The sequence below is a fragment of the Lygodium microphyllum genome, chromosome 28, assembly GCF_053477565.2.
Source record: "Lygodium microphyllum isolate KBCC chromosome 28, Lygodium_microphyllum_v1.1.10, whole genome shotgun sequence".
In the NCBI taxonomy this organism is placed as follows: domain Eukaryota; kingdom Viridiplantae; phylum Streptophyta; class Polypodiopsida; order Schizaeales; family Lygodiaceae; genus Lygodium; species Lygodium microphyllum.
The window spans coordinates 42133192-42277370 of NC_141162.1; the positions used below are offsets into that span (position 1 = coordinate 42133192).

At 41.9% G+C, this 144179-nt stretch overlaps 1 protein-coding gene across 4 annotated transcripts; it reads right to left on the reverse strand.

Annotated features, from left to right (window-relative positions):
• Positions 1-7783: 7783 nt before the first annotated feature.
• RBL (Transducin/WD40 repeat-like superfamily protein) lies at positions 7784-62082 on the reverse strand. Of its 4 annotated transcripts, none has more exons than XR_015689261.1 (6): positions 61735-62082; positions 60936-61034; positions 59114-60201; positions 58745-59024; positions 58330-58513; positions 8174-8311 (listed from the first exon to the last, which is right to left on the reverse strand). XR_015689261.1 is itself a non-coding variant. In XM_087669929.1 (5 exons), exons 1-5 carry the CDS (start codon positions 61751-61753, stop codon positions 8154-8156), a joined length of 1644 nt encoding a protein of 547 aa, XP_087526055.1. In that variant the 5' UTR covers positions 61754-62082; the 3' UTR covers positions 7784-8153. The 4 variants fall into 4 exon arrangements, 1 of the variants encoding a protein (XP_087526055.1); XR_015689263.1 differs by having other exon boundaries at positions 8178-8311; positions 58307-58508; XR_015689262.1 differs by having other exon boundaries at positions 8178-8311; positions 58307-58513.
• Between the last annotated feature and the right edge of the window lie 82097 nt (positions 62083-144179).

Consider the following 144179-nt stretch of genomic DNA (forward strand, 5'->3'; position numbering starts at 1 on the left):
TGAGAAGAATTATATGTCCTTTACTTTTCTATAAAAGGAGGGAGTGTAGCTAGAGTCCATGATCCATTCAAGAACTTGCAAATTCTTGGTTTGGAGAGAGGGAGCTTAGGAAGTGTGTGAGCTAGCACTCAACCATTGTACTCTTGTCATTGTGGATTCCTATTTCTCACTTATATCTTGCCCATTACCTCTTTCATCGACCTTATGTTCTTTCATTATTCCACTATGTGTTTTGCTCTTCTAGTAGTATCAAATTTCAAAACTTAGCAAACAAAGACATGGTGACAAAAATCTCCAAAGATAATGATAGGTATCGAAAATACCCTTTCAAAAGACAACACTCACAGTTTTCAATTTTCAATATACAATTACTAAATTTCAAGACTTGATATACAAATAACTAAACTTGGTACCAAAAGATCTGATAAGATATCTAAGAAATAATAGAGATACATAACAGTACTAAAAATATCTCTCAAGGATATACTTCTCTACCAAAATAACATTCCAAATCCTCAAGTACCAAATAGTACCAACAAGGTTTTTAGAATTATCTTAGATATAATAAAGAAACCAAAAAGTACCAAAATAATTTCTTTGGGATATCAATTCCCACAAATTTAGTGCCAAAAGGTACCCAATGTAATCTCTAAAGTACCAAAGATTATTAAACCTTTTAGCAAGTACCAAAGGAAAATACCAAGATCATAGCTTGATACACAATGCACACAAACATATGCATGATGTTCCTTTCAAAATATATCCCAAACACAAACATGCAGTAAGAATAAGGTACCAAAATGTACCACAACATACAATGTACCAAAATGCACTAAAATATTTGAAAATTTTGCCAAAATTGAGTGCTTCAGATAAAAAATACACTCCAGACATTTCAAAGGGATGAGATGTTCAATTGAATATTTTCCCTTTGTAAGGCATCTGGTAGTAAATAACCATTCAACTAGCATGGGAATATGTACATGTCACGTTATTTAACTATGTACCAAAAGAAAACAAGATGCTAGAAGGTACCAAAGGCAAAAGTACCTCTTGAGCTTCCACTTCTTAGGCAAGGATCTACATGTCCTTAGATATTCCAAGTTGACACAACATGCATTTCAACACATTTAATTAGCATTCGCTCCTTTTAGCTCTCTAGTATCACAAGGACCTTATTGACATAGTTCATGGAGATGTCGCTCAAACACAATAATGTCCTCCTTAATTTTGTTTGCAATAGTAGTTGAACCCTCGACCCTTAGTAAACTCTCTTTCTTTTGTTTGAGAGTTGCCCTCAACTCATGTAACTTGCTAAACTATTGCATACACTTTATTGGAACTTAGTAAGTAGTGGCCTCCAAAACATAAATGTTTTGTAGAAGTTCCAAACTTCAATACAGTGTCCTCTTCGATGCATGTGTTGTTGGCACCTTGTGTGCAATCTTTCTTCTTGTTGGATCCAGCAACCCATCCTAAATTGCATTGTTCGCCCTCCTCCAATTATCCAATTTCCTCTCCAATTCTTAAGGCTTACTTTTGCACAGGTTCAACACACTTTCCCCAAACTTTGCCCATGCAATTTTATGTCATGCTGAATCTTTCTTAGTAGCATTGCACCTCTCAAGAGTATAGCACCTAACAAACTTGATTGTGATTTTCCCACACTAAGGGGGACCCTAGTATACCTTATGGAAAAAAAGGAGTGTGCAATTCTCAAAAACAATAGGCTACAAATGGTTGAAATAGATCTTGGCATTCTTTTGATATAGTGATGATTTGTGAGCAACCTTCCTCTCTAATCTTAGGCCATGCTTCTCACGTAATTTTTCTACTATATAGTAGAATTTGGTAAGTACTAAGATACTCATCCATTCATTTTTCCTTGCAATACACAAATATTTACTACATAGCTCTAAGAATTCATCCTAAAACTACATTTGAGCATACAATTGATGATATAACTACTTACCACTTTTCTTCATTGATGATCTATTCTCCTACACAAACGACGTTTTTTCTATCATCTCAATAAAGAGATTCTGGCAATCAACTCATGTTGTGCTAGGGTGCTCCGGACCTTGTGCTACTCCATCGTTCATTCTTGGTGTTGTAGGGCTCTTTGTGGGTGGTTGTCAGTGGGGTGTTGGTCTATTTTTCTTTGACCATTTTTCTAGAGTAGCTTTGGGGGTCGCCCTAAGTGCACATTTGTGTGCTAGTGTCCTCATCTCAATTGCACTCAGAATAGTCTTGATGAGCAATTGGAGCTCGGGAAATGTGGAAGCTTCACAACTTAAGAAAGGCTACCACAAGAGTCCATCAAGAACAAGTAGAACCCTAGAAACCATAAGTAAGAAGAAGAGAGTATCAAGATGAACCAACATCAACAAAGAGCTCCCATGCAAGATGTCATATCACTTTTTTTAAAAATTAGAAAAAAACAAGAGAGTTCATATGCAACTAGCACTACACATTCTACTGTTGAATGCCCAAATCATAACAAGACTCCTTGTCCGATTTTTTGATTCTAACTTTCTTTTTCAAAAATTTTCAACATTTCTTCAAATGCATAAAAAGAAATTCTAAACTCCCTCCTCTTAAGTTTTCCAAAAAGGACTTAATGGACAATCTAAAAATGGGTACAATTTTTGTACCATCAAACCATTCCATCACCCATGTAATAATGTGAAAACAAGTATATGTACTTATTAATAACTTCTAATTGTATGTGCAAGTACTTACTTGACATTCATTGAGTGTATAAGTTGTAATGTTAACACTATTTACTCAATTTTGTTGCAAATGGTCTTGTCAACAATTAGATCTACTAAAAGAAAATGGAAAAACCTCATTCTATGAATTTGTAATGCACAAAACTACATGAGTGTCGTACAATATATATGGTGGAGCAATGACACATTGCTATCTTGTATTTACAAAGATGGGGGCCATCCGCTACTATTTGCTAGCGAGCACATTGTCCACACACACACACAAAACATATTATCTAAGTAATGGCTAGGAAAATCCTCATAGATCTCGTTTTTCTACTTGAAGGCTCCTAACCTTATGCCATGGGAAGATCTGTAGGTGTCCCAAAATTGCAAAGATAGTCATATGAGAGCAACTGGTAAATGTTTTTTTTTACATAATTAGCCCCTAAAACAAATTTTGCAAATGTTGGATATTGATTGTGTCACCTGGTAGTCCATTGTTAGTCTTAATGTAATTTTAAGCAAAACTTATACATCCAAGCCTATAAAGCCTTAACGTTTCTCTTTCTTTTAATGCTCTATCCCAAAATTAAGACCTCATTTGAAAAAAAGGATGAGAATCAATAACTTGTAGCCCCGTACTATGGTTCTTGTGATCATAGTTAGCATCTACAATCACAAGAAGGTTTAGGCGCAATCCCACTATAATCCTTATGTTGCGGATCACAACATCATGAGCTTTAATAAGGTTTAGACAATCCCACTATAATCCTTATGATGTGGATCACAATATCATGATCTTCTATAAGGTAGGGAATGCACACCTGCCTTGGTGGGGTTAGGGGTAGGAGGTTGTCAGCTCAAGTTGGTGATCAATCGCCCTTTGTCCCTAGGTGCATTTAGCTAAGTATGCAATGCCTCTTGGGAAAAAGCTCATGATTTGGAATAACATAGGAATAAACAAGGGGAAAAGGGGTGGGGGTGGCAACATATTTCCCTTAATTTCACTTAGCTAAATATGTGGTGCGTCTTGAGAAAAATCTCAAGATGTTGAAAACTCTAGGGGAAAACAAGGCAAAAGCTCTTGTTTTCTCACATAGAAAAATATCACAAACTTCTATGAGTTCTCCCCCATGGTGGTACTAGATGTCCCTTCCCTACAAAGATCCATAATTGACATCCTCAACTTCTTCTCCGAAAATTTGTAAAGAAATCTTGAAATCCATATTGAATGATGGTATGAAACCAAGTCCAATGTGCATATCGATGCATGTATTTAAAAGGTTATGACAATTTGGAGCTTAAACAATAGCTAAGGAATATTGAAATCTACAAATTAAGTTAAGCTTAATCATTTCATTCATTCCTCATAGTGCCAATTAAAAGGAATGGTGAAAGCAATCATGGTTGCATCAGGAAGGCTTTGAGCCTCAAATCTCTTTAATGTCTTTATATGAGAGAGAGAGAGAGAGAGAGAGAGAGAGAGAGAGAGAGAGAGTGTGTGTGTGTGTGTGTGTGTGTGTGTGTGTGTGTGTGTGTGTTGGAGGAGAGTAAGACAAGGAAAACAAACTATAATGTCTTCATTGCAAACACCAACACTATCATCAATAATATAAAGAAGAAAAGGAGGACTTTAAGAGAGGAGTGGAAGCATTGTGGGAGAGGTGGGTTACTACTTAGTCAAAGACGGTCTATAGAATCCTCACCTCTAGTAGCATGTTTTTTGGCCTAATCTAACTTTCTATTTAATCATGACATCCGATTGGGTGCTCTTAAACATAACATAGTATTCCAATACATAGTTTTGGTTCTAGTATTAGAAACTAGAACTCTAAGCATAATTAGAGTTCTAGCATTAGAAACTAGAACTCTAAGCATAGTTATATTATCAAAGTGCGTGTATAGGTGTTGTTTCTTTCTCAAGCTCAAAAATTACCATATCCTATAGTTTTGAAAAGATCCCAATTATTTTGAAGACAAGGTGTCATAGAATTCAACTATTTTTGTAAAAACAAAGGTTTCATTAACTATGAGACTTGAAATCCATGCCAAAAGCATGTGATAATAGTACCTAAATAGTAAGTATATTGATATATCACATTATTGGTCACCAAATTTGTTATATCAATATAAAAAATATAATAAGTAAAACTCAAAGACAAGCTATTTATGATAAAAAACTATTGGGATGATGATAAGAGTGATATTTGTGATAAATTAACGTGGCATGTATAAGTACTTTTGAGGCTTAATGATGAACATCATCATGTTTAAAATGCCATTTAATTTTGTGCATTGAAAATGTAAGAGTGATACTCATGATAAATTAAAACATTTGTAAACAGCTTTGACATTTAGTGATAAGCATCATCATGTTCATAACACCATTTAATCAAGTGCACTCAAAATGTCACAAATTGTAAGATAAATAATCATGATAAATTATTGTATTAGTGCAAACATTTGAGGTTCAATGGCATCATGTTTATAATGGGCCTTTAATTGACAAAACAGGATATTTATATGAGCATTTATTATTAAAAAATCATCAAGATGTTAGTGATGTATGGTGATCATTAATAATGGTATTTACATTAGGATCTAAGGCTAAAAATCATGTAGTTTGATGTGTACATACACCATTATTACATTCAACAATATCACATAGCCGTTAAGAGGGACATGATGACACTTCATATTTTATTTGGAGTTGACAAGTAGTACTTCATGGCAAACAATTACAACATTTAAGAATTAAACATTATGTTTTTAACACACCATACACGTGTATTAGATGCATTCTTCCTTCAATACATGTCCAAAGTTTTTAATCTTATCATTTTATAATGTTGAAGTATTTGTTTGTGACAACATTTGTTAGTGCTTGACTTGACCAAAATGGATAAACAATATTGTACGATCACCACTAGTGCTCCATTCCTAACATCTTCCACAAGTGAAGATGACTCTTTGGTTTCTCTCTACATGATCCACATTAGCCATCAAAGTTCTTGAATCCCCAAAGTCAATTAGATTCTTGAACAATGGTATTGTTTGTATCATTGATCAATATCATCGTTGGTAGAACGTCCTCAATATATCCTTCATAATGGTTGCCCAAAATTTCCAATACTCTATAACCAATGCAATCAACTTACAAGGCTCCACATTTGGACAATTGGAATGTGATCTTTGTTAACACTAATTCGAATACATTGTCATCTATATTATATCCTTGATGAATTCAAAAAATGAACTAATTAGGGTTCCTGGAAAGAAGTTAAGTTTGCCTTCATTATGTTCTCCATCTTATAGTACAATAGGATCATTCTCCATAAAAAATCTGGATTTCAGAGCTTTAAATATCCAATTAGGCCATTTGAGCATTCACACAAATAACCATCTATATATTGAGTTTGGCATTTGTCACAAGTGAGGGGGTTGATCCTACACTTTTGCATGTATGGAATCCATCAATTAGATGGTAATGTGAATATATGTAAATTTTGTAACTTTTTGGAAAGCTTTCTTAACTTTGCATTGATAGCTAGGAGAATGGGACCAACCATTAAGAACCCTAGCTTAATCTTTTTCAATCACCCATTGGCGAATAATGATGAGTAAGATGAATACAACAATTCTTGTTTCCTGACCCATAGTTATCAAGTTGATGTAACAAGTTCTTCGCAAGCCTCTTATAAAATGTTTCCATATATATGCAACATAAGAGTCATAAACAAGATCTCCAAATGAGTGACTATCCACTCTTTCTATTTAGTAAGCAATGAGATGATGAATCAATCGTAAATTTTGAATCCATAGGCCCAATCCCTATTATTAATTGTTCATACCCTACCTTGTACATGTTCATATGTTTTCATATTAGTGAAAGAAATAGATAATGATAAAGCCTACATAAGAGAAGTGAGCCTCTAGAGGAAAATAGTAATGCTTACCCATTGCTTGGAGAAGAGCGTCACCATGCCCCTTTTGACATCCTGTGGCAAAAACTCAATAGGCCCAAAATACAAGACTTCAGAAGAAAAAAGGGCCTACTTTCCAAAATGATAGTACAAGTCAACTATCGAGAAAGAGTTGTACCAATGCTCCTTTTGATATCCCATGGCAAAAACTCATGGCCGCAAAAGTAATTCACAAGATCAAGTCCCCAATTTGGTATCATCTATCAGTGTTCACAAAAACTTCGTACAAAAACCTTCAAATTAGAAATTTATATGTTCTTTCAAGCCCTGAATAACATTTCTGAAAACTATAACTCAAACAGGATTGAGATTAAGATTTAAAACCACCTTGAAAATAAGAGGCTTTTCTCCGTCGGTTTTTCATAGACGCAATCCCAATGAAAGGCCAAGAAATCTTTTGTAATGAAAGCCCTTCCAAGAGCCTTCATGGGATCAAACTCACTATCTGCTATTTTCCACACTGGAAGAGCAGACTTATATGACTAAGATGCCTTTCCGAACCTTGAAAAACAAAAGATTGATGTTAGAGATCTATTGTATTAATTGCCAAATTTGTTTTTCATGAACACTTAACTGTACGAAGGTGCAATCATTCTGTAACCATAACATTGAAGACTTCATACCCAAGATGTGAAAGTACTAGAGAAGAGAAATGGGCTTAGTATCAATGAACTTAAGTAACATCTCTAGCATTAGCTTGACCATAATAAAGCTACCATAACCATAGTCTGCAACACGAGACAACACACATCCCATACACACATTTCATCAATAGCATCTACTCTATTCCGATTTCGGAAACAAATCTGTAGGTGATAGCATGGTCTGCGCAAGTGTGCCTGCACCCTTGCGTCCCTCCCCACAAACACCATGGCATGGCACCCCCACCATGATGCAACACCTCACCATGATGCAATGCTCTCTTCACCACAATTGCCTTCACTTGCACAACCATATCCTGTGTGACAATTATGAAGCACTTTCCAAGTGTGGATGCAGGTACGCACGCGTCCATGCATGTGCACACGTGTGCGCGTGTGAGACCTAAATTGATCATTAATCAAAGATTAATAGATTAATACAACCCAACTTCACAAAAAAATACTTCTTGTGATCAAAAGCAGAGATCTCAACACAGATCATGACAGAATAACACTCCAAGGCAGAGGCTGCTTGGCTGAGCTCCTGGATGTGTGGGACAATTACAAAGCAACTTTCACTCTCAAATTGTTTGAGTTAGTTCAGTATTACAGGGTAATGGTTCCTATTTGGTGAAACAGATCTTGTGCTACTCATGCATTTGCTCCACAAAAATTGATCACTGAAACGTACTTCCATATCATAAAGCCAGTACAAAGTCAAGTTCAATTAGCAGTATACAAAAAGATCAAACCGATCCCTTCAAATACTGCCTGGTTTTCATTCCATCAGAAACAAACAGCCTTCATCAATCAATTCATCCGGTGGAAAAATCTTCACAGCTTGGAGATGATGCTGTACCCATCCTTGGCTCAGTCTTTTGTCTGCCCATTGAAATACTACTTTTTTGGCTGAGAGGTTCTTTCTCTGCCAATTCGGAAAGCTTACGCTTCCCCTTTGCCCGACTATCTTCCTCTGCAAAAAGGGAAACCAGTAACATGATATCAAATATGGTAACAATCTTGCATTAACATAGATTCTTTGGTCTCTCAATATTCATTTAATAAAGCTGGTCAGTTCAATGTTTGAAGAATATGAAACAAGAGATGTCCTGTAAAATTATCGAGTTGGGATGCAAAACAATATTGTCATATTGTCAAAATTCAATGCAAAACACAGCTTGCTAACACCAATTTACTGTAAGCCATATGGCCATGCTTTTCAATATGGTTCTGCTTGACTCTCCTGATGCTCAAAGCATCTCACTCAGCAGGTGGACAACTGCATTCAGCTGCCTGAAAGTGCGATCTAAGCATGCCCATATCAGTCGACAGACTTAGTACTTGCAGAGGAAGTGATTTGCCAGTCCCTGTGCTTGCCATTGTGTTTTGAGCTCTTCCACTCCCCGTCTATCTGCCCTTCCATTTCATGTGAGGTTCTTTATGGTGGCTGAAGGGTGGTTGAGGATAACCCCTGCTAGTTGCTGGCTATGTTTCAGCCCCTTTGAACCTATGTGACACCCCACATGATTTGTGTCATGTTGCATACATTGACCTCGAGGCTGGTCCTCCACATTCATGCACTAAACAATAGTGGTGTTCACAGAATATGTTGTTGACGTAGCCTATCTCTTGGCTGTTCACACTTAGCATTCTATGCAAATTTTGTTCATCTATTCTTTGCTCTACCCTCACTTATAATTAAGCCTTTGTTCACGTAGTTCCCTCCTCTCTGAATTTTTTTGTGCATATTCTGCATCAGGAGACCATCTTTGGATTCATATTTGGCCTTCAATTTCCACTTTTTTGGTGGCAACATGCATACTATTGCCAATGACAGCCGTCTAGATCAAGGTAACTACCTATATGCTTCACTCATTTTCATTATTATTTTCTTCATATTGTTGCATTATCATTGGATTCCTCATTTAGCAGCTGACATCTCTGATGGATATTTCATTGAGTTCCATGGTGCTTAACCCCTTAGTCTACAAGAGATTGTTTGGTTTGCTCTACCTTTTGAGGATGAAGCCTTTTGAGCACTATCCCAACCTCCCATTCTGGTTGCCTCATGGAGGATTTTATACCACATTGTAAGTCATCTCATGAGCTACGCATTGATGCCCTTTGATCCATGATCCGGGCTCCCTAGGCATTTAAATTGTCATTGAATGTAGTTTTTGCCCCTAATGTCCTAGATACTAAGTGACAATAGGGTTAGGATTTCAATTAGGATCTCCTATGACGGTTAAGCCATTTAGGGTTTCATCTTAATATAAAAACACCCTTCATGCATCATTAGCACATAAATGTGGCATTTTCATTGTGATTGCCTTGAGCATTTTAGTCTCTCTCATTCATTAATACGCCGCTTCTCTTTTGTGATTGAGAATCATTGTGCATTGATTAACTAATTCATTCTCTTCAATTAATTGTGCAATCATTCACCCCTAGGCCAACAATGGTATTTGAGCCACTTACCTCCATCACCATCGCTCGCGACCATCTTCAACACAACCATTGCCATTGAGTGCCACACCTTGGTTGACCGCCACTCCAAGCCATTACCATTGTGTTTGTTTCTATCAACTTCGACGAGTGGTGATGCACAATCGAACATTACTGTTTCAGCCATAGTCACCACCACTTGGTCTCTTCATCTCACCACTTGTGATGCACTTGTTGAAGCTACCACAATAGTTTGAAGCTGTTGTTTCTAATCACAACCCTCCACCAACTGACCTGCCAGCAGCCCTCTATCAACTCACCTCCACAGCAGTCTAGGCTGGTTAACTTTTGCCGCAGCCTTGAGCCCTGTTTGATGTGTGTGTTTCTTCCAACAGTTGGTCTGATACTATTGGCGGTGCATTGCCAAGCTTGCTCCAAAATGGATCACCATCTCTTCTACCACCCATGCAAAGCAACACGGAGGATCAAGTTTGCCACCTCTTGATCGTAAACCTACCGCCTGAATCGTTGCCCAATTTGCCAACTAGTCTGACCAATCGCCATAGCTGCCAAGAGCCATCTTGCCATGCCACACTATTCCAAACCACTATAGTCCCTTGTTGCATTACCTCACGACCGACAAGCTTGTTGCTGCCTTTTGAGCACACATGCCACATCAACCTTCAATTCTACCCACAGCTTTTCTACTACATGTCTCTTTTTAGCAGACAAACAGCCTTGACACATCAAAATCATTTATTCTTTTAATTCTCTTATTCCAAAAGGTCATGTTTTCACGTCCTGCCCTTCTGAAGCACAAACTCGGGAGTTTTCTCAAATTTCACTCAATTTGCACCCAACCTTTAAAAAAATTTGGTGCTTTCATCACAATCACATACTTCATCATCAGATTGAAGGAAGTAGATGCTTAGTCTTCAACAAATTTGGGGTTTTTCACCAACTTGGGCAAATTTTATCAAAAATTTTGGGGATTTTCTAACATTTTGATTTTTTTTTTTCAAAATTGAGGTCCAATTCATCCTCAACCACAACATTCAACATCATCTAAGTAAAACTTTCACAAAAAAAAAAAATCAAATTTTCACAAATATTTGGGGCTTTTCACCATTCGAACTCAATTTCACCCAAATTTCTTCGAAAATTTTCATCAAACTCAAGGCTTGATTCAGCTTGAGGCATGGCATTTGGGATCCATTGGGTAACTACTTTTATTCAATTTGTTCAAATTCTCTTTAAATTTTCAGGTAAAATTTGGGGGTTTTGCCTCAAATCACTTTCTTCAGCCTATACATGCACAAAAATCAAATTATTTGGCTACTGCCCCTATTCTTCTCCCGATATTAAAGCATATATATTGGGCAAATCCTCTCAAATTCTGCTGCCATTCACATTATCGGAGCATTTCAGCCATTAATCTCTGATTTCAGCATATTGCTGATTGCCCCCTTGTTCGGGTAATATTTTATTTTAGAGAATTATCATATTCAACAAATTTTTCTCCCTCCTAAATAGGAAAACAAGAGAAAATTATTGTTTTTCATATTATTGGTCTCCATTGTAGCCACCAAGATCTCTTCTATCAATCATCACTATTTGGCCATTTATTTTTCTAATTTAGAAATTACTATTTTATTGCTAATTTTCACTCGTGGCTAACAATAATAATGATTTGTTGGGCATGCTTTGGTGCTGACGACAAGCTTGATAACACCAATTACCCGATGTGGATTAATGTTACGAGGACATGAAATTTTATTGCTTTGCTTAGCATTTGATTAAAAGTTAATCAAATGTGCTAATGTGACTTGCACATGTGAGATGCAAGTCAATTATTTCACAATGTGAGACCTAGGATCCGAGATATCAGTTGGTGCCAAGGGCAAAAGTTATAGTTATGTCTGACAGCTACTAGGTGGTACGCATTGTCAAATTTTGGCCTAGACCAATTTATTGGCCACTAATGTCAATGGTGACATTAAACTAATTTTTACAATTAGTATTAGTGCATTCGACCAATTAAAAATTGACTAACCAGCCCCAAATGATGCAAAAAATATTGCCACCCTCTGGAAAATAAGCTGCCCTAGACAGATCGAATGATTGGCTCCTTCTGATTCCTAGAAACTATGGCATGCTTGAGGTGAACACTCTTGAAACTCGCTGAAAAAGAAATGAAATCAATTCAGTGCACTTGAACAATTAGAGTGTCACCACGTGGTGATATTTTTTGCACTTGCTTTCCTTATTTACTTATATAAATATTTTCAGTGGAAAAAGATGCCATACTGCAGTCCAAAACGATGCAGACAGTTCAAAACTGCTTGTTGTTTTCTGTTGTAAACAGCCAAAATACCACCAAAACCAAGGCAAAATGACCATGAACTAATAGCTAATGATGTTGCCCACCAAGTACCATCAAAAATACATAAAATCAGGATGATTTAGCATGAAAATTCCACATCAATCCATGCATAACTGCTTGCTGTAATAAATTACAGTCAAGTACAATGAGAGCAAATTGTAGGCAAAATGAATGCACCAAGTCAACCAGTAACTATCAAAGCAACTAGCATCAAGCGGACATAAATCAGCATGTGACAGTCATACAAACATCGAGCAAACACCCAAGCATGTCAAATGAATCCGTCAGTAAGCTCGCACACCCCCTGTGTAATAGGGTAAAGTGTACATAACACTGGCAAGACTTGACATAAAGAAGTATATGCTCAGGGAGTGCAAAGCCCAAATCAGCCCAAGTACATCTGTGAGGACCACCGCACATCAACCATACAACATCCAAGTGAAGATCCCAGTTTCAAGTATCCGAATGCTCAAGTAGCATGAACCGCCTGCTCAATGTGTGTCAAGCATATCAAGACGCTTCCACTGGTACAAAAGCCGTAAATATCAAGCAAAGAAGCTCAACAAGGGCATATGATAGCACCAGAGATCGAAGATCCAAGATCAAGCATCAATAAGACCTCATGAGCATATAGGTCGTGTAGCATCCATAGACATCAAGTACAATCAAACTATAACTTTGGCAAGCGGAGAAATAGCCAAAATAAGCTCCAAGCAATCAAATGTCAAGCCAAAGCAAGGCTCAGTAGCATCCAACTCCAAACAATGTAAGTGGCATGTAGTAGTAGCATAGGCCAAGCATGTCAAGACCGGTCAAACATAAGCAAAGTACATGCCATAAGTACATCAGAGATGAAGATCCAAATGCTATGCGAAGCGAGCTCAAGCTCAACTAATGATTCGAGAGCAAATCCAAGCTCTATGTCGATCCTCGAGAGTCACTACATCAATGTATACATCCAAGACATAGCCCGAATCCAACAAGCATATCCAAACATAAGCAAATAAGCTTCAGCCCTAAATATTCCAGTAGCAAATAAATGTCCAAAACTGAGCAAACAGTGGCTTAATCCAAGCTCAAAACCATAAACAAACCATAGGCATACTTTCCCATATGTATAAGCACCAACCGGGCATAATCGGGCATCAAATGACTATGTAACATGAGTATAAAGTGTAATGACAGAGGGCTGCCCTGTTTTGGGCTTCTTGTGGACTATGTAAAACAGTCAATGACTGAGTCAATTCAGCCCCAAAAGCATCTCACATCATAGGTATACATTCCCCTAGCATTCAGGGCATATTCGAGACCAACCAAGCAACCAATGTCGATGCCAACTAAGAATAAACATAAAAGTGCTGATATAACACTGTTTGTGGCTGCATGTGGATTGTGGAAAACAGTCCTGGACCGAGGTAAATCAGTCCACAAATCAATGCCAATGATAACCACAAATGTGGTGCATCAAGGGGGTGTTCCCAAATGCCAAATGAAGTGTTTCAAGCTGCCAATGAGTACCAAGGGAGAGCTGGAGTAAAAAACGAATTTTTTTGCAGGTCTTTAAGCTAGCCCAAACTGATCTGGGGCCTGTGGAAGGGCTGGGCAAGATCAAGGCAAGGTTGGGGGAGTAGTCGAGGACCCCCAGGAGCTCCCTCTTGAAGGGCAATGTCACTTGTAGAGCGTAGGCATCACAAAAAGTAAGAGGACATGGTTTCCCTGCTTCACAAAACCTATGGACTAAAGTAAAATAACAAAAGAGAGCTCCAATACCTCTGAAGGAATACCCTAAGGGTGCCCAATAGATGCTAGGGAAGCCGAGGAGTGACGGGAGCTCGAGAGAGTCGGCTATGGCTGCTGGGAAGGAGATCCAATGAGTGTAGGTAATCAATAGGAAGCTGAAGGAGTCACGAACCAAGTCGGAATGCTCAAGCAACCATGCTTTGATACCAGTTGAAAGATAAGAAGGATCGAAGCTTGCTTGGAAGAGCTATGACGGAAGAGCAAGAGCAAGAAAAAGAGAGAGACCAAATGGAAACTCCAACAATCACAATGTGTGACTGGGCCTTCCTTTATTCAAACTGTCACTAAAAGAATAAAGAATAAAGTGATGGTGACGGCCGTCCGCCACCTACAGTGTGTAGTGGTGGATACTGTCAGTGTAGTAATACACAGGCGGCTAGACAAAGGCGCCTTTACCCCCAATAACTAAGAGTAGGTGAAGTTTCTTCTCCAAGGTGATACGGTGGACAAATTGTGAAGAAATGCTCTAAATGAAAAAAGCATAAGCTATATGATCCATTAATGAGCCAATAGCAAAATCCTCCATGAGCTGAAAAATAGGGTAGTGACAAAGCCCAAAGATCAAAGGTATGATGAATACACTCCACTTTGCAAGACCAATGAGAGTAATTTGATCCCCCCACATGGTCTTCTTTGAGCAAAGAAGGAAGAATGAGCATCTATACAGAAGGTGCCATCATAGGTGTTCTAAGGCCAAAAGGACAAGCCCTATGGGAGACATGAAGAGAGGGAGGATAAGATGGCTACTCCGATCTATGTGATTGGTCAAGAGAGAGTTCGTTTAGAACGGAGCTCCGGCCTTGTTACAATGTCACAAGACATGTCACGGACAAGGATCACGTAGCCAAAAGGAAGCAAGAAAAGACCAAGGAAGCCCAAGTCAAAAAGTGAATGAAGAAGCTCATTCTGCCTAAGTAGGAAAAGGGGAGAGGGCAAGTTCAAAAAGAATGTGGAAGAGCACTCAATATTCCAACAAGGCTCTCTCAAGGATGGGGGAGAAACTCCAAGGACTCTCGCAAGGAAAGTGCAGGGCACAATGTAATTCATTTTATAAGAGTACCAAGCTCCCTCCTGTGCAAGTTGTAAGGTCTAAACAGACATGGGTGAAGGGATAACGCAACTATAAGGGAATGGAGAAAAATGACCTTGGCAAGATGCCCGGTCATGTAAAAAGGGGGATGGGTGCCGAATGGATTTAGGTTTTTGTATATAAACTCAAAAAGTGAATGAAACGCTCATTCTTTGGTGTGTAGCAAAAGTGGTCTCTTCTTCTTCTCCTCCTCTCCTTCTTGCTTGCTTGTATGTGCTTGAGAGAGGGAGTGTGAGGGAGTGAGAGAGTAAGGGATGAGTGTGTGGGATCTTGGAGAAGAAGCTCTCCATCATCTCCTCTCTGGAGGAGGCTTGAGGTTGCTTGAGCTTGCATCTCAAATTGTGGAGCTACCTGTTGAGCTAAAATATGCATTACTTGCTGATTAGCCTCTTAAACAGCCCCAAAACACACTAAAAATTCTCTTTTAGAGTAAAACCCTAAAAAGGGGAGCGGTTCGAGAAAGTCTAGTGGAAACCCTAATTTTTGGGGAGCCCTTCCACATCTATAAATAGACAAGCTGCCCCCATTCAGCAATCATCCTTGTTTTGCACGTTACACCAGCCCACACACCCTCTGCTGCTGTTGGCGCCCAGTTTCCAGCCTGCAGCCCGCCTCCATTTGCTGTCCCGCCATCATCGACTGCAACCTCATCATCTTCAGCCTGTCCATTGTTGTAGGCGACAGCTCTCAGCTGCTGGCAACTGCTCCAAACTGTCCCAGACTGTTGTTCAGCCTGCTGTCCATCATCTCCAAGGTCAGCCAGCCTGCGTTTTCAGCATTGCAGGCCTTGACACTATCAGACACTATTTCAGCCTGCTGTTTACAGCAAACTATGCACAGTTTCCAGCCCCCAATCGGTGGTACACTGCTGCGTTTACCAGTTTCCAACCTCCAGACTGCTGCGTTTTGGTGACCAGCCTGCTGCCATTCACTATTCAGCACTCCTACACTCCGACTGGTGGTCACAGACTTGGGATCCGTCTTCGGTGGACGTCGCACTCCAACATTGCTCTCTCTGCCCTTGAGCACACTGTACACTCTTACATTCATTTACAGCATTCATTCACTTCAGAGTTGTGTTCTCTCTCTCCCTCCTTCTGTTTATGTCTGAGTTTTGAGTTTTGTGTTTAGGGTTTGAGTTTTGCCCTCTGTGTCTGTGTCTTTGTGTTTCTGTCGTGGTCGTACACTCTGTGTGTCCTCAGTGCAAACCCTAGCAATCTTCTTAACATGGTATCAGAGTCCGTGCTCTTGTAAAGAGTATCCTGCGGATATTGTGGAGAGCTAGTCTTTGTGCGAGGCACACAATACAACTCGTAACCAAATCACAATGTCCCAGACACCTTCTTCTCCAGTTCCTATGATGTCTTATCAGGCTTCTCCATCATTGGAGGCCTTGAGACGGCATTATGGACTTGGTGAGGAGGACGACACTCCATCTTCACCAGATTTTACTAACATGACAGAGGAGGACTTTGAGAAGTACTATCGCAACAAGTACGGTGATGTTTACACCCCTCCTACCAATTTTTCTACCACATTCGGACCGGTTGGTGAGGCTGGCCACCTCTCCGATCATGGAGGACATACAGCATTCAAAACGTCTAGCGATCCATCTTCATCATCTCCGCCACGTCCAATGTCAAGTTCGTACAATTCTTTTGTGTTGCATGAATCAAAACCCTTGCCTGTTTCTTCTTTTGAGGTACAGGATCCGAATGGCTTTGCATATGTGAACTTCAATAGAGGGGGCTCACGAAGCAGACAAAATTCAAGTACATCTACAGTTTCTGTTTCATTTGAGCATATCACACACACTTCTCATTTCCCTCCCATCCCACCCTCTTCTATATCACACCTTGATCATCTCTCATGATCTTTCCAAAATCTTGGATTACACTCCACATCTGCTTCACACACCCTAGGGGTTGGATCTTCCATCTTCTTTTGTGTTGCATGAATCAAAACCCTCGCCTGTTTCTTCTTTTGAGGTACAGGACTACCCACGTGCCTGGTGGGCACTCTAAGGCCCATTCCCAAGTGTACACTCCCCCATCCTGCCCCCACTACACATTTTCACACGATCCAACTCCGACCGCTACCACTCCTGTTGCAATGGCCAAGAATGCCTTCACAGATAAGACACGTTTTAACGGGTCAAATTTGACCACTTGGTCGAATTTCATACAACAAGTGCTTGAGCCTCAAGATCTTTGGAACCTCGTCATTGGTCTAGAGCCTATGCCGAACCCTCGACTAGCTCACCCTGACTACATCCGTCAATGGAGAGTCCGCAATGCTACAGCCAATACTGAGCTGATACAGGGATTGCTTCCTGAGTTTCACTCTCAGTTGCAACACTTCCCGCTTGCGTCAGAGCATTGGAGTCACCTTCTCAACCGCTACGTGGCTCATGATCGTACTCGGCGCATCAATCTCGACTTTGAGCTCTAAGAGTTCTCTCTTAAGGAAGGGGATGATCTAAAAGTCAAGCTGGCTGACTATAGGCGGTTACTTGCCGAGTTCGCCACTATTGGCTCTCCAAAGTTAGATGACGATCAAGTTACATTCTTCTTGAATAAGTTGCCCGCAAAATACTTCAATTTCATTCAACACATCATCTCCCAACCTTGATTGCCAACCTTCTATGAGTTTGAGTGCTAGTTATTGCGTTACGTAAGGCTGCATGATCAAGTCCACAAGAAATCCTCATCACAGCCTTATTCAAAGCAGAGGGGGTTGGTTGCTTCTTCTTCGGGAGGGAACACCACTAGTGGCAAGAACTCGCTAGATGCGAAGGCAAGCTAATCAAAGGGTGACTCCCCTTCCTCCAATGGAACCAAAGAATCAAGACCTATGTGGCAGCAACTCCCTAAGAAAAACCAGTTTGCACACACTGCCAAAGAGCAGGCCATGTGGACGAGGAGTGTCGCTCCAAGGCCCAAGGTCTTCCACCTAAAAAGCCTCAGCAGACCGCTGCGACTTCACAATCCAGTGGGGCTACGCCTTCCGCTGCTGCCCCATCTGCTCCTCCAGCCCCCACAGTGACTACTGGACATGTGGCACCCGGACAACCTCAACGGCCATCCTTCTCTACTCCTGAAGGATTGGTTGATTGGTCTACAGGTTCCGATCCCGTTGCACTTCATGCATCTATCTCACCTTCCTCCCCACCTCGTGAGGCATTCCCTTGGCAGAGCCCTGCTATTGGACGTACACGATAGTGGCCACCTTCGTAGACTAGCATGTCTCTAGGTCCTTTCGGATACCCTAGGTCAGTCTAGCATTCATTTTTCGCACTCTTAGAGTCGGGCCCATAGGATTTTTGTCTCTACATTTTAAGTCTTCCGCTGCATTTACTCATACACATACACATTTGCATCTTTGCACTTGTTCCTTCAGTAAGCTTTTCATTTTTGTTTTGTTTTGTTTTTGCAGCATCTCACTATTCACCTCTGTGATTGCAGACTTTGATCTCTTTTGTAAGTTTTGTTTTCAGTGTAGGACTAACATGCAGGTTTGCCCAGACCTACCTGGGCTGGAGACTTGAGATGTGTGTCGTTCCTTCATGGTTTCATCATCCTTGGAGTTTTACTCTTCTACCAGCATGGAGGCTTCCCCTCCCGAGACGGATCGTACAACATCTCTCTTGATGCTATCATGATGGTGACTTCTACCTAGCTCTTCCAGTTGGGATGCTTCTGCCTCCTCTTTATTCCTTATGGTTCTCGGCACCACACGAAGACCGACATCAATCTCCTTTTCCTTCTTTGGCATCTACATCCAGGTTGAGAGGGGGTTCCTACCCTTCTTGGTATTCTACAGGCTTCAGCACTTTGTCTTCGACATCGGCTTCTCCCCCCTGTTGTACCTTACCCTTTGCATTGCATGATTTCATCATCTTTTTACTAGGGCGCTTGGGCAAGTGAACAATTTTCCCATGAGGGACACTGTCCAATGGGCACCTGCTGCATGAGCATTCTTAAGCATGTAGCATAATTTGCATCTCATTGTACAGAGCACCACTTGAGCGGATCCTAAGCTGTTTCCACCGGTGGTGGTTGTTACCACACCACCATCCTTCTTCATCACATGGATACCTCATCACCTGCTTTTCCTCATCATCAACACCTTGAGTCGATGGGTTAGCTTGTATTGTTTTGTGATGTGTTGGATGTACCCTCCCTACTCCCGTCTTCTGGGTCACTATTCCTCAATCGGCCGCATCCCATAAAATTTACCACACTTATTCAGAAAAAAAAAAACAAAAAAACAACACACAAAAGTTCCATGTAGTTCCATCCGTCTTTGTAGGGCTTGGTAGGCCACTGGGCAGCCGACGTGCACCCTTTGTCCGATGCCCTGTCCTCTCTGGGGTGACTACTTGGATTCCCTTGGTAAAATAACCATCGCCTCTATAGTCTTGGTAGGCCACTGGGCAGTAGACGTGCACCCTTTGTCCGATGCCTTGGCTGCTTTAGGATGGGACACCTTGGGGTACATCAACCTCACAATGGCTGGCCTAACCTTTCGCCTCAATTTTGGGCCTAAGAGGGGGTGTTAAGCTAAAATATGCATTGCTTACTGATTAGCCTCTTAAACAGTCCCAAAACACACTAAAAATGCTCTTTTAGAGTAAAACCCTAAAACGGAAAGCGGTTCGAGAGAGTTCGATGGAAACCCTAAAATTTGGGCGCCCTTCCACATCTATAAATAGACAGGCTAACCCCATTCAGCCATCATCCTTATTTTGCAGGTTACACCAGCCCACACACCCTCTGCTGCTGTTGGCGTCCAATTTCCAGCCTGCAGCCCGCCTCCATCTGCTGTCCCGCCATCATCGACTGCAACCTCATCATCTTCAGCCTGTCCATTGCTGTAGGCGACAGCTCTCAGCTGCTGGCAACTGCTCCAAACTGTCCCAGACTGTTGTTCAGCCTACTATCCATCATCTCCAAGGTCAGCCAGCCTGCGTTTTCAGCATTGCAGGCCTTGACACTATCAGACACTGTTTCAGCCTGCTGTTTACAGCAAACTATGCACAGTTTCCAGCCCCCAATCGGTGGTACACTGCTGCGTTTACTAGTTTTCAACCTCCAGACTGCTGCGTTTTGGTGACCAACCTGCTGCCATTCACCATTCAGCACTCCTACACTCCGACTGGTGGTCACAGACTTGGGATCCGTCTTCGGTAGACATCGCACTCCAACATTGGTCTCTCTGCCCTTGAGCACACTGTACACTCTTACATTCATTTACAGCATTCATTCACTTCAGAGTTGTGTTCTCTCTCTCCCTTCTTCTGTTTGTGTTTGAGTTTTGAGTTTTGCGCTTAGGGTTTGAGTTTTGAGTTTTGCCTTCAAGATTTGAGTTTTGCCCTCTATGCCTGTGTCTGTGTCTTTGTGTTTTTGTCGTGGTCGTACACTCTGTGTGTCCTCAATGCAAACCCTAGCAGTCTTCTTAACACTACTGGTGTGCTTGAGAGAAAAGGCTACACATTCGGGCATCGAGGTAAGCTCACTACACCCCGTAGAATCGAAAAGGCTACACATTCGGGCATCAAGGTAAACTCACTACACCCCGTAGAATCGAAGGTGCGTCGGCTAGGTGACAGATAGCCATTTGTGCTTGCTTCAAACGCTTGAAGCAATAAGCAATCCGTGGGTCTTGGAAGTTTAGCGTAAGCTCCCACTACATTTTGGTTCCGTTGCCACTAACGGATTCAAGCTTGAGCACTTGCGCACCATCAAGGTAAACTCACTACATCCCGTAGAATCGAAGGTGCGTCGGCTAGGTGACAAATAGCCATTTGTGCTTGCTTCAAACGCTTGAAGCAATAAGCAATCCGTGGGTCTTGGCAGTTGAGCGTAAGCTCCCACTACATTTTGGTTCCGTTGCCACTAACGGATTCAAGCTTGAGCACTTGCGCACCTCAAATCGAGGATCGAAGTAGGGTTGCATCCCCAAACCAGTGCTTGAGATAGGTAGGAGTTTTGAGCTTTTAATCTTAGAAAACAAGTAAGAATTTTGAGTTTTTGATGAATAGACAAGTAGGAGGATTCATTTCACTATTTGTGTTTTGATTCTTGTTGCATTTAGAGTAGGATAGGAGCAAGAAATCGAGGCAAAAATTTTTAGGGTTTCTGCTGTAAAACAAGCCAAAACAGGGCAAAATCAAGGGAAAAATGGGCTTGCACTCCATTGACAAGGCCTGGGTACTACCGAGACCACTTGGATATTAGGACAAGGGCTTAAGACCCAAGGAAGGGAGATGGAAAGCTCATTTTCAGTTTCTGCAGCAGAGAGAGAGAGAGAGGGAGAGAGAGAGAGAGAGAGAGAGCTTGAGAGCTTGAGAGAGACTTGGAACTTGGGGCAAATCGATTGGCTACCTCAAGAGCTTTCCGTGCATATTAAGTATATAGAACCCTCCATGTGTATGCATCCTTGCATTCTGGAGCTCCTTGCTTGTGGGCATGGCCAAAATCGTGGCCACCATTTGAATTTTTGTTGTCGTTGTTTACGTGCTGGCAAAATCAAACATAGTCCACAGAGGTCTGATTCCCAGAATCAGGCACTCAAACGTTCGATTCCTGGGATTCTGACATTCGGACTAACTTGACTTGTCCGATCGAATATTGTTCGTCTGATCCTGAAAATCGGATTATCCATCGCCTGTCCAATCAGACATTCACCCCGTCCGGTTGGGACGATCGGACTCATTAGAAGCGGACTCGGACCCTCGGCCATCAGCCACTCGGACAAATGAAAATCGGACCTTGTCAAAATTGGACGCTTGGCATTCAAACACGCCAAAATCGGATACTCCAAAATCAAATAGCTAAAATTAGACGTCCGACTCTAAGAATCGAATACTGTCAAATCGGACCAGAATTCTGACAAATCTAGTGTATCTCGAGCGAGATAGAACACCTCCCACCACCGAGGAAGACTCCAAAAGCCTTACAGACAAAATTGGCCCTAGCAATCGCAGCCGAACAACTAGACACGACCGCTAACAGTCACGTCAGCATTTAGTTCCTATTAGAGCCATGAGACACACCCCAAAACCCTATTTGACCGTGATCAAGCCGAACAACGTAGCATAGACCCTAGAGACCAGAGAGAGCAGCCAATGACTGGGCATAAAGCCCTATTCAGCCGAGAACTTAGACCGGAGTACGGAAGCTGCACTTATTATCCTGTATTCGCACCCACATTGTTTTCAACTCTTGAAATGCACTTGGAAAAGCTGAAAATTTGATTGCACACAGTGCATGAAAAAGAGCAACATGCACGCACCGAGTAAACTAAAATTGAGGGTTGGCAATCAATAAAAAGGAATACACTCAGAATTAATTAACAGAACGAACCCACCAATAAGACGCGACATTCACACCTAAACAAGGGATCAAGCAACCCCGATCGGTAGAGCCAAGTGACAGACACAACACGAAAGGCCAGACGCATCAAAGGAGCAACACCATTGGGAGTGCATCGCTGCATCGCTGCTCATCAACAACTTGGTGGAGCAGGAAACCACAGACATGGCAAAACTAATGTAAGCCGCGAAAACGAGGAGCTCGACCTAGGAGATTTCCCGGTCGAAATCCAATGGATGGTGAATGCATACAATGCACAAACCAAGGTAGACCACCATGGCATACCATTAGAAGACAACATAGCGGACCTTAAAGAGGAACGAAAGTTGGCACAGAAAGTCCTGCAAGGCATAGCAAAATACCACCTGCAACAGCAGGCTTGAAGATTACGACAGGACATAGAAATGAGAAAAGTGTAGTGCGTACTAGCCCTAGCAAATAGAAACCGAACAGGACCAAATGCAAAAAGGGAGAGAGTGCTAGAGGCAGACATAAAGCTGAGTGAGCTTCTCACGAAGCGACTAATAGACAACACGTCGGCGAAGAAAAGCACTGCAACACTAGCAACATTGTTGCTGCCAAGGTTAGGAGTTACCCAAGGCTCCAAGAACCAGAAGAGGATCCCTATGGTTGGGAAATAACTAGACAAGTATCAATCGAGCAACGACCCGTATAGTTTGTACAGCAGTTCAAGCAAGTCTGCGAGGCTAACGGCCTCACGGATCTTGCCCAAGGCTCGCAAGCTTTCGATCTATGCTTAGGCGACAAAGGACGGATATGGTACACTAGTTTGGACAATGCTGAACGCAATGACTTCAACACCCTCAAGAGTCTCATCATCAAGAGGTTCTCTGAGGCAGAATACTCTGACAACCTCATAGTTAGATTGATGAATGTCAAGTAGAAGGACAAGGATGATATCCAAGACTACGTCACCCACGTGTGGAGACTTTTCAAGAGAATCCTAGCCGTAGAGAGACCTAGCAAACAAGCAATCTCGCTGTGTTCATAAGCAAAATTTGAAGTAAAAAGCTTTACAAGGCCTTGGTGAGCAACTCAACCCTGCTAAGGGACGTGCTAGCTAGGGTCTTCGAAGAAGCCATACGAGTGGATAATTTGCTCAAAGAGAGGAGCTCAAGATCCACAACCCAAGACATCACTGCTCCTAGAACCTCGGGAAGAACTCCAATCGTTAGTGACAGATCTAGTGGAGGCACCCAAGATAAAGAAAAGAATGTCTATCAAAGCCAAGAGTCGGCAAACGTGAAGCTAGAGTTGCCAAGTTGTAGGAGATGATGAGAAGGCCTACGCAGTCACATGTCCAATGTGTGTACTGCAATGGAAACCACCTCCCAACTAAGTGTCAAGACCCAAGATCCCAACCTTGCACCAACTACAGTAGATTCCGCCACGATGCCATGCATAGCCAAGACTCCCATATTCGCAGCCTTACAACCAGCCTTACCTAGCAAATAGACCTCCGAACTTCTTCGAGACAAGAGCCCCATTGGTTGTCCCAACACCTAACGATACAAAGCCAGTCATCCCTAGAATAGAGAGCAATCCCACAGGCATACCTAGGCCGCCTGGACTCTACATAATCCATCCACCAAGCGACGCTCCAATCCACTGTGGAGGAGCCTAACAATGAGGAGCCATATGTGAACCCTTACATCTCATACGACAAAGAGGGCAATCCAGTCCTCATGGACTATCAACCAGTGCCGGTGATAGCATTAGGAAGGGAAAAAGGTGTTGAGCTAAAATATGCATTACTTGTTGATTAGCCTCTTAAACAGTCCCAAAACACACTAAAAATGCTCTTTTAGAGTAAAACCCTAAAATGAAGAGCGATTCGAGAGAGTTCAATGGAAACCCTAAAATAGGGAGCGGTTCGAGAGAGTTTAGTGGAAACCCTAATTTTTGGGGCGCCCTTCCACATCTATAAATAGACAGGCTGCCCCCGTTCAGAGATCATCCTTGTTTGCAGGTTACACCAACCGACACACCCTCTGCTGCTGTTGGCGCCCAATTTCCAGCCTGCAGCCCACCTCCATCTACTGTCCAGCCATCATCGGCTGCAGCCACATTATCTTCATCCTGTCCATTGCTGTAGGCAACAACTCTCAGCTGCTGGCGACTGCTCCAGACTATCCCAGACTATTGTTCAGGCTGCTGTTCATCATCTCTAGGGTCAGACAGCCTGCATTTTCAACATTGCAGGCCCTAACACTATCACACATTGTTTCAGACTGCTGTTTACAGCACACTATGCACAGTTTCCAGCCTCCGATTGGTGGTACACTGCTGCGTTTACCAGTTTCCAGCCTTTAGACTGCTGCGTTTTGGTGTCCAGTCTGCTGCCATTCACTATTCAGCACTCTGACTGGTAGTCACACACTTGGGATCCGTCTTCGAGGGACATCACACTCCGACATTGCTCTGCCCTTGAGCACACTGTACACTCTTACATTCATTTACAGCATTCATTCACTTCAGAGTTGTGTTCTCTCTCTCCCTTCTTCTGTTTGTGTTTGAGTTTCTGTGTTTGAGTTTTGAGTTTTGCGTTTAGGGTTTGAGTTTTGCCATCTGTGTCTGTGTCTGTCTCTTTGTGTTTTTGTCGTGGTCGTACACTCTGTGTCCTCAGTGCAAACCCTAGCAGTTTCCTTCACATGGTATCAGAGCCAATGCTCTTGTAAAGAGTATCCTGCGGATATTGTGGAGAACTAGTCTTTGTGCGAGGCACACAATACGACTCGTAACCGAATCACAATGTCCCAAACACCTTCCTCTCCAGTTCCTATGATGTCTTATCAGGCTTCTCCATCATTGGAGGCCCTGAGACGGCATTATGGACTCGGTGAGGAGGATGACACTCCACCTTCACCAAATTTCACTAACTTTGTAAACGCCCCGCACAACGTAGTATGCTTAACAATTATGATTTTCGCTTGTTTTCGAGATTTAATATAAAAGAGAATGAACACTTAAAGCTGAAAATGAAAATTACTCACAAAATTACAGCCATGAAAATGTAAGAGTAATAGAGACAAGATTGAGGGTTGAAGATGGGCAAAACCCCCCCCCAGAAGGAATGTATTTCTGCTCAACCCAAGTCCCTTAGGGAAGAGCTCAGTTACAATTAACCTGAGAGTGAGAAGAAGTAATTCTCACTCTCACAAGATAATGCAAAGATGTACAAACACATGCATTATCTATTATGCAATGATCCCCTTGAGATGCACATTGTAGTTTGTGCTTCACACTGCCCTCACACCTCTTGAGATAGACGTTGCGGTTCGTGATTCATGGTGGCTGACCTCTTCCTTCTTCAACAAGGCACACTGGTATCCATGGCTTCTTTACCAATAGATGACCAGACTATTAGGTGCTCCTACTGTGGCATCACTGGACACACCACCAATGCTTGCCGACTTCGACCCTTGCTCCCCACCCCCCCGGAGTATATGCAACTTCCACCAAGCACTCCTTGTGCCACCTCTCCTTTCTGGGCCACAAAGATTATTCTGCATCAGCTATCAGAGTACTATAAGGCAATAAGACGCATCTGCTGCGCACTAAGTCCTTTCGAGCACATGGAGGATCAATTGGTACTACGACCTTCTGGAGATCGTCGCAATGCCAGCGGCAATCTTCTCCCACTTATTTTCAAGTACAGTGGCTTCCATGACCTATGGATCTGCAATCCACTCCATCGAGAGACAGTGATTGTTTGATATCGTCTCCTCGTCAGTCTACTCCTTCGAGAAACAATGGCTGCTCGACTCCTTCCTCTTCTTCGGCAACCCAGTCCACTCCACTGAGAGACAGCAATTGTTACCCACCTCTTGCTCATTCTGAGCTCCACCCTTCCCCACCCTCGACTACTCAGGTTCAAGAGGCTACCTCTGAAGCTCTTCGGCACCCCAAATACCTTCTTCGACACGACCGGCGGCACTTCCTTCGTCATCAAACATTTCGGAGTCCGTTATCCATGAGTTTTTGGATTCCCTATCTACTTCAGAGGGGGATTCTGAGGGAAATGTTATTTCTTTGCCCTCAGAGGGGGCATCTACTTCTTCGACTTCAGCGGGGGCCCCTCCACCTTCCATCTCAGAGGGGAAACCTACTCCACATGAAGTTCTTCACCCATCCTCTACTTTCTTAGGGTGGCTGTCTTCGACCAATCATCTCTTCTACTGATACCCAAGATCTTTAGGTACCACCTAGATCGGGACCTCGGAGGTTCAGCCACAACTTGGTGGTGAGGCCTTCATATTCCTTCCAGCATAGATGCACTGAGCTAGTGGCTTCTCTCCCGAGGTTGTGTTTCGGGTTCTCTAGCTCACTCTGTCAACTGTTCTTTACTGCAGGTTCCCTTTCCGATGGAAATCTTGGATCTTAGAGATCCTCTACATCTTCTTTCTCCTCTTCTCTTCTTGCCTTGGTCACTTAGTTGGCATGGAGCCACCTCCCGAGATCGAGTACGGGCATATCCTTATGGTTCTCGGCACCACATAAAGTCTGACATTCCTCCTATGCATTGCATGTTTTCATCATCTTTGTACTAGGGCGCCTGGGCAAGTGAACAATTTCCCCACGAGGGACACTGTCCAAGTGACACCTGCTGTATGAGCATTCTTCAGCATGTAGCATTGCATCTCCACCTCACTCTTCTCTTGTTCCCCTTTTTTGGGCCTAAGAGGGGGGTGTTGAGAAACCCTTCACCCACTATTTGCGTTTTTGCATTTCTGTGTTTTGCGTTTAGGGTTTGCAGCCCCAAAAAGGGGCGCCATCCTAGACTAACTGTGCCTATTTAAAGGCCACTCTCTCATTCATTTCTTACGGCCAATTCATTCAGTCCGTCACCTCATCTCTCCAGCCTCTCCACTACCCTCACACCCCTTCAGGAGGACATTGCAGTTCGTGGTTCATGGCTATCATCATCATCTTCCTTATGCTACGGCACCCTTGTTCCCTTGTATCACATTCACTCCATGATTCGGAACTTCTCATTCCATTCATCAGAGTTTCTTCTCTATCTCCTCTCTTCTCCATGTTTGTCGAGTTCACTTCGTCTTCCTCCCCGCCAACCCTATTGTCTCGCTAGTACGTCATCTTTTGACACAGACTCGTTCTACTCTTCTGTGCTGCAACAATGCGAGTTGCATTGCCTTGGTACACAATCCTGTATTCCATGCCCGGACAAAGCACATTGAGATCCAGTATCACTTCATTCGAGAGAAGCTTCTGGATGGAACCATTGATGTGGAGTACTGCAAGCAAAGGATAATCTTGCAGATTTGTTTACGAAGGCGCTTCCCCAAGCTCTTCTTCGGCAGCATTCCAAATCCCTTAGTCTCATGCCTTGTCCAGGATCTCAGATGGGGTGTTAGAGGTAGAGTCATCCCTTCGACAAGCAGTCGGACACGTCAGCAGCGTACGGCAAAGTGCCACGTTAGCAATACGGACATCAGCAGCCATGTCAGCAATCTACCCAAGTGCCACGTGGCAGCTTGCAGTCGGACAGTGCAAGCTGTAGTCGGATAGTTTTTTTAATCATTTTTCTACAGTCGGCTGCGCCGACCTACTGCTGGGCATTCTTTATTTCCTGGATATTTATAGTCAAGTCGTGGCACACTCTCCTATCCATTCATTATTCAGATTCTAATCTTGAGATCTGTTGGCTGAGATAGACTGTGCTCGGACTGACGGAGATCGAGGTCATCAAGTCAGAGACATACGCAGATATTTCCTATGTCCCTGTGTATATTTCTACACTCTTATACAGTATACTACACTACAGATTTTCTACATTTACACAGTCTCCTTTTCTCTCTCTCCTCTCTGAGTTCACTCTCTCTCAGTCTATGTCTTACGCTTTCGCATCGCTGCACTCTGACAATGACATGTACACATAATTATAAATTGATCTATTAATATCATTTTTCAATATCAACCATAATTTGTGAGATTAGAGACATAATAATCAAGTTTCAACAATAATAAAGATTCAAAACATTGTAATCAGCAATGGCTTGTCACATTGTAATCAACAATGTTACATAAGTCCGACAAGTGTGCATTGCAAAGACTCAAAATAAGCACTAAACTTTAATGTCTAAAGATCCAAGTTACAAAAGCTCCAAGTTCCAAGTCAATACTCTAAAGTTCCAAGAGGCTAGCCATTAAGTGCTCTCATTCATGGAAGATGGCTCCACTGTGCTTGAATGCTCATCCTAGTTAACAATATCCTGGCCATCACCATCACCATTATCATCGTCATCATCTTTTTCCCAACGTATAAAAGAATCAGCCTTTGCAACTAGTGTACGAGCTAGCAAGCGAAGATTGGAGCTCACATAAACTAGGTCATTTGTCTTCATTGTACTAAGATGGTTTCTCTTCTTTGAGTGAATATGATTAAATGAGCTCCATAGTTGCTCTAAACAAGAAGAGCTAATTGTTTGGCTAAGAATACGAATAGTCAAACTCTGCAACTCTGGAGCTTCTGCCCTATGGTCCTCCCACCATAAAGCAGCCCCAATATTTGTCTTGTCCTCTAGCGCATCCTCTGTACCAAACATCCCTAATGTTTGCCAATAAACAGAGAGCTGATTTTTAATTTTATGGTACATTTCATGGCTAGGATAAAGCCTTGCAAGCAAAGTGTTCCAAGCCTTGACCATCTCAAGGTCTCTTTCTTGCATCTTCTCTTAAAACTCAAGATCAAGCACATATGCTGTAGCATGCATAGGAGAGTCATACTCATTCCATCTACTCATGCATAACTCCTTGATCGGCTCATACATGTCTGCATTTGGTTCCAAATTCACCAATTTCTCAATCATGCGATCCATACCTTTATAGATCTTCCCAATGCATGGATCCATGCCATCTGCAAGTCTCAACATGTGCATGATAGGATCAACCATTTGGTTGGTGCGATTCACCTCATCCCAAAAATCTCTATTAGAGACATATGCATTACATAACACAGTAATAGCAGTGGCAGCCCCAGTCCAATTTTCATACTCATCACTAGCAAATAGCTCCCTAATTGCACCTTTGCAATAGTGCAATTAACCAAGCATAAGAAAGTTATATGCAAATCGTATTTCCGAGTATTTGAGAAGTTCTTTGTCACTTCTCTTACGAAACTCAACATGCAAGTACTGATGATTATATATAAATGTAACAATCTTGTTGTCTTTTGCAACAAGAGATGCAATCCATAGCAAGTCCCCAATATCCTTCAACAAGTTATTCAAGCAATGAGCCATACATGGACTAAAGGTGATATGTGGATACATTGCCATTAAAATGTTTCTACTACCCTGTTTATAGGTTCACCATCTGCCACAAACTACATTACATTTTTCGCCCCAACAGCCTCCACTACCTTGCACCACTCGGATGCCAATACATCTGCACTCTTTCTTGTCTCTCAAGCATCATAACTACCAATGAGGTATACATCCCCACGAGAATATGCGACAACACCATGTATGGACCTATGGCGTGTGTCACTCCATCCATCTACTATCAATGTCACTCCGTTTCTTGCCCATTGATTGTGAATATTTGCTATTGCAATCTCTATGGTTGCTTTCTCCTTTTGAAGCAATGTAGTCCTCATAGTTTCTAATGAAGGGGGCTTATATGTGGGTTCATACTCTGCAATATTTGTTACCATATTTAAAAAATAAGGTGACCTGGCTGATTTGAATACAATATGGTCATGGTACAAAAAGCGTGACATTGTTGCATATGTTTCCTCTTTTTTCTTTGGTTCCCATTAAGTGTGCAATGAACTTTGTCTCATACCATGACCTATTGCCACTAATGGCCCACGAGAAGGCTGTATAGCCACTAATCAAGATGGTCTTCTCTGCATGAAGTACCATGCCCTACTAGCCTTGGAGTCCATGTTGTTGGATCCACTACTATGTTTGGCATCCTCTTGGCATGTGAATTCCCCATAGGAGTGGCTATGCAGTCAAGTAACTCCTGCCTTTTCTCAATTGATACATTGGTGCAAAAACACCCCTCTTTTCCCTCCTCATGTAGAAGATGGGCTCTTACTTTATCAGCCCCACTAGTGCGAGAATAAGAGCAAAGTTTGCATTTCCAAGGGCGAGCCCCTCCACCTCTCAATGGCACCCCTACATCTACCTCATTCCACCATGACCAAGTAGTGCTTCGACTTTGTCCAGTTGTTGACAAAGTACCTACTGAGGATGATGAAGATCCCATAGATGTCAATGCTGCCATCTATATACAAGTGACAAATAATTAGTAAAGTTCGATGAAATTGCAGAAATTTGCGGCCAAAATTTCAACATGCATGTGTTTGCTAAAAATGCTCAAACTTTGGTGCTACTTTAGCCTGCATTCCTTTTACTAAAACTGCCCCAAATTTGGGGCCTTCTAGCTTGCATTCCCTTGCTGAAAATGTCCCAAATTTTGGTGCATTTTCAACTCCCAAATCTGGGGCAATGACTCATTCAAAATGCCCCAAACTTGGGAGCTCTTTCAGATCTTGGGATACCAATGCCCCAAATTTGGAGACATTGCAGCCAAATTTGGGCCCCAATCCTTGTTGAGAAAGCCCCAAATTTTGGGGCAACAACTGATCCAAAATGCCCCAAATTTGGGGGAGATTGCAGCCTGAATCATAGATGCTTTAAATTGGGGCAAATTCCTATTGAATCCCCGCTAAATTTGGGGCAAAGACTGATCTGAAATGCCCCAAATTTGAGGGCAATTTCAGATCCCAAATGACCCAGATTTGGGGGCAATTTAGGCCTCAATTGTAAACTCTTTAAATTTGGGACAATAGAGAAATTTGGGATAATTGGGGCGACTTGGGGGAATCATCCAATTTGTGACATTGGGAGCCATTTGGGACAATCAATAAGGGGAATTATTGCTCTATATGTGCAAAATTTGTCCATAATGCCCCAACATTGATACAATTTACACAAATTTCTTAACATTTAAATAAAATTGAAAGCGGTGTGCATGGTTAGCAGATACCTTGGAATTTAGAAAAGCTGAAATTGATTGTTGATGATGTGCCAAGTCATGTGTGAACCTCCCACTCTGCACCAACTCGTGGCAGACCACAGGGCTTGGCAATGAGATGAGAGAAAGGCTGAAGCGAGTGCGCACGAGAGAGAGAGAGAGAGAGAGAGGTAGGCAGCCTGCACGCAATGGTCAACCTGCAGCACATTGGCAGCAGTGTCGACAATGGAGTTGTGCGTGGACAAGGAGATCGCGAGCGACCCGCCGGGCCGGGGGGGGCAGGGGGGCGGGGGGGGGGGGGGGGGGGGGAGATTTTGATATGCAACAAATCACATGCGAGAGAGGACACGGTGTGTTAAGCTAAAATATGCATTACTTGCTGATTAGCCTCTTAAACAGCCCCAAAACACACTAAAAATGCTCTTTTAGAGTAAAGCCCAAAAATTAGGGTTTTCACTAAACTCTCTTGAACCACTCCCCGTTTCAGGGTTTTACTCTAAAAGAGCATTTTTAGTGTGTTTTGGGGCTGTTTAAGAGGCTAATCAGCAAGTAATGCATATTTTAGCTCAGCACCCCGACAATGAATCCTATGGGCCCGACTCTAAGAGTGCGAAAAATAAATACTAGACTGACCTAGGGTATCCAAAAGGACCTAGAGACATGCTAGTCTAAGAAGGTGGCCACCATCGCGTACGTCCAGTAGTAGGGCTCTGCCAAGGGAACACCTGATGAGGTGGAGAGGAAGATGAGATGGATGCATGAAGTGCAACGAGATCGGAACCAGCAGACCAATCAGCCAATCCCTCAGGGGTAGTGAAATAGATGGGCCGATGAGGCTATACTCGAGCCACATGTCCAACAACAACAACGGGTGCTGAAGGAGCAGATGAAGCAGGAGCAGAGAACGTAGCTCCACTAGACTGTACAATCACAACAGTCTGTTGAGGCTTTTTAGATGGAAGTACTTAGGCCTTGGAGCAACACTCCTTGTCCACATGGCCTGCTCTCTGGCAATGTGTGCAAAATTAATTTTTCTTAAGAAGTTACTGCCAGATAGGTCTAGATTCTTTGGTTCCATCTGAGGAAGAGGAGTCAACCTAGATTGCAAACCTTCTACGAGCATCATCCTTGTACTAGGGCGCTTGGGCAAGTGAACAATTTCCCCACAAGGGACACTGTCCAAGTGGCACCTGTTGCATGAGCATTCTTCAGCATGTAGCATACTTTGCATCTCATTGTGCAAAGCACCACTTGCACGGATCCTAAGTTGTTTCCACCGGCGGCTGTTGTTACCACACCACCATCTTCTTCATCACATGGATACCTCATCACCTATTTTTCCTCATCATTGACACCCTGAGTGGATGGGTTAGCTTGTATTGTTTTGTGAAGTGTTGGGTGTACCCTCCCTACTCCAATCTTCTAGGTCACTTTTACTCAATCGGCCACATCCCATCAAATTTACTTCACTTATTCAAAAAAAAATAAAAAATAAAATCCATATAGTTCCATCCGCCCTTGTAGGGCTTGGTAGGCCACTGAGCACCTGACGTGCACCCTTTGTCCGATACCCTATTCTCTCTTGGGTGACTACTTGGATTCCCTTGGTAAGATAACCATCGCCTCTATAGTCTTGGTAGGCCACTGGGCAGCCGACGTGCATCCTTTATCCGATGCCTTGGTTGCTTTGGGGTGGGACGCCTTGGGATACATAAACATCACAATGGTTGGCCTAACCTTTCCACTCAGTTTTGGACCTGAGAGGGGGTGTCGAGCTAAAATATGCATTACTTGCTGATTAGCCTCTTAAACAGCCCCAAAACAAACAAAAAATGCTCCTTTAGAGTAAAACCCTAAAACAGAGCGCAGTTCGAGAGAGTTTACTGGAAACCCTAATTTTGGTGTGCCCTTCCACATCTATAAATAGACAGGCTGCCCCCATTCAACGATCATCCTTGTTTGCAGGTTACACCAGCCCACGCACCCTCTGCTGCTGTTGGCACCAAGTTTCCAGCCTGCAGCCCACCTCCATCTGCTGTCCAGCCATCATCGACTACAGCCACATTATCTTCAGCCTATCCATTGCTGTAGGCAACAGCTCTCAGCTGTTGGCAACTGCCCCAGACTGTCCCAGACTGCTGTCCATCATCTCGAGGGTCAACCAACTTGCGTTTTCAGCATTGCAGGCCCTGACACTCTCAGACACTGTTTTAGCTTGCTGTTTGCAGCAGACTGTGCACAGTTTCCAGCCTCCAATTGGTGGTACACTGCTGCGTTTACCAATTTCCAGCCTCCAAACTGCTGCATTTTGGTGATCAGCCTGCTGCCATTCACTATTCAACACTCCTACGCTCCGATTGGTGGTCACAGACTTGGGATCCGTCTTCGGTGGACGTCAAACTCTGACATTGCTCTGCCCTTGAGCACACTGGTGACTGTACACTCTTACATTCATTTACAGCATTCATTCACTTCAGAGTTGTATTCTCTCTGTTCCTTCTTTTGTTTGTGTTTGAGTTTTGAATTTTGCATTTAGGGTTTGAGTTTTGCCCTCTGTGTCTGTGTCTGTCTCTTTGTGTTTCTATCATGGTCGTACACTTTGTGTGTCCTCAGTGCAAACCCTAGTAGTTTCCTTCACACGGTGCACGTGGACGACAGGTAAGAGACACGCAACGGCAGGAAACGGGGCATTTTTACCCTCTCTTTTTTTTAATTGCCCCACTGAAACGGCCATTCCAAACATGGAACGACCGAGGAACAAGACAAAACGGGTGGAAATGGAGCAAGGAACAAGCTGGAACGTTCCGCCAGTGTTTCGTGGGTTTAGACCTCCGAAAACACGTTAATCCGTTCCTAAGTGCCAAAACAGGCATTCCCTGTCTCTATGAATGCAGCAGTGGGAGACCTAGCCCTATTGGACTAGCCAGCCGGAATGGAGACATTCGCAACAGTCCAGTGGTTTTCTAGAAGCAAGACCCTAGGCCTTGGTACAACACTCCTCGTCCACATGGCCTGACCTCTGCCAATGTGTGTAAAACCTATTTTACTTAAAAATTCTTTGCCAAAGGGGTCATGTTTCCTTGGTTCCATCAAAGAACGTGGTGTCACCCTTGTTTTGGCTTGCCTTCACATCTTGCGAGTTCTTGCCACTAGTGGTTTTTCATTCCAAAAAAGAGGCAACCCACCCTCACCCCTCTGAATGGATGTATGTGGAGAACGTTTTGTAAACTTGATCGTGCAGCCTCACGTAACGCAAGAACTGGCACTCAAACTCGTAGAAGGTCAACAATCTAGATAGTGAGATAATGTGTTGGATAAAAGGAAAGTATTTATCGGGCAACTTGTTCAAGAAGAACATAGTGTGATCATCATCCGACTTCGCGGAGCAAATAGTAGCAAACTCAATGAGTAACCGCCAATATTTGGCTAACTTGACTTTCAAACCATCTCCTTCTTTAATGAAAAACTCCTGAAGCTCAAAATCGAGATTGATACATCAAGTGCGATCTCGAGCTACAAAGCAATCAATGAGATGACTCCAACGCTCAAATGCAAGGGGAAAATGTTGTAATTGAGAGTAAAACTCAAGAAGCAACCCCTGCATTAAATCAACATTGGTTGTGGCATTGACAGCTCTCCATTAACAGATGTGAACAGGGTGAGCTTATCGGGGGTCCGCTCGATACCAATGACGAGGTCTCAAAGTCCCTAAGATTCAAGCACTTGTTGCATGAAGTTCAACCAAGTAGTGAAATTCAACCCATTAAAACACGTCTTATCCATGAAGGCATTCTTGGCCGTTGCAACAGGAGTGGTAGTGCTATGAGATGGAGGTATGTAATGGAGGTAGGGTGGATAAGGGGGATAAGATGGAGGAGTGGAGTACACTTGGAAAGGAATCCCAAAGTGCCCACCACGCATATGAGAAGTATGCACATAGCATATCCAAATGTGAGCAAGGGTGGACTGGGTATAAGCATGGTAACTGCTTGTGGAGCCCAAGGTGAAGGGATAGGGACACGAGGAGCAGAGAATGGAAATCCCTATGTAGAAGTGACCCAAGGGATGTGTAACGACAGTCCATAAGCAAGGGATAGATGTCCTTGTGTCTGAAAGGTCGTGTGGGGGTTGGGCGTAGCAAGGGGAATGCCCATCACAACCGTCCCAAATTGGAAGGATGTGGTAAAGTGGGAGTATGTGGAAGGTACAGTGTTAAAGGGTGGCATTTCCTCTTAACAATGCACCAAGAGGTGAAGTGATTGGAGGGTAGGTGGATGGTGGGATGGAGAAAGAGAAAGTGTTAGGAGCGAAGATGAAAGATCCAACCCCTAGTGTGCTTTGAGCAAAAGTGAAATGTAATCCAAGATTCTTGAAGAAAAATGTGAGCTGATCAGAATCTGGAGAATATAGTGGTGGGACGGAAGGAAGTTGAGAAGTGTAGTTTATGTGCTCAAATGAAAGCAATGGTAGAGATATACCTAATGAAGGGTATTTGCTTGGAGAGCCTCCTCTATTAAAGTTAATATACTAAAAATTGTCTGGATCCTACACTCCAAAGGAGAAACAAAAGAGGGATTTGGCTCATACAACTCAAAAGGGTTATACAAACCTGACACAAGGCCTAGCGAAGGAGATGGATCGTCAAACACGTCAAATGTCGTGATCCCTCCAAGATCAAGAAGATGGCCAATCTCGCCAATCGGTCCAAATGGAATAGTAGCACTCGTTGGAGGAGTGTAAACCGAACTCTACGTGATGCGCAAGTACTCCTCAAACTCTTCATCTGTAAGATGACCAAAACGAGAAGAAGAAAATGGTAAAGGTAAAGGTGTGTCTATCTCCTCTAGACCATAACGCCTCCTTAGAGCCTAATATGATGGAGAACCCTAATAGGGCGTCATAGGATCCCTAGAAAAAGGTGCCTGAGACACTATAAGTCAAAATCGAGTTCCGTATGAGTCTCGCACAAAAACTAGTCCCCCACAAACACTGCAAGATACTCTTTAGAATAGCACTGTCTCTGATACCATGTGAAGATATGCTGGGGTTTATATTGAGGAAACACAACATGTACGACCAAGACTAAAATACAAAGACTCTAACAAAGAGAAGCAAAACTTAAACCCTAATGCAAAACGCAAAGCACAAAAACTCAAAACTCAAACACAGAGAGAAGAAACCCTGAAGTAAATGAATGTTGTAAATGAGTGTAAGAGTATACAGAATGCCCACAAGCAGAGCAATGCAGTGTCCGAGAGTGATGTCTCAACCGAAGACGGATCACAAGTGCGGTGACCATCGATCAAAGCATGAAAGTCGAGGAAAACACCAAACATTGATCACCAAAGGGTCAAATGATTGAGGTGACAACAAGGAAGGTGCCTACAACAGAGGGCGGCAGCAAGAAGCTTCAAACACAGCTATAGGATGGCTACCAGCAGGAAGACGATGGTCACCAATTGACACCTAGGGATAAAAAGGTCGAACATAGACTATAAGGCTGACGCTTCATGACAAGGGAGAGCTGCCACTTGTCACCTGGCTGATGGAGAGTTAAACGCATGAAAGGAGGCAGTTTGTGGGCTAGCGATGGTAGATGGACCAAACGCAGCACAGGAGTAGGAACTAGTACGGGATAAGACTGAATGGTGGGCAGCTTGTTTATTTATAGATATTGAAGGATATCCCAAAATACAGTTTTGGAGGACCATTGAGACTCTCTCAAACCACGCACCAATTTTGCGTTTTTCATTACTTGAGTGCGTTTTGGGGTTGTTTAAAAATGCTAATCAGCTTTGAAGCATGTTTTAGCTCAACATATCCAACTTGTATCTTGTAGATTCTGTAAGCTCCCCGACACTAATATATCATCCAACTACCTCTATGGAGTGTTAACATCACCGTCGAAGTTTGCTTAGCTATGTTTCATACATGCCCCTACATTTTCTATTGCCACCATCATTTGACCTCATCATCATATAACTTGGTGGACTTGCCACTTGCGTTTTGGGATCCGTGACAAGTACAATACACTCTATTCTTCATGTCTCCAGTACCACTCTCAACTAATCTCATTCTCGATCCTTGAGACATGGAGGTTTGAGGCCCCTTTGTAAGATATTCAACATTTCGGTAGTCATTCTTGAATTCTTCATTCTTCTTCCGAGTTCTCTTCATCTTAAATTCTACATTACACTCTATGACTGTCATTCTACGATTGTCATACACTTTGCATTTCTCTATCTATGCTCGAGCATTTCTTTGCAAAAATTGATTTGTTGGGGCACACAATCTCTAAGGATGATTTTAGAATGGATCTCGCAAAAGTAGAGGCCATTTGTAGGTGGCCAAATTTGCAAAATTCGCATGATGTTCATAGTTTCCTTGGATTATTCTTACTATGGGAGGTGCACATAGTTGCACTCGTACGTAGTACGAACTGGTTCGTACTATACGGTTCGTACCATACCATACTGTACGAATTCATACCAAAAAACAAGCACTTTTTTCTTTCTTTCTTTCTTTTTAACGTGATTGTTGTTGTTGGTGGTAGTTTGGGTTATTGACTGTTGTTGTTGTGGTGGTGGTGGTGATTTTGTAGCCTTGATCGATCAACCAAGAAATTGGGAAGATTGGGATTATGTCAGACAAAAGGGACAGCCCCTACTGACATATCTGGCGGAATATCGTGAGATAATCCTCAAACTGGAAGGAATTGATGAATTCCAAAAAACAAGAGGATTCATTAGGGAACTGGATAAAGCCTGTAAAAAGGAAGTAAAACGAAGTTTACCTAAGACGCTTGAAGAGGCAATTAAATTTGCATTAATTTATGAAGATAGTACGCGTCCAAGTACACTCACCAGTCTCACTGATACGGAGCCCAAGTCTAAGGAATTAGAAACCTAAAAATTTGTGGGCAAATTTAAAAGAAAAATGCCATTTTTCAAGGCTAAAAAACAACCTTTTGAAAAGAAACCATATATGAGGCCAAAGCTAAGTCCTGATGACTTTGATAAGGCCAAAAAAGAAAATTTGTGTTTTAATTGCCTATCCCCTAACCATGTTGCTTGGAATTGCCCTCAAAAGAAAAAGGGGGAAGACAAAGGAAAGGACAAGGGCAAGGGAAAAGAAAAACAAATCCATGTAGTGCAGACCTTAGAATTAAAGGGCCATGAAAAGTATAAATCTTTAAAGGTCTTGCACATGGATGTACAACATAAGTGTTGTATGTCAACTTCTTTGTGGCAGCCTACTTTTGGGCCACATGATTTACTTAGAGTACATGGATTGATAGCTGGAAAACGGGTTAGAGTCATGATTGATGACTCTGCCACACATAATTTTATAAATTATGCACTTGTCAAAAAATTGAAACTTCCCCAACAAAACAGTAAGCATCAATACGTTGTGCGTATGATGCAAGGCCAAGACAATAAAATATGGGATACAATGGTATCCAATTTGGAAATCGAGATTCAAGGATATAAAGATAAGCTTGATTTCCAAATAATGAACATGGAAAGAGCTGATATTGCTCTAGGGAGGGAGTGGCTATGGGGATTGGAACCATCCTTAAAACGTAGCTATCACCATAATACACTGGAATTTGAAAGGGATGGTAAGACTTTTGTCATTCAAGGTGAACATGAAGTATCTGATAATCCTTTGCTGTGTTTTACTGAAGTTCAGAAGCTGATAAAGAAGGAAGTTTGTGAGGTATATATGTTATGGTCTCTTCCTGTACAGAATACTTTTACTTTCTGTAATATAAAGCAACAATTTTCTTATGTTTGCGAATTGAATGTAAATAATGAATTGAACAGTTTGTTAGATGATTTTAAAGATGTGTTTCCTTCTGATTTACCAAGTGGCCTTCCACCAGATAGGGGTGAAATAAATCACCCAATTGATATAAATAAGGATACACACCCAATTTCAAAACCACCGTATAGGTTAAGTGAAACACAGCATCAAGAAGTTGAGAGACAAATTAAGGATTACCTAGATAAAGGATTTATTCAACCTAGTAATTCACCTTGGGCTTCACCAATTTTATTGGTAAAGAAAAAAGATGGTTCTATGCGACTTTGTGTTGACTATAGAGCACTTAATAAAATAACGGTGAAGAATAAATTTCCTATGCCCAGAATGGAAGATTTTTTTGATCAATTGCAAGGAGCAAAATTCTTCACAAAGATAGACTTAAGATCAGGTTATCACCAAATAAGAATTAAGGCACAAGATATTTCCAAAACGGCATTTCGTACTAGATACGGGCATTATGATTTTTTGGTGATGCCTTTTGGTCTCACTAATGCACTAGCTACCTTTATGAAGCTGATGAATAGTGTTTTACGGCCCTATCTAGGACATTTTGTAGTAGTCTTTTTGGATGATATCTTGATCTTTAGTAAATCAAGAGAAGAACATTTGGAACACTTACAATTAGTATTCCAACTGTTAAGAACACATTCCCTTTATGCGAAGAAAACTAAATGTGAATTCTTTGCACAAGAGGTCAAATATTTAGGGCATATAATCTCGAAAGAGGGAATCAACATGGATCCAAAAAAAGTAAGGGCAATTATTGAATGGCCACCTCCACGGAACCTGGAAGAGCTGCAGATCTTCCTAGGTTTATCTGGATTTTATCGTAGATTCATTCGAGATTATGCCAAAATAGCTGTTCCAATGACAGACCAACTTAAAGGAAAAGGGAAAAGTTTTAATTGGGGAACAGACCAAAATGAAAGTTTTCAAAAACTTAAGGTAGCTATTGCTACAGCTCCAGTATTATTAATAGTGGATCCCAATAAACCATTTGTGGTTGAAGCTGATGCCAATGACAAGGCAATAGGCGCGGTCTTATTACAAGAAGGTCGACCAGTTGCTTTTGAAAGCAAGAAATTAGATCGTGCAAAACAGAATTATTCTGTTTATGAGAGGGAGCTGTATGCAATAGTACATGCAATGAAGAAATGGAGACACTATTTATATGGTGCCAAACTTTTGATTTTATCGGATCATGAAAGCATTAAGTGACTTAATGATCAACCAGATTTACATGGGCATAAAGCCAGATGGGCCAAACTCCTCCAAGAGTTCGACTATGAAATAAGATATAGAAAAGGAAAGTATAATATAGTAGCTGATGCACTCAGCAGAATACCCATCATTAATGAATTGAGTTTTACTCAGTTCACTTCCAACTTGCTTGAATCTTTAAAAGGGAAATGTCAGGTTGATCCGGCATATTCCAACATATGGGAAGCAATAAAAAATGGGGATCCAAAAGAAAGTGCTTCTACTGAGGAAGGAATATCTGAGGATGTTCAACTAGAAAATGGAGCATCAAGGGTTGCTCAAACTGGATTCAAGTGGAAGAATTTTACCATTGATAATGGTTATTTACTCTACAACGGTAGGGTATGTGTCCCGAAAGATATAGAAATAAGGCGCCAAATACTCTTTGAGTGTCATGATACCCCTAGTGCGGGACATCCAGGAGTTAATAAGACTTATAGTCTTATTAAAAGGCAGTTCTATTGGCCTGGAATGAATAAGGACGTCCTTGACTATGTGGTCAAATGTAATAAATGCCAGGTTAATAAAGCTGAAAAATTAAAAATGGGAGGACTTCTCCATCCATTAGAAATTCCTTCGGGAAAATGGGAGAGTATCTCCATGGACTTTATTGTTACTTTACCTAGAACACAGAGGGGGCACGACTCTGTGTGGGTAATTGTGGATAGGTTAACCAAAATGGCTAGGTTTATTCCAACTTCAATTGATGTTAAAACACCAGAATTGGCCAGATTGTTCGTAGAGAACATATACCGATTGTATGGCCTTCCGGCAAATATAATTTGTGATCGGGATAGAAAATTTGATAGCCATTTTTGGCGTGCCGTATTTAGGAAACTGGATACTAAACTTAGCATGAGTACGGCGGATCATCCGCAAACAGATGGGCAAACTGAAAGGGTTAACCAAATTCTTGAAGATATGCTTAGGGCATATGTAAGCAAAAGGCAAACTAATTGGGAAGAGTATTTACCGATAGCAGAGTTTGCATATAACAATGCCAAACACTCTTCCACTGGTATATAGTCCATTTATGTTGATGTATGGGTTTCAGCCCAGAGCTCCTTTTGCAGTAGGACTGCATAAGGAAAAGGTTCAGGCAGCTAAAGACTTTTTGGAGGATATGAATAGTATGTTAAAATTTGCTCAAGAAAATATTAAAAAGGCTCAAAGTCGAGCTAGAGCATATGCAGATCCTCACCGAAGAGACATCTCCTTTGAATAAGGAGAATTGGTCTATCTTAAGGTGCCTGAACAAACTAAAACTATGAAAAAGGGACATTGTCCAAAGCTTTCACCAAGCTATTGTGGTCCTTTCATAATACTTAAAAGGGTGGGAGAATTGGCTTACAAGCTCCAACTACCTGCTGGTAGTAAAATACATCCAGTTTTTCATGTAAGCAAACTAAGGAAGAAGCTGGGTGATTTGGATAATCTAATCTTAAATGATGATATTGAGGAGTTATTCTATGACCAATCTAATCCACATGAACCAGAAAAAATATTAAATGTTCGTAATAGACGAACGAGAAATACTATTTATCAAGAATGTTTGGTTAAGTGGAAAGATTGTTCAGAAGAAAGCTCAACATGGGAGCGAGTAAGTACTTTAAAGAAAAGATTTCCCGATTTACAGTTAGACCTTCCAAATATCGTTTTCGAGGACGAAACCGATTTTTAAGGGGAAGGAAATGTGACATTAATGTGACATTAAAAGTGATATTTAATGTCACATTAAGGTCATAAGTGTGGAATGTGACATTAAAAGGGATATTTAATGTTACATTAAGGTAAATTTAGGGGAACATGCACGAGAATGACCGTCCGGGCTCTTGGGCGCCCGAACGGGGTTAAGGGGAGCCTAGAGAGTAAGGGAGTCCAGGAATAGTAGGACTCCAGGAAGTTGACGGCTAGCAAAGAGATAAGCTTGAGGGCCAGCACTTATCTAGGCGTGGCTGGGAGGTTAGTCTGTCTCGTGCTTCCATCTTTTCAAGAAAAACTGTCCCCATAATCTAACATTTATCCTAGAGCCAAAGGCCATACATAAGATATTCAAGCAGTTCCAAATGTGTCTAATTGATGTCCCATCATTTTTCACAGTATGTTAGTGTCATCAATAAATAAATTCAGCACCACTTGAGAATCATCAAGTAGCTTAATCCTATTGATTTTACCTTCGTTCACAGCTCATTTTGCACCACCTATAACCGGCCTGTTCACTGGGAAGGGCGTGTCAGAGTGCAGCGGTGCGGAAGCGTAGAACTGAGAGAGAGAGAGAGAACGCAGAGAGAGAGAAGAGAGCAAAAGAGACAGTGGAAGATGAAGATCTGCTGTATAAAGTGTGTTGTATACAAAGATATGCAGATATATACACGGGCACAATGCGCTGGACTGCGTGTCTCCACCTCGACGATGCAACCTGCTGTTCACCTCGAAGTCCACTGCAGTCTGCACGATCTCCTATCTGAAATCTGCGAACAGAGACAGAATCTGCGCGAGCCTCCAGCCTGTAATTTGCGAGCAGAAGAATGTGGGAGACTGCTGGAAATCACGGCTATAAATAGCCAAGAACTGGGCGCCAAATAACTGCCTGTCGGCTGCATTAGCCGACTGTACTGTACCAGGTCGGACTGCCACGTGGCAATCTGACTGTACAGCCTGGCCAACCAGGCAACTGATCTCTAACACCCCCTCTTAGAGCCTGGGCGGGGCAGAAGCATGAGGGATCTGGCATGTCTCCAAAGTAGAGCCTGGGGAAGCGCCTTCGTAAACAAATCTGCAAGATTGTCCTCCGTCTTGCAGTACTCCACGGTGATGGTCTCATCCAGAAGCTTCTCACTAATGAAGTGGTACTGGATCTCTATGTGCTTCGTCCGGGCATGAAAAATAGGATTCCGTGACAAGGCAATGCAACTCTCATTGTCGCATTGCAGCAAAGTGGAACGAGTCTGGGGGCAACCAAGCTCCTCCAACAATCTCCGAAGCCACACAACCTCACATGTGGTGGAAGACGCGGCCAGATACTCCGCCTCAGTAGACGAAAGGGCTACCGTGGGCTGCTTCTTGCTACTCCATGAGATAACACCTGCACCCAAGGTAAAACAGTAACCTGTAGTAGACCGCCTGTGGTCCACATCACCGGCCAATCCAAGTCGCTCCAACCTGCAAGAACAAGATCTGAACCACCTGTGCCTGCTGGATAATGAATCCCTAAATCAGACGTCCCCCTCAAATACCAAAGTATCCTCTGGGCAGCCTGCCAATGCACCGTCTGAGGTTCACTCATAAACCTCGCCAAGAGCCCAACAGCAAAACAAAGATCAACACGAGTGTTGAGGAGCCAAATCAATGATCCAATCAACTGACGATAGCGGGAAGTATCCGCCATGGGAGAAGCTGAATGGGAAGTGGCCTTCCAGATCGGATCCATAGGAGTAGAAATGGTCCGACAATCCTCCATCGCAAAAAAAACCAAGAGCTCCTGTACATATCTCTGCTGAGAGATGAAGATGCCCCTCTGAGACTGATAAATCTCATGGCCCAAGAAGAAATGGAGTAGACCCAAATCCGTCATCTCGAACGTCTAATGTAAAGCTGCCTTCGTCTCTTGGACCTTCTGTGCATGATCACCTATGACAATCAAATCATCAACATACAACACAAAAAGCACACAACCAACCTCGGAAGTGTGTACATAAAGCTGTGGATCGGCCTGGGAACGCCGATATCCCAACTGTGTGACTGAAGGAACGAATCAATCTTCTCGTTCCATGCACGCGGAGCCTGCTTGAGGCCATACAAGGCCTTCTTCAACCTGTAGACTTTCCCATCTGAAGATCCAAAGCCAAGAGGCTGCTCTACATAGACCTCCTCCTTCAAATCACCATTGAGGAAGGCCAACTTCACATCCAACTGGTAGACAGGCCATCTCCTATGGCCAGCCAAGGCAAGAACAGCTCGAATAGTCGCCATACGAGCAGTGGGGGCAAATGTTAGCCTGCTCTTATTCAGTCTCAGTCTGTCATCTCCTGGTTGTGAGCTCCTGTCAGAGTCTGACAGGAGACAGAGGAGCTCTGTCAGTGTGTTTTTAGGATGCTTTAGTCAGCATGCAGCCTTGGGCATTTTACAGCCCAGATCTGGGCTGTTTTTGGGGTGACTGCCCATTATTTTGGGCAGTCGGACCAGTTCTGGTCAGTTGGACCAGTTCTGGTCAGTCGGACCAGATCTGGCCATAGTCGGCCAGGTCGGCCAGTTTAGCTGGTCGGCCAGTTTTCTGGCTGGGGGCTATTTATAGCTGCCCCCCCAGTCAGTCCAGCATTTTATGCTCTGCAGGTATAGCACTGCTCCCTCCGTCTCCGTCTCCGGCATTGGTGCTGCCTCTGCTTCCAGTCTGTCCTGGTTCCCTCACTGACGCTCCGGGCTGCGTGCAGGGACTGTTCTGTCCATTCCAGTGTATTCAGCATTCATCTCAGTCAGTGCAGACTTTCTTCCTTCATTCTCTGCTTCCTCTCTCCTCTCCTCTGTGTTCGTGTTCTTCTTTCGCTGCACACTCTCACATGGTATCATCGCCTGATTGAGAGCACGGAGGACGAGAGAAATACCTTACTGCTGCTGCCCACAGTTCCACAACAGCCAGGCGATTCCTTCAGGCGGCTGCCAACAGGTCCATCCCAGCCAAGCGACTGCGTCAGAAGGCTGTACAGCCTGCGTTTGCTGTACACAGGGGCTGCCACATCATCCAGTGACGCAGCAACCCTGCATTTGCTGCCTGGCGACCTCTTCTGCTGCAGGGCGACCCTCCTACAGCTTGCCTTTTGCTGTTTTGCAGGTCGCTTCTTCCCCGGCTGCTCCTATCCTGCAGGCGACCTCTGTCTGGGCTTATTCCCCGTGCTGGTGGTCTCGATTCTGGTGTTCGACATCAGATCTATTTGCGTTTTGCAGATCCAGGTGTTTGTAGGCACTCTCTGCCTGCATCTTGGTGGTTGGTGACCACATTGTTGGTCCTATTTCGTCAGCGGCACAACTTTCTTTGGTATTTTGCAGATTGGAAGATGTCTTACCAGTTTTCAGGCTTTGAAGACTCAGAGGATGAGCTTCTTTCTCATCATTCCTCTGAGCGGAGGCGGGACTATCGTGAAGTTCGACATCGGGAAGACCCTCCTCGCACTCGTCCTTCTTCAGTCCATGCATCTCAGAGGGTTCCATCTACTGCGAAGGTTTCTTCAGTGAAGACTGCATCAACTGTGCGGATGCCTTCCTTGATTCCCTCTATACAGGTGCCGATTCTCCCTTCCTTTCCGAAGGAAGACAAGTTGGATGGTTCCAACTACTCCCTATGGTCATGCAAGGTGGCTTGCATCCTTGATACCTTTGATCTATGGGAGCTTGTTTCTTCGCCCATCGACCGACCCCCCGTGGATTCGTCCGATGGCACCTCTATGGACCGTGCAGCCTTATGGGATAGGCTCAACTCACGAGCCCGTTCCTTTCTTTTTATGAGTCTCCATGATTCTGTTCTTGTACATGTTCACAGGTTAAAGACCGCGGCGGAAGTATGGACAAAGCTTGCATCTTTGTATCAGCACAAGACATTTGCCCACAAGATTTCCCTGGAGAAGAAGTTGCGGATGCTCAGTCTTGATGGTTCTTCTTCCATGAAGGAGCACATCACGAAGATGGAGGATATGCGAGGCGAGCTAGCCTCTCTTGGTCGTCTGATATCGTCTGAGGATATGGCGATGATTCTGTTGACTCAGCTGCCATCACCCCGTTATGATGTCTTCTACACCAGCCTCATCACTACGAGAACCCGTGAGACTCTCCTATGGGAGGAGCTTTCCCCGCTTGTCTTGGAGCATGACGAGCGACTCAAAGAGGTGGGAGCCAGTGGCTCCACCAAGGCATTTACGGCTGCCACAGGTGGTGGCAAGAAGAAGAAACAAAAGCAGGAGAAGTCCAAGGACAAGAAGGAGGAAGATAAGAAGGATGCGAAGGAGAAGAAGCCCAAGTGTCCCCATTGTGGGAAGGGCACTCATCCCGAGGAGAAGTGTTGGCAGAAGTATCCCCATTTGAAGCCTAAGGAGAAGGACTCGAAGGCGGCCCCAGCCACAACAGAATCTACGTTTGTGCATCTCTTTGTTGAGGAAGACACTGCCCTAGCTTCTACCACACAGGAGAAGCCTTGGCTCGTCGACAGTGGAGCATCTTCACATATGACCTTCCGACAGGATTGGCTTCAGGATCTTCGTTCCAGAGGGGGTACAGTCACCATTGGTGACAATTCTACAGTTCCTGTTCATGGAGTGGGGACTTTACCTATGTTTTCTGACAGGCGGTCTTCCTCCGCCAAAGTTCTCTATGTGCCTGATTTGAGCTTTAACCTATTATCTGTGCATGGTCTTACTCAGTTAGGTACCCGAGTCATTTTTACTCAGGATGCAGTCACAGTGGAGGATGCTTCTACAGGTGATGCTCTTTGGACAGGTACACAGGAGGGTGGGCTTTATACGCTCACAGCCTTGGCTGCGCGGACTTCCCATGAGCTTGGGCTGCTCTGGCATGCTCGGTATGGTCATTTGAACCTCGATTCTCTTCGCCGAGCTTCTAGGAGGAAGATGATGGAGGGACTTCCCGATTTCCCTCCTCTTCACACTTTGTGCCCTAGCTGCTTGAGGGGCAAGCAGCACCGGCAGCCTCACCCGCAGGTTGCTTCTAGGAGGGCTACTTCTCCGCTTGAGTTGGTTCATACCGACCTTTGCGGACCTATGGGCACGGCCTCCCTTGGGAAGGCCAAGTATTTGATGCTGATTGTGGACGACTTTAGTCGTTATGTGTGGCCTTATTTCTTGGAGTACAAGAGGGAGGCGTACTCCCGTTTCTGTGAGTGGCAGGTGTTTGTGGAGACCCAAACAACTTCCAAGGTCCGTGGTGTTCGAGCTGATCACGGTGGAGAGTTCACTTCTCATCTTTTCTCTCAGTTTTGTAGGGATCATGGTATTCGGGTGGAGTATTCCCATCCGAACACACCATCAGAGAATGGTGTGGTGGAGCGTGCGAATCGGACCATGATTGAGATGGCCCGATCTATGCTGGAGCATAGGAGTCTTCCTCATTTCCTTTGGGGTGAGGCGGTGGCTACAGCGGTGCATATACGCAACCGCTCTCCGACTTCAGCGTTACAGGACATGACTCCATATGAGGCTTTCTTTGGAAAGAAGCCTTCCGTGTCCCATTTTCGCATCTTTGGGTGCGATGCTTTTGTCCATGTGGACAAGAAGAAGAGGAAGACGAAGTTTGACTCTAAGTCGAGAAAGTTTATCTTCGTTGGTTATAGTATGACCACGAAGGGATATCGGCTCTACGACCCGACGACTCGACAGGTTGAGGTGAGCAGGGATGTGATCTTTGATGAGGCTTCGGCCTCTGAGGATCCGATTGATGGTTCTATTACAGATGTTTCTTCATCATCGACGGACCCCCCCCCCCCCCCCACCTTCTCTCCCTTCACTTCCTTCCAGGATCACCCTTAGCACCCCCCATATTCCTCCTCCTTTGGCTTCCCTTTCCCCTTTGGTGGATGTGCCTTCGTCTTCTACGAGCTCTTCTACCGCCGCTTCGGGATCTTCACGGGATATACAGACTTCTTCAGATGCGGAGGATTTACCTTCACTCGGTGAGGGGGAGTCCCTCTCCGATTTGGGTGCTTTACAGGTTCCGGAGACCCCCCAATCTCCCTCACAGAAGGAGTCTCTCAGGATTCCTTTATGGTATCGCCGGCTCATGCAGGATTCAGGTGTTACTCACTTTCCTGCTTCTTCTTCAGGTCCACGCCGATCAGCACGTTTACAGGCCCAGCGGGACAGTTCACTATGTGTGAACTATGCTCTTATGTCACAGATTCTTCAGGATTCCGAGCCTTCCACTGTGGAGGAGGCTCTTGCACAGGATATTTGGAGACAGGCTATGCAGGCCGAGCTCGACTCCATTGAGCGAAACCATACGTGGGAGCTTGTACCGCGTCCCGCGAAACGGAAGGTGATTGGTGTGAAATGGGTCTTTAAGACCAAATATCTTGCAAATGGCTCCTTGGACAAGCATAAAGCTAGGCTTGTTGCCAAGGGTTTTGCCCAGCATGCAGGGTTGGATTATTTTGAGACTTTTGCTCCTACAGCTAGGATGTCCACCATCCGAGTGCTTTTGGCTCTTGCTGCTCATCACCGTTGGCCTGTCTATCAGATGGACGTCAAGTCTGCTTTTCTGAATGGCGTTCTTGAGGAGGAGATTTATGTTTCACAACCTCCTGGTTTTCTTGTGCAGGGAAAGGAGGATCATGTCTACAGGCTGCGGAAGGCTCTTTATGGCCTAAAGCAAGCTCCTCGTGCTTGGTACCAGCGGATTGACCGCTTCTTTCTACAGAGTGGCTTTGCGCGCTCCGCTTATGATCCCAACCTCTACTTACGGGTTGTGGATTCTCTTTCGGTGTTCCTCATCTTGTATGTGGATGATCTTATCATTACAGGGAGCGGCACTCAACAGGTGGAGCATACACGGTCCATTCTACAGCAGGAGTTTGACATGACGGATCTCGGGATCCTTCACTTCTTTCTAGGTCTGGAGATCTATCAGATGACATAGGGCATTTTTATCTCGCAGCACAGGTATATCTCCGCGCTTCTTTCGGAGTTTGATATGGCTGAGTGTCGGCCTATCTCATGCCCTATGGACCCTGAGTCCAAGCTTTTGACAGCTGGAGTTCCTCTTACCGATCCCACCCGTTACAGGTGCCTTGTCGGCTCTCTTATCTGGCTGCTTCACACTCGGCCGGATATCTCCTTTGTGGTGGCTTTATTGTCTTCCTTTATGCAGACTCCTACCCAGGATCACTGGCAGGCGGCCTTGCGGGTTCTTCGCTATTTGCAGGGGACTCGATCCTTTGGGATCATGTATGGAGATGGGATTACCCTTTCTGGATGGAGTGATTCTGATTGGGCAAGTGATGTGGATTCGCGACGATCCACTACAGGTTGTGCTTTCACCCTTGGATCTGGTGCTGTCTCTTGGAGCAGCAAGAAGCAGCCTACTGTGGCACTTTCTTCTACAGAGGCTGAGTATCGGGCCCTATGTTCGACCGCTATGGAGGCAGTTTGGCTCCGTCGCTTACTCGCGGAGATTGGCTTTTCCCAGACCGGACCTATGGAGCTGCGCGTGGATAACCAGAGTGCTCTTGCTCCGGCCAAGATCCCGGTGTTTCATGCTCGTACGAAGCACATTGAGGTTCAGTATCACTATGTTCGAGAGCGGATCGTGGATTCGGAGCTGGTGGTGGTCTATTGTCCTACGGCGGCCAATGCAGCTGATCTCTTTACGAAGCCGTTGCCTCAGGCTTCTTTGCTTCATCACATGCGGTTCTTGGGTCTTCAAACTCTCCCAGGAGTTGAGAGGGGGTGTTAGCCTGCTCTTATTCAGTCTCAGTCTGTCATCTCCTGGTTGTGAGCTCCTGTCAGAGTCTGACAGGAGACAGAGGAGCTCTGTCAGTGTGTTTTTAGGATGCTTTAGTCAGCATGCAGCCTTGGGCATTTTACAGCCCAGATCTAGGCTGTTTTTGGGGTGACTGCCCATTATTTTGGGCAGTCGGACCAGTTCTGGTCAGTCGGACCAGATCTGGCCATAGTCGGCCAGATCTGGCCAGGTCGGCCAGTTTAGCTGGTCGGCCAGTTTTCTGGCTGGGGGCTATTTATAGCTGCCCCCCCAGTCAGTCCAGCATTTTATGCTCTGCAGGTACAGCACTGCTCCCTCCGTCTCCGTCTCCGGCATTGGTGCTGCCTCTGCTTCCAGTCTGTCCTGGTTCCCTCACTGACGCTCCGGGCTGCGTGCAGGGACTGTTCTGTCCATTCCAGTGTATTCAGCATTCATCTCAGTCAGTGCAGACTTTCTTCCTTCATTCTCTGCTTCCTCTCTCCTCTCCTCTGTGTTCGTGTTCTTCTTTCGCTGCGCACTCTCATAGCAAAAGTGTCATGACAATCAATCCCTGGGCGCTAGGTAAAACCTTTAGCAACAAGGCGAGCCTTGTGCTTGTCCAAAGAACCATCGCTAAGGTACTTGGTCTTGAAGACCCACTTGACGCCAATCACCTTCTTATTCGAGGGGCGAGGCACAAGTAACCAAGTGCCATTCCTCTCAATAGCCTCCAACTCGGCTTCCATAGCTTTCTTCCATGGTGCGGACTATAAAGCCTCCTTCAAGGAGGTGGGCTCTCGATCCTGCATAACACGGGTCATCAAACAATAGTTAGAGCAAACAAGCTCCGAAGAATGTGCTTGGTGCTGCCGTGACCGCCGCGGACCATCCTGCGGTCCCCACTCCTCAGGGACCCCCTCGATCCCTGAATCACGGAGTGTGTCACGGGCCCAACGAGGAGGAGGCCAGACCTCGCCTCGTCTCTCTCCATCAACTGAAGACTCTGAGATATCCATCAGTGGTAACTCCTCAGGGGTGACCGGTGGAACAGTAGACTCTGTATTAGAAACAAAATCAGAATCAAAAGGCACGGGCTCCAAAGGAACTATCGCAGGAGCCCAACTCTCCCCTGGATCTCCAAGAACGGGATGCTCCTCACCTGCTACTATGGCCGGAACCTCCACGAACCGCACATCTCGACTGGTGTACACATCCCGCTTGACGGGATCATACAAACGATAGCCTTGGGACTGAGAGCTGTAGCCAACAAACACCTGTCTTCGGGAATCTGCTTCAAATTTATCACGATGAGTCTTGGGAATGTGAACATAGGCATCATACCCAAAGACACTAAAATAAGAAACATCGGGCTTGGTCCCAAAGTAGGCCTCAAAAGGTGTTATCCCATCAACGGCCGAAGTGGGGGATCGGTTAAGGATGTGGACTGCAGTAGCCACAGCCTCGGCCCACAGAAACTGAGGTGTCTGTCGGTGCTCCATCATGGTGCGCGCCATCTCAATCACACTTCGGTTCTTCCGTTCAAGAATGCCATTTTCTTGAGGAGTGTTGGTATTAGCAAACTCCTGGTGAATACCTTTATCTGCACAAAAACGAGCAAACTCATTAGAAACAAATTCACCACCCTTGTCGTATCGCAAGGTCTTCAATCGCTAGTCTGATCGGTTCTCCTCAAAGAGAAGCCAATCCTTGAAGTGGAAGAAAGCTTCTGACTTCAATGCCAAGAAATAGGCCCATGTCATCCTACTGTAGTCATCTATGATCAACATGAAGTACGAGCTCCCTCGCAAGGACTCGTTCCTCATAGGGCCACAAAGATCTGTAGATACAAGCTCCATCGGTGAAGTAGACCGCCGCGAAGCTTTGTTGGGAATCGCATCCCTATGCTGTTTCCTACGAATGCAAGAGACGCATGGCTGCTCGCTCACCACTATGTCCGGCAACCCTCGAACAAGCTATCCACGTGACGCCCTCCGAAGATAATCATAGTTGAGGTGACCAAACCGAGCATGCCATAGCTCTGATTGTGTCTGAGAGGTAAGAAGAAGAGTAGAGAGGGCGGTGGAAGACTTCAATTTGTAGATGCCGTTCTCCGCATATCTGGATGAGAGAACCTTCCTTGACCCACGATCAAGGACTCGCACCGAATCGCTGTCAAACTCCACCAAAAGTCCAAGGGAACAAATCTTATGAACTGACAGTAGATGATACCCTAAACCGGGTACATGCAAGACCTTCGAGGTATGGGTACCACCATGTCCATCTGGAATAAGCTGCATCTCACCCCGTCTTGCAATAGACACCGAAGAGCTATCTCCAATGAGAATCTGCCCACGCGGTCGCAACTGGGCAACACCATCTGATGAAGGAGTCATGTGCCGGGAGGCACCACTGTCAACAATCCACTCTCGAGCCTGGGGAGCTGTCATTGCAGCATCAGAAGCATTCGGTGTAGACTCCTCAATGACAGCTAGATGAAGAAACGCAACTGATGAGGGTGCAACCACCACTCCAGAATCCTTCATGTCCTTCTTGTTGGTGTCCTTCTTGTCTTTGTCAGGGCAATCCTTCTTCCAATGGCCGGTTGTTCCACAAATATGGCATGTGGATACTTTGTCCTTGTCCTTGTCCTTCTTTAACTTATTATCCCCCTTCGTCTTTTGGTCCTTCCCCTTCTTCTGAGAGGCTTGACCTATCAGTGCCTCCAACTTGGAAGCATTCTGTCCCTTCAATTGTTCCTCTTGGTCCAAGACCATAGGAACCAACTCTTTCCACCGAAGAGTGGACTCTCGCCCCGAAGCAATGAGGGCGGAGTAGAAAGCACCGAATCGTGGTGGCAACTGAGACAAGAGTGTGATCGCCATGTCTTCAGAGGAAATCGGCTTCCCCGCATTCTGAACCTGCATCTGAAGCTGTCTAAGCTTGTTGATGTGCTCCCGCAACGAAGAAGACTTGTTCACGGACAAGGTCCGCATCTGCACCTCCAAAGAAACCCGCTTCATAAGGGTCATCCAGTTATACATCTGATCAAGCTCCAGCCATATCTCCCGAGCGGCCGTCAAGTGCTCGATGTGGGCTATCACGGCTGTAGTACAAGACAGAAAAAGAAAGGAACGAATCCTGGCATTCAGTTTGTCCTAGTGAGACTGTGCCTTGACCAACTCCGCACGAGCATCGAAAGAGAGTTTGGACTCATCTCTCACCGAGGGCCGGTCGATCTCTTGTACAAGCTTTGCCAAATCGTAGGACTCAAGGATGGCTAACATCATCACGCGTCAGATGCGGTAGTTGTCGCCATCGAGCTTCTGATCTGCGGGAAGAGCCGGTAAGACAGGCACCTTCCGGTCCATAATCGCCTGGAACTCCAAGTCAATCTCTGTAGACATCTTCACCTGTCCTTCACAAACACAAAAGCAGCCCCCTCTGACTGTGAAAGCTCAGCCTGCTAGGGCTCTTCCGCGTCCCGAAACTTCTTCACCCGCCGGAGGCGATGAAAAAGCAAAACCTGCACTTGAAAGCTGAAAACTCAAACTTCCTCCTCGTCAAACAGCAGCAAATCCACCACCTGGACTCCTTTCCCACGCGCTCACGCTCGCTTCAGCCTTGTTTCGAAGCGCACTCCTGCCTGCCCTCAAATGCTGAAAACGCAGCCTTGTGTCATGATGGAAACTCCTCTTTAGGTTGGTTCTGCACTCAGTCAGCCCTTCAACACTACTCTGATACCATGTCAGAGTGCAGCGGTGCGAAAGCGTAGGACTGAGAGAGAGAGAACGCAGAGAGAGAGGAGAGAGAGGAGAGAGAGAGACAGTGGAAGATGAAGATCTGCTGTATAAAGTGTGCTGTATACAAAGATATGCAGATATATACACGGGTGCAGTGCGCTGGACTACGTGTCTCCACCTCGACGATGCAACCTGCTATTCACCTCAAAGTCCGCTGCAGTCTGCACGATCTCCTATCTGAAATCTGCGAACAGAGACGGAATCTGCGCGAGCCTCCAGCCTGTAATCTGCGAGCAGAAGAATGTGGGAGACTGCTAGAAATCACGGCTATAAATAGCCAAGAACTGGGCGCCAAATAACTGCCTGTTGGCTGCATTAAATGCAGCCGACTATACTGTACCAGGTCGGACTGCCACATGGCAGTCCGACTGTACAGAATGGCTACAGTCCGACCAGGCGACTAATCTCTAACAGGGCGGTAGTGTACAACCAAAATAAATAAATGCTTTCACCCAATTTAACAGTCGCCCACTTTACCTGAACTTAAAGACATAGAATCAAGAAGACATACAGGAAGCTAGAATACTCCTGTTGCAACACATACACCCTGTTGGCCCCTAAGTTAGGCGCCCCTTGCGGTATTTCTTTATTTTTAAAAAGAGAAAGTACAATGGGCTGTCTTTCACCTATTCTGGGTGAAATTTGACAGCATAACAGTACAATTACTGACCCAAATCAAGTTGACCAGGAGGGGAAACTCTGCCCAAGTCTGAATCTTCTGGCTGGAGTGCAGAATTGGCCATTTCAACCTGCTGTATTTACTGGTTCAGACCTGTTCTGAAACCTGTTTACAACTCATATTGTTCCCTATACTATTCAGCCCACTGTAATTACTGGTTCAGACCTGTTCTGACACCTGTTCTCAGCTCATATTGTTCCCTGCACTATCCTGCATCATCTGGGCTGAGTGCCCCTTGATTCTGACATCAATTGGGCTCTGAATTAACCTCTGAACAGTCCAAAAACAGTACTGATTCAGTGCTGTTTCAGACACTTACTTGGTGAGGTTACCACCCTCACCTATCCCTGCTGGGACAGCATACAACCGCTCCTGTTCCTGGAGAAAGGAGGCTCTTGCTTCATGCAAAAACAGCATATTCCCACACAGCTGTACCTGAATCAGAAGAAAGACCCTTGATTTTGCAGCATACCCATACTGTCAGGGAGAGAAAGAGAGAGAGTAGGAAGCAAGCTCAAGCCTCTGTCCATCATAGACAAGGTAGACCAGCTCTCAAGAGCTCTCCATCTGCAGCAATCCATCACCCTTTCACAAAATGAGCCCCCCCATGCATTGAAACTCGTTTTTGTGCTACCCTCTCTCTCTTTTGGGAATTTATGCCCGAATTGTGACACATGGCATACATGTAACAATTTTCATGTTTAAACCTTTCGGTCTAAAATTCTCCATCCTTGGTTCAAATTTTGACCTTGGCACAAACCAGAGGATTAATCCTCGTACAAAAACGAAGATAATGACGCGAATAGATTCTGGGGTCCAAAAATAGTAACTCCCTAAATTTTAGGAGTTGCTTCCATTGAATCCCCACTAGTCTTCTGATCATCTTTGCAGACTATGGCTATATCCAAATCTGTAATGTAGCTCAACTGAAAGTGAATTTCCACCGATGACCCCACATGAACTAATCTCTTGAAGATTTGTCCATCTTCACTTTGAACTAGTCTCTTCCAAGCTAGTTCTTCAACACACTTGTCCATATACACTTTCACAAGTCTCTTCCAGACTTGTCAATCTACAGTGCCATCAGTCTCTTTCAGACTTATAATGGACCTTAACTGTCCAGTCTTGACTCACTGAACATTCCTGTCCGTTTCACATACTGGCCATGCAACTCAAGCGTTTAGATTTCAAAAGGGATCCTTCCAAAAAGAAAAACCAAATAAAATATGTAATAAAGAAATCAACAAAAAGGTAATAGTTGTCACAGACTTGTGACAGTGTGACACCACCCAACCCAAAGCATTAGTACACATTGCTAATAAAACTAGGCCAGAGGATAGCTTGGCCTAATGTACCTTCTGAGATCACACGAATTAGTGAATGTACCATCGGTAGCTACTTTAGCCTTAGCAATGCCAAACAAAACCATAACAAAATTCATAAATCTTTTACCAAAACCTTTGGTGGTTTGTTTGGTAACTGTTAGTCTCACAAGTCATTTTGGCCTCTTGTAGACGTTAATAAAGCATCTCATGTCATTTCATCTCTCTCTCTCTCTCTCTCTCTCTCTCTCTCTCAAGCATACATGCCTCTTATTTGTATGATCATTCATGTATGATGTATCCACTCCTAAGTATGTACTTGTAAGTTGTAACGCATGTTGCGCATGCGGCATATGCCATAGAGGTTTTGGCATGTTACCCTCAAGTATTCATCTTATATACTCCAATAGCATTGCTATTTAGACTTTAGACATATATTCTATCATCTATAGTTCAAGATAATGAAGTTATTTTTTTTTAATACTAATATCGTACCGTACCTTATAAAATCTTAATATACCATTTAGTACCGTATTTTATCGTACCGTACTACACCATACTTTTCGTACCTGACAACTATGGAGGTGCATCCACTCTTTTGCAAAGACAGCCTACCCCCTTCATGCATCGCAAAAGAAGGGAGTGCCTTTCTAATGATCTAAAAAGGAAATCGTAACTTCAATCAATTAAAGGAAAAGCTTACTTTTGATTTTGCCTAACCTTCAAAAAGCTTTTGTGGAGCAATGTGATGAGTTCTCATGCAAGGTTACCAAGTGGTAGCCTATGACAGTAGAGTTCTATAGGGTGCTGAAAAGAATTCGCCATCTTACAGAGTAAGCTTTCAGATATCATCATATTCTTTTTGTGTGGAAGGGATATGTCACTAGAATGTGATTTATCTCTCGCTCTTTGGGAAGATCTAGGATATTGCACGAGTTGCATTGGACATGGGTAGGACCGACGTAGGTCTATCGATGGTTAAGGTTATGTAAATAAACAATCAATTAATTGTGTGCATACATTTGATTGATTCAAATGAGCCTCAATGTGGAAGTTTTCATAAATTATTAAATTTGCATGTGGCCAAAGCTTTGGGCCAAGGAGCTTAAATTTAAGAAATTAATGGATAAATAATTAAAAGTTCAACTAAAAAGTAAGCAAATGCAAGAAAAGCAAGAGAAACACATGAAAGGTGAAAGAATGAAGCTTTCCAACACACAAATGCTTTATCAAATAGATCATGACTATAGCAACCAATCTAGACCTATTATTGTTGATTGTGTTGCTTCTGACACTAGTAAAGCTGTCCCTGGTGCTGGCAATGCTGTTTTAATACTTGTGATGCTATTTTGATGCAAGCAATGGCTTTTCTAGACCAAGCTGTGGCAAAATTGAGCAAGGCAAAGTCTGTTCTGGTGCAAATGATGCTGTCCTAGGCAGGGCAATGCAATTTTGAACATGTTCATGTGGTTCTAGAGCTGTTCTAAGTACTTCTACTAGGTCCTATGTTCTTCCTATTGTGCTTTGTGGCATTTGGAGATCATTCTATGAGAGTGCACAATAGAAGAAGAACACAAACACAGAGAGAGAAGGGAAGAGAGAGACTAAAATAAACGCAAGGAATGGCAGAAGAAAACTACACTGACTTGAATGAAATGCTAGATACAAAGGAGACTAATCAGTCCCTGCATGCAGCCCAAAGCATCAGTGAGGGCACCAGATCAAGCTGATAACAGAGAATGCACCAGATGGTGGAGGATTGCCACCAAATAACAAAGTGAGCTAAGCTCCTCCATCTCCATCAAACACTAACAAAGCTCACAACTAGGAGATGAAAGCAATGAAATAATATAGGCTAACATTTTTGAGAAGCACAAGAAATCTTGTTAGAGGGTTTTCTTCTGCACTAATCATGAAGAAGCTAGGTAACATTGTGATCTTCTATTCAAAGGCCAAAGTACTGGGTGCATGGTAAGTAAAGATCATGTCTAGTGTGGGCTTTCCAAAATCCAGGAAATGCGGGAGGAGAATCTGGCAAGATCCTGGGTTCAGGCAGATTGGTCTTCTCGTGCTTTTGTGGATGCATAGCAAATATTCTCAGATCTGGCAATCTGGATCTTGCCTAGTGAGAACAGCTGGAGATAGGTTTTTGAGCACTGCAGATCCAGTCAGCAAATGTACTGAATTGGCATGTTGACAGCTGAGATTAGAGATCCAATGACCAAGATTCTCCAAACAATTGAACCAAAAATTCAGTAATGACAGAAATACCAAAAGGGGCACCAAGCTTTGGGGCAAATCTTTCTTGGTGTCGTGGTTGTAGGGGCATTCTAGCTCCACTACTTTTCTGTTGCTAAATTTCAATTCTTAAAATGAAGTTCTTGCAAGTGAAGATCAACAGCCCTTTGTTCTACCAAAGGCCAGTTTCAGCAGTGCATTCCAAATGAAAGGGAGGATATTTTGTCATCAATATTAACTTGCAGTAAATCAGGTCAGGCATGACCTGTAAGGCAGCTCAGTACATACATGGCAATATTAGTGAAGGCCTTTTCTTTTGCACAACTAAGTCAAACTTTTTCCAGCTTCAATTTGGTGATCTCTTGTCAGCAGCTGGTCTAAACAGATTCCAATCACGTAGCCTCCTGGTCAATATCACTACGGAATAGTTCCTGCGCATTGATTGGGGCCTTCAGTATGACCTGTGTCTGTTCTGTGCATATTGGCGAGCCCACAGTAAGAGGATGAAAAAGCCAATGCGAAGAATAAAAGATCCATAGAGACCCTAGGCTTAACAGAGAAGAGAGAATGCAGCAGAGGCTTTTCCATTTAGAAGGTGCAGTATATTAATTTATGTTTGATCCTGTGGAAAATGAGCTTTCTTACACAGCCCCCAGAAACCTGTTCCTATAGAAGAGCCCAGGTATCTATCCCAAGTGCTTACCATTGAAAAAGTTTGCCTGGTTCAGGTCAAAAATCTTTGTACGTTCATCATCTCCTGCAACATTTGACCTTTCTGACTCAGGCGGACTGCTTTGCTCTGCTTTAGGAGTCCCTTCAGATGAGTGTGTGGACAAATTCTGTTGCTCCGGAGTGTCTGGCAAAGGTGTCATGGGTAGAAAATGAAGTCCATCCTCAGAATCATCAGAATCACTAAAGGCAGCAACTTTATCTGCTGTCATAATATCAACATCTTCATCCTCGTCAACTTTTGAAGGTTTCACCTGCTCACAGCCATAATAGAACCCTATTAGTCACCACTTTGCCTTGAAAACTCATGTCAAATCAAATGATTAGATTGATCCTGATCTACCTTCTCAGTTTCAGGCTTTATGTCAAATTCATCCTCCCTTTCAACATATTCCTCGTTCTCCTCTAGTTCCTTAAAATCAGGAGCAAAAGCACTCCAGTTCTCTGTGTAGTCCTTGGCCCAAATATATATAACACCTGCTGACAGAGATAGTGAAGCAAGAATAGGACGACAAGGATGCCAAGCAACATCAGTCACACCCTCCTTGGGCCCTTCGAGTACAGTTGCCAATTGTCCAAACTTATTCCAAATATATATTTTATGTTCTCCTTTTAAATGAGAAGCACCTGCAACATATTCACCATCACCACTAAAACATGCTGCCTTCCACTGCATGCGATTGACTTTATCTTGAAGATCTTTAGACAACACAAGGCACTGAGATCCCCACTGCTTCAGGTCCTCATAAGAACAGTTTTCCCTGTTAACACCTACCATGACAGCCAGAGCCTCTGCAGCATTCTCTATTGGCAGTAAATTCTCATACACTCTGATTGCCCTGTCATTGGATATCACGAGCAAATAACGACCATTTCGGCTGACCACGATGTGTCTTATGAAGGCCCCTCCAGGAATCGGCACAACAGCAGAAATCTGCTTGCTTGCCGTATTGATGACAAGGATATCCCCTTTAGCATTCCCAACATAAACAAGGTCGCCTCTTTTGTTGAAACTAGCAGCTGAAGGACAAAATTGAGGGTTCCCATTTACAGGCTTATTGCGTGCCTGATTAGTAGCATCCGATCCTCTGGAAAGAGAAACTGGGAGTGTATATGTGCTACCAGAGTCAAAATCTACAAGAACAGGGGCATTAGACATGGGGCATGCAAGGCATAGTGAAGGAGCAGTTACACCCGGATGAAGTCGAGCCAGAAGTGCGGTCTGCTGTAAACTCATTGATGCAATCTTGGCCCCCTGGACAACATCCCAGAGAGCTAGAGACTTGTCTGTGGCTGAAGCTAAGAGACGACGCCCACATTTAGACCAGCTCACACTTGTTATTGTTGCAGCACAGCTCTTATCGCGGAGCTCTTTGGCAACACCTCGTGTATCAAAATCCCATATGATGCATGCACCATCTGCACACCCCACTGTCACAAACCCATAGCTACAAAGTTATATGGCATCCTCTGACTGAAACACAAAACCAAGAGTATTTGTTGATTAAAACTGCAATTTTTGCTAGACTTTCTAATGCAGAATATTTAAGAGGTGTAAGAAATTAATCTTTGAACTTGAGCAACCCCGGTTAATTCTCACATGCACCAAATGGAAGTTTCCATGAGAATCAATCAAAACAAAGAAAGTCCTTGCTGTGGCAGTTGAGGCTTGCCTCGCTGGAGAGAATTTTAACAATCTTCACATTTCAACATAGTTTTTGTGACTGCCAGCTTATAAACATATCATCCAGGCTCATCTGATCTCTGTCAAGTCAACTGAAGAACATATTCAAAGCTACAATCCAGCTGCTTGGGCTCCAACAAAATCTCAATTTGCTGTTCTAGTATCCATTTTGGCACAAAATTGCCCCCCCATTCAGTTCACAAAAGACATTCAGTGCACACTCAACATACACAAACATAGGCACCCGTACACATATTAGGTGAGTATGAGGAGGTTCGAGCAGCCTATCAACAGCGTGGTGGACACAACGTCCTAACAGGAAGTGCAAACATGCCAAAATCAAATTCTAAAACCATATAATAACACAACCAAAAATTACATTGCCCTGCTTTTCTCGGTCCACCCTGTGGTTGACAGAAAGCCATCCATGTAGCTGGCTAAAATGAAATCTTTAATCAAACACAGTGCATTGGGAGAATACCTGCCAGCAGGGTTCCCCTGCGATTGAAAGCCATGCATTTGGCAATCCCATGCTCCAGGTATTCTTCTATAACTTCCGGAAAGTCATTCTGAAATGGGTCTGCAAGGAGGGTAGATCAAATATTCACTGGTCAGGCTCACATGGAGGAAGAATAATGCATTTGAAACAGCAATAAACCCACACAAAAACAATTCACAATAAATTTTAGAAAAAATTCCCCAATTGTTCCCACATTGTGAATTATGACAACATTACAAGCTCCCGCTCAGAAGGCAACACACCTAGCTAGGTTTGGTTGGGGGCGGGGGCTGCTGGCCCTCCACCGCATATGTAGGTGTGCAGTGCCTCCCTCTAGCAGAAGCTCATGATGTTGATCACTGTAGAGAAAAACAAGGGAAAAGAACCCCCATGCCAGCAACCTCCCACCCCAATCACACCTAGCTAGGTAGGCACTGAGGTGGAAGCTCGTGATGTTGAACACTGTAGGGAACAACAAGGGAAAATAGTCACCCCGGACCAGCAGTCCCCCCACCCCCAATCGCACCTAGCTAGGTGTGCGGTGCCTCCAGACCAGAATCTCATGATGTTGAGCACTGTAGGAAAAAACAATGGAACCAGCCCCTTTTCCCACATCCCGGGGCAACAGGCCGCCCACCCTCCCCCCAATAGATGTGGTCCCTCCCTGACAGAAGCTCATGATGTTGAACACTGTAGATAAAAACAAGGGGAAAAGAGGCCCGTGTCCCACATGGGAAAATGTCAAAATCTTCTTGTGCGCTTGCAGGACCTCAGAATTTACCTAAAAGAGAGAGATTCATAGCTCCTGTTCGGGCAAAAGGCTACGGCATTGTCCGAGCCCTTGGTGTCAAAACGGCGGCGCAGAGTCAAGCAGACCTGTTGTTCGCTCTCTCCCCTTCGATGGAAATTCGCGACGGAGGGAGAAATTCAGGGCCCGTGCTGTCCTCCTGTCGCGTCCAGATTACTTCGCCGCAGGAGGCCCTCCTCTGCTTCGATTGCAGCTCGTCTTCTTCTGCCATCTCAGAGCAGTCCTTGCGGGCTTCCGGTTAAAAACCAAGCCGGCGGAAGCATTCAAAATCAAGACTTTACACAACAAAGGACTTGGGTTGCAGAACGCACCAACCTTCGCTCTTCGGTATGGAAGGAGTAAGTTAGAGGACTTGTATGGATTAATGATTATTTGAACTCTTTTGCTTTTTTCAATGCCATTAATCAAAATTTTATATTGACTAATGATTTGATCTCTTTGATTTGTTGGAATGCTACTAGTTACATGATTTATAAATGATTTGATTTCTATAATTTTTTTAGTACCATTAATTAGAGGATTTATCATGAGTAATGATTTGGTTTCTATAATTTTTTAAATGTCATTGTCCTGTGATTTTTTTTATCGAATACTCATTTGCTAATTTTAGTGCACGAGATCCCAATTCAAAACAATAGTACCTCATTCTAACTTCTATCACTTCATCAAACCATGGAGGTTTGGTGCTTCAGCCTTACAAGGATGTGGTAACATCTTCCATTAAAAACCTCTACATTTTCCTCTTCAAATACAACCCTCTGAATCCATTCTAATAGTTGATCTAATGCCTTCCAATCAAGAGGCTCCTCCTCACATAAAGATTGGTATTGGATCGTGTACTACAAATTGGTGATCAAAGCTCCCTACATTTGAATCCCATCAATATTTTGTATAGCCTCTTATGCATCATAGTTCTAATAAAGTTTGGAGGGATGCAATCTAGATCAACCACCGTTTCCTTATCATATAGGAGACTTTTATTTTCAAGTTATTTGATTAATTTGGCTCTTCTTTTGCTTTATGCTTTACTTATAAATGCTAGTTTTTGCCCATTGAGTTTTTGCTTATAACATTGTCAAGCAAATTCTTACAAATCGCCCCATCCTGAAGGTTTGTTTCCTTTCCTTCTTAGAGATCCTTGATTAATGTACCTGCCCTGAAAACTAAGGAGTATTGGCTAGTAGCCACCCAATAGCCTTCATTAACATGTAATATGGACCAAGTTAGAGCCTACATCATGACATCTATTGGGTCTTAAATGATAGAGAGACACACATACTCCACTTCACCACCATCTCCATCCTCACAATCTTTATCCCTTCAACATTCCATTCTCAACCCAGCTCCATCACTGTCACCCTCTCCATATCATAACAACCTTCATCCTCTTCCTCTCTATCTCTTCATCACCCCATCTTCATGCCCACTCCATCACCCTTACCCTCTCTATAGCAATACCATATCCATCCTCACCTCACTCCATCTACCATCATTTCCATTAGTGCACTCACAAAGTGTCCTAGCAACTACGCTCCCTAAAGAGGCCATCAAACATGATATTGTCCCTCTTTAGGTTCTTAAGAGTTTCCTCATCTTAAAGTAGTTCCATTGTTTCCTTCTTATAGATCCAAACCCTTGTAGGTTACCCTAGATGACTCAAGGAGTTCAATGTGAGAGGAGAACGATCAACTTGTCGATATTCTTTCAAATCAATCAAACTCACTTATTGCTCTTTGCAAAGCTCTAGCCACCTATTCTACACCTTGAAACTAGGACAAAGAAGTAGATGCATACATTTGATTAAGAACCATATCAAACTCTCTCCTCATAAGTCCTTGATTGGAGTGCACACTCCCTAGCTCAAGCTAAAGGCTCCTTTTTATTATTTCCTATATATATACACATATGTAAATATAACAACTTGATTCACAACCTTTTTCCCCACCCACAATGCATGTATAGCCTCTATACATAGAACCAATTTCACTTCTTCCATTCATTGTATGCTCCCACTCAATAACTACATCTAGATCTAATTTCAACACCCATTTTCAAAACAAGCTTCTCTTCACACTACCATTAAGACCCTTGACATTGAATGTGGCCACTTTGATCTAATCCTATATCATTTTTTCTTTTCTCCTTAGGATTTTTCATTCTTTCAAATCTCTTATCTCCATTATCTAGTTCATCACCTTGCTCATTAAATGAATCATTAACCACTATATGGTCTTGCTTCTTAGGCTTGCCGACATTAATTAGAGCTCCAAACCAACCATGTTCATTGACTCCATACCGGCAGGCTCCAAAGATAGAACTAATTTCAATCTTTGCATCCATCCCTAGATATTCCATGCCCAACTTGTTTAGAGGTGCTCTATTGAGTTGTGTCAAGATATAAAATTTCCCTTTATTACTATTATGTACATCTACTTTTTTCCAAAAACTCTACTTTTCAGTGTCATTTTCTTTTGCTCACTTTACTCGTTATCTTTAACCACATCCATCCATGATCCTTTTTTTGCATAAAATTTAGTCTTATCTCCATCTTTTGTTATATTTGGACACACTATGAAATATTGCCCCCACATGCCATATATGCACCAATAAATCTACTCGAGAATACTTGGAGCTTGATCTCCCCCACATAAAGAACATCCACACGTGGATACTCATGTTTACTTTGCTTGCATCCCAGAGGAGGCATAGCCTATTCCCAAAAGAGCTTGCCAACATTGGAATAGAAACTAGTTTTCCTAGGTGTTAACCCCAAGTCGAGATGGCGGAGAAAGATGGCAGAGAAATGAAGGAAAAAGCGGAAAAAAGATGGAAAAAGAGCAAAGACATGCAGGCAGCCTCTAAAGCTAAGTTGGGGCAAAAAGCGCAATTTTAAATGAAAGGCGCCTCAAAAAGCTCTAAAAACTCTTGTAAAAGAGCTTCAGGCTCCCTCTTGTGCCAATTCTAAAACATTAGACGGGTGTAGGCTAGAGGCATAAGGCTAGAAGAGGGAAATAGAAAAAGGACCTTGCCACAATAGCCGATCATGTGAAAAAGGGATGGGTGCCCATGGGATTTTAGGGCTTGTATATAAAGTTCAAAAAAGTGAATGGAAGCTCATTCTTTGGGTGTGTGGCTAACAAGAGTTCTCTTCTTCTTCTCTTCTTCTCTTCTCCTTGCTTGCGTGTGCTCTTGAGAGAGGGAGTGTGAGAGTGTGAGGAAGTGAGTGTGTGGGAGTGAGGGATCAAGAGTGTGAAGCTCTTCACCATCTCCTCTTCTCTTCTTCTCTTCTTTTCTCTTCTCTTTTCTCGTGCGCGCGGCTATGGCGGATGGAGCTTGGAGATGGAGGAGGCTTGAGTATGCTTGAGCTAGTATCTAGGATCGTGGCTACTAGCGTGTGCGAGAGAGGAGGCAACTCATTTCGGCATCAAGGTAAGCTCACTACACTCGTAGGATCGACGGCACGTCGGCTAGGTGAGAGATAGCCATTAGAGCTCGCTTGAAACGCTTGAAACAATAAGCGGTCCGTGGGTCTTGGCGGTTGAGTGTGAGCTCCCTCTACATTTTGGTTCCATTGCCGGGACCAACGGATTCAAGCTTGAGCACTTGCGCACCTCATATCGAGCATTGAAGTAAGGGATTCATCCCTGAACCAGAGCTTGAGATAGGTAGGAAGTTAGGTTTTTTTATCTAAGCAAGTAAGCATTTTGGGCTATTTTGTTTGTTTGATGATTGGAAAACATGGAGAAATCATTTCAGTTTTTTTCTTTCGATTCTTGTTGCATTTAGCATAGGTTAGGATTAGGAAATCAAATCGGAAAAGGGTAGGGTTTACCGTTGCAAAACATGGCACAAATCATGCAAAAAATGGCAAAAGATTGCTTGGGATGCTTAATGTCGGCAAGTGCGTGATTGGGACGTCCAAACTTTACCCGGAAAGGGGTTTAAGGGCCAAGAAGCCAAGGGAGAGCTCATTTGCAACCCTTGCATAGAGAGAGAGAGAGAGAGAGAGAGAGAGAGAGAGAGAGAGAGAGAGAGAGAGAGAGAAAGAGAGAGAGCCCGCAAAGAATCGATTCGATCTTATCGCCGGAGAGCCTACCATCGCTTCAGGTATATCAATCACTTCCCCTTGCACCCTAGTTGTGATTTGGAAGGTTGTGTGTGAAATGATTAGCTAAATTGTCAGTTTCGATCAAAATTGCCTTGGTGCTGCCTCGTCGCGCGGTACTCGGCCCGTCCAAGCAGCTCGTTTTTGGGCCAAGTCCCAGAATCGGCCCTTGGCCCTTTGTCTTTCGGCCGACTCGGCCCAAAACCCTACTCGGCCTATCTGAGTGACATCACTTGGCCCCACTTACAAACTTGGCACTCAGCCAACCATCCTACTCGGCCCTCGGCCCCCATCCAAGCGACCCAATTCAGCCCTTGGCCTGCGCAAAACTCGACCCTCAGACAAACCTGATTCAGCCCTCAGCCTGTGTGCCTCGGCCCGTCCGAGTAGACTCCCTTAGCCTGTCCTAGTGGCCCCGTCCGAGTGGACCTTTTTAGCCCGTCCGAGTCAGCACCTCGGCCCGTCCAAGTCGTCCGGGCGCCTCAGCCCCTGCAATTTGGACAAGTTGGGTTGAGTGTGGACTTTTTCAAAATTTCCAGAAATTTGACCAGACCCAGCTAGAGCTCAGCTGCACAACCTATCCCAAGTCCTCCTGATGCTCAGAACTCGATTCTGGTGCAAGGAATAGGCAAACTTGTAAGGCACAGCCGCTTAGCAGCTTGTGTAGGCTGTCACGAGACCTAGAGTCCTAGAGACAACCGACTGAGCCATAAACCCTGGCCAGACCAAGAACGAGCAAGTCAACGTAGCAAGAAAACCCGAAACCCTGTCAAGACGGCCAGAGAATCGATCGACAAGCCTATCAGGCCCAAAATGAAGCGAGAGCGTGTAAGACGCTTAGATATTGTTTGCCGCACTCACCTTGAGTTTGCGCACTTGAAGTACGCTTAAGGAAAACTAAAAGCCTAATTGAGCACAAGTGCACAGGAAGGAACACGCACACTGAGAGGAGATAAATTAAGGATTGTATTTAATAAGTCAAGGAACTCACTCAGATGAATAACTCAAGGATCCCACCAATAAGAGAAGACCCAAAGACATAGACAGACTATCAACACACAAAGTAGGACCAAGCAAGAGATGCCAAAGAGGTGGATTTGACAAACTTACTCAACCTGATTGATAGCTTGGTGGAGCACAAGAACACGACGATGGCAGAAGAAAACCTAGCCCGTAGGCCGAACGAGAAACTCAACTTAGGAGTCTTCCTAGAGGCGATTCAGCAGCTAGTTAGTAGCTACGATGCGTATGCCCGGTATGAGCACTGCGGTAGGACATCAGATGCCATCATCGCAGACTTAGAAGAGGAGAGGAAGCTAGCCTATAAGGCACTGCAAAGCATAGTAGAGTACAATAGAGACCAGCAGGGTAGGAGTCAAAGGCAAAGCACAGAATTGCGCGAGGTACAGCGGGTGCTGAACCTAGCCAGTAGAAACCGAACTGATCATGAGAGAGCTCTGAAAGGAGACTTAACACTGAGCGAGCTTCTCATGAAGCGAATTCTAAACAACACAACAGCAGAGCAAAGTGCCGCAACATTAGCGACATTAGTGCTAGTAGGATTAGGAGCAAACCAAGGCTCCAAGAGCCAATCCAAAATCCCAATCGTTGCAAAGCATCTCGACAAGTACTAGATCCATACAATTTTGTAGAGCAATTCGAGCAAGTCTGCGAAGCCAATGGCCTCACCGACTTGACTCAACGCTCTCAAGCGTTCGTGCTCTACTTAGGTGACAAGGGTAGGACTTGGTATACGAGTTTAGATGCCGCAGAGCGAACCAACTTCAACGGCCTCAAGAATCTCTTCACATCAAGAGATTTGCCGAGCCTTGATACTCCGACAATTTGCTAGTGCGACTAATGAATGTCAAGCAGAAGGAGAGGGAGAACATTCACGATTACATGACCCACGTGAGGAGTCTCTTCAAGAGAATCCCTATAGGCGAACGACCAACTGAAAGAGCAGTGTCAACTGTATTCATCAGCGGAATTCGAAATGAGGAAGTGTATAAGGCTTTGGCAGGCAACTCAAGCTTGCAGGGAGACATGCTAGCTAGGGTTTTTGAGGAAGCTATCAGAGTTGACGACCAGTTGAAATAGAGAAGCTCCATGAGCTTAAACTCAGAAGAAACCAACTCGTGGAGCTTAGAGAGAGCTTCAACCTCTAGCGAACGATTAGGCCCAACCACCCAAGATAAGGGGAAAGCCACTGAGACAAACCAGGACTTGGCTGATATAAAGATGGAGATAGCCAAGGTGCATGACATGTTGAGACGACCAACACGTCCACATGTCCAATGAGTGTACTGTGGTGGAAACCACTTGCCGCCGAGTGTCAAGACCCTAGGTCAAGACCTTGCACTAACTGCGGTAGGTTTTGTCACGACATCGCACATTGTAGATTACCAAGAAGACTTCTGTACTCGCAATCATATGGCTAGCCCTACCTAGCGAACAGGCCACATCCATTCTTTGGAAGGGGAGCCCCATTGGCCCTTCCTGCACCTAACGACATTAAGCCGGTTGTTCCTATGATGGACATAAATCCTACAGGCATACCTAGACCGCCTGGTCCCCACGTGACCCATCCACCGAGTGATGCTCCAATCCACTATGTGGAAGAGCCAAATGAGGAAGAGACTTACATATACCCTTACGTATCACATGGCGACGAGGGCAACGTAGTCCTTATGGACTATTGACCAATACCGGTGATGGCATTAGGAAGAGAACAAGGTAGACGCCTAGGAGGGCAGACACATGATCCAATCATCTATTTGACTTGTGGTCACCCAGGGCATGTCTCATCACGCTGCCCTAAGAGGGAGCAGCAGAACAGAGACAAAGCTGACCTAAGGTGTGTTGAGTGCGGGATCACTCATCTCTTCGTCGACTGCCCAAAGTGAAAACCATCTTCGAGTTCAGCCAACGTGCCATCTCTCCCATTGGGGCTGTTTGGTGTTGAGAACCTTGATGGGGAGGCCACACCTATCCCATTGCGGGTCATGACTCGTGCCGAAGCAAGCCGGCATATCACTGCCAGGGCCTAGCAACCTCGATGCAGCATCGATAGGGAAGAAGAGCCATAGGCGTAGAAAGAAGAGGCATGAAGCTAAGGTTACACTGAAAACTGAGAGTGCTACTACTCTGCCTACTAAAAAGAAGGTCACTAATGCAGAGGCAGAAACTTCAGCCCCTAAGACGGCTGAAAATGGAAGTGCTAAGGTAGGGGAATACCCGCATCCGAAGCGCCAACTAGTGGCCAAAGAGAAAGTGAAGGAATGGGTGAAAGAGGCCCAAGAGTACATAAAGGACACTGAGCCCATCCTAGAGGACGAGATTGATGATCTCTCCACTAGCATAAGCACGCCAGTCTCACCCCCTCAACCAAAGTCGGGGAATGCGACCGCACCACAAGCAGTACCGCTTAGGCCAAGTCTTGATGCTACAGGCCCGCAAATCAGTCATGGCCATTGGCCAGGACAATTTGGATTAGGAGAGAGACGAGCAGCCAACGACCTCCTTACCACGCTGGTGACCACCCCTGTGACGCTAACTCTGGGAGACCTGCTTAAGCAGCATCCCACTCTATGGCAAGACCTGAAATAGTGGGTTGAAGGATCATGAGAGCAAGATGTTGATCTGCACGACCATGATGGAGAGACACGAATACCGACTCTGATGCTGCACTCTGTGCCAAAGTCCTTACATGTTAATGCCTTTTGGGAGGGCATCGAGATGCATGCAGTCTTACCGGTCCTAGCCCTAGGCGACACAACGAGAAAGGGGATCGTAGACACGGGAGCTGGGGTTAGTGTGCTTAGCCACGCAATGCTTCAGACTTGGGAAAACCCACCTGTTGAGACTACTAAGTTCAATGTCACACTAGCAAATAGTATGAGAGTGAAACCATTCGGGGTGCTATAAAAAACTGGCCAGTGAAAATCGCAGGTGTCCAGTTCTCGGTTGACTTTATAGTCATGAAGGGTGTGGACTATGATATTCTGTTAGGCCGACCCTGGATGCGCAATGCCAGAGTCATCGAAGATTGGGGTAACGACTTAATCTTTCTTGGCAATAGAATGGACGTCATGAGGGTAGAGATGGACACCTAGAAGACCTTACTAGTCGACTTGGATGCCATCTCCGCGATGCTTAAAGGGAACGCTCAAGTCAAGAAGTCCTATGGACCCTTGACCAAGTATATTCCATGCCCAGAGGACGAGCGAGATTGGATGCATGTCCTTGCTACAATTGACTTGCCATTCTCGGATCATGAGGTATATGAGCAAGCCATTAAGACAATCGGTAAGTCTAAAGATGCACTCTCCGTACTAGTTTGCATGATGGCAAGAACCCTTTAAGGGAGACCTAAACTTGCCACCTTCCAAGTGCCAAATAACAAGAGGGAACCCCAGGAGATTCTGGAATATTTAACGGCCAAGCTAGCTAGCAATCCAGCAACAAACTTCAAACCACTCCAGGATCTCTTAGATGAATCCAAGTGGCAATGGACTAGGGTACATGACTTAAACCTCATGTACAATTGGGCCCTAATCCCCAATCAAAGACAAGAGATATACGAAGACCTAGGAGACGATGAGCAGTTTGACAAAGAGGACTCCAACGATGAATACAAAGATTGCTGATCTTTCAGTGACGAAAGTGAGGGTGAGAAGGATACTGTAGAATACGACACTAAGGGACGGAAAATAGAACAAATATGGGCAGACTCCAAGCCGCAGAAAAAGATTGCCTTCGGGATAAAGTGAGGGATCATCCACATCGATTGCGATCATGCCTAGTTGGAACACATAGGAGCCATAGATTTTGATTAAGCAGACCTAGCCAGATCCGGTATGACATGAGTGCTTAGGACAGAGTCACCATCCGAGTTGCAACCACTAGGGGAGACCACCTCTTCTAGCGAAGACGAGGAGTTTGACTCTGAGTCGGAGGTAAGTTCAGATTGCGACCCAAAGATACCTAGGCCGGCCAAGACTAGATGCACCAAGGGGGACCTACCCGTCCACTTGAAGCGCAGACGGTTGAAAGAGGAAAGGATAAAACAACATAGGGAAATGTGAATGGAACAAACCACATGACCTCCCTAAAAGATTTACGAAATTAAAGAAAAGGGATAGGGTAGTGATCCTGTTGGGTGCCAAACGTCAAGGGAAAACGAGTGAACCAATCGAGGGACCAGCCAAGGTCAAGGAGGTAAACCTAGCCAAGGAAGGGGAGACACCCCGACCGGTCTTCATTGCCGATGACTTGACTGAGGAAGAGGAAACGAGTCTTGTTGCTCTCTTGCGAGAGTACATAGATGTATTCGCTTGGTCCTTAGAAGAGCTTAAGGGGGTAGATCCGAGTGTAGTAACTCATAACATACCCATGACACCAGATGCTATGCCAGTTAAGCAGTGACCGTACCCTATGAATCCAAAACACCCTCATGCGGTCAAGGAAGAGATTGACAAGCTGATGAGAGCAGGATTCATTTACGAAATTGAGCACATGGACTGGGTATCGCCCATAGTCATTGTCATGAAGAAGAACATAAAAATTAGAGTATGGTCAATTACAAGAAGGTGAACGCTGCTACTAAGAGGGACAACTATCCATTGTCGTACACCGAGCACATGCTTGAAAGAGTGGCTGGCAAGGAAGTCTATAGTTTTTTGGATGGCTTCTTGGGATACAATCAGGTGCAAGTGCATCTTGCCGACAGGCATAAGACTGCCTTTGCCACTGAGTGGGGCGTCTTTGCTTGCATAGTCATGCCCTTCGGGTTGACTAATGCCCCTACCACCTTCCAACGCCTCATGTGTGCCATATTTAAAGACATGCTTCGCAAAGAGTTGGAAGTCTTCATAGATGACTTGTGTGTTCACTCGACCTGGAGAGAACACTTAGACAAACTTCGAGCAGTCGTTGAGCGGTGTCGCCTATATTGTCTCTCCCTGAACCCCTTAAAGTGCCAATTTTGGGTGAAGCATGGATGCATCATCCTAGGCCACGTGGTGTCAAAGAATGGCATTGCCATTGACTTCTCGAAAGTCAGGGTTATTGTTGATCTTCCGCCCCCAATCAACTATAGGGGAGTTCAATGCTTCTTAGGCCATACGGGATACTATCAGCGGTTTGTGTTGAATTATGCGTTGATTGCCAGACCCTTATACAAGTTGCTAATTGTCTTTGAATGGACTGAAGCATGCCAACGAGCATATGAAGAGTTGAAGAAGGCTCTAACCACATCACCGATTCTACGAGCCCCAGATTGGACCATTACCTTCCACGTGCATATTGATGCCTCGAAATTTGCTGTGGGGGCAGTGTTGTGCCAACCTGGCGAACACAACCTGGACTACCCAGTGAGCTTTGCTAGTAGACAACTCACTGAGATGGAAATGAATTACTCGACGACATAGAGAGAGGGCTTGGCCATGGTGTTTGCTGTGAAGAAAGTCTGGCATTATCTATTGGCTACACCCTTTACCTTCTTTGTGGACCATCAAGCCTTGCTATATCTAGTGAATAAACCTTGCGCTATAGGATGCATAGCTCGGTGGCTCCTTCTGCTTTTGGAGTTTGACTTCTCCGTGGTTGTACGGAAAGGAAAACAACACTACATGGCTGACCATATGTCACGCATCCCCATGGGAGAGGCCGCTAGAGAAGGCATGGCCGATGAATTGCCAGACTCCCATCTCTTTAACCTTTCCAGCGAGAGAGATTTATTTAAGGCTGATCTAATGCTATATTGGGCAAATGACATAGTCCAAGTGCTTGAGCACGGACTGCCTAAGCGATTGATAGAAAAGGCAAGACTTAGGCAACTCATCCTCAAGATCCAACCCTACTAGTTGATAGCATGCCAGTTATATCGACTAGGGCAAGATGGACTGCTGCGTAGATGCATGTGTGAGCATGAGATGCACGATATGCTCTCAGAGGTGCACAATGGAATCACTAATGGGCACTTTAGCAGAGACATGACAGCCCGCAAGGTGCTGTAGTCTCAACTATGGTGGCCAACACTGTTTCGTGATGCATCATGATTCGTTAAGCATTGTGACGAGTGTTGGCGAACAAAGGTCTCGATTTGCAAGGATCAAATGGAGTTGACCTCAATCATTGCATAAAAACCCTTCGAAAAATAGGGAATTGACTTCATAAGACCCATCAGCCCAGCTGCACAGTATTCATAGGCTAGATACATGGTGCGCAGATCGGATGCTGTACGCTTGCGTAGTGAATGCCGGAAGGTCCCCAAGAACAATAGAACTCTACTTTTTGCACAAAATTCAATGTAAAAAGCATGAACGACATGAACAAGAGACCAATTGGGTGCAATCTCCCCCCATGCCTTGTGTGAGCGCTCCACAAAGCATGTATTTTATGTATTATTCATCTTCAAGCTCAAATAATAGCCCAAATTACAAAATAGCAAGCTTTTAGCTTTTGAGTTTGCTTTAACACAAAATAGGAATAAAGCTTACGGACGGTGCCCAAAGAGTCTGGCATGCCCAATACAATGTCCAAGTAGAAATAACATAATCGTGCGCCCATGGGTATACAAAATAATAATAAATATCCAACGCCTTAATAAATAGACGTGACAAAATATAGGCGCCATGCCTAAGGTATGCGCCCATCAAAATATAATCAATAAATCGAATACTCGCTATCCTCCAATGCTTTCCTCCGCCACTGCTGCTATCTCTACACATCAACTGAAGCATTCACAATCGTTAGTAAAATAATACAATTAAACCGACAAAAGTGAATACCTAGCAGTCTTCAGCTACATAAATAAATCAACTGGTTAGAAATAAATCCTCACCTTAATTTATTACGAGTGTGCACTCTAAACTCATAAACGTTTATTAATTTAATATGCATTTTGCAGAATCACCCGCTATGGAATCACCCATGTACACACTAAATCAATGAAACGCCCGCAAAGGACAGGCGTCCCCATCAACTTCTCGCACAAAGAATCCACTTTGTGTATGAGCCCGGGTCATCAAAGTTTACGGAATCCACCGTAAAACCTCACGGAATCCACCGTGGCACGAAATCCACCGTGAAATATGCCTCCTGGCATCATACCCCCGAGGTGGGATAGCAATTGACCTCAATTGCTATTAGCTCAATGTGGAGCTAACAAAGTGGGGAAAGCATTTAAGTCTCTAGCGTGCATCCATTGTGCTTCTTCTACAGGATGGTTCTTAAATTTAACTAGATATCTAGAATATCTTTGGCCAGTTCTAGTGGTCATAAAGTCAGTATCTATGATAGCTTCAGGTTCAAGTATTTCAGTCTCTTCCTCTAACAAAGGTGGGTTTTCATAGGGTGTACAGGTAATTGGCCTTTAAAGGGTCTTAATAAACTAATGTGAAATGTGTTGTGAATTTTCCAGTGAGGTGGTAATTCTATCTTGAATGCATTGTCATTAATTTTATGAATGATCCTAAATGGTCCATAGAATCTAGGGGCTAATTTCACAACTGGGTGTCTATCTACACTTTGTAGTCTACGTTTTTCTATTCTCAACCAAATAGTAGGGTGAGAGCATGGAAGAGATGAAGAAGAGAGCTGAGGAATGGGTAGGGCAAAATGAAAGAAGGGTGAAGACACTGGCGCGGCGCTTAGCTCTTGTAGAGAAAGAGAAGATCCTTGCAGAGAGCAAAGCTAAAGCCACCCAGGTTGCCTTTAATACCTAGCAAAAGGCCTTCCTAGATACACTGATGGACACCACCCGCCTAGAAGAAGGAGAGTCATTGGAGGTGGTTAAGAAGAAACTTAGTATCGCACGCAGAGCTCTACACGCAAGGCTGCAGATGCCACCCCAAGCTGTGGAGGTTAAGCTAAGCCTGGATGATCAACGAAATTATCTGTTATTACTGGCCGACCTAACCCCCCAGGAAATTGATGCGATAGGGTTTGAAGAAGGAACACAACAAGGAGACCAGCAAGGGGATGAAGCTGAACTTCAATTTGATATGGGAAGGTTTAGAGAAGAGGTGATCTCATAGCCCCCCTCATCGCTATCGGAGGGCTTTTTGTCGAAAGGTCGAATCCACCAGGGATCAGAAGTAGAAGGAAGTAGAGATAGGAGATGGAAGAGAAGATAGAGAATACCCAAGTGGTAAACACTACAAAGACAAATCACAATGAATTGAATCAATATGTATTGAAAGAACCTGGAATCTTCACACTACTCAGAAGCAATATCCAGGCATTAGATCTCTTGGGGCGTCTTCGTAGAACAAAACGTGCATAAAAATTACAGCTCCTTCTCTGCTGCTCGGAACCCAAATCTGATGGCTCCGTTGGCTCTAAAAGGGGGGGTAAAACTTCAGGACACCTGCTCGCGGATCTCCTAGATCACTCCTTTTTCTTTCAGTTTAATCTGCAGTATTCAGCCTGTTTACAGCGATCGCGATGCGTGCGATTTCGTCAATCTGTCCCTCTTGTGAAAATCCCCTAATTGGCTAAAAAAGTAAATAGCTTTTTGCATGCCATCCTAATCTAGAAGCTTTTTCTAACTTTTTTGGATTTTTACAATAAATAATATAAAAAATAGATTAAAATTATCCAAAATCTAGTATTTTCGGATAATCCATGCAACTCACACTAGTATTAATGGCTCAGATCACATTGACTCTCTAGATCAATAAAGAAGTCGGATGATGATGCATTCCATACTTTTCCATACTGTGTCCTCATAACATCACGAGATCCACCCCCTCTGAACCTGTACATCCTTCGGTATGCGCCGAAATCCTAGTTGTCACCGGATTCAGAGTCCTCCTCATTCTCTGCAACCATATCCTTTACTTCTTCATCTTCCATATCTTCCTGGTGGCTAGCCCCTATATCAAGACCACTATTTTCTTCCAATTTTGGCAACTCATAGGTAGTAGATTCCCACCTTTTGAATAATTTGATTCTTTTCCCTACTATCAGAAGTTTGATGACTGTCCCATCCAGCTCATTTAATGCATAAGTAGCATTATCAAACACCTGTCTTACCACCTAGGGTCCAAACCATCCTTTGGAAACTTTACACATGGCACTATGCTGGTTATCTAAGCTGCTATCATAAACCAATACCCAATCCCCATCTTGTATGGTTCTTGGTCTCAGTCTACGTCTTTTGTCAAACTGTTTCTTATTCTATATCCTTGCTACCCTTAACTTTGCAGTTGCTGCCTCTATGTCTTTTGTCTTTCTTTCCAACTGTCTTATGCATAAGGCCAACAACTTCTCTCGATTCAACTCCTCCTCCCAAGGTAACACACTCCATGTGATTGTCATCTCTTCTATCGGCATGATAAGTTTTTGACCATACATCAGTTCTGCAGGCATATATCCTGTAGCAGCACTATGAGTTGTTCTGTCGGCCCACAAAGCATAAGGGAGCAATCATGGCCACTCTTTTACCTTCTCTCCACATGCTTTTGCCAATGCCTTCACAATAGGCGGGTGAACTCTTTCACTTTTTCCATTTCCTTCAGGGTTATAGGCTAAAGTTAAAGCAAGCTTTATCCCCAACCGTGCAAAGAAATCATGAGCTTCATCTACATTCGACTCACCCCTATCTGCTGTAATTTTTCCCACACAGCCATACCGACAAAAGATCTCTTCTAAGAGAAAAGTGCATACGGCATTTGTTGTCTTAGTACGTAGAGCTCTCCCTTCCTCTTGATTAGTCAAGTCTTCATGGGCAAGCACAAGATATCTCATTTGCCAAATACCTGTAGGCATCGTGACTAAATCCACCACCCACTTAAAATGAAGAGACAATGGATATGTGGGTTGCAATCCATCCTGATGTCTCACAGATGAATACATTTGACATGTCGTACATGTTTCCACAAAGTGAGCAACATCCTTATACATACCCTGCCACCAATATCTTTCTTTGATCTTTGCAAAAGTACCCCAAACACCTCTATGACCAGCACATAAGCTTTCATGAAATTCTTGCATAACAGTTACTTGTGAAGCTCTATCACCCAAAACTCGCAATGGCATACCCTATTTCTTTTTAGCATATTTCCATAAGTATCCATCTTTTAAGAAAAATCCATAGGCTTTCCTCTTGATCTTCTTAAACTCCTCATCTGACCATTCATCTCTCTTTGTTAATGTACTGAGATATTGACCAATTCTCAGCCACTCTCCTGCATATTTGTCTTCCAGAAACACTTCTACACAAGATGCAAAACATCCAAAGTGTCTTCACTTTGTTCTCCAAGCTTCTGTTAATGCTGTAGCAACACCTTGCATTGCAAAATTCACTCTTGCAACATCGTTTTTAGCCATAAGAAATTCATCTTCTTCCTCCTCATCTATCATCCCGTCTTCATTCTCATAACGTGCTCGAGATAACATGTCTGCCACTGGGTTATCCCTTCCTACAATATGCTGAAATTCAGGGTTCAAAGATTTGATGTATGCAATCCATCGGAGTATAGCAATGTCCGGAGTAGTACAACTAGTAATCATACCCAATACCGGCAAACAATCGGTCTCAATGACTACATGAGCACCCATAAAATACTCCTTATCACATTTAAGGGCTGTCACAATTCCCCATAATTCTCTTTTAACCTGTGGATATCTTCTCTGTCGTTTAGTCAATACTTTAGCACCAAAGCGAATTGCATATCTTTGTCCTTCCTCATCATCTTGCCCAATTGCCCATCCAATCCCGATTGGGCTTGTATCAACAATAATAATGATAGGCTTTCCATGTGAATAGTCAGCCTTTCTCAATGTAGGAGCGGATTTTAAGAGTTGCTTCAATTTCTTCATTGCTTTCTGATGCTTCCTTTCCCAATGAAATTTCTGACCTTTCCTTAGAAGCTAATAAAGAACATTGGCTACATGTGCAAAGAGAGGAATCCATATCAAATAGAACACACATGCACCCAATCTACGCACCTTTGATACATTCGTGCATACATCTTGCATTCTATCAATCCCATCTATTTTTACTGGTGATGGCCTTCGCCCATAAGGCCCACACATATGTCCAACAATCAAAACCTCTTCAACTCCAAAGATAGACTTTTGTCCAGAAATAGTTAAATGCACCTCTTCTAGATGTGTCAAAATCCTCTCACAATCCACAATATGGTATGCAACAAACTGTCTGCATCCATCTCTTCATTATTTTCATCCACTGCACACCCTTTGATTGGAACATCATCCAAGAAGGGCATAGTCAATTGTGGTATAAAATCCCTGAGTACCCTATTCATAGCATTTGTCATGTGTGCCACTGAGTTTGTTGCACCTTGTGGGAGAGTACACATCCGTACTAACCCCAAAGGAGTCCTCATGGTTGTGATATCCCTGCTTTCAATTGCAAGCTGAAACCGGTCATAACCCGAGTAAAGATCACCCAAAGAATAGATCACTCTGCCTGCAAAAGCCTCTGCAACTTCATCAACCACAGGACTTGCACCCACATTTCTTATGGGGTCACTTTATTGACCGGTTTCATGTCTTGAATAAATCTCAAAGCCCCATTCTTTTTGGGCACAGTAAACCAATGATTTGAGTACGGGGCTAAAGAAGGCTCCAAGATCTTCATACAAATCTTTTCATTTAGCAAATCCATCAGCTTTGGCAAGTAAGCTTTAGGCACTGGAATAGGCCTCAAGTTCCATGGTACATGTGGCACAGTAAATATGACCATAGGAGAGACAACATTTGGATCCGCACAACCTATTTCACTTGGCTGAAATGCAAATGCCTTCCCATGTCTAGCCAGCATCCGCATAAAATAGTCTCTCTCAGCAGGCAAAAAAAACCCTTATGCACCAACTTTCAATTCCTGTAATGTTTTAGATGTAAACTGATGACCTATATCTTTAGGATCCCGTAAGCTTGGCTGCCTTGACACTTTTTCATACATACTCTCACTCTCTGGTGAAAGTGGCAAAGAAATTGGTTTCACCTTTTTGTCAAATGTCTTATACTTTGTCTCCACAAGTGCTTGAGCCCATTGTAATCCTTCTTGCTGAGCAAACAATGCTATAACATCATACATATCCAAAGAACATACTGACAACACTCTGTTTCCAGCCTCATTTTCTGCATGTATAGTTGCTAAAATTTCAGCCATAGTGTCAGTAATATTCAGCCCATAAAGATGCCTGAAATGCCATCATTTTCAGCTAACAACCCCAATGCTCTCAGTTTCTTAGTAGCCCATTTCATAGATATGCGTTCAGCCCTACACATAGCTTCCATAGGCTTAAACCAACATCAACTGTTTGCTGTAAACTGAGAATTACCAATAGTAAATACATGCTTCATTTCATCAAGAGGCGAGTACACCCACTGAACAACACTTCTTTAGCCCCGCATTACAACGGTGCTTAATGAAAATCCAGGTCTTTGAATTCCCTTGCATTTGGAACCAAAGGAGACTCTCGAAGCATATCCTGATTTCTAAGATGATTAACACAAACAGTAAGAAATTGGACTGCTTTTCTCCCATCCTTGCTTCTGACTCTTGCTTAAGCAGAACCATCATCAAGCACCTACGTACACTTGTAATATAGGACTGTCCCAAAATCATTGCATATGAGGAATTATCTTACACAAAGAAATGTTGCTCTTCCTGTACATCACCAATCATCACTTTTACATTAGGACATGCAGCATAGAGCTCCCTTGAAGAATTATTTGCAGCCCTCATTCGCCAACCATGATCAGTGTCTACAGGCCATGCACCATTTTCATACAATCCCTACTCAATGACATTTATCTCAGACCCATGGTCAAGTAAAGCAACACAAGGAGTTTCACGTTCCCCTATTTTCACTACCATTTCAGTGGTAGCTCTAGCCCAATGATTTCTTGTGTAGTGACTTCGAGGAATAAATCCTAGAGTCTCTTCTCCATATTGTTGCATTTTCCTTACTCCACCATGCATATTGCTACAAGACAATGCATTTTCAGCCACTTTCTTCTCTTTTCCACATGCTGTCCATTGATTAGTAGCATCCTGCATAGACAATCATGTACTTACTTCATGCTCATATTCAGCCCGAATACCCAACAAACCAGTTTCCTCTTCAAAATGCAGCAATGCACTAGTAGTATCACCAAGAAACTGATGCTTCCTTTTAATTATTTCAATGATCTCATCATGAAATTCTCGCTTGGCAATGCTAAGCACCTCTCCCAAGGTAAATTCCACCTGACTGTTTAAGATCCGTTCTTCAAGAACGTTCTTAAGATCTGTGGCTGTCTCAATGTCAGATTGCAACTTATATCCTGGCTGCTTGCCCTTCTTTTTGCCCTCTTGTTTGTTATCTTGTTTTTGCTCCTGACCGACCTCTTCCATAACATGCTCAATCATAGAAATATATTTAAACAAAAATAACAAGTCAAGCATATATATGCTCATTAGTTTCTCAGTCAAAGCCATGTTTTGATATTACTTTGACATGAAGTAGGTCCCACTTTTAAGTCTATTTCCAAGTAGTTAGTAAGGGTTTCAAGGACAATTTTAATTAGATAGTATTACCTAATTGTAACAGGTTAAAACCTCAACCCTTTGACATGTATTAGGTTCCACTTTTAAGTTAGCTAATAGCCTAAGTCTATTATCAAGTAGCTAGCAAGGTTTTGAAGGATAATTTTTACTAGATAGTATTCTTCAATATACTTGCCTAAATGAGCACTTGCATGCACTCATAGTGGAGCAAGTCCTTGCTCTTCCTCACTCTTACTTGATAACACTCTCTTCTATACAAGATCCTCTTGTTATGCAGGATCATCTTTCCTCACCTCCAATGGTGAGAAAAATGCACACGCTTTAGATTAGAAAACCTTGTGTGCATAGTGTAGATATAACCATATGTTATAATTTGCACATACTTTCAAATGGAGATATCTAACACACTCTTTTCCATAATTGTATTGGACAATGATAGCCCTTTCATTCAACTCCTAACGTGTGCTACTAGTATTGGTGAGGGACCACCCAGATTGCTTGGTGTGGTAGTGAGAAATTTTCATGATGGCCTATTTCTATTGAGGGTTTCCTTGAGAACCCATTGATGGCGATGGGCTTCTCATACAACCAAAACAATATCCTAAGCATCTTTTAACATGACCTCTCTTCGGAGGCCTATGGTGTCCATAACTATTGCTACCCTCCTAGGATGGATCCACTGATTGGGTTGATGGAGTGGAATAAGAGCTTTGGATCACAAATCAAATTCACATTGGAGCACGCAATGTTAAAATGCATGATGTAATTAGACTTTATGCAAACAATGCATGGGAACCTACCTATGGACTTGTTAATGTTGAAAGGGTTGTCATAAGAGTCTATATTGTCATTTGTGCAAGACCGAGGACTATTTATATACTCCCATATCTCATTTGGCAATGGGGGATCCTCAAAGAAGGCTATATTTTCACCATACGTTAATCACATGTTTCCTTAGCCCTTTTAGTATCAAGTTTGACATTCTAAGATGAGGATCTTGGCCAAATCAACTTGTTCAATTACATGAATAGAAACATCTATAAAAACATAACATATATAGGATTAGTGGCATTTATCTATATAAAGTATACCCCAATCTAATAACATACAATAGTATATGCCAATGTATAGCCTAGCCTATGCCTACATATAGTTTAGTCTATGATTGTCTCTAACCTAGCCTATGCCTACACCTACCTTAGCTTGCACATACTAGTGTGTGCCTGCCTCCACCTTATCATATGCCTATGTAGGTATGGCTAAGCATAGGATAGGTATAGGCTAAGCATAGACTTGGCATAGGCATGGGCTAAGCACATGCTAGCCATAATCATAGGCCAAGCTAGGCATGGCATAGGATAATTGGCTAAGCATAACATAGGTATAGGGTAGGTATAGGCTAAGCATAGACTAGGCATAGGCATAGGCTAGCCATAAGCATAGGCTAGACTAGGGCATGGCATAGGATAAGTGGTCTAAACCTCTTCGTATACTACTCATCACTACCTAACCATCACACGTCTTTGTAATGAAAGTGTCTCTAAGTGTTCTATCCATCTTGCACAATAGTAAGTGCAGCTCTCACCTTTTTAAAAGAAATTATTTTTACCCTCAAGTAATACATGGACAAATTGCAAATGCATCTCACGAATGAATGGTGCCTAAAATGATACAACAAATCCTTCAAACTTTACATTGGTTTACACAAATTAATTTTGGCAACCTTGATTGCCTCCCTGCTCTTCATATCTAGCTTCAAACTAGCCTTCTATAGATTACCTTCTCTAACACTAACAAAAATCATGTGTGGAATATAAAGATTTCTTTGATTACCAAGATGCGGCCTTCATTTTTAAGGATGGTGTTTGTTATGGCCTCCAAGACCACAACAAGAACACATAAAAACACCAAACTACATGAAATTATCTTGTTGCTACTTGCAAAAAATAACTTCATGAATCAATTCATGGCCATTTTAGGCATTTAATATTCAAGAATGATATGCATAAATGAAATACATATTATAATCATTAACACAAAATTACTATCCTGAAAAATATAATGTAGTGTACTGCCATCACGACCATTCCTAATTAAATAACTTGAAGTATATATAATTACTATTCAAGAGACCAACACAAGTAGATAGAACAAGACATCAACTACCATATTTTGGCATTGTCTTGAAAAATTTCGCATTTTCGATCATGTAGAATATAAAAGGTTACAACTTCTTGAATCACAAGACAAATGCTTGAACTTCAAGTGAGCATCATATGAAATATAGTCACTTTACACATGTTGATACTGATACGTGCATGCATATAAGTACTAAGGTATAAAAGTACTAAATAGATGATGGAATCAGAGCCTTAACACCTGGCACAGCCTAGTGGATGACTAGGACAGTTAGGACTCGAACCCAGGAGCATGTAGCTAACTATCAAAAAGCATGAAAATTGATTATCATGAAAATTAACTCAGAGAACACAATTATGCCTTTCTAGAGGCCTTGCACCCCTTGACAAGCCACATTAAGCAGTAGTGAGAGTAGAGCCCCTCTAGGATACTCAAAGCCCTCTGGTGCAATTGCATAACTAGTCCTAAAAGTTAGTGAAATGAATTAAAAACCGTAATGATGAAAACAAAAAAGTACAATAGCGATAAAAGTTAAAGAGTTCTAAAGACATAAAGGATAATATCCGTGTATGAGGACATCTACACAACTAAATCATTAGCGCTATGCACTATAGCAGTATCATGATTCCTAGCACTAAACTCTTGATTACCTTCATGAATCACCTTTGCAAATACATCTTCTTTGTTAACAAACTTAAAATCCTTTTGCTACAATAATGATTCCACATAATCCTCACTTTGTCTTTTTGCTTCCAAAGCATTTTCCAACTTAGCATTCAAGTTCATACACCTAGTCTCTAACTCAGTCACCCTTTGAGCCATTGCATGTTTCTCTTGCACCAATGCATCATGTTTTGCTAAAACAAAGATATATTTAAGCATGTTATATGGCGCGGATATCACACCATCAAATTTCTCAACAACCAACTGCCATGCATTTTTAACATCACTCAACAAAGCATTTATGATATCTTCAACTTTAGACTTCAATACCACAGAGGCATCTATATCAACCTCCACATTCTCCAAGATTCACTGCTCCACCTCGTGAAGAGGTTGGAATCTCTCTAATAGCAAATTATATTCCACTTGCAGATTTTCATACATTTCCATGAAAGTTTCCATCTTTGCTAGGCATTTACCTTGAAGCTCATTTGTCCATCTTTCAAACAAGGCAATAGACATTTTATTCTTATTTGTCAACTGCTACATTTTTGCAATTTTCTAAACATGTGGCAATTCCAATGAGTCATACTCAATTTATTTGATCTGCAACTATTTAGATGAATCCTTTGATTTCTTTTGTTGAACATGTAACTGAACTTGCAATTGTTTTACTCTAGTTGCAGTCTGAACATTATCTTGATCATACGATGAAAATAAGTCGTCACTTTCTACATTACACCCATTGCATCAAAGACACTACCAACAATCAAATCATCAATTTGAGAAGGCATAGAAGTAGATGGAGCATTTGCTACATAAGCAGCCACATGCTCATCAACCAATGTATCCTTTGCATGAACTTGAGCATCAACAGAAACATCCTGATATTTTTCGTCCGATGTATGCATACTCTAAAGCCATATTCTACCAATTTTTTGCTTTTTCTAAGAATATATGTGACCTTTAGTTTTAGAGGTATCAACATTACACACATCTTGGTTATCCTCTTCACAAATTCCAAAGCAATTTGTCGTGCATAGGCCTCATCATAATCCACCTGAAGCAAATCCTTATATATGGCTTGCATATCTTTATCACCATCAAAGAGATCATCAACATCTTTAGCATGATCTAAACCATTAGTTTTAGCATCTAGCTCAATTGTATCATGTGAGAAAGAAGATGGATTCATCTTGAACAAATAGACTTCAATTAATTCAGGATATTGAGACCTGGAAAATTCGTACAATCTTGCCAAAAAACATCCCATCCTAGATTTATGAAAGACGTTCTTGGATTTCGATACCTTAATATCAGTCATTAAATGCTCATGCAACAAACTGACCCAGTCAGGCATTCCATGATTTTCAGCATAATAAATGATCATGTATGTCTCCCTAGCAATAATGTTGGTCTTTATGAACATCATAAAGTGTTCCATGAACCTCCTTAACTACAATTTTTGAATTGCATCAATCCATTTCAAAATGTGTACATTCGTGGGTTCTGCAAGGTCACCAAAAGTCGGATGCATTTGTTCTTTCAAATACCACCATGATGTCGGATTGTCATTCATAAGAAGAGAAAAAACACAACTGACTATTGTTGTAGTCAATTCAATACGTCCTGCAATTTTGCCGTCCGACTGTCTTAACATGTCCAACTCCATTGATGCATGCACATTTGCAACCCATCTATCCCATGGCAAATGGGTATATGCATATAAGACAATTTTCTCTAGCCATATTCGATGGACATCCTCTTAAACATTAATAACCAAAGTTGAATCAACAAAAGGAGTACCTATAGCACTCGAGCTAGAAAGATGAACTGCATGCAATGGTGTCGTATCATTTTCCTTGAAATGAGTAGACTTGTCATCATGGGCCACATTGAACTCATCTTCATCATCATCATCATCCGAGTGAGTGCATTTTGACGTGCTGAAGTGCATTGTATATGAGTCACAGTGGGTGAACAGGTCGAGTTGTGGAAGACGATGGGGAGAAAGATGAGAAAATTAAAAAACCTATCTCATGGTCCATTTGAATGTAGAAGTCTAAGTCCTCATTGAGTTCAACTCCTTTTGTAACATTGTCACATCATGATCATGAACTCGTGACCTTTCACACATGTAACCGTCCTTAACTAATTCCTTTGTCCCAATTGGAATAATTAGATTAATAGTGAAATAATAAGGTTAAACAAGCCTTTTAAGTCTAGATCCATTGACTATAGGTTTCAGAACATTACCTTGCAAATCCTTTAATATAAATGTGCCACGTCCAAGGTCTTTACAAATTATAAATGGCCCTATATATCGAAGCTTCAACTTATCAAAAAATTTGCCAAGTTGGGAATTATAAACCACAACCTAGTCCCCTTCTTCAAAATTTTTCTTTTCAATGTGCCTATTCACCCAAGCTGCTTGTCTCCACCACTAATATGGGGTAACTCTTGAAATATAGGTAGCTAACATCGTCCTCCTCTAGCTTCAAGAGCTGTTCCAACCTATGTTGTGGGGACTTTTTAGGATCCAGCTTGTATTCTATAGCAACTCTCAAACTTGGAACCACAAAATCCATAGGCACCATAGCCTCTAATCCATATACTATCCCTAAAAGGTGTAAGTCCCGTTGTTAGTTTATATGTAGTCCGGAAAGCCCACAATACATAATCCAACTTTTCATCCCAATCTTTCCCATTGTCCTCAACTATTTTCTTGAGAATACGGAGCAAAATCTTGTTGGAGCTCTCTACTTGCCCATTAGCTTGCACAGGTGATAAGGAGAAAACTTATTATGCAATATCATGTGCCTAACTGTTAGTTGCTGAATAATGTGATTTAAAAATGTTTACCCCTATCATTGAACAACTCTATAGGGGATCCAAACTTGGTCACGATGTTAGAATATAAAAATCTGGCCACATTAGGGTTGCTATATTGTCATTCTGGGCTTGAACCTCCACCTACTTTGTGTAATAGTTAGTGCAAACCAAGACATACTGATTACTTGTCCTTTTAGCATAGTTGGCTTGATAGGTCCAACAAAATCAACCCCACATTTCTGAAATGGCTCAAGCGATAGTGTAGGATGATCCTATATGATTATCCTTGTCAACCGAATGACCCTCCTTCAAACATTGTAGACATTCTTTGGCATATTGATGGGCATTCCTCAAGATAGTAGGCCACCACAATCTTGCATGCAATATTTTCTTACCTATAATTTCTCTAGAAAAATGACCACCTAACACTTCAAAATGAGCATCATAAAGGATCGCTCGCTATCAATATTCAGGAACACACATTCTCAAGACATTATCAACTCCTCTCTTGTATAATGTATTCATAATAACCTAAATGATCTACTCTTCAATGCTAACTTCCTTCTTTGATCTACTGTAAGGTATACCGGCATAACCCCTTCTTGCAGGAAATGTAACAACTAGTCATAATATGAATCAGGGTCTACTACCTGAACTTCAAAAAGTTCACCATCAGGATGCTAATCGGAAATTACTCCTAATTTTGCATAAGATAATCAACCACTGCATGTTCTTTTCCAGGAATATGAATAGCCTTGAAATCAAACTCTTACAACAACAATATCATCTAGCCAATCTGCCCGTTTAACTGAGGTTTATTAATCAAAAACAAAAAATCTTGTGGTCCACATGAAATATCACTTGATTACCTATCAAGTAATGTCTAAATTTCTGCATAGAGAAAACCATACCAAGTGCTTCTCTCTTTGTGTGACTGAATAATTCTTTTCAGCATCACTCAATTTCTACTTGCATAATAAATTGGTCTAAACCATCTAGGTACCTTATCTTGTGTAAGCACTACCCCCACAGCAAGATCAGAGGCATCCACAAATACAAGTAACAGTAGGTCCCATATAGGAGGCTTTAATATTGGGGCCACCACTAACATTTTGTTGAGAATGTTAAAAGATTTTTCTTGATCTGTCCTCCAAACAAATTGCATGTCCTTCTTGGTTAAAGTGGTAAGGGGAAAACACATATGTGACAAGTACCTCAAGTACTTGCTATGCCATTTCACTTAACCCACAAATCTCATGACTTCCTACACATTAGTTGGAGCTTTAGCCTTATAAACCACTGCTATTTTTCTTGGATCTATAGCCATGCCTTCTTAAGATAAAATATGGCCCAAAAGTACTCACCTCTTTCTTGCAAAAATAGTCTTGAACGAGTTTAGAGACATTCCAAATCTCTTACACCTTTCAAAGCATAGCTTGAGGTGCTTCAAATGCTCCCTCATGCTGCCAAAAACATAGAAATCATCAATAAATACTCTCATAAAGGTTGTCAAATATAGCTCAAAAGTCTTGTGGACTGCTCCTTAAACCTTAGGAGGTTCATTCTTCAAGCCAAAATTCATGCCCGTAAAATAGGTTCCCCACCCTGTAATGAAAGCAGTTTTATCCATATCCTTTGGATGCATCTTGATTTGATTGTAGCCTAAAAAACCATCTAGAAAGCTATACACCTCATGTCCTACTACATCATCAAGCAAGGAATCTATACAAGGTATCGGGAAAGGATCAATAATAGTGGTTGCATTCAATTTCCTATAATCCACACACACCCTAAAAAAGGTATCGAGAAAGATTCACTAATAGTAGCTACATTCAATTTCCTATCTCACACACACACACACACACACACACACACACACACACACACACACACACACACACACACACACACACACACACACACACACACACACACACACACACACACACACACACACACACACACACACACACACACACACACACACACACACACACACACACACACACTAATCATCTTGTTCTTCTTAGATACTGTTACAATGGGAGATAACCAAGTTAATTTATTAATAAGCTTGATAAAGTCAACCCTGAACAACTTGTCAATTTCTTCCTTGACTTGCTTAGCATAATTGGGATTCGTTCTATATCTCTTTTGAATAATTGGCTTAGCATCCTTCTTAAGATTGATCCTATGTTGAGGATCAAACCCCTTCATGTCTGTATAGTCCCAAGCAAAGATATCTTGAAACTTTTGACATAACTTGATAAGATTATTCTTGAAAGTTTCCTCCCCACATTGATGCTTACCTTTATGAGTTTAGTCTCTCCTTGCTCATTTAGGTTGACCTCCTGAACTTCATCTTCAACTACTCTTGCATATCTTCTCATAGTATACTCATACCTCTACTTAGCTTGAATAATGGCCTTTTGTCCTTCCTCACATCAAGGTTGTCCATACCCTTAGAAACCTTACACTATTGATTTTTAGGTCCTAATTCCCGAATTAATTTATACTCCTCATTTCTTAGGTTCTCTTGAAATTCAAGCTGCTCTTAATCCTTAAGAAGTCCACATGAATGCTGTCCTAACTAGCTTTGATATGCAATTCGAACAGTTTGCTATTCCAAAACTATATTTCCTCCAGTTATGGAAGAATCTTGATACTCTTGAATGATGCCAATAATATCCATCTCAAACATTGGGACCACAAAGGATTTTCTTATAGGAACAATTCTTCCTCATCATCTTTCACTTCATCTACAAGATTAATAGTTTGAGCTACCACATATCTAGCAGAACTCTTTAAGGTTACCTTGTTAATTGTGGATAATCTAATCTCCTTGAGACCCTTGGGGATACATACATAATCATTTCCACAATCATGCTTCAACTTGGCTAAAAGATTTACGAAATTAAAGAAAAGGGATAGGGTAGTGATCCTGTTGGGTGCCAAACGTCAAGGGAAAACGAGTGAACCAATCGAGGGACCAGCCAAGGTCAAGGAGGTAAACCTAGCCAAGGAAGGGGAGACACCCCGACCGGTCTTCATTGCCGATGACTTGACTGAGGAAGAGGAAACGAGTCTTGTTGCTCTCTTGCGAGAGTACATAGATGTATTCGCTTGGTCCTTAGAAGAGCTTAAGGGGGTAGATCCGAGTGTAGTGACTCATAACATACCCATGACACCAGATGCTATGCCAGTTAAGCAGTGACCGTACCCTATGAATCCAAAACACGCTCATGCGGTCAAGGAAGAGATTGACAAGCTGATGAGAGCAGGATTCATTTACGAAATTGAGCACATGGACTGGGTATCGCCCATAGTCATTGTCATGAAGAAGAACAGAAAAATCAGAGTGTGGTCAATTACAAGAAGGTGAACGCTGCTACTAAGAGGGACAACTATCCATTGTCGTACACCGAGCACATGCTTGAAAGAGTGGCTGGCAAGGAAGTCTATAGTTTTTTGGATGGCTTCTTGGGATACAATCAGGTGCAAGTGCATCTTGCCGACAGGCATAAGACTGCCTTTGCCACTGAGTGGGGCGTCTTTGCTTACATAGTCATGCCCTTCGGGTTGACTAATGCCCCTACCACCTTCCAACGCCTCATGTGTGCCATATTTAAAGACATGCTTCGCAAAGAGTTGGAAGTCTTCATAGATGACTTGTGTGTTCACTCGACCTGGAGAGAACACTTAGACAAACTTCGAGCAGTCGTTGAGCGGTGTCGCCTATATTGTCTCTCCCTGAACCCCTTAAAGTGCCAATTTTGGGTGAAGCATGGATGCATCATCCTAGGCCACGTGGTGTCAAAGAATGGCATTGCCATTGACTTCTCGAAAGTCAGGGTTATTGTTGATCTTCCGCCCCCAATCAACTATAGGGGAGTTCAATGCTTCTTAGGCCATACGGGATACTATCAGCGGTTTGTGTTGAATTACGCGTTGATTGCCAGACCCTTATACAAGTTGCTAATTGTCTTTGAATGGATTGAAGCATGCCAACGAGCATATGAAGAGTTGAAGAAGGCTCTAACCACATCACCGATTCTACGAGCCCCAGATTGGACCATTACCTTCCACGTGCATATTGATGCCTCGAAATTTGCTGTGGGGGCAGTGTTGTGCCAACCTGGCGAACACAAACTTGACTACCCAGTGAGCTTTGCTAGTAGACAACTCACTGAGATGGAAATGAATTACTCGACGACATAGAGAGAGGGCTTGGCCATGGTGTTTGCTGTGAAGAAAGTCTGGCATTATCTATTGGCTACACCCTTTACCTTCTTTGTGGACCATCAAGCCTTGCTATATCTAGTGAATAAACCTTTGCGCTATAGGATGCATAGCTCGGTGGCTCCTTCTGCTTTTGGAGTTTGACTTCTCCGTGGTTGTACGGAAAGGAAAACAACACTACATGGCTGACCATATGTCACGCATCCCCATGGGAGAGGCCGCTAGAGAAGGCATGGCCGATGAATTGCCAGACTCCCATCTCTTTAACCTTTCCAGCGAGAGAGATTTATTTAAGGCTGATCTAATGCTATATTGGGCAAATGACATAGTCCAAGTGCTTGAGCACGGACTGCCTAAGCGATTGATAGAAAAGGCAAGACTTAGGCAACTCATCCTCAAGATCCAACCCTACTAGTTGATAGCATGCCAGTTATATCGACTAGGGCAAGATGGACTGCTGCGTAGATGCATGTGTGAGCATGAGATGCACGATATGCTCTCAGAGGTGCACAATGGAATCACTAATGGGCACTTTAGCAGAGACATGACAGCCCGCAAGGTGCTGCAGTCTCAACTATGGTGGCCAACACTGTTTCGTGATGCATCATGATTCGTTAAGCATTGTGACGAGTGTTAGCGAACAAAGGTCCGGATTTGCAAGGATCAAATGGAGTTGACCTCAATCATTGCATAAAAACCCTTCGAAAAATAGGGAATTGACTTCATAAGACCCATCAGCCCAGTTGCACAGTATTCATAGGCTAGATACATGGTGCGCAGATCGGATGCTGTACACTTGCGTAGTGAATGCCGGAAGGTCCCCAAGAACAATAGAACTCTACTTTTTGCACAAAATTCAATGTAAAAAGCATGAACGACATGAACAAGAGACCAATTGGGTGCAATCTCCCCCCATGCCTTGTGTGAGCGCTCCACAAAGCATGTATTTTATGTATTATTCATCTTCAAGCTCAAATAATAGCCCAAATTACAAAATAGCAAGCTTTTAGCTTTTGAGTTTGCTTTAACACAAAATAGGAATAAAGCTTATGGACGGTGCCCAAAGAGTCTGGCATGCCCAATACAATGTCCAAGTAGAAATAACATAATCGTGCGCCTATGGGTATACAAAATAATAATAAATATCCAACGCCTCAATAAATAGACGTGACAAAATATAGGCGCCATGCCTAAGGTATGCGCCCATCAAAATATAATCAATAAATCGAATACTCGCTATCCTCCAATGCTTTCCTCCGCCACTGCTGCTATCTCTACACATCAACTGAAGCATTCACAATCGTTAGTAAAATAATACAATTAAACCGACAAAAGTGAATATCTAGCAGTCTTCAGCTACATAAATAAATCAACTGGTTAGAAATAAATCCTCACCTTAATTTATTACGAGTGTGCACTCTAAACTCATAAACGTTTATTAATTTAATATGCATTTTGCAGAATCACCCGCTATGGAATCACCCATGTACACACTAAATCAATGAAACGCCCGCAAAGGACAGGCGTCCCCATCAACTTCTCGCAAAAAGAATCCACTTTGTGTATGAGCCCGGGTCATCAAAGTTTACGGAATCCACCGTGGCACGAAATCCACCGTGAAATATGCCTCTTGGCATCATACCCCCGGGGTGGGATAGCAATTGACCTAAATTGCTATTAGCTCAATGTGGAGCTAACAAAGTGGGGAAAGCATTTAAGTCTCTAGCGTGCATCCATTGTGCTTCTTCTACAGGATGGTTCTTAAATTTAACTAGATATCTAGAATATCTTCAGCCAGTTCTAGTGGTCATAAAGTCAGTATCTATGATAGCTTCAGGTTCAAGTATTTCAGTCTCTTCCTCTAACAAAGGTGGGTTTTCATAAACAGGGTGTACAGGTAATTGGCCTTTAAAGGGTCTTAATAAACTAATGTGAAATGTGTTGTGAATTTTCCAGTGAGGTGGTAATTCTATCTTGAATGCATTGTCATTAATTTTATGAATGATCCTAAATGGTCCATAGAATCTAGGGGCTAATTTCACAACTGGGTGTCTATCTACACTTTGTAGTCTACGTTTTTCTATTCTCAACCAAATAGTAGGGTGAGAGCATGGAAGAGATGAAGAAGAGAGCTGAGGAATGGGTAGGGCAAAATGAAAGAAGGGTGAAGACACTGGCGCGGCGCTTAGCTCTTGTAGAGAAAGAGAAGATCCTTGCAGAGAGCAAAGCTAAAGCCACCCAGGTTGCCTTTAATACCTAGCAAAAGGCCTTCCTAGATACACTGATGGACACCACCCGCCTAGAAGAAGGAGAGTCATTGGAGGTGGTTAAGAAGAAACTTAGTATCGCACGCAGAGCTCTACACGCAAGGCTGCAGATGCCACCCCAACCTGTGGAGGTTAAGCTAAGGCTGGATGATCAACGAAATTATCTGTTATTACTAGCCGACCTAACCCCCCAGGAAATTGATGCAATAGGGTTTGAAGAAGGAACACAACAAGGAGACCAGCAAGGGGATGAAGCTGAACTTCAATTTGATATGGGAAGGTTTAGAGAAGAGGTGATCTCATAGCCCTCCTCACCGCTATCGGAGGGGTTTTTGTCGAAAGGTCGAATCCACCAGGGATCAGAAGTAGAAGGAAGTAGAGATAGGAGATGGAAGAGAAGATAGAGAATACCCAAGTGGTAAACACTACAAAGACAAATCACAATGAATTGAATCAATATGTATTGAAAGAACTTGGAATCTTCACACTACTCAGAAGCAATATCCAGGCATTAGATCTCTTGGGGCTTCTTCGTAGAACAAAACGTGCATAAAAATTACAGCTCCTTCTCTGCTGCTCAGAACCCAAATCTGATGGCTCCGTTGGCTCTAAAAGGGGGGGTAAAACTTCAGGACACCTGCTCGCGGATCTCCTAGATCACTCCTTTTTCTTTCAGTTTAATCTGCAGTATTCAGCCTGTTTACAGCGATCGCGATGCGTGCGATTTCGTCAATCTGTCCCTCTTGTGAAAATCCCCTAATTGGCTAAAAAAGTAAATAGCTTTTTGCATGCCATCCTAATCTAGAAGCTTTTTCTAACTTTTTTGGATTTTTACAATAAATAATATAAAAAATAGATTAAAATTATCCAAAATCTAGTATTTTCGGATAATCCATGCAACTCACACTAGTATTAATGGCTCAGATCACATTGACTCTCTAGATCAATAAAGAAGTCGGATGATGATGCATTCCATACTTTTCCATACTGTGTCCTCATAACATCACGAGATCCACCCCCTCTGAACCTGTACATCCTCCAGTATGCGCCAAAATCCTAGTTGTCACCGGATTCTGAGTCCTCCTCATCCTCTGCAACCATATCCTTTACTTCTTCATCTTCCATATCTTCCTGGTGGCTAGCCCCTGTATCAAGACCACTATTTTCTTCCAATTTTGGCAACTCATAGGTAGTAGATTCCCACCTTTTGAATAATTTGATTCTTTTCCCTACTATCAGAAGTTTGATGACTGTCCCATCCAGCTCATTTAATGCATAAGTAGCATTATCAAACACCTGTCTTACCACCTAGGGTCCAAACCATCTTTTGGAAACTTTACGCATGACACTATGCTGGTTATCTAAGCTGCTATCATAAACCAATACCCAATCCCCATCTTGTATGGTTCTTGGTCTCAGTCTACGTCTTTTGTCAAACTGTTTCTTATTCTATATCCTTGCTACCCTTAACTTTGCAGTTGCTGCCTCTATGTCTTTTGTCTTTCTTTCCAACTGTCTTATGCATAAGGCCAACAACTTCTCTCGATTCAACTCCTCCTCCCAAGGTAACACACTCCATGTGATTGTCATCTCTTCTATCGGCATGATAAGTTTTTGACCATACATCAGTTCTGCAGGCATATATCCTGTAGCAGCACTATGAGTTGTTCTGTCGGCCCACAAAGCATAAGGGAGCAATCATGGCCACTCTTTTACCTTCTCTCCACATGCTTTTGCCAATGCCTTCACAATAGGCGGGTGAACTCTTTCACTTTTTCCATTTCCTTCAGGGTTATAGGCTAAAGTTAAAGCAAGCTTTATCCCCAACCGTGCAAAGAAATCATGAGCTTCATCTACATTCGACTCACCCCTATCTGCTGTAATTTTTCCCACACAGCCATACCGACAAAAGATCTCTTCTAAGAGAAAAGTGCAAACGGCATTTGTTGTCTTAGTATGTAGAGCTCTCCCTTCCTCTTGATTAGTCAAGTCTTCATGGGCAAGCACAAGATATCTCATTTGCCAAATACCTGTAGGCATCGTGACTAAATCCACCACCCACTTAAAATGAAGAGACAATGGATATGTGGGTTGCAATCCATCCTGATGTCTCACAGATGAATACATTTGACATGTCGTACATGTTTCCACAAAGTGAGCAACATCCTTATACATACCCTGCCACCAATATCTTTCTTTGATCTTTGCAAAAGTACCCCAAACACCTCTATGACCAGCACATAAGCTTTCATGAAATTCTTGCATAACAGTTACTTGTGAAGCTCTATCACCCAAAACTCGCAATGGCATACCCTATTTCTTTTTAGCATATTTCCATAAGTATCCATCTTTTAAGAAAAATCCATAGGCTTTCCTCTTGATCTTCTTAAACTCCTCATCTGACCATTCATCTCTCTTTGTTAATGTACTGAGATATTGACCAATTCTCAGCCACTCTCCTGCATATTTGTCTTCCAGAAACACTTCTACACAAGATGCAAAACATCCAAAGTGTCTTCACTTTGTTCTCCAAGCTTCTGTTAATGCTGTAGCAACACCTTGCATTGCAAAATTCACTCTTGCAACATCGTTTTTAGCCATAAGAAATTCATCTTCTTCCTCCTCATCTATCATCCCGTCTTCATTCTCATAACGTGCTCGAGATAACATGTCTGCCACTGGGTTATCCCTTCCTACAATATGCTGAAATTCAGGGTTCAAAGATTTGATGTATGCAATCCATCGGAGTATAGCAATGTCCGGAGTAGTACAACTAGTAATCATACCCAATACCAGCAAACAATCGGTCTCAATGACTACATGAGCACCCATAAAATACTCCTTATCACATTTAAGGGCTGTCACAATTCCCCATAATTCTCTTTTAACCTGTGGATATCTTCTCTGTCGTTTAGTCAATACTTTAGCACCAAAGCGAATTGCATATCTTTGTCCTTCCTCATCATCTTGCCCAATTGCCCATCCAATCCCGATTGGGCTTGTATCAACAATAATAATGATAGGCTTTCCATGTGAATAGTCAGCCTTTCTCAATGTAGGAGCGGATTTTAAGAGTTGCTTCAATTTCTTCATTGCTTTCTGATGCTTCCTTTCCCAATGAAATTTCTGACCTTTCCTTAGAAGCTAATAAAGAACATTGGCTACATGTGCAAAGAGAGGAATCCATATCAAATAGAACACACATGCACCCAATCTACGCACCTTTGATACATTCGTGCATACATCTTGCATTCTATCAATCCCATCTATTTTTACTGGTGATGGCCTTCGCCCATAAGGCCCACACATATGTCCAACAATCAAAACCTCTTCAACTCCAAAGATAGACTTTTGTCTAGAAATAGTTAAATGCACCTCTTCTAGATGTGTCAAAATCCTCTCACAATCCACAATATGGTATGCAACAAACTGTCTGCATCCATCTCTTCATTATTTTCATCCACTGCACACCCTTTGATTGGAACATCATCCAAGAAGGGCATAGTCAATTGTGGTATAAAATCCCTGAGTACCCTATTCATAGCATTTGTCATGTGTGCCACTGAGTTTGTTGCACCTTGTGGGAGAGTACACATCCGTACTAACCCCAAAGGAGTCCTCATGGTTGTGATATCCCTGCTTTCAATTGCAAGCTGAAACCGGTCATAACCCGAGTAAAGATCACCCAAAGAATAGATCACTCTGCCTGCAAAAGCCTCTGCAACTTCATCAACCACAGGACTTGCACCCACATTTCTTATGGGGTCACTTTATTGACCGGTTTCATGTCTTGAATAAATCTCAAAGCCCCATTCTTTTTGGGCACAGTAAACCAATGATTTGAGTACGGGGCTAAAGAAGGCTCCAAGATCTTCATACAAATCTTTTCATTTAGCAAATCCATCAGCTTTGGCAAGTAAGCTTTAGGCACTGGAATAGGCCTCAAGTTCCATGGTACATGTGGCACAGTAAATATGACCATAGGAGAGACAACATTTGGATCCGCACAACCTATTTCACTTGGCTGAAATGCAAATGCCTTCCCATGTCTAGCCAGCATCCGCATAAAATAGTCTCTCTCAGCAGGCAAAAAAAACCCTTATGCACCAACTTTCAATTCCTGTAATGTTTTAGATGTAAACTGATGACCTATATCTTTAGGATCCCGTAAGCTTGGCTGCCTTGACACTTTTTCATACATACTCTCACTCTCTGGTGAAAGTGGCAAAGAAATTGGTTTCACCTTTTTGTCAAATGTCTTATACTTTGTCTCCACAAGTGCTTCAGCCCATTGTAATCCTTCTTGCTGAGCAAACAATGCTATAACATCATACATATCCAAAGAACATACTGACAACACTCTGTTTCCAGCCTCATTTTCTGCATGTATAGTTGCTAAAATTTCAGCCATAGTGTCAGTAATATTCAGCCCATAAAGATGCCTGAAATGCCATCATTTTCAGCTAACAACCCCAATGCTCTCAGTTTCTTAGTAGCCCATTTCATAGATATGCGTTCAGCCCTACACATAGCTTCCATAGGCTTAAACCAACATCAACTGTTTGCTGTAAACTGAGAATTACCAATAGTAAATACATGCTTCATTTCATCAAGAGGCGAGTACACCCACTGAACAACACTACTATAGCCCCGCATTACAACGGTGCTTAATGAAAATCCAGGTCTTTGAATTCCCTTGCATTTGGAACCAAAGGAGACTCTCGAAGCATATCCTGATTTCTAAGATGATTAACACAAACAGTAAGAAATTGGACTGCTTTTCTCCCATCCTTGCTTCTGACTCTTGCTTAAGCAGAACCATCATCAAGCACCTACGTACACTTGTAATATAGGACTGTCCCAAAATCATTGCATATGAGGAATTATCTTACACAAAGAAATGTTGCTCTTCCTGTACATCACCAATCATCACTTTTACATTAGGACATGCAGCATAGAGCTCCCTTGAAGAATTATTTGCAGCCCTCATTCGCCAACCATGATCAGTGTCTACAGGCCATGCACCATTTTCATACAATCCCTACTCAATGACATTTATCTCAGACCCATGGTCAAGTAAAGCAACACAAGGAGTTTCACGTTCCCCTATTTTCACTACCATTTCAGTGGTAGCTCTAGCCCAATGATTTCTTGTGTAGTGACTTCGAGGAATAAATCCTAGAGTCTCTTCTCCATATTGTTGCATTTTCCTTACTCCACCATGCATATTGCTACAAGACAATGCATTTTCAGCCACTTTCTTCTCTTTTCCACATGCTGTCCATTGATTAGTAGCATCCTGCATAGACAATCATGTACTTACTTCATGCTCATATTCAGCCCGAATACCCAACAAACCAGTTTCCTCTTCAAAATGCAGCAATGCACTAGTAGTATCACCAAGAAACTGATGCTTCCTTTTAATTATTTCAATGATCTCATCATGAAATTCTCGCTTGGCAATGCTAAGCACCTCTCCCAAGGTAAATTCCACCTGACTGTTTAAGATCCGTTCTTCAAGAACGTTCTTAAGATCTGTGGCTGTCTCAATGTCAGATTGCAACTTATATCCTGGCTGCTTGCCCTTCTTTTTGCCCTCTTGTTTGTTATCTTGTTTTTGCTCCTGACCGACCTCTTCCATAACATGCTCAATCATAGAAATATATTTAAACAAAAATAACAAGTCAAGCATATATATGCTCATTAGTTTCTCAGTCAAAGCCATGTTTTGATATTACTTTGACATGAAGTAGGTCCCACTTTTAAGTCTATTTCCAAGTAGTTAGTAAGGGTTTCAAGGACAATTTTAATTAGATAGTATTACCTAATTGTAACAGGTTAAAACCTCAACCCTTTGACATGTATTAGGTTCCACTTTTAAGTTAGCTAATAGCCTAAGTCTATTATCAAGTAGCTAGCAAGGTTTTGAAGGATAATTTTTACTAGATAGTATTCTTCAATATACTTGCCTAAATGAGCACTTGCATGCACTCATAGTGGAGCAAGTCCTTGCTCTTCCTCACTCTTACTTGATAACACTCTCTTCTATACAAGATCCTCTTGTTATGCAGGATCATCTTTCCTCACCTCCAATGGTGAGAAAAATGCACACGCTTTAGATTAGAAAACCTTGTGTGCATAGTGTAGATATAACCATATGTTATAATTTGCACATACTTTCAAATGGAGATATCTAACACACTCTTTTCCATAATTGTATTGGACAATGATAGCCCTTTCATTCAACTCCTAACGTGTGCTACTAGTATTGGTGAGGGACCACCCAGATTGCTTGGTGTGGTAGTGAGAAATTTTCATGATGGCCTATTTCTATTGAGGGTTTCCTTGAGAACCCATTGATGGCGATGGGCTTCTCATACAACCAAAACAATATCCTAAGCATCTTTTAACATGACCTCTCTTCGGAGGCCTATGGTGTCCATAACTATTGCTACCCTCCTAGGATGGATCCACTGATTGGGTTGATGGAGTGGAATAAGAGCTTTGGATCACAAATCAAATTCACATTGGAGCACGCAATGTTAAAATGCATGATGTAATTAGACTTTATGCAAACAATGCATGGGAACCTACCTATGGACTTGTTAATGTTGAAAGGGTTGTCATAAGAGTCTATATTGTCATTTGTGCAAGACCGAGGACTATTTATATACTCCCATATCTCATTTGGCAATGGGGGATCCTCAAAGAAGGCTATATTTTCACCATACGTTAATCACATGTTTCCTTAGCCCTTTTAGTATGAAGTTTGACATTCTAAGATGAGGATCTTGGCCAAATCAACTTGTTCAATTACATGAATAGAAACATCTATAAAAACATAACATATATAGGATTAGTGGCATTTATCTATATAAAGTATACCCCAATCTAATAACATACAATAGTATATGCCAATGTATAGCCTAGCCTATGCCTACATATAGTTTAGTCTATGATTGTCTCTAACCTAGCCTATGCCTACACCTACCTTAGCTTGCACATACTAGTGTGTGCCTGCCTCCACCTTATCATATGCCTATGTAGGTATGGCTAAGCATAGGATAGGTATAGGCTAAGCATAGACTTGGCATAGGCATGGGCTAAGCACATGCTAGCCATAATCATAGGCCAAGCTAGGCATGGCATAGGATAATTGGCTAAGCATAACATAGGTATAGGGTAGGTATAGGCTAAGCATAGACTAGGCATAGGCATAGGCTAGCCATAAGCATAGGCTAGCCATAAGCATAGGCTAGACTAGGGCATGGCATAGGATAAGTGGTCTAAACCTCTTCGTATACTACTCATCACTACCTAACCATCACACGTCTTTGTAATGAAAGTGTCTCTAAGTGTTCTATCCATCTTGCACAATAGTAAGTGCAGCTCTCACCTTTTTAAAAGAAATTATTTTTACCCTCAAGTAATACATGGACAAATTGCAAATGCATCTCACGAATGAATGGTGCCTAAAATGATACAACAAATCCTTCAAACTTTACATTGGTTTACACAAATTAATTTTGGCAACCTTGATTGCCTCCCTGCTCTTCATATCTAGCTTCAAACTAGCCTTCTATAGATTACCTTCTCTAACACTAACAAAAATCATGTGTGGAATATAAAGATTTCTTTGATTACCAAGATGCGGCCTTCATTTTTAAGGATGGTGTTTGTTATGGCCTCCAAGACCACAACAAGAACACATAAAAACACCAAACTACATGAAATTATCTTGTTGCTACTTGCAAAAAATAACTTCATGAATCAATTCATGGCCATTTTAGGCATTTAATATTCAAGAATGATATGCATAAATGAAATACATATTATAATCATTAACACAAAATTACTATCCTGAAAAATATAATGTAGTGTACTGCCATCACGACCATTCCTAATTAAATAACTTGAAGTATATATAATTACTATTCAAGAGACCAACACAAGTAGATAGAACAAGACATCAACTACCATATTTTGGCATTGTCTTGAAAAATTTCGCATTTTCGATCATGTAGAATATAAAAGGTTACAACTTCTTGAATCACAAGACAAATGCTTGAACTTCAAGTGAGCATCATATGAAATATAGTCACTTTACACATGTTGATACTGATACGTGCATGCATATAAGTACTAAGGTATAAAAGTACTAAATAGATGATGGAATCAGAGCCTTAACACCTGGCACAGCCTAGTGGATGACTAGGACAGTTAGGACTCGAACCCAGGAGCATGTAGCTAACTATCAAAAAGCATGAAAATTGATTATCATGAAAATTAACTCAGAGAACACAATTATGCCTTTCTAGAGGCCTTGCACCCCTTGACAAGCCACATTAAGCAGTAGTGAGAGTAGAGCCCCTCTAGGATACTCAAAGCCCTCTGGTGCAATTGCATAACTAGTCCTAAAAGTTAGTGAAATGAATTAAAAACCGTAATGATGAAAACAAAAAAGTACAATAGCGATAAAAGTTAAAGAGTTCTAAAGACATAAAGGATAATATCCGTGTATGAGGACATCTACACAACTAAATCATTAGCGCTATGCACTATAGCAGTATCATGATTCCTAGCACTAAACTCTTGATTACCTTCATGAATCACCTTTGCAAATACATCTTCTTTGTTAACAAACTTAAAATCCTTTTGCTACAATAATGATTCCACATAATCCTCACTTTGTCTTTTTGCTTCCAAAGCATTTTCCAACTTAGCATTCAAGTTCATACACCTAGTCTCTAACTCAGTCACCCTTTGAGCCATTGCATGTTTCTCTTGCACCAATGCATCATGTTTTGCTAAAACAAAGATATATTTAAGCATGTTATATGGCGCGGATATCACACCATCAAATTTCTCAACAACCAACTGCCATGCATTTTTAACATCACTCAACAAAGCATTTATGATATCTTCAACTTTAGACTTCAATACCACAGAGGCATCTATATCAACCTCCACATTCTCCAAGATTCACTGCTCCACCTCGTGAAGAGGTTGGAATCTCTCTAATAGCAAATTATATTCCACTTGCAGATTTTCATACATTTCCATGAAAGTTTCCATCTTTGCCAGGCATTTACCTTGAAGCTCATTTGTCCATCTTTCAAACAAGGCAATAGACATTTTATTCTTATTTGTCAACTGCTACATTTTTGCAATTTTCTAAACATGTGGCAATTCCAATGAGTCATACTCAATTTATTTGATCTGCAACTATTTAGATGAATCCTTTGATTTCTTTTGTTGAACATGTAACTGAACTTGCAATTGTTTTACTCTAGTTGCAGTCTGAACATTATCTTGATCATACGATGAAAATAAGTCGTCACTTTCTACATTACACCCATTGCATCAAAGACACTACCAACAATCAAATCATCAATTTGAGAAGGCATAGAAGTAGATGGAGCATTTGCTACATAAGCAGCCACATGCTCATCAACCAATGTATCCTTTGCATGAACTTGAGCATCAACAGAAACATCCTGATATTTTTCGTCCGATGTATGCATACTCTAAAGCCATATTCTACCAATTTTTTGCTTTTTCTAAGAATATATGTGACCTTTAGTTTTAGAGGTATCAACATTACACACATCTTGGTTATCCTCTTCACAAATTCCAAAGCAATTTGTCGTGCATAGGCCTCATCATAATCCACCTGAAGCAAATCCTTATATATGGCTTGCATATCTTTATCACCATCAAAGAGATCATCAACATCTTTAGCATGATCTAAACCATTAGTTTTAGCATCTAGCTCAATTGTATCATGTGAGAAAGAAGATGGATTCATCTTGAACAAATAGACTTCAATTAATTCAGGATATTGAGACCTGGAAAATTCGTACAATCTTGCCAAAAAACATCCCATCCTAGATTTATGAAAGACGTTCTTGGATTTCGATACCTTAATATCAGTCATTAAATGCTCATGCAACAAACTGACCCAGTCAGGCATTCCATGATTTTCAGCATAATAAATGATCATGTATGTCTCCCTAGCAATAATGTTGGTCTTTATGAACATCATAAAGTGTTCCATGAACCTCCTTAACTACAATTTTTGAATTGCATCAATCCATTTCAAAATGTGTACATTCGTGGGTTCTGCAAGGTCACCAAAAGTCGGATGCATTTGTTCTTTCAAATACCACCATGATGTCGGATTGTCATTCATAAGAAGAGAAAAAACACAACTGACTATTGTTGTAGTCAATTCAATACGTCCTGCAATTTTGCCGTCCGACTGTCTTAACATGTCCAACTCCATTGATGCATGCACATTTGCAACCCATCTATCCCATGGCAAATGGGTATATGCATATAAGACAATTTTCTCTAGCCATATTCGATGGACATCCTCTTAAACATTAATAACCAAAGTTGAATCAACAAAAGGAGTACCTATAGCACTCGAGCTAGAAAGATGAACTGCATGCAATGGTGTCGTATCATTTTCCTTGAAATGAGTAGACTTGTCATCATGGGCCACATTGAACTCATCTTCATCATCATCATCATCCGAGTGAGTGCATTTTGACGTGCTGAAGTGCATTGTATATGAGTCACAGTGGGTGAACAGGTCGAGTTGTGGAAGACGATGGGGAGAAAGATGAGAAAATTAAAAAACCTATCTCATGGTCCATTTGAATGTAGAAGTCTAAGTCCTCATTGAGTTCAACTCCTTTTGTAACATTGTCACATCATGATCATGAACTCGTGACCTTTCACACATGTAACCGTCCTTAACTAATTCCTTTGTCCCAATTGGAATAATTAGATTAATAGTGAAATAATAAGGTTAAACAAGCCTTTTAAGTCTAGATCCATTGACTATAGGTTTCAGAACATTACCTTGCAAATCCTTTAATATAAATGTGCCACGTCCAAGGTCTTTACAAATTATAAATGGCCCTATATATCGAAGCTTCAACTTATCAAAAAATTTGCCAAGTTGGGAATTATAAACCACAACCTAGTCCCCTTCTTCAAAATTTTTCTTTTCAATGTGCCTATTCACCCAAGCTGCTTGTCTCCACCACTAATATGGGGTAACTCTTGAAATATAGGTAGCTAACATCGTCCTCCTCTAGCTTCAAGAGCTGTTCCAACCTATGTTGTGGGGACTTTTTAGGATCCAGCTTGTATTCTATAGCAACTCTCAAACTTGGAACCACAAAATCCATAGGCACCATAGCCTCTAATCCATATACTATCCCTAAAAGGTGTAAGTCCCGTTGTTAGTTTATATGTAGTCCGGAAAGCCCACAATACATAATCCAACTTTTCATCCCAATCTTTCCCATTGTCCTCAACTATTTTCTTGAGAATACGGAGCAAAATCTTGTTGGAGCTCTCTACTTGCCCATTAGCTTGCACAGGTGATAAGGAGAAAACTTATTATGCAATATCATGTGCCTAACTGTTAGTTGCTGAATAATGTGATTTAAAAATGTTTACCCCTATCATTGAACAACTCTATAGGGGATCCAAACTTGGTCACGATGTTAGAATATAAAAATCTGGCCACATTAGGGTTGCTATATTGTCATTCTGGGCTTGAACCTCCACCTACTTTGTGTAATAGTTAGTGCAAACCAAGACATACTGATTACTTGTCCTTTTAGCATAGTTGGCTTGATAGGTCCAACAAAATCAACCCCACATTTCTGAAATGGCTCAAGCGATAGTGTAGGATGATCCTATATGATTATCCTTGTCAACCGAATGACCCTCCTTCAAACATTGTAGACATTCTTTGGCATATTGATGGGCATTCCTCAAGATAGTAGGCCACCACAATCTTGCATGCAATATTTTCTTACCTATAATTTCTCTAGAAAAATGACCACCTAACACTTCAAAATGAGCATCATAAAGGATCGCTCGCTATCAATATTCAGGAACACACATTCTCAAGACATTATCAACTCCTCTCTTGTATAATGTATTCATAATAACCTAAATGATCTACTCTTCAATGCTAACTTCCTTCTTTGATCTACTGTAAGGTATACCGGCATAACCCCTTCTTGCAGGAAATGTAACAACTAGTCATAATATGAATCAGGGTCTACTACCTGAACTTCAAAAAGTTCACCATCAGGATGCTAATCGGAAATTACTCCTAATTTTGCATAAGATAATCAACCACTGCATGCTCTTTTCCAGGAATATGAATAGCCTTGAAATGAAACTCTTACAACAACAATATCATCTAGCCAATCTGCCCGTTTAACTGAGGTTTATTAATCAAAAACAAAAAATCTTGTGGTCCACATGAAATATCACTTGATTACCTATCAAGTAATGTCTAAATTTCTGCATAGAGAAAACCATACCAAGTGCTTCTCTCTTTGTGTGACTGAATAATTCTTTTCAGCATCACTCAATTTCTACTTGCATAATAAATTGGTCTAAACCATCTAGGTACCTTATCTTGTGTAAGCACTACCCCCACAGCAAGATCAGAGGCATCCACAAATACAAGTAACAGTAGGTCCCATATAGGAAGCATTAATATTGGGGCCACCACTAACATTTTGTTGAGAATGTTAAAAGATTTTTCTTGATCTGTCCTCCAAACAAATTGCATGTCCTTCTTGGTTAAAGTGGTAAGGGGAAAACACATATGTGACAAGTACCTCAAGTACTTGCTATGCCATTTCACTTAACCCACAAATCTCATGACTTCCTACACATTAGTTGGAGCTTTAGCCTTATAAACCACTGCTATTTTTCTTGGATCTATAGCCATGCCTTCTTAAGATAAAATATGGCCCAAAAGTACTCACCTCTTTCTTGCAAAAATAGTCTTGAACGAGTTTAGAGACATTCCAAATCTCTTACACCTTTCAAAGCATAGCTTGAGGTGCTTCAAATGCTCCCTCATGCTGCCAAAAACATAGAAATCATCAATAAATACTCTCATAAAGGTTGTCAAATATAGCTCAAAAGTCTTGTGGACTGCTCCTTAAACCTTAGGAGGTTCATTCTTCAAGCCAAAATTCATGCCCGTAAAATAGGTTCCCCACCCTGTAATGAAAGCAGTTTTATCCATATCCTTTGGATGCATCTTGATTTGATTGTAGCCTAAAAAACCATCTAGAAAGCTATACACCTCATGTCCTACTACATCATCAAGCAAGGAATCTATACAAGGTATCGGGAAAGGATCAATAATAGTGGTTGCATTCAATTTCCTATAATCCACACACACCCTAAAAAAGGTATCGAGAAAGATTCACTAATAGTAGCTACATTCAATTTCCTATCTCACACACACACACACACACACACACACACACACACACACACACACACACACACACACACACACACACACACACACACACACACACACACACACACACACACACACACACACACACACACACACACACACACACACCCTAATCATCTTGTTCTTCTTAGATACTGTTACAATGGGAGATAACCAAGTTAATTTATTAATAAGCTTGATAAAGTCAACCCTGAACAACTTGTCAATTTCTTCCTTGACTTGCTTAGCATAATTGGGATTCGTTCTATATCTCTTTTGAATAATTGGCTTAGCATCCTTCTTAAGATTGATCCTATGTTGAGGATCAAACCCCTTCATGTCTGTATAGTCCCAAGCAAAGATATCTTGAAACTTTTGACATAACTTGATAAGATTATTCTTGAAAGTTTCCTCCCCACATTGATGCTTACCTTTATGAGTTTAGTCTCTCCTTGCTCATTTAGGTTGACCTCCTGAACTTCATCTTCAACTACTCTTGCATATCTTCTCATAGTATACTCATACCTCTACTTAGCTTGAATAATGGCCTTTTGTCCTTCCTCACATCAAGGTTGTCCATACCCTTAGAAACCTTACACTATTGATTTTTAGGTCCTAATTCCCGAATTAATTTATACTCCTCATTTCTTAGGTTCTCTTGAAATTCAAGCTGCTCTTAATCCTTAAGAAGTCCACATGAATGCTGTCCTAACTAGCTTTGATATGCAATTCGAACAGTTTGCTATTCCAAAACTATATTTCCTCCAGTTATGGAAGAATCTTGATACTCTTGAATGATGCCAATAATATCCATCTCAAACATTGGGACCACAAAGGATTTTCTTATAGGAACAATTCTTCCTCATCATCTTTCACTTCATCTACAAGATTAATAGTTTGAGCTACCACATATCTAGCAGAACTCTTTAAGGTTACCTTGTTAATTGTGGATAATCTAATCTCCTTGAGACCCTTGGGGATACATACATAATCATTTCCACAATCATGCTTCAACTTGGCTAAAAGATTTACGAAATTAAAGAAAAGGGATAGGGTAGTGATCCTGTTGGGTGCCAAACGTCAAGGGAAAACGAGTGAACCAATCGAGGGACCAGCCAAGGTCAAGGAGGTAAACCTAGCCAAGGAAGGGGAGACACCCCGACCGGTCTTCATTGCCGATGACTTGACTGAGGAAGAGGAAACGAGTCTTGTTGCTCTCTTGCGAGAGTACATAGATGTATTCGCTTGGTCCTTAGAAGAGCTTAAGGGGGTAGATCCGAGTGTAGTGACTCATAACATACCCATGACACCAGATGCTATGCCAGTTAAGCAGTGACCGTACCCTATGAATCCAAAACACGCTCATGCGGTCAAGGAAGAGATTGACAAGCTGATGAGAGCAGGATTCATTTACGAAATTGAGCACATGGACTGGGTATCGCCCATAGTCATTGTCATGAAGAAGAACAGAAAAATCAGAGTGTGGTCAATTACAAGAAGGTGAACGCTGCTACTAAGAGGGACAACTATCCATTGTCGTACACCGAGCACATGCTTGAAAGAGTGGCTGGCAAGGAAGTCTATAGTTTTTTGGATGGCTTCTTGGGATACAATCAGGTGCAAGTGCATCTTGCCGACAGGCATAAGACTGCCTTTGCCACTGAGTGGGGCGTCTTTGCTTACATAGTCATGCCCTTCGGGTTGACTAATGCCCCTACCACCTTCCAACGCCTCATGTGTGCCATATTTAAAGACATGCTTCGCAAAGAGTTGGAAGTCTTCATAGATGACTTGTGTGTTCACTCGACCTGGAGAGAACACTTAGACAAACTTCGAGCAGTCGTTGAGCGGTGTCGCCTATATTGTCTCTCCCTGAACCCCTTAAAGTGCCAATTTTGGGTGAAGCATGGATGCATCATCCTAGGCCACGTGGTGTCAAAGAATGGCATTGCCATTGACTTCTCGAAAGTCAGGGTTATTGTTGATCTTCCGCCCCCAATCAACTATAGGGGAGTTCAATGCTTCTTAGGCCATACGGGATACTATCAGCGGTTTGTGTTGAATTACGCGTTGATTGCCAGACCCTTATACAAGTTGCTAATTGTCTTTTAATGGATTGAAGCATGCCAACGAGCATATGAAGAGTTGAAGAAGGCTCTAACCACATCACCGATTCTACGAGCCCCAGATTGGACCATTACCTTCCACGTGCATATTGATGCCTCGAAATTTGCTGTGGGGGCAGTGTTGTGCCAACCTGGCGAACACAAACTTGACTACCCAGTGAGCTTTGCTAGTAGACAACTCACTGAGATGGAAATGAATTACTCGACGACATAGAGAGAGGGCTTGGCCATGGTGTTTGCTGTGAAGAAAGTCTGGCATTATCTATTGGCTACACCCTTTACCTTCTTTGTGGACCATCAAGCCTTGCTATATCTAGTGAATAAACCTTTGCGCTATAGGATGCATAGCTCGGTGGCTCCTTCTGCTTTTGGAGTTTGACTTCTCCGTGGTTGTACGGAAAGGAAAACAACACTACATGGCTGACCATATGTCACGCATCCCCATGGGAGAGGCCGCTAGAGAAGGCATGGCCGATGAATTGCCAGACTCCCATCTCTTTAACCTTTCCAGCGAGAGAGATTTATTTAAGGCTGATCTAATGCTATATTGGGCAAATGACATAGTCCAAGTGCTTGAGCACGGACTGCCTAAGCGATTGATAGAAAAGGCAAGACTTAGTCAACTCATCCTCAAGATCCAACCCTACTAGTTGATAGCATGCCAGTTATATCGACTAGGGCAAGATGGACTGCTGCGTAGATGCATGTGTGAGCATGAGATGCACGATATGCTCTCAAAGGTGCACAATGGAATCACTAATGGGCACTTTAGCAGAGACATGACAGCCCGCAAGGTGCTGCAGTCTCAACTATGGTGGCCAACACTGTTTCGTGATGCATCATGATTCGTTAAGCATTGTGACGAGTGTTAGCGAACAAAGGTCCGGATTTGCAAGGATCAAATGGAGTTGACCTCAATCATTGCATAAAAACCCTTCGAAAAATAGGGAATTGACTTCATAAGACCCATCAGCCCAGTTGCACAGTATTCATAGGCTAGATACATGGTGCGCAGATCGGATGCTGTACACTTGCGTAGTGAATGCCGGAAGGTCCCCAAGAACAATAGAACTCTACTTTTTGCACAAAATTCAATGTAAAAAGCATGAACGACATGAACAAGAGACCAATTGGGTGCAATCTCCCCCCATGCCTTGTGTGAGTGCTCCACAAAGCATGTATTTTATGTATTATTCATCTTCAAGCTCAAATAATAGCCCAAATTACAAAATAGCAAGCTTTTAGCTTTTGAGTTTGCTTTAACACAAAATAGGAATAAAGCTTACGGACGGTGCCCAAAGAGTCTGGCATGGCCAATACAATGTCCAAGTAGAAATAACATAATCGTGCGCCTATGGGTATACAAAATAATAATAAATATCCAACGCCTCAATAAATAGACGTGACAAAATATAGGCGCCATGCCTAAGGTATGCGCCCATAAAAATATAATCAATAAATCGAATACTCGCTATCCTCCAATGCTTTCCTCCGCCACTGCTGCTATCTCTACACATCAACTGAAGCATTCACAATCGTTAGTAAAATAATACAATTAAACCGACAAAAGTGAATACCTAGCAGTCTTCAGCTACATAAATAAATCAACTGGTTAGAAATAAATCCTCACCTTAATTTATTACGAGTGTGCACTCTAAACTCATAAACGTTTATTAATTTAATATGCATTTTGCAGAATCACCCGCTATGGAATCACCCATGTACACACTAAATCAATGAAACGCCCGCAAAGGACAGGCGTCCCCATCAACTTCTCGCAAAAAGAATCCACTTTGTGTATGAGCTCGGGTCATCAAAGTTTACGGAATCCACCGTGGCACGAAATCCACCGTGAAATATGCCTCTTGGCATCATACCCCCGGGGTGGGATAGCAATTGACCTAAATTGCTATTAGCTCAATGTGGAGCTAACAAAGTGGGGAAAGCATTTAAGTCTCTAGCGTGCATCCATTGTGCTTCTTCTACAGGATGGTTCTTAAATTTAACTAGATATCTAGAATATCTTCAGCCAGTTCTAGTGGTCATAAAGTCAGTATCTATGATAGCTTCAGGTTCAAGTATTTCAGTCTCTTCCTCTAACAAAGGTGGGTTTTCATAAACAGGGTGTACAGGTAATTGGCCTTTAAAGGGTCTTAATAAACTAATGTGAAATGTGTTGTGAATTTTCCAGTGAGGTGGTAATTCTATCTTGAATGCATTGTCATTAATTTTATGAATGATCCTAAATGGTCCATAGAATCTAGGGGCTAATTTCACAACTGGGTGTCTATCTACACTTTGTAGTCTACGTTTTTCTATTCTCAACCAAATAGTAGGGTGAGAGCATGGAAGAGATGAAGAAGAGAGCTGAGGAATGGGTAGGGCAAAATGAAAGAAGGGTGAAGACACTGGCGCGGCGCTTAGCTCTTGTAGAGAAAGAGAAGATCCTTGCAGAGAGCAAAGCTAAAGCCACCCAGGTTGCCTTTAATACCTAGCAAAAGGCCTTCCTAGATACACTGATGGACACCACCCGCCTAGAAGAAGGAGAGTCATTGGAGGTGGTTAAGAAGAAACTTAGTATCGCACGCAGAGCTCTACACGCAAGGCTGCAGATGCCACCCCAACCTGTGGAGGTTAAGCTAAGGCTGGATGATCAACGAAATTATCTGTTATTACTAGCCGACCTAACCCCCCAGGAAATTGATGCAATAGGGTTTGAAGAAGGAACACAACAAGGAGACCAGCAAGGGGATGAAGCTGAACTTCAATTTGATATGGGAAGGTTTAGAGAAGAGGTGATCTCATAGCCCTCCTCACCGCTATCGGAGGGGTTTTTGTCGAAAGGTCGAATCCACCAGGGATCAGAAGTAGAAGGAAGTAGAGATAGGAGATGGAAGAGAAGATAGAGAATACCCAAGTGGTAAACACTACAAAGACAAATCACAATGAATTGAATCAATATGTATTGAAAGAACTTGGAATCTTCACACTACTCATAAGCAATATCCAGGCATTAGATCTCTTGGGGCTTCTTCGTAGAACAAAACGTGCATAAAAATTACAGCTCCTTCTCTGCTGCTCAGAACCCAAATCTGATGGCTCCGTTGGCTCTAAAAGGGGGGGTAAAACTTCAGGACACCTGCTCGCGGATCTCCTAGATCACTCCTTTTTCTTTCAGTTTAATCTGCAGTATTCAGCCTGTTTACAGCGATCGCGATGCGTGCGATTTCGTCAATCTGTCCCTCTTGTGAAAATCCCCTAATTGGCTAAAAAAGTAAATAGCTTTTTGCATGCCATCCTAATCTAGAAGCTTTTTCTAACTTTTTTGGATTTTTACAATAAATAATATAAAAAATAGATTAAAATTATCCAAAATCTAGTATTTTCGGATAATCCATGCAACTCACACTAGTATTAATGGCTCAGATCACATTGACTCTCTAGATCAATAAAGAAGTCGGATGATGATGCATTCCATACTTTTCCATACTGTGTCCTCATAACATCACGAGATCCACCCCCTCTGAACCTGTACATCCTCCAGTATGCGCCAAAATCCTAGTTGTCACCGGATTCTGAGTCCTCCTCATCCTCTGCAACCATATCCTTTACTTCTTCATCTTCCATATCTTCCTGGTGGCTAGCCCCTGTATCAAGACCACTATTTTCTTCCAATTTTGGCAACTCATAGGTAGTAGATTCCCACCTTTTGAATAATTTGATTCTTTTCCCTACTATCAGAAGTTTGATGACTGTCCCATCCAGCTCATTTAATGCATAAGTAGCATTATCAAACACCTGTCTTACCACCTAGGGTCCAAACCATCTTTTGGAAACTTTACGCATGACACTATGCTGGTTATCTAAGCTGCTATCATAAACCAATACCCAATCCCCATCTTGTATGGTTCTTGGTCTCAGTCTACGTCTTTTGTCAAACTGTTTCTTATTCTATATCCTTGCTACCCTTAACTTTGCAGTTGCTGCCTCTATGTCTTTTGTCTTTCTTTCCAACTGTCTTATGCATAAGGCCAACAACTTCTCTCGATTCAACTCCTCCTCCCAAGGTAACACACTCCATGTGATTGTCATCTCTTCTATCGGCATGATAAGTTTTTGACCATACATCAGTTCTGCAGGCATATATCCTGTAGCAGCACTATGAGTTGTTCTGTCGGCCCACAAAGCATAAGGGAGCAATCATGGCCACTCTTTTACCTTCTCTCCACATGCTTTTGCCAATGCCTTCACAATAGGCGGGTGAACTCTTTCACTTTTTCCATTTCCTTCAGGGTTATAGGCTAAAGTTAAAGCAAGCTTTATCCCCAACCGTGCAAAGAAATCATGAGCTTCATCTACATTCGACTCACCCCTATCTGCTGTAATTTTTCCCACACAGCCATACCGACAAAAGATCTCTTCTAAGAGAAAAGTGCAAACGGCATTTGTTGTCTTAGTAGGTAGAGCTCTCCCTTCCTCTTGATTAGTCAAGTCTTCATGGGCAAGCACAAGATATCTCATTTGCCAAATACCTGTAGGCATCGTGACTAAATCCACCACCCACTTAAAATGAAGAGACAATGGATATGTGGGTTGCAATCCATCCTGATGTCTCACAGATGAATACATTTGACATGTCGTACATGTTTCCACAAAGTGAGCAACATCCTTATACATACCCTGCCACCAATATCTTTCTTTGATCTTTGCAAAAGTACCCCAAACACCTCTATGACCAGCACATAAGCTTTCATGAAATTCTTGCATAACAGTTACTTGTGAAGCTCTATCACCCAAAACTCGCAATGGCATACCCTATTTCTTTTTAGCATATTTCCATAAGTATCCATCTTTTAAGAAAAATCCATAGGCTTTCCTCTTGATCTTCTTAAACTCCTCATCTGACCATTCATCTCTCTTTGTTAATGTACTGAGATATTGACCAATTCTCAGCCACTCTCCTGCATATTTGTCTTCCAGAAACACTTCTACACAAGATGCAAAACATCCAAAGTGTCTTCACTTTGTTCTCCAAGCTTCTGTTAATGCTGTAGCAACACCTTGCATTGCAAAATTCACTCTTGCAACATCGTTTTTAGCCATAAGAAATTCATCTTCTTCCTCCTCATCTATCATCCCGTCTTCATTCTCATAACGTGCTCGAGATAACATGTCTGCCACTGGGTTATCCCTTCCTACAATATGCTGAAATTCAGGGTTCAAAGATTTGATGTATGCAATCCATCGGAGTATAGCAATGTCCGGAGTAGTACAACTAGTAATCATACCCAATACCGGCAAACAATCGGTCTCAATGACTACATGAGCACCCATAAAATACTCCTTATCACATTTAAGGGCTGTCACAATTCCCCATAATTCTCTTTTAACCTGTGGATATCTTCTCTGTCGTTTAGTCAATACTTTAGCACCAAAGCGAATTGCATATCTTTGTCCTTCCTCATCATCTTGCCCAATTGCCCATCCAATCCCGATTGGGCTTGTATCAACAATAATAATGATAGGCTTTCCATGTGAATAGTCAGCCTTTCTCAATGTAGGAGCGGATTTTAAGAGTTGCTTCAATTTCTTCATTGCTTTCTGATGCTTCCTTTCCCAATGAAATTTCTGACCTTTCCTTAGAAGCTAATAAAGAACATTGGCTACATGTGCAAAGAGAGGAATCCATATCAAATAGAACACACATGCACCCAATCTACGCACCTTTGATACATTCGTGCATACATCTTGCATTCTATCAATCCCATCTATTTTTACTGGTGATGGCCTTCGCCCATAAGGCCCACACATATGTCCAACAATCAAAACCTCTTCAACTCCAAAGATAGACTTTTGTCCAGAAATAGTTAAATGCACCTCTTCTAGATGTGTCAAAATCCTCTCACAATCCACAATATGGTATGCAACAAACTGTCTGCATCCATCTCTTCATTATTTTCATCCACTGCACACCCTTTGATTGGAACATCATCCAAGAAGGGCATAGTCAATTGTGGTATAAAATCCCTGAGTACCCTATTCATAGCATTTGTCATGTGTGCCACTGAGTTTGTTGCACCTTGTGGGAGAGTACACATCCGTACTAACCCCAAAGGAGTCCTCATGGTTGTGATATCCCTGCTTTCAATTGCAAGCTGAAACCGGTCATAACCCGAGTAAAGATCACCCAAAGAATAGATCACTCTGCCTGCAAAAGCCTCTGCAACTTCATCAACCACAGGACTTGCACCCACATTTCTTATGGGGTCACTTTATTGACCGGTTTCATGTCTTGAATAAATCTCAAAGCCCCATTCTTTTTGGGCACAGTAAACCAATGATTTGAGTACGGGGCTAAAGAAGGCTCCAAGATCTTCATACAAATCTTTTCATTTAGCAAATCCATCAGCTTTGGCAAGTAAGCTTTAGGCACTGGAATAGGCCTCAAGTTCCATGGTACATGTGGCACAGTAAATATGACCATAGGAGAGACAACATTTGGATCCGCACAACCTATTTCACTTGGCTGAAATGCAAATGCCTTCCCATGTCTAGCCAGCATCCGCATAAAATAGTCTCTCTCAGCAGGCAAAAAAAACCCTTATGCACCAACTTTCAATTCCTGTAATGTTTTAGATGTAAACTGATGACCTATATCTTTAGGATCCCGTAAGCTTGGCTGCCTTGACACTTTTTCATACATACTCTCACTCTCTGGTGAAAGTGGCAAAGAAATTGGTTTCACCTTTTTGTCAAATGTCTTATACTTTGTCTCCACAAGTGCTTGAGCCCATTGTAATCCTTCTTGCTGAGCAAACAATGCTATAACATCATACATATCCAAAGAACATACTGACAACACTCTGTTTCCAGCCTCATTTTCTGCATGTATAGTTGCTAAAATTTCAGCCATAGTGTCAGTAATATTCAGCCCATAAAGATGCCTGAAATGCCATCATTTTCAGCTAACAACCCCAATGCTCTCAGTTTCTTAGTAGCCCATTTCATAGATATGCGTTCAGCCCTACACATAGCTTCCATAGGCTTAAACCAACATCAACTGTTTGCTGTAAACTGAGAATTACCAATAGTAAATACATGCTTCATTTCATCAAGAGGCGAGTACACCCACTGAACAACACTACTATAGCCCCGCATTACAACCGTGCTTAATGAAAATCCAGGTCTTTGAATTCCCTTGCATTTGGAACCAAAGGAGACTCTCGAAGCATATCCTGATTTCTAAGATGATTAACACAAACAGTAAGAAATTGGACTGCTTTTCTCCCATCCTTGCTTCTGACTCTTGCTTAAGCAGAACCATCATCAAGCACCTACGTACACTTGTAATATAGGACTGTCCCAAAATCATTGCATATGAGGAATTATCTTACACAAAGAAATGTTGCTCTTCCTGTACATCACCAATCATCACTTTTACATTAGGACATGCAGCATAGAGCTCCCTTGAAGAATTATTTGCAGCCCTCATTCGCCAACCATGATCAGTGTCTACAGGCCATGCACCATTTTCATACAATCCCTACTCAATGACATTTATCTCAGACCCATGGTCAAGTAAAGCAACACAAGGAGTTTCACGTTCCCCTATTTTCACTACCATTTCAGTGGTAGCTCTAGCCCAATGATTTCTTGTGTAGTGACTTCGAGGAATAAATCCTAGAGTCTCTTCTCCATATTGTTGCATTTTCCTTACTCCACCATGCATATTGCTACAAGACAATGCATTTTCAGCCACTTTCTTCTCTTTTCCACATGCTGTCCATTGATTAGTAGCATCCTGCATAGACAATCATGTACTTACTTCATGCTCATATTCAGCCCGAATACCCAACAAACCAGTTTCCTCTTCAAAATGCAGCAATGCACTAGTAGTATCACCAAGAAACTGATGCTTCCTTTTAATTATTTCAATGATCTCATCATGAAATTCTCGCTTGGCAATGCTAAGCACCTCTCCCAAGGTAAATTCCACCTGACTGTTTAAGATCCGTTCTTCAAGAACGTTCTTAAGATCTGTGGCTGTCTCAATGTCAGATTGCAACTTATATTCTGGCTGCTTGCCCTTCTTTTTGCCCTCTTGTTTGTTATCTTGTTTTTGCTCCTGACCGACCTCTTCCATAACATGCTCAATCATAGAAATATATTTAAACAAAAGTAACAAGTCAAGCATATATATGCTCATTAGTTTCTCAGTCAAAGCCATGTTTTGATATTACTTTGACATGAAGTAGGTCCCACTTTTAAGTCTATTTCCAAGTAGTTAGTAAGGGTTTCAAGGACAATTTTAATTAGATAGTATTACCTAATTGTAATAGGTTAAAACCTCAACCCTTTGACATGTATTAGGTTCCACTTTTAAGTTAGCTAATAGCCTAAGTCTATTATCAAGTAGCTAGCAAGGTTTTGAAGGATAATTTTTACTAGATAGTATTCTTCAATATACTTGCCTAAATGAGCACTTGCATGCACTCATAGTGGAGCAAGTCCTTGCTCTTCCTCACTCTTACTTGATAACACTCTCTTCTATACAAGATCCTCTTGTTATGCAGGATCATCTTTCCTCACCTCCAATGGTGAGAAAAATGCACACGCTTTAGATTAGAAAACCTTGTGTGCATAGTGTAGATATAACCATATGTTATAATTTGCACATACTTTCAAATGGAGATATCTAACACACTCTTTTCCATAATTGTATTGGACAATGATAGCCCTTTCATTCAACTCCTAACGTGTGCTACTAGTATTGGTGAGGGACCACCCAGATTGCTTGGTGTGGTAGTGAGAAATTTTCATGATGGCCTATTTCTATTGAGGGTTTCCTTGAGAACCCATTGATGGCGATGGGCTTCTCATACAACCAAAACAATATCCTAAGCATCTTTTAACATGACCTCTCTTCGGAGGCCTATGGTGTCCATAACTATTGCTACCCTCCTAGGATGGATCCACTGATTGGGTTGATGGAGTGGAATAAGAGCTTTGGATCACAAATCAAATTCACATTGGAGCACGCAATGTTAAAATGCATGATGTAATTAGACTTTATGCAAACAATGCATGGGAACCTACCTATGGACTTGTTAATGTTGAAAGGGTTGTCATAAGAGTCTATATTGTCATTTGTGCAAGACCGAGGACTATTTATATACTCCCATATCTCATTTGGCAATGGGGGATCCTCAAAGAAGGCTATATTTTCACCATACGTTAATCACATGTTTCCTTAGCCCTTTTAGTATGAAGTTTGACATTCTAAGATGAGGATCTTGGCCAAATCAACTTGTTCAATTACATGAATAGAAACATCTATAAAAACATAACATATATAGGATTAGTGGCATTTATCTATATAAAGTATACCCCAATCTAATAACATACAATAGTATATGCCAATGTATAGCCTAGCCTATGCCTACATATAGTTTAGTCTATGATTGTCTCTAACCTAGCCTATGCCTACACCTACCTTAGCTTGCACATACTAGTGTGTGCCTGCCTCCACCTTATCATATGCCTATGTAGGTATGGCTAAGCATAGGATAGGTATAGGCTAAGCATAGACTTGGCATAGGCATGGGCTAAGCACATGCTAGCCATAATCATAGGCCAAGCTAGGCATGGCATAGGATAATTGGCTAAGCATAACATAGGTATAGGGTAGGTATAGGCTAAGCATAGACTAGGCATAGGCATAGGCTAGCCATAAGCATAGGCTAGCCATAAGCATAGGCTAGACTAGGGCATGGCATAGGATAAGTGGTCTAAACCTCTTCGTATACTACTCATCACTACCTAACCATCACACGTCTTTGTAATGAAAGTGTCTCTAAGTGTTCTATCCATCTTGCACAATAGTAAGTGCAGCTCTCACCTTTTTAAAAGAAATTATTTTTACCCTCAAGTAATACATGGACAAATTGCAAATGCATCTCACGAATGAATGGTGCCTAAAATGATACAACAAATCCTTCAAACTTTACATTGGTTTACACAAATTAATTTTGGCAACCTTGATTGCCTCCCTGCTCTTCATATCTAGCTTCAAACTAGCCTTCTATAGATTACCTTCTCTAACACTAACAAAAATCATGTGTGGAATATAAAGATTTCTTTGATTACCAAGATGCGGCCTTCATTTTTAAGGATGGTGTTTGTTATGGCCTCCAAGACCACAACAAGAACACATAAAAACACCAAACTACATGAAATTATCTTGTTGCTACTTGCAAAAAATAACTTCATGAATCAATTCATGGCCATTTTAGGCATTTAATATTCAAGAATGATATGCATAAATGAAATACATATTATAATCATTAACACAAAATTACTATCCTGAAAAATATAATGTAGTGTACTGCCATCACGACCATTCCTAATTAAATAACTTGAAGTATATATAATTACTATTCAAGAGACCAACACAAGTAGATAGAACAAGACATCAACTACCATATTTTGGCATTGTCTTGAAAAATTTCGCATTTTCGATCATGTAGAATATAAAAGGTTACAACTTCTTGAATCACAAGACAAATGCTTGAACTTCAAGTGAGCATCATATGAAATATAGTCACTTTACACATGTTGATACTGATACGTGCATGCATATAAGTACTAAGGTATAAAAGTACTAAATAGATGATGGAATCAGAGCCTTAACACCTGGCACAGCCTAGTGGATGACTAGGACAGTTAGGACTCGAACCCAGGAGCATGTAGCTAACTATCAAAAAGCATGAAAATTGATTATCATGAAAATTAACTCAGAGAACACAATTATGCCTTTCTAGAGGCCTTGCACCCCTTGACAAGCCACATTAAGCAGTAGTGAGAGTAGAGCCCCTCTAGGATACTCAAAGCCCTCTGGTGCAATTGCATAACTAGTCCTAAAAGTTAGTGAAATGAATTAAAAACTGTAATGATGAAAACAAAAAAGTACAATAGCGATAAAAGTTAAAGAGTTCTAAAGACATAAAGGATAATATCCGTGTATGAGGACATCTACACAACTAAATCATTAGCGCTATGCACTATAGCAGTATCATGATTCCTAGCACTAAACTCTTGATTACCTTCATGAATCACCTTTGCAAATACATCTTCTTTGTTAACAAACTTAAAATCCTTTTGCTACAATAATGATTCCACATAATCCTCACTTTGTCTTTTTGCTTCCAAAGCATTTTCCAACTTAGCATTCAAGTTCATACACCTAGTCTCTAACTCAGTCACCCTTTGAGCCATTGCATGTTTCTCTTGCACCAATGCATCATGTTTTGCTAAAACAAAGATATATTTAAGCATGTTATATGGCGCGGATATCACACCATCAAATTTCTCAACAACCAACTGCCATGCATTTTTAACATCACTCAACAAAGCATTTATGATATCTTCAACTTTAGACTTCAATACCACAGAGGCATCTATATCAACCTCCACATTCTCCAAGATTCACTGCTCCACCTCGTGAAGAGGTTGGAATCTCTCTAATAGCAAATTATATTCCACTTGCAGATTTTCATACATTTCCATGAAAGTTTCCATCTTTGCCAGGCATTTACCTTGAAGCTCATTTGTCCATCTTTCAAACAAGGCAATAGACATTTTATTCTTATTTGTCAACTGCTACATTTTTGCAATTTTCTAAACATGTGGCAATTCCAATGAGTCATACTCAATTTATTTGATCTGCAACTATTTAGATGAATCCTTTGATTTCTTTTGTTGAACATGTAACTGAACTTGCAATTGTTTTACTCTAGTTGCAGTCTGAACATTATCTTGATCATACGATGAAAATAAGTCGTCACTTTCTACATTACACCCATTGCATCAAAGACACTACCAACAATCAAATCATCAATTTGAGAAGGCATAGAAGTAGATGGAGCATTTGCTACATAAGCAGCCACATGCTCATCAACCAATGTATCCTTTGCATGAACTTGAGCATCAACAGAAACATCCTGATATTTTTCGTCCGATGTATGCATACTCTAAAGCCATATTCTACCAATTTTTTGCTTTTTCTAAGAATATATGTGACCTTTAGTTTTAGAGGTATCAACATTACACACATCTTGGTTATCCTCTTCACAAATTCCAAAGCAATTTGTCGTGCATAGGCCTCATCATAATCCACCTGAAGCAAATCCTTATATATGGCTTGCATATCTTTATCACCATCAAAGAGATCGTCAACATCTTTAGCATGATCTAAACCATTAGTTTTAGCATCTAGCTCAATTGTATCATGTGAGAAAGAAGATGGATTCATCTTGAACAAATAGACTTCAATTAATTCAGGATATTGAGACCTGGAAAATTCGTACAATCTTGCCAAAAAACATCCCATCCTAGATTTATGAAAGACGTTCTTGGATTTCGATACCTTAATATCAGTCATTAAATGCTCATGCAACAAACTGACCCAGTCAGGCATTCCATGATTTTCAGCATAATAAATGATCATGTATGTCTCCCTAGCAATAATGTTGGTCTTTATGAACATCATAAAGTGTTCCATGAACCTCCTTAACTACAATTTTTGAATTGCATCAATCCATTTCAAAATGTGTACATTCGTGGGTTCTGCAAGGTCACCAAAAGTCGGATGCATTTGTTCTTTCAAATACCACCATGATGTCGGATTGTCATTCATAAGAAGAGAAAAAACACAACTGACTATTGTTGTAGTCAATTCAATACGTCCTGCAATTTTGCCGTCCGACTGTCTTAACATGTCCAACTCCATTGATGCATGCACATTTGCAACCCATCTATCCCATGGCAAATGGGTATATGCATATAAGACAATTTTCTCTAGCCATATTCGATGGACATCCTCTTAAACATTAATAACCAAAGTTGAATCAACAAAAGGAGTACCTATAGCACTCGAGCTAGAAAGATGAACTGCATGCAATGGTGTCGTATCATTTTCCTTGAAATGAGTAGACTTGTCATCATGGGCCACATTGAACTCATCTTCATCATCATCATCATCCGAGTGAGTGCATTTTGACGTGCTGAAGTGCATTGTATATGAGTCACAGTGGGTGAACAGGTCGAGTTGTGGAAGACGATGGGGAGAAAGATGAGAAAATTAAAAAACCTATCTCATGGTCCATTTGAATGTAGAAGTCTAAGTCCTCATTGAGTTCAACTCCTTTTGTAACATTGTCACATCATGATCATGAACTCGTGACCTTTCACACATGTAACCGTCCTTAACTAATTCCTTTGTCCCAATTGGAATAATTAGATTAATAGTGAAATAATAAGGTTAAACAAGCCTTTTAAGTCTAGATCCATTGACTATAGGTTTCAGAACATTACCTTGCAAATCCTTTAATATAAATGTGCCACGTCCAAGGTCTTTACAAATTATAAATGGCCCTATATATCGAAGCTTCAACTTATCAAAAAATTTGCCAAGTTGGGAATTATAAACCACAACCTAGTCCCCTTCTTCAAAATTTTTCTTTTCAATGTGCCTATTCACCCAAGCTGCTTGTCTCCACCACTACTATGGGGTAACTCTTGAAATATAGGTAGCTAACATCGTCCTCCTCTAGCTTCAAGAGCTGTTCCAACCTATGTTGTGGGGACTTTTTAGGATCCAGCTTGTATTCTATAGCAACTCTCAAACTTGGAACCACAAAATCCATAGGCACCATAGCCTCTAATCCATATACTATCCCTAAAAGGTGTAAGTCCCGTTGTTAGTTTATATGTAGTCCGGAAAGCCCACAATACATAATCCAACTTTTCATCCCAATCTTTCCCATTGTCCTCAACTATTTTCTTGAGAATACGGAGCAAAATCTTGTTGGAGCTCTCTACTTGCCCATTAGCTTGCACAGGTGATAAGGAGAAAACTTATTATGCAATATCATGTGCCTAACTGTTAGTTGCTGAATAATGTGATTTAAAAATGTTTACCCCTATCATTGAACAACTCTATAGGGGATCCAAACTTGGTCACGATGTTAGAATATAAAAATCTGGCCACATTAGGGTTGCTATATTGTCATTCTGGGCTTGAACCTCCACCTACTTTGTGTAATAGTTAGTGCAAACCAAGACATACTGATTACTTGTCCTTTTAGCATAGTTGGCTTGATAGGTCCAACAAAATCAACCCCACATTTCTGAAATGGCTCAAGCAATAGTGTAGGATGATCCTATATGATTATCCTTGTCAACCGAATGACCCTCCTTCAAACATTGTAGACATTCTTTGGCATATTGATGGGCATTCCTCAAGATAGTAGGCCACCACAATCTTGCATGCAATATTTTCTTACCTATAATTTCTCTAGAAAAATGACCACCTAACACTTCAAAATGAGCATCATAAAGGATCGCTCGCTATCAATATTCAGGAACACACATTCTCAAGACATAATCAACTCCTCTCTTGTATAATGTATTCATAATAACCTAAATGATCTACTCTTCAATGCTAACTTCCTTCTTTGATCTACTGTAAGGTATACTGGCATAACCCCTTCTTGCAGGAAATGTAACAACTAGTCATAATATGAATCAGGGTCTACTACCTGAACTTCAAAAAGTTCACCATCAGGATGCTAATCGGAAATTACTCCTAATTTTGCATAAGGTAATCAACCACTGCATGTTCTTTTCCAGGAATATGAATAGCCTTGAAATCAAACTCTTACAACAACAATATCATCTAGCCAATCTGCCCGTTTAACTGAGGTTTATTAATCAAAAACAAAAAATCTTGTGGTCCACATGAAATATCACTTGATTACCTATCAAGTAATGTCTAAATTTCTGCATAGAGAAAACCATACCAAGTGCTTCTCTCTTTGTGTGACTGAATAATTCTTTTCAGCATCACTCAATTTCTACTTGCATAATAAATTGGTCTAAACCATCTAGGTACCTTATCTTGTGTAAGCACTACCCCCACAGCAAGATCAGAGGCATCCACAAATACAAGTAACAGTAGGTCCCATATAGGAGGCTTTAATATTGGGGCCACCACTAACATTTTGTTGAGAATGTTAAAAGATTTTTCTTGATCTGTCCTCCAAACAAATTGCATGTCCTTCTTGGTTAAAGTGGTAAGGGGAAAACACATATGTGACAAGTACCTCAAGTACTTGCTATGCCATTTCACTTAACCCACAAATCTCATGACTTCCTACACATTAGTTGGAGCTTTAGCCTTATAAACCACTGCTATTTTTCTTGGATCTATAGCCATGCCTTCTTAAGATAAAATATGGCCCAAAAGTACTCACCTCTTTCTTGCAAAAATAGTCTTGAACGAGTTTAGAGACATTCCAAATCTCTTACACCTTTCAAAGCATAGCTTGAGGTGCTTCAAATGCTCCCTCATGCTGCCAAAAACATAGAAATCATCAATAAATACTCTCATAAAGGTTGTCAAATATAGCTCAAAAGTCTTGTGGGCTGCTCCTTAAACCTTAGGAGGTTCATTCTTCAAGCCAAAATTCATGCCCGTAAAATAGGTTCCCCACCCTGTAATGAAAGCAGTTTTATCCATATCCTTTGGATGCATCTTGATTTGATTGTAGCCTAAAAAACCATCTAGAAAGCTATACACCTCATGTCCTACTACATCACCAAGCAAGGAATCTATACAAGGTATCGGGAAAGGATCAATAATAGTGGTTGCATTCAATTTCCTATAATCCACACACACCCTAAAAAAGGTATCGAGAAAGATTCACTAATAGTAGCTACATTCAATTTCCTATAACACACACACACACACACACACACACACACACACACACACACACACACACACACACACACACACACACACACACACACACACACACACACACACACACACACACACACACACACACACACACACACACACACTAATCATCTTGTTCTTCTTAGATACTGTTACAATGGGAGATAACCAAGTTAATTTATTAATAAGCTTGATAAAGTCAACCCTGAACAACTTGTCAATTTCTTCCTTGACTTGCTTAGCATAATTGGGATTCGTTCTATATCTCTTTTGAATAATTGGCTTAGCATCCTTCTTAAGATTGATCCTATGTTGAGGATCAAACCCCTTCATGTCTGTATAGTCCCAAGCAAAGATATCTTGAAACTTTTGACATAACTTGATAAGATTATTCTTGAAAGTTTCCTCCCCACATTGATGCTTACCTTTATGAGTTTAGTCTCTCCTTGCTCATTTAGGTTGACCTCCTGAACTTCATCTTCAACTACTCTTGCATATCTTCTCATAGTATACTCATACCTCTACTTAGCTTGAATAATGGCCTTTTGTCCTTCCTCACATCAAGGTTGTCCATACCCTTAGAAACCTTACACTATTGATTTTTAGGTCCTAATTCCCGAATTAATTTATACTCCTCATTTCTTAGGTTCTCTTGAAATTCAAGCTGCTCTTAATCCTTAAGAAGTCCACATGAATGCTGTCCTAACTAGCTTTGATATGCAATTCGAACAGTTTGCTATTCCAAAACTATATTTCCTCCAGTTATGGAAGAATCTTGATACTCTTGAATGATGCCAATAATATCCATCTCAAACATTGGGACCACAAAGGATTTTCTTATAGGAACAATTCTTCCTCATCATCTTTCACTTCATCTACAAGATTAATAGTTTGAGCTACCACATATCTAGCAGAACTCTTTAAGGTTACCTTGTTAATTGTGGATAATCTAATCTCCTTGAGACCCTTGGGGATACATACATAATCATTTCCACAATCATGCTTCAACTTGGCTAAAAGATTTACGAAATTAAAGAAAAGGGATAGGGTAGTGATCCTGTTGGGTGCCAAACGTCAAGGGAAAACGAGTGAACCAATCGAGGGACCAGCCAAGGTCAAGGAGGTAAACCTAGCCAAGGAAGGGGAGACACCCCGACCGGTCTTCATTGCCGATGACTTGACTGAGGAAGAGGAAACGAGTCTTGTTGCTCTCTTGCGAGAGTACATAGATGTATTCGCTTGGTCCTTAGAAGAGCTTAAGGGGGTAGATCCGAGTGTAGTGACTCATAACATACCCATGACACCAGATGCTATGCCAGTTAAGCAGTGACCGTACCCTATGAATCCAAAACACGCTCATGCGGTCAAGGAAGAGATTGACAAGCTGATGAGAGCAGGATTCATTTACGAAATTGAGCACATGGACTGGGTATCGCCCATAGTCATTGTCATGAAGAAGAACAGAAAAATCAGAGTGTGGTCAATTACAAGAAGGTGAACGCTGCTACTAAGAGGGACAACTATCCATTGTCGTACACCGAGCACATGCTTGAAAGAGTGGCTGGCAAGGAAGTCTATAGTTTTTTGGATGGCTTCTTGGGATACAATCAGGTGCAAGTGCATCTTGCCGACAGGCATAAGACTGCCTTTGCCACTGAGTGGGGCGTCTTTGCTTCCATAGTCATGCCCTTCGGGTTGACTAATGCCCCTGCCACCTTCCAACGCCTCATGTGTGCCATATTTAAAGACATGCTTCGCAAAGAGTTGGAAGTCTTCATAGATGACTTGTGTGTTCACTCGACCTGGAGAGAACACTTAGACAAACTTCGAGCAGTCTTTGAGCGGTGTCGCCTATATTGTCTCTCCCTGAACCCCTTAAAGTGCCAATTTTGGGTGAAGCATGGATGCATCATCCTAGGGCACGTGGTGTCAAAGAATGGCATTGCCATTGACTTCTCGAAAGTCAGGGTTATTGTTGATCTTCCGCCCCCAATCAACTATAGGGGAGTTCAATGCTTCTTAGGCCATACGGGATACTATCAGCGGTTTGTGTTGAATTACGCGTTGATTGCCAGACCCTTATACAAGTTGCTAATTGTCTTTGAATGGACTGAAGCATGCCAACGAGCATATGAAGAGTTGAAGAAGGCTCTAACCACATCACCGATTCTACGAGCCCCAGATTGGACCATTACCTTCCACGTGCATATTGATGCCTCGAAATTTGCTGTGGGGGCAGTGTTGTGCCAACCTGGCAAACACAACCTGGACTACCCAGTGAGCTTTGCTAGTAGACAACTCACTGAGATGGAAATGAATTACTCGACGACATAGAGAGAGGGCTTGGCCATGGTGTTTGCTGTGAAGAAAGTCTGGCATTATCTATTGGCTACACCCTTTACCTTCTTTGTGGACCATCAAGCCTTGCTATATCTAGTGAATAAACCTTGCGCTATAGGATGCATAGCTCGATGGCTCCTTCTGCTTTTGGAGTTTGACTTCTCCGTGGTTGTACGGAAAGGAAAACAACACTACATGGCTGACCATATGTCACGCATCCCCATGGGAGAGGCCGCTAGAGAAGGCATGGCCGATGAATTGCCAGACTCCCATCTCTTTAACCTTTCGAGCGAGAGAGATTTATTTAAGGCTGATCTAATGCTATATTGGGCAAATGACATAGTCCAAGTGCTTGAGCACGGACTGCCTAAGCGATTGATAGAAAAGGCAAGACTTAGGCAACTCATCCTCAAGATCCAACCCTACTAGTTGATAGCATGCCAGTTATATCGATTAGGGCAAGATGGACTGCTGCGTAGATGCATGTGTGAGCATGAGATGCACGATATGCTCTCAGAGGTGCACACTGGAATCACTAATGGGCACTTTAGCAGAGACATGACAGCCCGCAAGGTGCTGCAGTCTCAACTATGGTGGCCAACACTGTTTCGTGATGCATCATGATTCATTAAGCATTGTGACGAGTGTTAGCGAACAAAGGTCCGGATTTGCAAGGATCAAATGGAGTTGACCTCAATCATTGCATAAAAACCCTTCGAAAAATAGGGAATTGACTTCATAAGACCCATCAGCCCAGTTGCACAGTATTCATAGGCTAGATACATGGTGCGCAGATCGGATGCTGTACGCTTGCGTAGTGAATGCCGGAAGGTCCCCAAGAACAATAGAACTCTACTTTTTGCACAAAATTCAATGTAAAAAGCATGAACGACATGAACAAGAGACCAATTGGGTGCAATCTCCCCCCATGCCTTGTGTGAGCGCTCCACAAAGCATGTATTTTATGTATTATTCATCTTCAAGCTCAAATAATAGCCCCAATTACAAAATAGCAAGCTTTTAGCTTTTGAGTTTGCTTTAACACAAAATAGGAATAAAGCTTACGGACGGTGCCCAAAGAGTCTGGCATGCCCAATACAATGTCCAAGTAGAAATAACATAATCGTGCGCCTATGGGTATACAAAATAATAATAAATATCCAACGCCTCAATAAATAGACGTGACAAAATATAGGCGCCATGCCTAAGGTATGCGCCCATCAAAATATAATCAATAAATCGAATACTCGCTATCCTCCAATGCTTTCCTCCGCCACTGCTGCTATCTCTACACATGAACTGAAGCATTCACAATCGTTAGTAAAATAATACAATTAAACCGAGAAAAGTGAATACCTAGCAGTCTTCAGCTACATAAATAAATCAACTGGTTAGAAATAAATCCTCACCTTAATTTATTACGAGTGTGCACTCTAAACTCATAAACGTTTATTAATTTAATATGCATTTTGCAGAATCACCCGCTACGGAATCACCCATGTACACACTAAATCAATGAAACGCCCGCAAAGGACAGGCGTCCCCATCAACTTCTCGCACAAAGAATCCACTTTGTGTATGAGCCCGGGTCATCAAAGTTTACGGAATCCACCGTAAAACCTCACGGAATCCACCGTGGCACGAAATCCACCGTGAAATATGCCTCCTGGCATCATACCCCCGGGGTGGGATAGCAATTGACCTCAATTGCTATTAGCTCAATGTGGAGCTAACAAAGTGGGGAAAGCATTTAAGTCTCTAGCGTGCATCCATTGTGCTTCTTCTACAGGATGGTTCTTAAATTTAACTAGATATCTAGAATATCTTCGGCCAGTTCTAGTGGTCATAAAGTCAGTATCTATGATAGCTTCAGGTTCAAGTATTTCAGTCTCTTCCTCTAACAAAGGTGGGTTTTCATAAACAGGGTGTACAGGTAATTGGCCTTTAAAGGGTCTTAATAAACTAATGTGAAATGTGTTGTGAATTTTCCAGTGAGGTGGTAATTCTATCTTGAATGCATTGTCATTAATTTTATGAATGATCCTAAATGGTCCATAGAATCTAGGGGCTAATTTCACAACTGGGTGTCTATCTACACTTTGTAGTCTACGTTTTTCTATTCTCAACCAAATAGTAGGGTGAGAGCATGGAAGAGATGAAGAAGAGAGCTGAGGAATGGGTAGGGCAAAATGAAAGAAGGGTGAAGACACTGGCGCGGCGCTTAGCTCTTGTAGAGAAAGAGAAGATCCTTGCAGAGAGCAAAGCTAAAGCCACCCAGGTTGCCTTTAATACCTAGCAAAAGGCCTTCCTAGATACACTGATGGACACCACCCGCCTAGAAGAAGGAGAGTCATTGGAGGTGGTTAAGAAGAAACTTAGTATCGCACGCAGAGCTCTACACGCAAGGCTGCAGATGCCACCCCAACCTGTGGAGGTTAAGCTAAGGCTGGATGATCAACGAAATTATCTGTTATTACTGGCCGACCTAACCCCCCAGGAAATTGATGCGATAGGGTTTGAAGAAGGAACACAACAAGGAGACCAGCAAGGGGATGAAGCTGAACTTCAATTTGATATGGGAAGGTTTAGAGAAGAGGTGATCTCATAGCCCCCCTCACCGCTATCGGAGGGGTTTTTGTCGAAAGGTCGAATCCACCAGGGATCAGAAGTAGAAGGAAGTAGAGATAGGAGATGGAAGAGAAGATAGAGAATACCCAAGTGGTAAACACTACAAAGACAAATCACAATGAATTGAATCAATATGTATTGAAAGAACCTGGAATCTTCACACTACTCAGAAGTAATATCCAGGCATTAGATCTCTTGGAGCTTCTTCGTAGAACAAAACGTGCATAAAAATTACAGCTCCTTCTCTGTTGCTCGGAACCCAAATCTGATGGCTCTGTTGGCTCTAAAAGGGGGGGTAAAACTTCAGGACACCTGCTCACGGATCTCCTAGATCACTCCTTTTTCTTTCAGTTTAATCTGCAGTTTTCAGCCTGTTTACAGCGATCGCGATGCGTGCGATTTCGTCAATCTGTCCCTCTTGTGAAAATCCCCTAATTGGCTGAAAAAGTAAATAGCTTTTTGCATGCCATCCTAATCTAGAAGCTTTTTCTAACTTTTTTGGATTTTTACAATAAATAATATAAAAAATAGATTAAAATTATCCAAAATCTAGTATTTTTGGATAATCCATGCAACTCACACTAGTATTAATGGCTCAGATCACATTGACTCTCTAGATCAATAAAGAAGTCGGATGATGATGCATTCCATACTTTTCCATACTGTGTCCTCATAACATCACGAGATCCACCCCCTCTGAACCTGTACATCCACCGGTATGCGCCAAAATCCTAGTTGTCACCGGATTCTGAGTCCTCCTCATCCTCTGCAACCATATCCTTTACTTCTTCATCTTCCATATCTTCCTGGTGGCTAGCCCCTGTATCAAGACCATTATTTTCTTCCAATTTTGGCAACTCATAGGTAGTAGATTCCCACCTTTTGAATAATTTGATTCTTTTCCCTACTATCAGAAGTTTGATGACTGTCCCATCCAGCTCATTTAATGCATAAGTAGCATTATCAAACACCTGTCTTACCACCTAGGGTCCAAACCATCTTTTGGAAACTTTACGCATGGCACTATGCTGGTTATCTAAGCTGCTATCATAAACCAATACCCAATCCCCATCTTGTATGGTTCTTGGTCTCAGTCTACGTCTTTTGTCAAACTGTTTCTTATTCTATATCCTTGCTACCCTTAACTTTGCAGTTGCTGCCTCTATGTCTTTTGTCTTTCCTTCCAACTGTCTTATGCATAAGGCCAACAACTTCTCTCGATTCAACTCCTCCTCCCAAGGTAACACACTCCATGTGATTGTCATCTCTTCTATCGGCATGATAAGTTTTTGACCATACATCAGTTCTGCAGGCATATATCCTGTAGCAGCACGTAGAGCTCTCCCTTCCTCTTGATTAGTCAAGTCTTCATGGGCAAGCACAAGATATCTCATTTGCCAAATACCTGTAGGCATCATGACTAAATCCACCATCCACTTAAAATGAAGAGACAATGGATATGTGGGTTGCAATCCATCCTGATGTCTCACAGATGAATACATTTGACATGTCGTACATGTTTCCACAAAGTGAGCAACATCCTTATACATACCCTGCCACCAATATCTTTCTTTGATCTTTGCAAAAGTACCCCAAACACCTCTATGACCAGCACATAAGCTTTCATGAAATTCTTGCATAACAGTTACTTGTGAAGCTCTATCACCCAATACTCGCAATGGCATACCCTATTTCTTTTTAGCATATTTCCATAAGTATCCATCTTTTAAGAAAAATCCATAGGCTTTCCTCTTGATCTTCTTAAACTCCTCATCTGACCATTCATCTCTCTTTGTTAATGTACTGAGATATTGACCAATTCTCAGGCACTCTCCTGCATATTTGTCTTCCAGAAACACTTCTACACAAGATGCAAAACATCCAAAGTGTCTTCACTTTGTTCTCCAAGCTTCTGTTAATGCTGTAGCAACACCTTGCATTGCTAAATTCACTCATGCAACATCGTTTTTAGCCATAAGAAATTCATCTTCTTCCTCCTCATCTATCATCCCATCTTCATTCTCATAACGTGCTCGAGATAACATGTCTGCCACTGGGTTATCCCTTCCTACAATATGCTGAAATTCAGGGTTCAAAGATTTGATGTATGCAATCCATCGGAGTATAGCAATGTCCGGAGTAGTACAACTAGTAATCATACCCAATACCGGCAAACAATCGGTCTCGATGACTACATGAGCACCCATAAAATACTCCTTATCACATTTAAGGGCTGTCACAATTCCCCATAATTCTCTTTTAACCTGTGGATATCTTCTCTGTCGTTTAGTCAATACTTTAGCACCAAAGCGAATTGCATATCTTTGTCCTTCCTCATCATCTTGCCCAATTGCCCATCCAATCCCGATTGGGCTTGTATCAACAATAATAATGATAGGCTTTCCATGTGAATAGTCAGCCTTTCTCAATGTAGGAGGGGATTTTAAGAGTTGCTTCAATTTCTTCATTGCTTTCTGATGCTTCCTTTCCCAATGAAATTTCTGACCTTTCCTTAGAAGCTAATAAAGAACATTGGCTACATGTGCAAAGAGAGGAATCTATATCAAATAGAACACACATGCACCCAATCTACGCACCTTTGATACATTCGTGCATACATCTTGCATTCTATCAATCCCATCTATTTTTACTGGTGATGGCCTTCGCCCATAAGGCCCACACATATGTCCAACAATCAAAACCTCTTCAACTCCAAAGATAGACTTTTGTCCAGAAATAGTTAAATGCACCTCTTCTAGATGTGTCAAAATCCTCTCACAATCCACAATATGGTATGCAACAAACTGTCTGCATCCATCTCTTCATTATTTTCATCCACTGCACACCCTTTGATTGGAACATCATCCAAGAAGGGCATAGTCAATTGTGGTATAAAATCCCTGAGTACCCTATTCATAGCATTTGTCATGTGTGCCACTGAGTTTGTTGCACCTTGTGGGAGAGTACACATCCGTACTAACCCCAAAGGAGTCCTCATGGTTGTGATATCCCTGCTTTCAATTGCAAGCTGAAACCGGTCATAACCCGAGTAAAGATCACCCAAAGAATAGATCACTCTGCCTGCAAAAGCCTCTGCAACTTCATCAACCACAGGACTTGCACCCACATTTCTTATGGGGTTACTTTATTGACCGGTTTCATGTATTGAATAAATCTCAAAGCCCCATTCTTTTTGGGCACAATAAACCAATGATTTGAGTACGGGGCTAAAGAAGGCTCCAAGATCTTCATACAAATCTTTTCATTTAGCAAATCCATCAGCTTTGGCAAGTAAGCTTTAGGCACTGGAATAGGCCTCAAGTTCCATGGTACATGTGGCACAGTAAATATGACCATAGGAGAGACAACATTTGGATCCGCACAACCTATTTCACTTGGCTGAAATGCAAATGCCTTCCCATGTCTAGCCAGCATCCGCATAAAATAGTCTCTCTCAGCAGGCAAAAAAAACCCTTATGCACCAACTTTCAATTCCTGTAATGTTTTAGATGTAAACTGATGACCTATATCTTTAGGATCCCGTAAGCTTGGCTGCCTTGACACTTTTTCATACATACTCTCACTCTCTGGTGAAAGTGGCAAAGAAATTGGTTTCACCTTTTTGTCAAATGTCTTATACTTTGTCTCCACAAGTGCTTCAACCCATTGTAATCCTTCTTGCTGAGCAAACAATGCTATAACATCATACATATCCAAAGAACATACTGACAACACTCTGTTTCCAGCCTCATTTTTTGCATGTATAGTTGCTAAAATTCCAGCCATAGTGTCAGTAATATTCAGCCCATAAAGATGCTTGAAATGCCATCATTTTCAGCTAACAACCCCAATGCTCTCAGTTTCTTAGTAGCCCATTTCATAGATATGCGTTCAGCCCTACACATAGCTTCCATAGGCTTAAACCAACATCAACTGTTTGCTGTAAACTGAGAATTACCAATAGTAAATACATGCTTCATTTCATCAAGAGGCGAGTACACCCACTGAACAACACTACTATAGCCCCGCATTACAACCGTGCTTAATGAAAATCCAGGTCTTTGAATTCCCTTGCATTTGGAACCAAAGGAGACTCTCGAAGCATATCCTGATTTCTAAGATGATTAACACAAACAGTAAGAAATTGGACTGCTTTTCTCCCATCCTTGCTTCTGACTGTTGCTTAAGCAGAACCATCATCAAGCGCCTACGTACACTTGTAATATAGGACTGTCCCAAAATCGTTGCATATGAGGAATTATCTTACACAAAGAAATGTTGCTCTTCCTGTATATCACCAATCATCACTTTTACATTAGGACATGCAGCATAGAGCTCCCTTGAAGAATTATTTGCAGCCCTCATTCGCCAACCATGATCAGTGTCTACAGGCCATGCACCATTTTCATACAATCCCTACTCAATGACATTTATCTCAGACCCATGGTCAAGTAAAGCAACACAAGGAGTTTCACGTTCCCCTATTTTCACTACCATTTCAGTGGTAGCTCTAGCCCAATGATTTCTTGTGTAGTGACTTCGAGGAATAAATCCTAGAGTCTCTTCTCCATATTGTTGCATTTTCCTTACTCCACCATGCATATTGCTACAAGACAATGCATTTTCAGCCACTTTCTTCTCTTTTCCACATGCTGTCCATTGATTAGTAGCATCCTGCATAGACAATCATGTACTTACTTCATGCTCATATTCAGCCCGAATACCCAACAAACCAGTTTCCTCTTCAAAATGCAGCAATGCACTAGTAGTATCACCAAGAAACTGATGCTTCCTTTTAATTATTTCAATGATCTCATCACGAAATTCTCGCTTGGCAATGCTAAGCACCTCTCCCAAGGTAAATTCCACCTGACTGTTTAAGATCCGTTCTTCAAGAACATTCTTAAGATCTGTGGCTGTCTCAATGTTAGATTGCAACTTATATCCTGGCTGCTTGCCCTTCTTTTTGCCCTCTTGTTTGTTATCTTGTTTTTGCTCCTGACGGACCTCTTCCATAACATGCTCAATCATAGAAATATATTTAAACAAAAATAACAAGTCAAGCATATATATGCTCATTAGTTTCTCAGTCAAAGCCATGTTTTGATATTACTTTGACATGAAGTAGGTCCCACTTTTAAGTCTATTTCCAAGTAGTTAGTAAGGGTTTCAAGGACAATTTTAATTAGATAGTATTACCTAATTGTAACAGGTTAAAACCTCAACCCTTTGACATGTATTAGGTTCCACTTTTAAGTTAGCTAATAGCCTAAGTCTATTATCAAGTAGCTAGCAAGATTTTGAAGGATAATTTTTACTAGATAGTATTCTTCAATATACTTGCCTAAATGAGCACTTGCATGCACTCATAGTGGAGCAAGTCCTTGCTCTTCCTCACTCTTACTTGATAACACTCTCTTCTATACAAGATCCTCTTGTTATGCAGGATCATCTTTCCTCACCTCCAATGGTGAGAAAAATGCACACGCTTTAGATTAGAAAACCTTGTGTGCATAGTGTAGATATAACCATATGTTATAATTTGCACATACTTTCAAATGGAGATATCTAACACACTCTTTTCCATAATTGTATTGGACAATGATAGCCCTTTCATTCAACTCCTAATGTGTGCTACTAGTATTGGTGAGGGACCACCCAGATTGCTTGGTGTGGTAGTGAGAAATTTTCATGATGGCCTATTTCTATTGAGGGTTTCCTTGAGAACCCATTCATGGCGATGGGCTTCTCATACAACCAAAACAATATCCTAAGCATCTTTTAACATGACCTCTCTTCGGAGGCCTATGGTGTCCATAACTATTGCTACCCTCCTAGGATGGATCCATTGATTGGGTTGATGGAGTGGAATAAGAGCTCTGGATCACAAATCAAATTCACATTACACCCATTGCATCAAAGACACTACCAACAATCAAATCATCAATTTGAGAAGGCATAGAAGTAGATGGAGCATTTGCTACATAAGCAGCCACATGCTCATCAACCAATGTATCCTTTGCATGAACTTGAGCATCAACAGAAACATCCTGATATTTTTCGTCCGATGTATGCATACTCTAAATCCATATTCTACCAATTTTTTGCTTTTTCTAAGAATATATGTGACCTTTAGTTTTAGAGGTATCAACATTACACACATCTTGGTTATCCTCTTCACAAATTCCAAAGCAATTTGTCGTGCATAGGCCTCATCATAATCCACTTGAAGCAAATCCTTATATATGGCTTGCATATCTTTATCACCATCAAAGAGATCATCAACATCGTCAACATCTTTAGCATGATCTAAACCATTAGTTTTAGCATCTAGCTCAATTGTATCATGTGAGAAAGAAGATGGATTCATCTTGAACAAATAGTCTTCAATTAATTCAGGATATTGAGACCTGGAAAATTCGTACAATCTTGCCAAAAAACATCCCATCCTAGATTTATGAAAGACGTTCTTGGATTTCGATACCTTAATATCAGTCATTAAATGCTCATGCAACAAACTGACCCAGTGAGGCATTCCATGATTTTCAGCATAATAAATGATCATGTATGTCTCCCTAGCAATAATGTTGGTCTTTATGAACATCATAAAGTGTTCCATGAACCTCCTTAACTACAATTTTTGAATTGCATCAATCCATTTCAAAATGTGTACATTCGTGGGTTCTGCAAGGTCACCAAAAGTCGGATGCATTTGTTCTTTCAAATACCACCATGATGTCGAATTGTCATTCATAAGAAGAGAAAAAACACAACTGACTATTGTTGTAGTCAATTCAATACGTCCTGCAATTTTGCCGTCCGACTGTCTTAACATGTCCAACTCCATTGATGCATGCACATTTGCAACCCATCTATCCCATGGCAAATGGGTATATGCATATAAGACAATTTTCTCTAGCCATATTCGATGGACATCCTCTTAAACATTAATAACCAAAGTTGAATCAACAAAAGGAGTACCTATAGCACTCGAGCTAGAAAGATGAACTGCATGCAATGGTGTCGTATCATTTTCCTTGAAATGAGTAGACTTGTCATCATGGGCCACATTGAACTCATCTTCATCATCATCATCATCCGAGTGAGTGCATTTTGACGTGCTGAAGTGCATTGTATATGAGTCACAGTGGGTGAACAGGTCGAGTTGTGGAAGACGATGGGGAGAAAGATGAGAAAATTAAAAAACCTATCTCATGGTCCATTTGAATGTAGAAGTCTAAGTCCTCATTGAGTTCAACTCCTTTTGTAACATTGTCACATCATGATCATGAACTCGTGACCTTTCACACATGTAACCGTCCTTAACTAATTCCTTTGTCCCAATTGGAATAATTAGATTAATAGTGAAATAATAAGGTTAAACAAGCCTTTTAAGTCTAGATCCATTGACTATAGGTTTCAGAACATTACCTTGCAAATCCTTTAATATAAATGTGCCACGTCCAAGGTCTTTACAAATTATAAATGGCCCTATATATCGAAGCTTCAACTTATCAAAAAATTTGCCAAGTTGGGAATTATAAACCACAACCTAGTCCCCTTCTTCAAAATTTTTCTTTTCAATGTGCCTATTCACCCAAGCTGCTTGTCTCCACCACTACTATGGGGTAACTCTTGAAATATAGGTAGCTAACATCGTCCTCCTCTAGCTTCAAGAGCTGTTCCAACCTATGTTGTGGGGACTTTTTAGGATCCAGCTTGTATTCTATAGCAACTCTCAAACTTGGAACCACAAAATCCATAGGCACCATAGCCTCTAATCCATATAGTATCCCTAAAAGGTGTAAGTCCCGTTGTTAGTTTATATGTAGTCCGGAAAGCCCACAATACATAATCCAACTTTTCATCCCAATCTTTCCCATTGTCCTCAACTATTTTCTTGAGAATACGGAGCAAAATCTTGTTGGAGCTCTCTACTTGCCCATTAGCTTGCACAGGTGATAAGGAGAAAACTTATTATGCAATATCATGTGCCTAACTGTTAGTTGCTGAATAATGTGATTTAAAAATGTTTACCCCTATCATTGAACAACTCTATAGGGGATCCAAACTTGGTCACGATGTTAGAATATAAAAATCTGGCCACATTAGGGTTGCTATATTGTCATTCTGGGCTTGAACCTCCACCTACTTTGTGTAATAGTTAGTGCAAACCAAGACATACTGATTACTTGTCCTTTTAGCATAGTTGGCTTGATAGGTCCAACAAAATGAACCCCACATTTCTGAAATGGCTCAAGCGATAGTGTAGGATGATCCTATATGATTATCCTTGTCAACCGAATGACCCTCCTTCAAACATTGTAGACATTCTTTGGCATATTGATGGGCATTCCTCAAGATAGTAGGCCACCACAATCTTGCATGCAATGTTTTCTTACCTATAATTTCTCTAGAAAAATGACCACCTAACACTTCAAAATGAGCATCATAAAGGATCGCTCGCTATCAATATTCAGGAACACACATTCTCAAGACATAATCAACTCCTCTCTTGTATAATGTATTCATAATAACCTAAATGATCTACTCTTCAATGCTAACTTCCTTCTTTGATCTACTGTAAGGTATACCGGCATAACCCCTTCTTGCAGGAAATGTAACAACTAGTCATAATATGAATCAGGGTCTACTACCTGAACTTCAAAAAGTTCACCATCAGGATGCTAATCGGAAATTACTCCTAATTTTGCATAAGGTAATCAACCACTGCATGTTCTTTTCCAGGAATATGAATAGCCTTGAAATCAAACTCTTACAACAACAATATCATCTAGCCAATCTGCCCGTTTAACTGAGGTTTATTAATCAAAAACAAAAAATCTTGTGGTCCACATGAAATATCACTTGATTACCTATCAAGTAATGTCTAAATTTCTGCATAGAGAAAACCATACCAAGTGCTTCTCTCTTTGTGTGACTGAATAATTCTTTTCAGCATCACTCAATTTCTACTTGCATAATAAATTGGTCTAAACCATCTAGGTACCTTATCTTGTGTAAGCACTACCCCCACAGCAAGATCAGAGGCATCCACAAATACAAGTAACAGTAGGTCCCATATAGGAGGCTTTAATATTGGGGCCACCACTAACATTTTGTTGAGAATGTTAAAAGATTTTTCTTGATCTGTCCTCCAAACAAATTGCATGTCCTTCTTGGTTAAAGTGGTAAGGGGAAAACACATATGTGACAAGTACCTCAAGTACTTGCTATGCCATTTCACTTAACCCACAAATCTCATGACTTCCTACACATTAGTTGGAGCTTTAGCCTTATAAACCACTGCTATTTTTCTTGGATCTATAGCCATGCCTTCTTAAGATAAAATATGGCCCAAAAGTACTCACCTCTTTCTTGCAAAAATAGTCTTGAACGAGTTTAGAGACATTCCAAATCTCTTACACCTTTCAAAGCATAGCTTGAGGTGCTTCAAATGCTCCCTCATGCTGCCAAAAACATAGAAATCATCAATAAATACTCTCATAAAGGTTGTCAAATATAGCTCAAAAGTCTTGTGGGCTGCTCCTTAAACCTTAGGAGGTTCATTCTTCAAGCCAAAATTCATGCCCGTAAAATAGGTTCCCCACCCTGTAATGAAAGCAGTTTTATCCATATCCTTTGGATGCATCTTGATTTGATTGTAGCCTAAAAAACCATCTAGAAAGCTATACACCTCATGTCCTACTACATCATCAAGCAAGGAATCTATACAAGGTATCGGGAAAGGATCAATAATAGTGGTTGCATTCAATTTCCTATAATCCACACACACCCTAAAAAAGGCATCGAGAAAGATTCACTAATAGTAGCTACATTCAATTTCCTATAACACACACACACACACACACACACACACACACACACACACACACACACACACACACACACACACACACACACACACACACACACACACACACACACACACACACACACACACACACACACACACACACACACACACACACACACACACACACACACACACCCTAATCATCTTGTTCTTCTTAGATACTGTTACAATGGGAGATAACCAAGTTAATTTATTAATAAGCTTGATAAAGTCAACCCTGAACAACTTGTCAATTTCTTCCTTGACTTGCTTAGCATAATTGGGATTCGTTCTATATCTCTTTTGAATAATTGGCTTAGCATCCTTCTTAAGATTGATCCTATGTTGAGGATCAAACCCCTTCATGTCTGTATAGTCCCAAGCAAAGATATCTTGAAACTTTTGACATAACTTGATAAGATTATTCTTGAAAGTTTCCTCCCCACATTGATGCTTACCTTTATGAGTTTAGTCTCTCCTTGCTCATTTAGGTTGACCTCCTGAACTTCATCTTCAACTACTCTTGCATATCTTCTCATAGTATACTCATACCTCTACTTAGCTTGAATAATGGCCTTTTGTCCTTCCTCACATCAAGGTTGTCCATACCCTTAGAAACCTTAGACTATTGATTTTTAGGTCCTAATTCTCGAATTAATTTATACTCCTAATTTCTTAGGTTCTCTTGAAATTCAAGCTGCTCTTAATCCTTAAGAAGTCCACATGAATGCTGGCCTAACTAGCTTTGATATGCAATTCGAACAGTTTGCTATTCCAAAACTATATTTCCTCCAGTTATGGAAGAATCTTGATACTCTTGAATGATGCCAATAATATCCATCTCAAACATTGGGACCACAAAGGATTTTCTTATAGGAACAATTCTTCCTCATCATCTTTCACTTCATCTACAAGATTAATAGTTTGAGCTACCACATATCTAGCAGAACTCTTTAAGGTTACCTTGTTAATTGTGGATAATCTAATCTCCTTGAGACTCTTGGGGATACATACATAATCATTTCCACAATCATGCTTCAACTTGGCTAAAAGATTTACGAAATTAAAGAAAAGGGATAGGGTAGTGATCCTGTTGGGTGCCAAACATCAAGGGAAAACGAGTGAACCAATCGAGGGACCAGCCAAGGTCAAGGAGGTAAACCTAGCCAAGGAAGGGGAGACACCCCGACCGGTCTTCATTGCCGATGACTTGACTGAGGAAGAGGAAACGAGTCTTGTTGCTCTCTTGCGAGAGTACATAGATGTATTCGCTTGGTCCTTAGAAGAGCTTAAGGGGGTAGATCCGAGTGTAGTGACTCATAACATACCCATGACACCAGATGCTATGCCAGTTAAGCAGTGACCGTACCCTATGAATCCAAAACACGCTCATGCGGTCAAGGAAGAGATTGACAAGCTGATGAGAGCACGATTCATTTACGAAATTGAGCACATGGACTGGGTATCACCCATAGTCATTGTCATGAAGAAGAACAGAAAAATCAGAGTGTGGTCAATTACAAGAAGGTGAACGCTGCTACTAAGAGGGACAACTATCCATTGTCGTACACCGAGCACATGCTTGAAAGAGTGGCTGGCAAGGAAGTCTATAGTTTTTTGGATGGCTTCTTGGGATACAATCAGGTGCAAGTGCATCTTGCCGATAGGCATAAGACTGCCTTTGCCGCTGAGTGGGGCGTCTTTGCTTACATAGTCATGCCCTTCGGGTTGAGTAATGCCCCTGCCACCTTCCAACGCCTCATGTGTGCCATATTTAAAGACATGCTTCGCAAAGAGTTGGAAGTCTTCATACATGACTTGTGTGTTCACTCGACCTGGAGAGAACACTTAGACAAACTTCGAGGAGTCTTTGAGCGGTGTCGCCTATATTGTCTCTCCCTGAACCCCTTAAAGTGCCAATTTTGGGTGAAGCATGGATGCATCATCCTAGGGCACGTGGTGTCAAAGAATGGCATTGCCATTGACTTCTTGAAAGTCAGGGTTATTGTTGATCTTCCGCCCCCAATCAACTATAGGGGAGTTCAATGCTTCTTAGGCCATACGGGATACTATCAGCGGTTTGTGTTGAATTACGCGTTGATTGCCAGACCCTTATACAAGTTGCTAATTGTCTTTGAATGGACTGAAGCATGCCAACGAGCATATGAAGAGTTGAAGAAGGCTCTAACCACATCACCGATTCTACGAGCCCCAGATTGGACCATTACCTTCCACGTGCATATTGATGCCTCGAAATTTGCTGTGGGGGCAGTGTTGTGCCAACCTGGCGAACACAACCTGGACTACCCAGTGAGCTTTGCTAGTAGACAACTCACTGAGATGGAAATGAATTACTCGACGACATAGAGAGAGGGCTTGGCCATGGTGTTTGCTGTGAAGAAAGTCTGGCATTATCTATTGGCTACACCCTTTACCTTCTTTGTGGACCATCAAGCCTTGCTATATCTAGTGAATAGACCTTGCGCTATAGGATGCATAGCTCGGTGGCTCCTTCTGCTTTTGGAGTTTGACTTCTCCGTGGTTGTACGGAAAGGAAAACAACACTACATGGCTGACCATATGTCACGCATCCCCATGGGAGAGGCCGCTAGAGAAGGCATGGCCGATGAATTGCCAGACTCCCATCTCTTTAACCTTTCCAGCGAGAGAGATTTATTTAAGGCTGATCTAATGCTATATTGGGCAAATGACATAGTCCAAGTGCTTGAGCACGGACTGCCTAAGCGATTGATAGAAAAGGCAAGACTTAGGCAACTCATCCTCAAGATCCAACCCTACTAGTTGATAGCATGCCAGTTATATCGACTAGGGCAAGATGGACTGCTGCGTAGATGCATGTGTGAGCATGAGATGCACGATATGCTCTCAGAGGTGCACAATGGAATCACTAATGGGCACTTTAGCAGAGACATGACAGCCCGCAACGTGCTGCAGTCTCAACTATGGTGGCCAACACTGTTTCGTGATGCATCATGATTTGTTAAGCATTGTGACGAGTGTTAGCGAACAAAGGTCCCGATTTGCAAGGATCAAATGGAGTTGACCTCAATCATTGCATAAAAACCCTTCGAAAAATAGGGAATTGACTTCATAAGACCCATCAGCCCAGCTGCACAGTATTCATAGGCTAGATACATGGTGCGCAGATCGGATGCTGTACGCTTGCGTAGTGAATGCCGGAAGGTCCCCAAGAACAAGAGAACTCTACTTTTTGCCCAAAATTCAATGTAAAAAGCATGAACGACATGAACAAGAGACCAATTGGGTGCAATCTCCCCCCATGCCTTGTGTGAGCGCTCCACAAAGCATGTATTTTATGTATTATTCATCTTCAAGCTCAAATAATAGCCCAAATTACAAAATAGCAAGCTTTTAGCTTTTGAGTTTGCTTTAACACAAAATAGGAATAAAGCTTACGGACGGTGCCCAAAGAGTCTGGCATGCCCAATACAATGTCCAAGTAGAAATAACATAATCGTGAGCCCATGGGTATACAAAATAATAATAAATATCCAACGCCTCAATAAATAGACGTGACAAAATATAGGCGCCATGCCTAAGGTATGCGCCCATCAAAATATAATCAATAAATCGAATACTCGCTATCCTCCAATGCTTTCCTCCGCCACTTCTGCTATCTCTACACATCAACTGAAGCATTCACAATCGTTAGTAAAATAATACAATTAAACCGACAAAAGTGAATACCTAGCAGTCTTCAGCTACATAAATAAATCAACTGGTTAGAAATAAATCCTCACCTTAATTTATTACGAGTGTGCACTCTAAACTCATAAACGTTTATTAATTTAATATGCATTTTGCAGAATCACCCGCTATGGAATCACCCATGTACACACTAAATCAATGAAACGCCCGCAAAGGACAGGCGTCCCCATCAACTTCTCGCACAAAGAATCCACTTTGTGTATGAGCCCGGGTCATCAAAGTTTACGGAATCCACCGTAAAACCTCACGGAATCCACCGTGGCACGAAATCCACCGTGAAATATGCCTCCTGGCATCATACCCCCGGGGTAGGATAGCAATTGACCTCAATTGCTATTAGCTCAATGTGGAGCTAACAAAGTGGGGAAAGCATTTAAGTCTCTAGCGTGCATCCATTGTGCTTCTTCTACAGGATGGTTCTTAAATTTAACTAGATATCTAGAATATCTTCGGCCAGTTCTAGTGGTCATAAAGTCAGTATCTATGATAGCTTCAGGTTCAAGTATTTCAGTCTCTTCCTCTAACAAAGGTGGGTTTTCATAAACAGGGTGTACAGGTAATTGGCCTTTAAAGGGTCTTAATAAACTAATGTGAAATGTGTTGTGAATTTTCCAGTGAGGTGGTAATTCTATCTTGAATGCATTGTCATTAATTTTATGAATGATCCTAAATGGTCCATAGAATCTAGGGGCTAATTTCACAATTGGGTGTCTATCTACACTTTGTAGTCTACGTTTTTCTATTCTCAACCAAATAGTAGGGTGAGAGCATGGAAGAGATGAAGAAGAGAGCTGAGGAATGGGTAGGGCAAAATGAAAGAAGGGTGAAGACACTAGCGCGGCGCTTAGCTCTTGTAGAGAAAGAGAAGATCCTTGCAGAGAGCAAAGCTAAAGCCACCCAGGTTGCCTTTAATACCTAGCAAAAGGCCTTCCTAGATACACTGATGGACACCACCCGCCTAGAAGAAGGAGAGTCATTGGAGGTGGTTAAGAAGAAACTTAGTATCGCACGCAGAGCTCTACACGCAAGGCTGCAGATGCCACCCCAACCTGTGGAGGTTAACCTAAGCCTGGATGATCAACGAAATTATCTGTTATTACTGGCCGACCTAACCCCCCAGGAAATTGATGCGATAGGGTTTGAAGAAGGAACACAACAAGGAGACCAGCAAGGGGATGAAGCTGAACTTCAATTTGATATGGGAAGGTTTAGAGAAGAGGTGATCTCATAGCCCCCCTCACCGCTATCGGAGGGGTTTTTGTCGAAAGGTCGAATCCACCAGGGATCAGAAGTAGAAGGAAGTAGAGATAGGAGATGGAAGAGAAGATAGAGAATACCCAAGTGGTAAACACTACAAAGACAAATCACAATGAATTGAATCAATATGTATTGAAAGAACCTGGAATCTTCACACTACTCAGAAGCAATATCCAGGCATTAGATCTCTTGGAGCTTCTTCGTAGAACAAAACGTGCATAAAAATTACAGCTCCTTCTCTGTTGCTCGGAACCCAAATCTGATGGCTCCGTTGGCTCTAAAAGGGGGGGTAAAACTTCAGGACACCTGCTCACGGATCTCCTAGATCACTCCTTTTTCTTTCAGTTTAATCTGCAGTTTTCAGCCTGTTTACAGCGATCGCGATGCGTGCGATTTCGTCAATCTGTCCCTCTTGTGAAAATCCCCTAATTGGCTGAAAAAGTAAATAGCTTTTTGCATGCCATCCTAATCTAGAAGCTTTTTCTAACTTTTTTGGATTTTTACAATAAATAATATAAAAAATAGATTAAAATTATCCAAAATCTAGTATTTTCGGATAATCCATGCAACTCACACTAGTATTAATGGCT

Coding starts and splice junctions, on each gene's coding strand:
- RBL (XM_087669929.1), bottom strand. Junction 60,202..60,935: donor CAGGGGAACCCTGCTGGCAG/GTATTCTCCCAA, acceptor GGTTTGTGACAG/TGGGGTGTGCAGATGGTGCA. Junction 59,025..59,113: donor TAAAGCCTGAAACTGAGAAG/GTAGATCAGGAT, acceptor GGCTGTGAGCAG/GTGAAACCTTCAAAAGTTGA.